We start from the raw sequence: 112,485 nt of genomic DNA on the forward strand, positions 1-112,485 counted from the left end.
TCCGAGGGCCACGGTCCCCACTGTCAGAGCAGGAGGGCTTGGCCCACTGTCCCCACTCCGGGGCATCCCGTGACTCTGCTGAGCTGGCGGCTCAGGCCAGTCTGGGTGGCCTCTCGGGCAGGCTGGGGTCCCGGAGGACCGAGTGTGCTTTCTTTTTTCTTTTCCTTTTTCTTTCTCTCTTTTCTTTTTTCTTTTTTTTTTTTTTTTTTTAAAGATTTTATTTATTTATTTGACAGACAGGGATCACAGGTAGGCAGAGAGGCAGCCAGAGAGAGAGGAAGGGAAGCAGGCTCCCCGCTGAGCAGAGAGCCTGATGCGGGGCTCCATCCCAGGACCCTGGGATCATGACCTGATCCGAAGGCAGAGGCTTTAACCCACTGAGCCTTCCCGGTGCCCCTCACAAGCGTATTTAATGCTGAGAACAGCTCCTGGGAGCAGTTCTTGTTCTTACCCCATTTTACAGATGGGGAGAATGAGGCTCAGGAAGACGGAACGCCATACCTGGGGTCCCACAAACAGAATGGGAACCCAGCCAGCTCTGTGACAACGCACAGTGCCCCCCAGCCCACGCCGTCTGACTGCACCCCTTCCCTGGGTCTCGGTAGGTGTGGACAAAGCTCTGCTTAGGCGGAAGCTTCTTGAACGTTGCTGTGCCCATGAATTAGCTGGTCAAAACGCAGGCTCCAGGCGGTTGCCCCCCCCACCCCCCCACCCCGATCTGCATGGGTTCGCCGCCATCTGCTGGGTCCATCTGCAATGATGCATAAGAGAGGAGAGACCAGGGGTCGCCGGGGAGGTGGGGAAGGGTCAGGCCACAGGCAAGCCCATTCTGTTTTCCAGCCATTTTAGCACCTGGATAACAGACCCCACAATCGAATTAGAGAGCCTGGCATTGAGCAGAGCTGAGTCGATGAGCACCTGCCAGTGGATTTCTCTGAGCACTTCGTGGAGGTCCAGCTGCCTCGTTAATCCCATTAGGCACCTGCTTAGAGAATTACCATCCCTGGCAATTCAGTTGGCCCTGCCTGATGGGGGTGGAGGGGCTCACTCCACGCCAGCAGCAGGTCAGGTCACTGAAAACAGAACAGGGCAAACCTGGTGGGGTCCCGCTTTACAAAACCATACCCTGGGGCACGTCGGTGAGTGAGCACCCGTGTGTGTGATTCCCACCCCCTTCTTCCCTCGAGGCAGGCGTGGAGAACCAGCCAGTCCAGGGTGAAGTCATCCCAGGTCTGTAGTAGCACAAGAAACGCGAGCGTTCTGCAAAACAGTGCTTTCCATTTGTCAGTTTTTTAAAAATCTCCTTTTCCTAAGACTTGGGTGTTGAACGCTTTTACTTGATGAAACAGGAGCAACCACAGACAATACTGTGTTTTTCAAACGTGCTTTTAACATTGTAGCAGCCCCTGCTGTTTCAGCTGGCCTGTGACACCCACGAGTCTGGAAACTCAGCATCGGGCCATTTGTGTAAAGGCGTGTGGCCAAGAATGCTAAAATGCGGGCTTGTGCGTACACGCCGAGGATGGGGAGCAACCAGAATGCATGTGTGGAGGGTTTGGCTCAATTATACGATCTTAGGAAAATAGAGGGTCGCGTGAGCCCCAGGGTGGGACGTGTTGCTCCAGGGAGGAAAGAGACAAGGTGCGCCGCGGCCTGTCATTGACTCCTGGTGTGTCCAAGGGGTGCGGATGCCTTCGGATGTGGATTCACACACCAGCTCTGGGAAAAGCCCCAGAAAAGCTTCTGGTCGCGGCTGCCTTTGTGGGGAGCAGGACTGGGAACGGGTGTCCAGATTTCCCTTTTAGTATATCCTCACTCGAGACCGTTGGAAGTTGCGACTGTGTTGGTGTGTGAATGCTTGAATGCGCCACGGTCACGCTAGTCTGAGGTCCGGGAAGGAAATACCCAGGCTGAGGCTAGTGACATGGGGTTTTGCTGCTTTATACCTGGGCAGAGCAGAGCCGAGGCTCTCCAGGCCCGCGGGCTGGTACGGATGGAGGTTATCGGACCACGAGTGGAGTTTGGGCCCGCACTGCTCTAAGGCTCTGGTTCTTAGGCTGAATCGCCAGGTGGGTTCCTTACCACAATCGGTGGTTCCTGACCTCTGCACGGGGGGCAAGCGTCCGCTTTCCGCACAAGCTCCCGGTGCTGTGGGTGCTGCTGCCTCGGGACCCCACACTGAGGACCGGGGCTCTGAGGGCCCCCACTCTGGTGTTGGGTTTTTCTCTCCCCACGTGATTCGCTAGCCCTGCGCAGAGCAGCCGGCAGCAGGTGGGGGACTCACCAGGCTGTTTCATGGTTAACCAGGAGGGCAGAGCAAGGATTTCAGGCAAGGCGGCCACTGACCCGAGCACCCACACCTAAGCCGCACCCAGACCAGCAAGGCGGGAGCCCTTCAGCATGGCCTCAGCCTCCGGTAGTTGAGAAGCACGGCAGGCGCGCTTATGAGTGTGGCTCGTGCGTCATGTCCCCGGGCCGCCGTGGCCCAGGACCCCCAGCTGCGTGGCTGAGATAGGCCGGGTACACCCGGCTCTGGGGTCCCAGAGTCCAAAATCAGGGTGGCTCTCGGCAGGGCTGGTCCTTCTGATCTGTCTCGGGCCCTTCCCCCAGCCTGTAGCCGGCCACCTTTCCCGCGCCTCCTCACATCATTCTCCCTGTGTGTTTCTCCGTGTCCAAATTCCCCCTTTTTGTAGGAACACCGGTCCCATTGGATTAGGGGCCCATCCTGCCCCAGTGTGACCTCATCTGAACTAAGGACATCTGCAATGACCCTATTTCCAAATAAGGTCAGATTTTGAATCTGGGGTTAGGACTTCGGTGTGTGAATTGGGGAAGTAGAATTTAGCCCATCGGGGCCCCTGGGTAGCTCCTTCAGTTAAGCCTCTGACTCTTGATTTCGGCTCAGGTTGTGGTCTCAGCATCGTGCGATCGAGCCCCATGTCCGGCTCCACACTGGGCGTGGAGCCTGCTGGAGAGTCTCACTCTCCCTCTGCCCCCACACTCGCTCTCTCGCTCGCTCTCAAATGATTCTTTAAAAAAAAAGGATTTAGCTCCTAACAGACTGGGTATGAAGTCTGCTTTTCAAACTGTAATGTGCAGTAACTTACTGGGGGACCTTCTTAGGACACAGATGGTGATTCAGTAGATCTGGGGCGAGACTAGGGACCCAGCTTTTCTAGCCAGCGTCCCAAGACTGAGGATCAGATGACACTAAGGGCTTTCGTTAGTGGAATTGTGGTTGGGTATGAGGGGGTTCTGTTTCACAAAGAGATGCAGGTGGCCCTATTTAAGGATGACTCTGGTTTCCTTCTAAATACCATGAACAGCAGGAAATACGGCAACACGTTAACAATTGTTGTGTCTCGGGAGTGGGTAAAAGAGGATTTGTTTTATTCTGCGTTTTCTTATGTTAAAGTTATTTTCTTAAATGAAAAAGAAGATTTTTGCAGGTGAGTCTAAGGGGGCCGTGGGGGTAAGTACTTCTGGAAATGGATGGATGGGTGGATAGAAAGACAGAGTGATAGATGGACGGGTGGGGGTGGGGGACCGTATGAGTGGGGTGCTGGTTTGCAGGGGGCCTCCCGTGTGCTCTGACGGGGAACAGGGCTCGGCACACCAGCACCTTCTCCAGGGGTACCTCATTCTTCCCCCACCACCCCTGCCTCTTGTTTCCCTGAGCATCAGCTTGGGGTGGGGGGGTATTGGGACTGGGAAGGCCTTCTGGAACACCCCCATCCCCCGCCACCTGCTTCTCTTGCTGGGTGGGGGGCAGGGACACTTGATATCTCCGTGTCCACACCCCTGCACAGTGTCTGGCACACAGCGGCGGGCACTCAGCCCGTGGGTTGAGTGGGTGAATGATGGCACACTTACTCCAAGGACCTGGGCTCCTCCAGAGAAGCCAGGCTCGGGGAGGTCGGGTGACACGTCCCAACCGGGGACCTGGGGTCTGAACGCCACCAGCGCTGTCCAGTGAAAACAGGATGCTGTTTCCCATACAGGAAGCCCCACACCGGAACCCCAGTGATCTAGTAGCTGCCCTCTAAAGTGTGAAAAGAAATGGGCAACGTTAATTCTAGTTTCTGTTTAACCTGATACGGCTAAGATATTATTTCCACGTGTCATCTCTGCTTTAAATTTTGGAGAGGTGGCGCGAGGGAGAGCTTTGTGGTCAAGGACTTGCCCTGTATCTTGTTGCCATGGCAGCCGCATGCCTCGACACGTGGCGTGAAGGGACACGGATCCTACCCACACGTCACATCCATTTCCTCGCCGTGACACCAGCAGTAATTTTGGAAGGTGTCACCAAGTGCAAAGCTGAGTGACCCTCTCTGTCCTGTCCTTGGAACTTCCTGTGAAATAATTATTTCAAAATGAAACTTAATGAGATATTTTACAATTAAAATGTTTGTCTTAAACAATTTTAAAAAATTAAACACACACCCCCCCCCACACACACCCCGGAAAGCTGGTTTCTGAACTCTGGTGTGATTCACACTGCGAGCACACCACCTTGGGACCAGCCAGTGTTCCCGTGCCCCAGAGCTCGGACGCAGCCGTTCCGAACTTGGCTCCTTCCCTCCGGCACAGTGTCACAGGTCATGTGGGTTCTCGGAGGCTTGGTCCGTCCCTCCCACTCACCAGGTATCTGGTAGACCAATCCCTTATCTTAGATAAGTTACTGCCAGTCTCTGAGCCGCAGTTCGCCTTGTCTGCAGAGCGGGGCCAATAGTGGTGCTTTTCCTTCTGGGTTGTTAAGACGCCACATGCCGGGCGCCTCCCACAGGCCTTTCCCAAGGTTCATTGCTGGTGACATTCACCCCGCTGCCATATTTGAGATCCAAAATGGCAGCTTCCTCTGGCTCCCCCCCATGTATAATACCCTACTGCCTCTCTGCTGCCCTTCCCTAAGCCCCGAGTTCCCCGCCCATCTCTTCTTGTTTTAACTGCGGGGCAGGAAGTAGGATGACCCCTCTCTGTATGGACACGAATTCCTGGTTGCCATAGACACATGGTCCCTTCTGGAAAGCTAGTGAGCCTGCTGGGGGTTGGAGGCCAGACCTTCTGCAAAAAAAAAAAAAAAAAAATCCGTGCAAAGCCTCTTTTGAAACTTTGGACTTCCTTTATGAGCCCCGTGGCGCTCCCCGCAGAGCGGCAGCTTTTCACCATATAAGGCAATCCCCTGAGCGCGGGTGCACAGGTGAGAGCGGCTGTGACCCTGGCCTTGCTCAGCTCAGCTGCAAGGGCGCTTCTGACTGAGCATGTGCACAGAGGATCTTAACAGTCAGGAGGTTTTTGACACCTTTTATGGTTTTAGAGGAAGAAAGACCTGCGTGCCGCAAAAGCAGAAACACGGCTTCGTGGTGGTGAAAGCCGGTGGGTTGTCAGACCAGGGTGTGACTAACACTGTGAAGGGGCCGTGTGTCTCCGGGTCACCACCGCGTGGCAAGAGTCTATCAACAGGATGGGGCATAAACCCTCCATCCTCCCCACCCCCGAGCCCCAGGGCTCATCGGTGGTGTCTTCTCCCACTGTCCTAGAACCCGCTTCTGTCTTCAGAGGACTTCAGCTCCTCTGCCTCCAATTCTGCATGCCCGGGTTTTGGGGGGGTGGGTACAGAGAGGCAGGTAGGTGTCTGGGAGCTTGGGCTGGGGCCTGAAGGGTGAGGGAGTGGAGAAAGTGGGGGTGCTTATATCTGGTGGAGTGGAAGGGCCCTTGGGAAGGTTCGGAGCTGGGGAGTCGGCGTGCTTCCCTAGTGGGACGGCGTGCGTGCAGGGAGAGAGGGCAAGCCAGGGTGTGGGGAGTCGTGGGGTCTGCTTAGGAGCGTGGAATTCACTGTAGGGTTTTTAAGCAGGCGAGGAGTGTGACCCGACCTACTTGGTGGGATCTCACTGGCCGGTACAAGGAGGCTGGCAGGGACCGAGGGGGGAGTAGCCATTTTCTGAGCACCTCGGACTAGACAGGTGCAGGGGCACAGGTGTGGGGGCACAGGTGTGGAGGCACAGGTGTGGGGCACAGGTGTGGGGCACAGGTGTGGGGGTGCTGCTCCCATGGCACCCCTTTGCCCTTCTCACACTGCTGTCCTCTGGCTGCCTTCTCCGTCCTGTGACCCCTTTGAGGACACTGATGAAGGTTTACTTGGCTAACTAGAGAGGTTCTAGATGGTTCCAGATGAGGCTAGAACCCCAAGTAATTGTCAGATGCTCCAGTCCTTTGAAAACCACATGATTCAAAGAGCACACTACACAAAGAGGAAGGAGAAGGAGAGACTGTATATTGGAGAAACCAGATGGACGTGACCTTGGCCAGGTGACTAAGGTCAGCACCAACTGTGGTAAATCACAGTGATAGCCTGTGACCTTGATATGATGGGTGGGGAAGCGCTTTACGTCTGGAGTCTTCATTCCCTCCAAACCCACAGCCCTAGTCTAGTCATGAGAAAAACCTCAGACACATCCCAGCGGAGGGGCCAGCACGCCTCAAACTGCTCAGGTCGTAAAAACCGAGGAGAGTCTGAGAAACGATTCCTGTCCAGAGAGCTCGTGGAACGAGGAATCAGTGCTGGCTCGCGAATGGGGACACATGAACCGTACGAACATAGGATGTGCCTTATAGGGCCACTGGGTATAGGGCGCACAGGAATTCTCTGTTTCACAGTCTCAACAACCTTATAAATCTAACCTCATCTGAAATTTTAATTTTTTAAAAAATATTTTATTTGTAAGTAATCTCGACACCCAGTGTGGGGCTCAAACTTACAACCCAGAGATCAAGAGTCACATGCGCTACCAACTGAGCCAGCCAGGTGCCCCTGAAATTTTTTACTTTAAAGATGAGAACCGCAGCAAATGGTCTCGCCGTGGTCGTGAGCGCCACCTTGTGGGAACGTGGCCACATTGGAAACCGGCAAGAGCCTGTTTCCCGCCCTACAGAGGCTCCTAATCCAGACTGGGGTGGGGTGTAGGGGCGGAGAGAATGCAGAGCGAATGCAGGACCCTCATCCCGGGCCGACTCTCTCTGCAGCTTGACTCTGGGCAAGAGACTGAGCTCATCTGTCCCACTGTGGCTGGTCCAAGACCCCCGCAGGTGCGCTCATACCGTCACCTTTACTTCTGCCCTTTGGACCTGCTCCGTGGCGATGGGGCGAGAGCCACCCTGTTGATCCTAGATGAAAAGTCCAGAACTTTCCCATGGTTTTTCTTTTTTTTCCTGTCCATTTTTGGGAAATTAGGTCCTGGGTTACTCGAGATTACAAGTAGTCTTAATTTATTAAGTAAACAGTGTCCAGTCCTTGGCTAATGAAGTTTGGATCTTGATTTAATAGTAAAACTTCTCCCATCCTTTTTGGAGTCTGCTGTGGACATCAGGGGAGTGTGATGTTTCTTTCTTTTTTTTATTTTAAGATTTTATTTATTTGAGAGAGAGAGAGAGAGCATGAGAGGGAAGAAGGTCAGAGGGAGAAGCAGACTCCCCACGGAGCTGGGAGCCCCACGTGGGAATCGCTGGGGATCATGACCTGAGCCAAAAGCAGTCGCTTAACCAGCTGAGCCACCCAGGTGTCCCTGGTGTTTCTCCTTCTTGCTCCCTTCTTCCCTTACGGCTACTATTTAATAAAAAAAAAAAAAAAAAAAATATATATATATATATATATATATATATATATACACACACACACACACAAGAGAGAGCACAAGGGCAGAGAGAGGTGAGAGGAAGAAGCAGACTCCTCGCTGAGCAGGGAGCTGACAGATTGGGAGGGGGGGCTCGATCCAGGGACCCTGGGATCATGACCTGAGTGGAAGGCAGACGCCCAAAGGACTGAACCACCCAGGTGCCCCACAGGAGCTACTTTTGGCCAGGGTTTCTGGATAGGACCAGGCTGCCCAGCAGCATTTGAATTTCAGATGAACAATGAGTAATTATTTTTCATTGTAAGGATGCCCCATGCAACATTTGCGACTATCCTAAAAACTATTTATCTGAAATTCAAACTTAACTGGGTGTAGAGGCGCCTGGGTGGCTCAGGGGGTTAAGCATCTGCCTTGGGCTTAGGTCAGGATCTCCAGGTCTTGGGATCAAGCCCCACGTTGTCAGGCTTCCAGCCCCCAAATTGAACTGGGTATCTTGTATCTTTTTTTTTGCTACATCTGGTAAGCCTGCCTCTGACACCTGCATGCTCACAGCGGAGGGAGGGAGAGGTGGAGGCAGAAAGTCTTTGCATGATGAAGAGCCGCGTGTTAGTTTCCCATTGCTGCTCTAACTACCCCAGGCTTAGTGGCTTAAGATGGTATTAACTAATTCCCTTCCAGTTCAAGACAGTCACACGTCTGAAATCAGGGTGTCAGCAGGGCTGTGTTCTTGCTGGAGGTTCTAGAGGAGAATTTCTGCCCTGCCATTTCCAGCTTTTAGAAATCCTTTCTCCATCTTCAAGCCAGTGACAGCATCTTCCTTCCTTCCCCTCCTCCCCTTCTGTCTTCCCGTCTCCTTGTCTGCCTCCTGCCTGCCTTTCAGAAGGGCCCGTGATGACACCAGGCCCACTGGATCATCCAGGATTACCTCCCCTTTTCAAGATCCTTAACTTAATCACATCTGCCAAGTCCCTTTTGCCACATAAGGTCACAGGTTCTGAAGATCAGAATGAGGGTGCCTCCCACTGTGGCAAGCTGGTTCCCGGCCACCTGCGCCTGGCCCGTGTTCACAGCTGATAATGGATCGCGTGGTCACTTCTGTCCCTCCTTGGGGGGCTTCCTTCCCCACTGCAAGTTCCCAGACTGGGCAGTGTCCGTCCTGGGCTGGCCGGTGCCCTTACAAGCAGTCACCGCTACACCCTGGGGACGGTCTTTTTCACGGTGACTCCAGGTGGCCGTGCCCACCTTGTTCTAGATCCCACCCCTCTAATGACACCCCCACTGGCCCTGAGGTGGGAGGCTGGCTTGCCACTTTCTGCTGGGGAAATGGCCTCAGCGCCCCCAACAAGTGTGCCCCTCCCACTGGATCTCCCCTCACCTCCATGGCCTTGGGGACCCTCCTTCTGGGAGGGATTAACCCTCCTTCCCTGGAGCAGAGTCACCTCCATCAGGTTTGTCCATTGTGGGGTTAATCCCTCTCCTGTTTCCATCCTGTCCCCTTTGGGAGGAAGTCATTATCCTCTGTTCACCTAAGGACTGGGGAGTTAGGATCTACCTCCTTGACTTTGGTCCATCTGTGTAAATCATTGGATTTTTTTTTTTTTTTTTGGAAGGGAAGATTTGCCCCTAGTCAATCATATATATTTATATATATGTGTGTGTGTATGTATAGCTTATTAACTTTCCAAATTTCTTCATTGCACATAGTTCCACAGATCATGAAAGATCCAAATTTCATTACATAGTACGTGCCAGAAACTGAAAAACTGTTCATGCCTCTGTGTGTTTGGGATTCATTCCAAGGGTTTTTTAGGCCACTCGTCATTGAGAATTGTCCGTCCCCAAAACTCCAAGTGGTCATGCAGAATGAGCTCATCCTAGTAGCCCAAGGTCCGTTTCTTGGTCTTTGAGATCACTGTGTTTCCAACCATGACTTCAAATCCAGTGTTTAACTCAAGAATGTGGCCCAGGAGGGACTGGAGAACGAAGCCACACCCTACGCGAGTCTGGAAAGTTCGGGATATTTCAAACTTCCTCTGGAGACCAAGTCTTGTGGTGGAGTCTCTGCGTGCGAGGGGCCAGAACTGTGACTGAGAGTTCTCCTCCCCAAACCCCAGTTTTTAAAGGGTATGTAATGCTTACGTGCCATTTTGAAGCTTATATAAATAGTATGAAAACTCAACAGCAACCGTACCGACTTGCAAGCCAAATCTGTCTGGCCGCCCGTTTGGGGTTAGCTGGTGAGCAACGGACGATCTTCACATTTTAAATGGCCTGGGGGAAAATCAACAAAAATATGTCACATGTAAAAATGACATGAAACTGCCATTTCGGCGTTCTTCCTGAAGGTCCTGGGGCACAGAGCCACGTTCAACGGCATATTGTCCGCGGCTCTCTCTGTGCAAGGACCGTGGAATCCCGTTGTCGTAGCAGAGGCTGAATGGCTTCAGAAATTTACTATCTGGCCTTTCACAGAATAACAAGTCTGCCCCTCGTTTAGTGCTTAGACCCGGAAAAGCCTTTCTCGCGGAGGACAGTTACATCCTGGATGTGCTTAGCCTTGCCAGCTCTGGGTGAGGAAGAGCAGGCTGACCTTGTAGATGGGGCAGCCCCCACGGATGCCAGTGAGCGATTTCCCGCCAGCCGGTCCCAGCCAGGGGCAGGGAGGGTGGTGGCGCCCTCCCAGGTGCGGGCAGTGGGCACAGGGGAGTCCTTGGCTCTAGAGATCGGAGCATCTGAAACCACGCCTGTCTGCTGCTTCTTCCCCTGAGCCACCATGTGCCTAAGTGCCGGGGGACCCAACCCTTCTGCCACCTTGGCAGCAGGCGGCAGAAAGCAAACTTGAAAGAGCTGGAGAGCTAGGGTCGTTCATTGGTGGTTTGTCTGCAGGACACGGGGTTGACTGTCATGGATATGCTGCTCCTGGCCCACAGGCCTTGGTTCTCAGACCAGTTTTGTCATGAAGAACCGTGCCTGTCACCAGCCAGGGGACAGAACTCCCATGTGGTTCAGAGTTGGGAAATGACCACGGAGCATCTGATTGGTCGGGAGGGTGGAGACAGGGCTGGGCAGAAAGAGCTTGGAAAGGGGCACCTGGGTGGTTCTGCTGGTTAAGCGTCTGCTTTCAGCTCAGGTCATAATCCCAGGGTCCTGGGATCAAGCCCCATATTGGGCTCCCTCTGCCTGCTGGTCCCCCTGCTTGTGCTGTCTCTGTCTCTGTCTGTTGAATGAATAAATAAAATCTAAAAAAAAAAAAAAAAAAGAGCGAGAGCTTGGAAAGGCAGTAGATCTCTGACACAAGAAAGGAAAATTTTCAGATGGCCTTTGAGTTCTTTTTAGTCTTAGACATACCTGGATATTTCTTTCCCACCTGTTTCCCCATGATAGCCTCTCAATGGGCTTGTTTTTCCCCCTTGATTGGTCCCAAACCTCTCTTTTATGTCACTGTTCCATGTGCATCTGTGAACCGGAGAGACAAGCACTGTCCTTTTGAACCTTTGGTTCCGCTAGCCCAAGACCCCCCAGGATCAACCCCGGAGCACTCGTGGGTACCAGCGTAGTACCCACTGCACCAGGAACCCCTGGCAGCTCACCTAACAGACTGAGCTTTCATCAGATTTTGTGGAAAGTGGAGTCTGGGTGAAGGCTGAGAAGAAGCAGTGTTTCCACGGCTTGGGGCAAAGCGGGCCGTGCGGAAAGAGCCCAGCGTCAGGTCAGGCCTGCGCAGTGAAGTGCCCCTGTTCCCGTGGGAACCCCAAAGCTACCCTGGAGATCTGTCCCTGGGTTGGAAATCCAGGCTGTTCTCTGGCAAAGTTGGCTTAAATTCTCCAGGTGGGAGCAGGAAATTTTAGTCTTAGTGATGGAATTTCAAACAGCAAAGGTGTTGCTAATCTAAGATTTTGGAGTTCAAAGTTGTTTTTGAGTAAAACGTTGATCACTTGGGGTGCCTGGGTGGCTCAGTCTGTTAGGCGCCTGCCTTAGGCTCAGGTCATGATCCAACCGGAGTCAGTCTCCCCACTCTTCGGGAAGCCTGCTTCTCCCTCTCCCTCTGCCTGTGGCTCCCCCTGCTTGTGCTTTCTGTCAAGTAAATAAATAAAATCTTAAAAAAAAAAAAAATTCATGGGGCGCCTGGATGGCTCAGTGGGTTGAGCCTCTGCCTTCGGCTCTGGTCATGATCCCAGGGTCCTGGGATCGAGCCCCGCATCTCTGCTCAGCAGGGAGCCTGCTTCCCACACCCACACCCCACCTGCCTCTCTACCTACTTGCAATCTCTATCAAATAAATAAAATCTTAAAAAAAACCCTCATTACTCAAAGGGATCATTAGGATACTTCACAGGTATCGCTTAGTACCTAGACCAGCAAAAGCCTTTCTTTTACTGTTTGCTTGAGAAATAACCTTCCTTGTGAACTTGAGGAACAGTAAAAACCATCCTCTGGCCTTCTCTGTGCCTGACCCTGGGGCCTGGTCAAGAGCCAGCTGCTCTGGGATGCTAGCTGCGGGTCAGGGGTGGCGGAGGCCAAGAGGCCAGGAAAGAGGCTCTTACTGCGGTCTGGCCTGGAGACCGTCCTGTTGGGCACCTGGACGGAAAGAGGTGGATGCCGGAGCTATCTTGGAAGTAAGAAGGAACCTGGGAGAGAGGGGAGGCCTGGGAGGGGCTGACACGCACGAAGGAAGCAAGCAAAGAGGAGCAATTTTGGAGGCCGAGGCCGAGTTTGGTTTCAGCTGGGCTGAATTTCAGGTGCAGTCTTGTGGCGGATGAAGTCCCAGAACCGAAGTCAGGTGAGGTTCGGAGCTGACGACTAAAGAATTCTTAAGACATCTTTGGTGCAAAATGGTGGTTTATTAAAGCACAGGGACAGGACCCGTGGGCAGGAAGAGCTGCTGCCCCGGGTTGTGCGGAGTGGCTGGTTATATACACAGGAGTTGGGTAGGTGAGGATAAAAGGGTGTTCAGAAGGGCTATTGGGGCAAAGAAGACTATCAGGATATTGAAGGCCTGGTTACTATCAAGTGAGGTCACTTTCCCTCTAATGAGGCATTAACATAAAGACAATTGGGAGTCTCCTGGTGGAATGTTACATTCCCGCTATCAAGCATCCTTGTTAATGAGATTTAGGTTTAGAAGAAATTTAACTTTATTTACTTTTCCTTCTACCTCCGCCTCCTTAGGTTTTTTATGGAGGGGAGGGTGACATTAGGGCTTGAGGAACTGAGTTCTGTGTCTTTGGAAATTGGGCTATTGCTAAGGTAACCTCTTTGTTGTAAATCTCAAGGACATTTGCAAACCAAGGGAGACTCCAGCCTTGCAGGACTGTGATCTCTGCAAGTTAACTATTTATCGTTTTATGGCAGTCAGGGGTGCCTGAGGAATGCCACACATATGGAGGGGAGCCGGTGAAGAGGGGCTGCAAGGCGCCAGCTTTTGCTTTGTCCTCAGCCAGCCTCCTGCTCCCTCATCTTGGCGATGCCGGATGAGCAAACAGACGGGATCAGAGCGCAGGCTCGGGGGTCAGCATTAGCCGCAGGTGGAGCAGACGTCACGAGGAAAGCTGGAAAGCTGTTATCTCAGGCAGAGATGCGTGGCCCCGGAGAGCTGCGGGAGGAACTCTGGCAGAGCAGAAGCCCGCAGAGCCTGGGAGAGAGGAAGAGAGAAGCCAGGAACGGGCGACCTGGATGCCCAGAAAGGACGACTTGTAGTAAGGAGATGTCCACTGTGACCCGCACCGAAGGGCTGAGCGTGCCTGTTGGATTTAGGGACAGGCCCCCTGGGGCCAGGTTTCAGGGGTTTGAGGAATGGCGGCGGCGGTGGGGGGCAGAGAGCGTCAGTTTATCAAGGTTGAACACATGTGGGCACGTGTTTTTATTCTTTTTTTTTTTTTAGAGAGCAAGCGAGCTGGGGCGAGCAGGGGGAGAGAGAAGCGGACGGACGCGGGGCTCAGGACGCTGAGATCACAACCCGAGCTAAAACCCGGGGAGGGACGCTGACCCGACGGAGCCACCCGGGCCCCGAGGGCACGTTAAATGCTGCTGGGAAGGAGCAGTCGGAGAAAGCAGGCCGAGGACCCGGTTACCTGGAGGAGGCTAGGGGGGGTGGGCAGGAGCCCGAGCTCCAGGTCGGGGGCGGCACTTCCCCAGGTGGGAGGGGCTCCAGGCCCAAACGGGGGTGGGGGGGACAGGGCCGGGTGGGGGGTCACCGGAGAGCTGCCCCGGTCCGGTGCGCAGGGGCGTCCCGCAGCGGGTGAACCGCCTCTTCCCTGTCAGCTGCTCCTCTCCACCCCGGCCCGGGCTCGCCCTCCCTCCCCAGCTGCTCCTCGCTGGCCGCGGCCCTGAACTGGCTTCCTCCCCGCTTCCTGCCCCGCTCCAAGCCCCGCTTCCTCCCCGCTTCCAGCCCCGCTTCCAGCCCGGCTTCCAGCTCCTCCCCAGCCGCTCCCGCAGGCACCCGCCCCGCCCAGGCGCTGCTTCCGGTCCCCTGGCCCCGCCTCCGTCCACGCAGGCCCGCCCCACGAGATGCATGGCCATTGGCCAGCTCCTTTCTAGGCCTCGCCCCCTCAGCTTCCACGTCTGCTATTGGGGCAGACAGCTGCCCGTCAGCGCCGTCGCCTGGCAACGAGGGCGGGCTGCTCCGGGGGAAAAAAACCATGCGGGCAGCCTGACTGGCAGGTTCCGGTGCGTGCTCGGGCGGTGGGCTTCGGTGAGCTGGCCTGGGGGGCGCTGGCCCGGCGGCGCGGGGCTAGCGGCCGATCCCGGGGAGGGGTCGGGGGAGAGGGCGCTGGACACGGGAGAGAGCGGTGCCGGGAGTGGGCCGGGACCCTGCACCTCCGGCTGCCCACTCCTCCGGGCCCCAGCGTGGGAGAGGTGGGGGGGCCCTCGGGGAACAGCTGCGATGGAGGGAGGGTCTCCTCTTGTGTCAGTCGGGACCCAGAGTCACCCCGCATCTTCTGCCTTTCGTGGGGTCGAGATCAGAGGGTCCCAGGGCTGTGGCCCGCTTTGGGGAGGGGCAGCGAGAGAGGCGGCATAGACGCGGGGTAACGGGAGCATCGGCGGGAGGGGACGTGGGGCTTGTTCTGGACTGTGGGGGGCGTTGGGGGCGGTTTGTGTGGGCCACCCTTTACTAGCCTTGTCCCGGGAGAGCGGACCTGGTGGCTGGCCTGGCGCAGAGGGGAGGTAAGCAAAAGCCACTCCCAGGCAGAGGAGTCAGCCGGGCTCCTGGAGGAAGGGAAGCCAGCCGGGGGCAGGGCAGGGGCAGGGGCAGGACCGGTCTGGCACCTTCCGGCCAGCGGGGACTCTGCACCCAAGCTGACCTCCTGCAGAAGGACTGCTGCGCTGGGGTGTAAACAGGGCTTGAAGCCTCAATGTCCAGATGAGGTGGCTGGCCTCTCCGCAGAAACGGGGCACTGAGGGCCAGGTGACTGCTATCAGGACAGTGGCCCCTTGGAGACAGCAGTGGGATCTTGGCAGGCCAGAGGGGAGAGCACCCCAAGGACAGGAGCAACTTGGGGAGCCCAGCCGGAACGGCAGCTCCGTTCTGCAGGAAAACTCCTGGCTCTCCCCCAGCACTGAGGGGGTCCCTTGTTGCTGGGCCCATCTGTCTCCATCTCTGGACCCCAAAAAGCGGAATGAAATGCTGTGTGTTAACCCGATTGAATCTCTTCCACCTTACTCCGGGGTTGGCGATTTGCTCATCGTACTGAAAAGGCTTAGTAACGTGGCCATAGTCCTCAAACCAGACGCTGTCAGAACTTGACCTCCGGGCTGCCCATCTTTGCTTCCACCGTAACGGCAGCGTCCAGGGCCCCTCCGCGAGAGGCTGGCCCTTTAGTGCCCACCTTGGAGCTCTGCCCCACTGGCCTGAGTCTTGGAAAACCAGTTTGTCTCCTTCAGCCCTAGTAAGGTTTGGGGCTAGGTGGTTTGTTGTGGGGCCTGTTGTCTGCTGGGCAGGATACTTAGCCCCCTGCTTTCTACACCCCCCCCCGCCCCCCCCCGCCCAGCATCACAAGCCAGCTTTGTTGCCAGGTGGGTCCTGGGGGGTAGAACGACCCCCGGTGGAGAGCGTGATGTAAGGAGTCTTCAGTAGCATGGAGGTCCTCCTGAAAGAACTTGATAGACGTAAGCCCGAGCAAGGCTCCTGCTGGCCTGGGTTGCTGGATGCGCACCTTGCCAGGAGAACGGACTGTCTTACCTAAGGAGGTGCACCTGGGATGGTCCCAGGAGAAATCCGTTGTCAGGGACTGAAAGAAAGTTCAGGAAGTTGTATTTGGGGAGATGTAGGGGTGCATCGAAGGCCTTCATTTCTTCCCTAGAGTTGATTGGAGAGACTTAGGGCAGGATCCCCGTGACCGAGGCTGGGATGTGTCAAGGGGCGGTCGGGGGATGTGGGATGTGGGGGACACCTGCTTCCGTGGCTGTGCCTTCGTCCCGCCCCACAGACCCTGGACCTGTGGGGGGGGGCAGCGCCCATCGCAGAGGCTGCTGTCTTCCCACCCTCACTCCGGGTCTGCAGCTCCTGCCTGCGGCAGCTGCTCGCCCTTCCCCCTCCTGGGTTGCCAGTGTGTCCCGTTCCCAGGCATTTCGTGGTGTCTCTTCCTGGTGCTGCCCTGTACCCACCCCCTGCTGCTGGTCTGCACCTCCCTGTCCTGCTTCCTCAGCGGGAGGGCTGGTGGTGCTGGTCTGTTTTCAGACAACACAGGAGGAACCTGTTTAGTAGGTCAGAGCGGGAGGCTGGTGGGCTGGGAGGGGCAGATCAGGGGATCTTGCTCTGTAGCCTCTGGTTCCCCTCCCTGCGCCAGACCTCGCCTCGGTGGGCAGGGTTTGCACCCCAGCCCCTTTGTGCATGTGGTTCCGCTGCCCAGGTGAGCCCCCTATAGGAGCCTGAAGACCGGCCGCAGCATGTCCCTTGGGACATCTGTGACTCTTGATTCCTGAGTTCTCTCCTCCCTGACTCGGCTGTGCTTGACCATCTCTCTCCACTGAACATCATTCCTGCAGGCTGGCACCTGCCTGGCCCCTCTGTGTCTGCCCGCTCTCTGTGACGGGGCCTGGCCGCGGGGAAACTGAATCACTGATGCAGGGAGTAGATGCAGAAGGGTCTGTGTGCTGGGGGAGGCACGACCTCTGGCCCCGTAGTGGCATAGCCCCCGCGTGCACTGTTCCCTCCTCTGGGACATGGAGTGGCAGTTAAATGCTGGTGGCCTTTTAGCTCCAGGTGTCCCCCTTAAAGAGGCTGGCATCCCCCTAGTAGGGTGATTCCTGGGTTTTGAGCCGGGCAGGAGCTTTTTTTTTTTAAAGATTTATTTATTTATTTGACAGAGATTACAAGTAGGCAGAGAGGCAGGCAGAGAGAGAGAGAGAGAGAGAGAGAGGAGGAAGCAGGCTCCCTGCTGAGCAGAGAGCCCGATGCGGGACTCGATCCCAGGACCCTGAGATCATGACCCGAGCCGAAGGCAGCGGCTTAACCCACTGAGCCACCCAGGCACCCAAGGAGCTTTCTCCATATTGGGGGAATTGGGAGGCAAGGTAGTCAGATGGTGTCGCTGGTAAAGAGAGGCCGGAGGTGGCATTGGCTGGACCTCCTGCCCTTGACACTGGCTTTCCCTGGTGGCTTCTGGGTTAGCCAATGGAATTGCACATGTGGAGTCCCTCCATGTTTTGGGCCTGGTAGGGCCATGGGATGCGGGGATGAGGGCATCCAGGAGCCCATCCCTGGGTAGGCGATGGGTCGTGGTGGTCGAGCGAGTGGCAGTAAGCCAAGGGGCCCCTGAGTGCGGTGGGGGTTGGGAGTGAGTCCCGGTGGGGAAGCGCCTGGGCTCTCTCAGGCCCTGAGCTAGGCTGGCCTCCTGGAATTTGCACAGGATGCGCACCAGACAGTAGGAGAAAGGGCCGGTGGACCTGACAGGCTGGCCGGGGTCACCACGGCACCTGCATGCCCCAGGGGGCTCAGGTGCTAGGCAGGTGGTTGGGAGGACACAGTCTCTTGGGACTTTCAGATTGGAGCGGGCGAGTCAGGCGTGAACCTGGAGGGGTGAGTGAAGAGAGCAAGCAGAGGTGGTGAGGAAGAGCCTGTGTGCCTCTTCAGTTAAAGGCGACCATCCATTCTAGGAAAGTCAGGAACACCTGGCAGTCTTGGAACCCAAAGTCTGTGTAGGGTAGTGGTGTACAGAGGTGGACAGTGAGGGCCTTCTGAGGCAGATAGGAGACTAGAGTCTGATGCTCCGAGTGGACCACATGCCTCTGTTGGACTCCAGCTCTGATGTGAAGCTGTGCTGATGTCTCAATCCTTCCCATCCCAGGGGGTGGCAAGACCTTCACCCCTTCCAGCCGTTTAGGTACGTCCCGGGCCTTCTCAGGTCCCAAACCTTAAGGTTTTCCTGAAGTGAAAAAGTTGATGATTTTTGGCAGGAAGCTCCTATCGGAGAATGAGATAGACTCACCAGGGTGCATTTTTATACATTTACCATTTTCAGGACTTCCGAATAGCAAGATGAGGGGCGCAGGGACGGTCGTGTGACAAGATTTTTGGCAACTTGATAAATGAATTCAGATTTTGAGAGTGTCTTGAATTTCCCTGGTCCTGGTGGGGAAGTGTCCCTCTGACTACTTCTGCCTGAAGTGGTCGTGATGCATGCCGACCTGAACAAGGCAAAAGCAAGATCACACTGTACAGACCAAGATCAGATCACCCCGCAGGCTCCCTGGGTCCGGGAGGGAATGGCTGACCCCCAACCCCCTGCTGATAAACAGGAACTCGAGGGCTCTTCCCAGGGGTGGCTGAGCTTCCCCTCTCTTCCTCCTGCATCTGCGGGAAAGTGACGAACGGATCCAGTCCTGAGTCACAGCCGGTCCGGGCTGAGCTGCTCTCGTGTGCCCCAGCCCCACACCCAGCCGCCCGTGCTCTTCCCCAGGTGCCCGCGCTGCCTCGCCCAGCGGCTCCGGAGGCGGCCTGAGCACGTGTGCCCCTGCTGGCCTTCAGCGGGCGGGCATCTGTGTCCTCTTTCGTGTGACTCCTCCGGGGCATGACCTCGGGACGCTCCGTGCTGACAGCACGGGCTCGCGGTTCCTAGAGCGTCTCCCGTTCACGGCTGCGTCACTGATGCCAGGAGCTTCTCCCTTTGCTCTGCGCGCTCTGCTACTCTCCTCCCAGATCAGCGGCGCGTTCACAAACCCGGCGACGGTGGCTCTTCTCCCCTGTGAGTCCTGCACAGTCAGGTGTTTTCTTCGCAGTGGGTGGGGCCGCGCCCCTGGAGGGGACCAGGCACCAGCTGGCACAGTCCCCCTCCTTCTAGAGAAGAGGAGGGCCGTGGGCAGACTGGCTCCTGAGCCCAGGGCTCGAAGTTTTCCTTCTCGGCCCTCACACGGCTGGGAAACTGGAGTGGAAGCATTAGATCAGGTGGCCCGTGAGTGAGCCCCGAGCTGAGCCGCGTGAGCCCTGCTCTCCAGCCGCCTTCGCAAGTGCTCGGAGGTCCCTGTCCCAGTCCCTGCCTGCATCTTTCTCCGCAGGACAGATGGGTCCCCTGCCAGGACGGCTGGCATCAAAAAAATAGAGAAGTAATAGAAGCATCCGGGAGGAGATGGAGACGTGGGGACCCTCGCGCTTTGCTGCTGGGAATGGAAAATGGAACACCGTTTGGTGGTTCCTCATGAATTAAACATTGGGTCACCATCTGACCCAGCGACTCGGTTCCTAGGTAGGTACCCCTACAGCCTGAAAGCCGGGACTTCGCAGCAGCACTACCGACGTTACCCAGTAGGTAGAGCTGGCCCAGCTGTCCAACAGCAGATGAATGGGTACACCCAGCGTGGTCTGGCATCTACCAGTGCTCAAGCCTACGGGACCGAGTGTGGACCCTTGTGCGGTGTGGCTGAGCCCTGAACCCCGGATGCTGCCGGAGAGAGGCCAGACCTGCAAGACCACAGATGGTGTCATTGCGTGTATGCAGAATGTCGGGGACAGGGGCGCCCGCAGACACGGCACATTGGTGGCCCTAGGGGCTAGGGGAGGGGTTGGGGAGGAATGGCTCATGGGCACGAGGTGTCCTTTGGGGGGGGCAACAAAAATATCTGGAACCTGGAGGAGGTAGTGGTTGCCCCGCACTGTGCGCCGCGTGCCGGTGAATTGTTCATTTTGAAGTGGTTAGTCTCACATTAAACGAATCTCTCCAGGAGGAGGAGGAAGAAAAATGAGGGCTGTACCCTGTTTGCCCTCAGGGTACTGATCAACCAGATCCTGGGGGGCCTGGGCTGGTCTGCCTTGACCTGGTGGGAGGCTGTTCCCTCCTGGGCTGGGGAAGAAGGTGCTTTTTTCCCCCAGTTTCATTGACGCCGGCTTCCAGGTGAAGTCTAGGGTAGGAGGGACAAGCCGCAGCCCTTGGCCTTTTAAGAGATTTTTTCCTCTCTGGCTGTGCTTTTCTGTTGGACTCCCAGACCGGATGGCGCTCGGCCCCTTTCTGTAATGGGGTCTGTGACGATGAGCAAGACCCCCGGGCCTTCGGGTGCTCGTCTCTGTGACTCTCCTTTGAAGGTCAGGGACACCTTCTCAGCCCTCTGCTTCGACTGTCTAGCCCAGTGGTCACCACGACCTCTGTCGGAGGGCATGCTGATGCCCACTGCACACAGGAGGACGTGGAAGCGTGGAAGCTTCGAGAGCCTGCCCCGGCCCCTGCAGCTCCTGGGGCCAGAGGCAGGATCCCAGGGAGGAGCTTGTCCAGTCCCCTGCTTGCTTCACGGGCGGCGTTCTCAGGTGATTTTATTCAAGGACCTGTCATCACCCAGCTTTACCGACTTTCTTCAAGTTGGGTTTTGTTTTTTCAAGATTTTATTTGAGAGCGAGAGCATGAGCTGAGGGAGAGGCAGAAGCAGATGCCCTGCCGAGCAAGGAGCCTGATGCGGGACTCGATCCCATGACTTGATCCAAAACTGACGGAGACACCCAGGGGCCCCACAAGTTGGTTTTGAAAATAAGAGGAGCTCGAGGAACAAACAGACACTTCTACCTTTTAGGTACATGCGTGTAGGAACCATGTTTCCAAGTAAGTCTAGACTGGTTGCAGGCACGAGTGTGCTTGAGGAGACCGTGGCGGTCGGGGCTGGTTTTCCTGCCTGATTTACATCCACTCCATGACTTAGTTCTGATGAGTCTTATTTTATTTGTTTTTATTTTTTAAAAGTTTGTATTTATGTATTTGTCAGCGCACACAAGCAGGGGAGGGGCAGAGGGAGAAGGAGAAACAGGCTCCCCGCCGAGCAGAGAGACCGAGTCAGGACTGGATCCCAGGACCCTGGGATCACGACTGAGGCGAAGGCAGACGCTTAACCGACGGAGTCAGCCAGTGTCCCCAGCTCTGATGCATTTCGGCCGCTTTTTTGCACCTAAATCTACATTGACTAATTGACCGCGTATACCTACTAACATGTATTCTCTATGAGCTCCCTAACTTGACCTCTAACTTGCTGTCTTCTGCAGAGAATCGTGCCGGACACGAAGAGGGATGGGGAACAGCAGAAGCCAGGCGGGGCAGAATTTTTGCTCCCAGCTCCTTCCCGAGGAGCAGGCGGAGATCGACAGACTGTTTGACGCTCTGTCGTCGGAGACACACGGCTCAGGCACCTCGCCCAGGTCCTTCTCCCTGAAGGCGCTGAAGGCAAGAGCTGTGGGGGCCGCGAGGGTGGGTTGGGTCTCAGCAGGTGCCCCACGCTGTGGTCCCTGCCCGCCGCGGCTCTCCCCTGCGGTCTGGCCCGTGTTGGCAACAACGTCAAGTGCGTTCTCCGTAGAAGGCACGTGGTCTGCCTTTTCCACTTTGCAGACTGCGGGATCTGTGGTCGCTCTGCTCTGCCTCATGAGTGCGGTGTTTGGGGGGAAGCTTTTTTTTTTTTTTTTAAGATTTTATTTATTTGTTAGAAAGAAAGCGAACACGGCAGGGAAAGCGCAGAGGGAGAAGCGCCGCCTGCTGAGCAGGGCTGACGCCAGGCTCGGTCCCAGGACGCTGAGATCATAAGCAAAGGCAGACGGTTACCCGACTGAGCCACCCGGGCGCCCCTTGGGGGACACTTCTAACTTGTCAACCACGGGGCCAGCGCTGCATTCTGGCTCTTAGGGTTTTGTCCCCTGATTTCTCTCCGAGACCAGGTAACTGGCTGCTTTCTCAGGTCTCGTGGGTCTGGTAACCACACTTTCTCTCTCTCTCTCTTTTTTTTTTTTTGGTAACTACACTTTCAAGTGTGCTTTGCTTTCAGATGTGTTTGTGAATGTTTCATGTCCTAGATTTTTTTTTAAAAGATTTTATTTATTTATTTGACAGAGATCACAAGTAGGCAGAGAGGCAGGCAGAGAGAGAGAGGGGGAAGTAGGCTCCCTGCCGAGCAGAGAGCCTGATACAGGGCTTGATCCCAGGACCCTGAGACCATGACCTGAGCTGAAGGCAGAGGCTTAACCCACTGAGCCACCCAGGCGCCCTGTCTTAGGACTTTTATGGTACGTCTGACAAAATAATCTTCCACATTGAAGGTTTACCTGCCAAGGGGTGAAAACTGCCTGTTTCCCCATCTTTTCACCCTGTCCGTGGGGCTTTTTTTTTTAAGATTTTATTTATCTATTGGAGACAGCACAAACAGGGAGGAGGCTCAGAGGGAGAGAGAGAAGCAGACTTTCTCCTGAGCACGGAGCCCAGTGTGGGCCTCCATCCCAGGACCTGAGCCGAAGGCAGACGCTTGACCGACTGAGCCGCCCAAGTGTCCCCCCATGGGGCTTTGTTAACAGCATGTTTGAGTGCCCAGCCTGAGCGAGACAGCGGCCGAGAGAGCCGCCGGCCCACCTTCCTGGGCGCTGAGGAGGGCTGCGTCGGGGAGGGCAGTCCAGTCGCGTCCTCCTCCAGAAGGTGCAGGGTGGGAGCTGGTGGGGGCCTTGGAGGTCCCCCAACATGCTCCCGTTCCAGACAAGGAAACCGCCTGGGGAGGTTATCCGGGTCACAGTTCTGTGGGGGGGGTGTGTGCGCACTCGGGGGTGTACATGGACCTCCGCTAGACCCAGGCACCCCGGTCTGCTGGGTCACCCACGAAGCCGAAGCAGGCGGAACCCCAGGCCAGTTAACGGCGTGAGTGCAGGGCTGGGTAGCAGCGGTCCCGTGTGTGTATCGTAGCACACGGGGAAAAGGTGATCAGAAGACCCTGGTGACCGGGGAACGTTTCTTCTGGGGAAGCAGCAGAAGTTGCTTTTTCAAGAGAACCTGGAGAGCACGGGCAGAAGTAGGACTCCTCTTGAGATGTGAGCTCTGGAGCGTGCCTTACGAGCTTGGGGATTTCCGTGCTGTCCCGCACGGCCGACGCAGGGAGCCGTCGGAGAGAACCCGGTGTTGAGACCCCGCTCAGAGGAACTCGGGGCTCCTGGGATAGGCGTTGGCTCCGCCTGCCCGTAATCCCTGGAGCACACCGCACTGCTTGTGGGAGTGGGGCAGGAAGACGGTGTTTACAGAACATTACTGGCAAGATGTTACTTAAGATTTAGTTTTAAGGGGCGCCTGGGTGGCTCAGTGGGTTAAGCCGCTGCCTTCGGCTCAGGTCATGACCTCAGAGTCCTGGGATTGAGTCCCGCATCGGGCTCTCTGCTCAGCGGGGAGCCTGCTTCCCTCTCTCTCTCTCTGCCTGCCACTCCATCTACTTGTGATTTCTCTCTGTCAAATAAATAAATAAAATCTTAAAAAAAAAAAAAAAAAAAAAAAGATTTAGTTTTAAAATGGGGGCGCCTGGGTGGCTCAGTCAGTTGAGCGTCTGACTCTTGCTTTCTGCTCAGGTCATGATCTTGGGGTGATGAGAGCGAGCCCCACGTCAGGCTCCATGATCAGCAGAGAGTTTGCTTGAGATTCTCCCTCTGCCCCTCCCCCATGCTCGCTTCTCGCTTGCGCTCTCTTGGTAAAATAAGTTAAAAAAAGAATTAGAGGGGCTCCTAGGTGGCTCAGTGGTTAAGCCGCTGCTTTCGGCTCAGGTCATGATCTCAGGGTCCTGGGATCGAGTCCCGCATCGGGCTCTCTGCTCAGCAGGGAGCCTGCTTCCTCCTCTCTCTCTCTGCCTGCCTCTCTGCCTACTTGTGATTTCTGTCAAATAAATAAATAAAAATCTTTAAAAAAAAAAAAAAGAATTAGATTTAAAATTTAAATAAAACTTAAGTAAAACTATATATTAAACACAAAGACTTTGGGTAAGAGGAGCTGGCTCCCCTATCTAGAGGAGAACAGATCAGTTCGCACACAAGTACGTTCCGTGGGTTAATAAATTCAGACGTGCATGTGACCGCTGTAGTCTAGAATGAACGTGGAAGCAGAATGAAGGGAAGGTGGTGGTCAGGGGCAGGAAGGATGTGACCAGTCTTGGGGGGCCTGGAAAGTTCGGAGAACGGGATGGGAACAGACTCTGGAGGAGTCTGATGGCCAAGGTGAACCACAAGCCAGGACACATCAGGCATGTGCATTTTGGGGTGATGTGATTCTGTTGGGTGGGGGGAGAGGATACACATGGGCTTTAGGAAGGTTGAGTGCTGGTGGAAGCATCTGGAAGCGGCAGTGGTCACTCTTGGTGCCTAGTCCTTTTCCTGTGATCCTACCACACTTAGTTCGACCCCGTCCAGCCTTTTCTCCCACTTGTTGCCAACAGAACCATGTTGGGGAAGCTCTTCCCCCGGAGATGGTCACCAGACTCCATGATGGCATGCGGAGGGTCGACCTGACGGGGAAGGCCAAGGGGCCCAGCGACAACGTCTCCCAGGGGCAGTTCACGGTGTCCATGTCCCGCCTATTGAAGGGAAACTCCGAGGAGAAGAGTCTTGTAATCCTGAAGATGATTTCTGCCACAGAAGGTCCTGTGAAAGCAAGAGAAGTCCAGAAGGTAGGTCATGAGGCCATTAGCAGCCGTGCCAAGCAGCGTTGGGTGTTCCTCAGGTGGGGACTTGGGACGGTGGTGCAGCTGGTGGAGGCACATGGAGATGTCTCCCTCGGGGACTCTAGACCACATCACTGGTGAGGTCAGGACTTCCGGACAGAGGCCTTGGTGAAATAGAACTGGAACACCTACCCGGTGACATAATCTCTTCCCACGTTGTGGCCCATTGTAGTCGGCATTAAAGAGGTCAAGCGCCCTTCCCTGTGTTGCTAGGATGTAGGCTGTGGGTCACGGCGGAAACGTGACAAATGGTAAAACCGTGGTCTTGCAGTTCACAGAGGATCTGGTTGGCTCTGTGGTGCACGTGCTCAGCTACAGACAGGAGCTGAGAGGCTGGACCCAGAAGAGAGGCCCAGGCCCCCCCGCCAGGGTGCAGGCGTTGGCCGCCCAGCTCTTCTCCGAGATGGACGCTCAAGGCAAGTACCATGCACACCCACCCGCGGAGACCTTGACGCGGAGACTGGTGCCACACGGCCTCGGTCACTGTGGCCTTGTAGGGAAGTTTTGAAACACATAAATGTGAGTCGTCCAAGTTTGTTCCAGATTATCTTACCGGTTGGCCATGAACCATACTTTGTGATAAATATAAAAGGACTGAAGTCATACAAAGTGTGATTTTTCGACCACAGTGGATAAGAATTACCAATCAGTAATAAGAGGCATTTGGGAGGGGCGCCTGGGTGGCTCAGTAGATTAAAGCCTCTGCCTTCGGCTCAGGTCATGATCCCAGGGTCCTGGGATCGAGCCCCGCATCGGGTTCTCTGCTCAGCAGGGAGCCTGTTTCCCCCTCTCTCTCTGCCTCCCTCTCTGCCTACTTGTGATCTGTCAAATAAATAAATAAAATCTTTAAAAAAAAAAAAAAGAGGCATTTGGGAAAGTCACAAACATGCAGAAATTAATATAACGGTTCCTAGTATTTTTCATAATGGTTATTCTGCAGGATCAGAAGTGATGTCCCACTCTGATTTCTGATATTAGTCAGAAGGCTTAGACTTAGGCTTTTTCTTTCTTTCTTTCTTTTTTTTTTAAGCTTGCTTTCTTTTTTTTTTTTTTTTAACTATTTATTTATCAGAGAGAAAGAAAGCATAAGCAGGGGGAGCAGCAGGCAGAGGAAGAAGCAGGCTTCTTGCTGAGCAGGGAGCCTGATGTGGGACCTGATCCCAGGACCCTGGGATCATGACTCAAGCTGAAGACAGACACTCAACTGACTGAGCCACCTAGGCGTCCCAGTTTTTTATTTTCTTGATCAGTCTAGTTGAAGGTCTATCAGTTTTTGGTGGATATTTTCACAGAGCCAGCTTTTTTTTTTTTTTTAAAGATTTTATTTATTTATTTGACAGAGATCACAGGCAGAGAGGCAGGCAGAGACAGAGGGGGAAGCAGGCTCCCCGTTGAGCAGAGAGCCCGATGCAGGATTTGATCCCAGGACCTGAGACCATGACCTGAGCAGAAGGCAGAGGCTTAACCCATGAGCCACGCAGGCGCCCCTCCAACTTTTGATAGAGTTGGTTTTTGCTGTCTCACTATATTCTTGTCTTTCTCTTTGGTTGCTTCATGTTTAGTCTGGTCTCCTTTCTCTAGTTTTCTGAGGTTGAAGGTTAGGTTATTGGCTGGAGATCTCTCTTTTTCAATATAGGCATTTACAGCTATACATTTCCCTCTAAGTACTGCTTTAGCTGTGTCCTGTAAGTTTTGGTGTGTTGTGTGTATGTGTTCAACCCTCTCAGCATTTTCTAACTTGTGATTCCTCCTTTGGTCTGTTGGTGACTTAAATGTGTGTTATTTGACTTCTCTCTGTGTTTGTGAATTTCCCAAATCGGCTTCTTTTGTTGATTTATAATTTCTTTTCATTGTGGTTGAAGAACATGCCTTGTATGATTTTAGTCCTTTAAAATTTACTGAAGCGTGCTTCATGCACTCCTGTACGATCTGTTCCGGAGTTCCAGGTGCACTTGAGGAGAATGCGTATCTACTATCATTGAGTGAGAAACCGTATGCATTGGAATTTCCTTGGGATTTAAAAAAGCAATGAATCTCTGTGATGTGGTGAATCTCTGCAGAGTAGACTTATTTTTATAAAAACAGTATTTTATTATAAAGCTGGACTTCAAAAGGCGGTTTGAAAATGGTCCTGTTTCAAAATCAAGTGATGAATTTGGAACTTTGACAGGAGAATAACGTACTACATGTAAAATATCAGTGGCCGGCCTTCTGGAATCCCCACTGTATTCCCTCCCTTCTCAGAGGGTAAGTGATAGAAAACAAGATTGGGGGGTCAAGCGTAATTCCTAGTTAATGACACCCATCCTTCCCAGGTAAATTGGCAGTGGGGGTATCTCGTAAGTTACCAGCCCCCGCCCTGACTTGCCTGGAGAGGGTCACAGTTCTAGGGCCTTTCAAAACAGCTGTGTTGGGTGGAAGCCCATCGAAGAATGGCTTTTGGCCTGGCTCTCTTGGGTACACCTGCTGGGGGCTTCAGGACCAGGTGTAGGGGTGAGGCCTGGCTCTCTCCTGGGCCTCTCGTGTGACTCGCAGCGGGAAGAAAAGATGGGCTGAGATCAGTGCAGGCACCAAGGCAAGCCATGTGTGAAAGGTTAAATATTCTAGTAGCTTCGTGGAAAGAGTAAATAGGAACAAGGGGAGTTAGTTCTAGGACGTCCGAAGGATGCTTGAGCATCGGTGATCAATATAAAAAGTGACAGATCTTGAGTTGTTTTTCACACGGAATCTTCGGAACCGGGTGTGCGTTTTATACTTAGTGTGACTCTGTTCGGACCAGCCACGTGTCAGGTGCTCAGAAGCCACGCGTGGCTCCCACGTTGGGCTGCCCGGGTGTGGGGAGTGGATGTCCGGGGACGCGGTGGCCACACGGCTTGGGTCTGCCCCTCCCCTAGGTGGCGAGAAACTTCCGGGGCCTCAGCAGCTGGACCGTGAGTGGGACCGAGCCATGATCGAGGCCTGGGTGTTCAGGGCCCCCCTGGTGGCCACGTTTCTGAGCGTGGTCCTCCGCAGAGGCTTCCTCCTCCCGCGCTGCCCCCTCGACCTGGCCGCCCTCGTCCCCGAGCGTCACGTGGACCAGGAGAGGGTGTTCGAGAGCATCCTGGACGTCCCGTCGGTCATCTACCTCAACTCCCACCTGCGCCGCGAGCAGCAGCAACGTTGGCGGCTGCTCTTCTCGTCCGAGCTGCACGGACACAGCTTCGCCCAGCTGTGCGGCCGCATCACCCACCGGGGCCCCTGCATGCTGCTGCTGGAGGACCACGACGGCCAGGTGTTCGGCGGCTTCGCCTCCTGCTCCTGGGAGGTCAAGCCTCAGTTTCAAGGTGAGACGGGTCCCCCCCGGTGCCCGCGGCAGCTCGGTGCTCCTCGGTGCCTGGGCACGCCTGAGCCGCCCGAGGCCGTGAGTGTCCGGAGCCTTTTCTTCGGCTCCTCCACGGGCTTCTCTGGACACGATGGGGAGGGCAGGAGCAGGAGATGCTGCTTTACGTGGTCTAGGGATTGTGGCAGCAGAGCAAGGGACACAGGACAGGTATCCCCACCCTGAGTCTCAGGGGAGGACGTGACACCATTATTAAACCCCGTGGGTCCAGGCTCTGGGGGAGGCAGGGCTGGGGTCACTTCTGCTCGTCCTGTCCGGTGGATGGCTCTTGTCCCGGGCCCTCCCCTAGCCCTGGACAGCCCGTTCCCCACCGGTGCATCTCTTCCGCGGGGTCTGCCTTTCTCCTCTGCCCTGGTTTTCCGGTCTTGGGATTCTTGTTGGCAATTCGAGCTCCCCTTGCGTGGCTTTCAGTGCACTGGGGGAAAGTCTCTGGAGTAAATTCTTCCCCTTCCTTAAAAAAATGTGCCCTGATCAACACTTTCAAGGATCATTCACCTCCCTGGTCATGGGCTGTTCTCAGACTCCGAGGTGCACCTGCCTTCCCGGGTCTGATGTCCCTGCGTGTGCCTTGACTGGTGGCCTTGGCTGCCCGTGTCCCCAGTGGGTCTCCCCAGTGGCGTATGGGGGGACTTGCCCAGAGGCTCTGAGACCTGATGCAGTCCCGCCCTCACACCCAGGAGCCCGGTTAATACCCTCCCTGTCCAGGTCCCTAGATGTAAGAGACCCATGCCACTCGCTCCTCGGGGACAGGGACCAGGAGTCTGGATGGGAGGGTCCCGTGTCCACCCCCCACCTTCTCTTAGGTCGGTCCTGCCAGTGTTGCTCTTCTCCTGACCGGCCCCTGGTTTCCATCTTGCCTCCGGTCCATTTGCCACGGCCCAGCACGTCCAACGTGATGTCTTCTCTTGGGAGCCCTGAATGCTGCCTGCAGGGGCACGTGTTGTATCTGAGCCTCATGACGGCGCGTGTGCCCCGCTGCTCCGTCTCCCCAGACTTCCTGCAGGCTGGGCTCCGGCTCATTCTCAGACTGAGCACATCTGCTCTTGCTGTCCGCCTGATCTGTTTGCATGACCAGCTCCTTGTTGGGACTCAGCCCGAGGTCCCTTCCTCCAGGAAGCCTTCCCAGAGTGGGAGGGTCATGGGTGCCCTGTGTGTCCTCTGTCGTGCTGTGCACTCTGCACACCTTCCCTCACGAGGCAAGGCTCTGCAGGCCGGGAGGCTGTGTCCTGGTGCAGAGTTGACATGAGGGAGGTCGTCGTTGCGGGGCGGGGGCGGAGGGTTGGGAGTCGTGAGCTGAATCCCCGAGATCCTGTTGTTTCCAGGATTTAGTTTTCTCTGAGGTTGCGGACTATTCCAGATCTTTATCCACTGGTTGCTACTGGCTCTTCCCCACTGTGTCAGGGATCCGAAGACCACCCACGTGTCAGGTATTCCCTGGGAGGACCTGTGGGCCTCAGGGTATGGTCATCCTCGTGGCTGTGAATAATTAGAGCGAGAGGGCGTGGAATGAGGTGGGCAGAGGGACAGGCGCCGGCTTCCGGAGACCTCTCTGGGGGTTCCACGGGATTCCCCAACAGTATTGTCCACCAGCAAGGGCCGTGAGGGGCTCGGTACCCCGCGTTTTCCTGAGGGGCCAGTCACTAGAGTCCCCAAACCCCAGAGTCCCGGGAGGAAAGCAGGTGTCTATGCCAAGCACACTGTTTGCACAGGCGCCCCCTTTAACATTTCTGGGAGTGGGGGACCCTCCCCAAATCCACGCTCCCAGATGCCAGCCCAGGGACCTTTCCGGGGGCCATTGTCTCAGCCCTGCCTCGTCCACGCACTTCTGCACCTCGCCTTCCTCGTCACGGGGTCTGGGGGGGTGAGCGGGGCATCCTCCCTGAGCCCCGTTCAAGGCTTTGGGGAACAACGGGCCGCTGTCTGCGCGGTGGGAGGCTCTCGCCCGCGTCTCCAGCTCCTCTGGGATTAACTCCGGGTCGGCTCTGCTGGTCTTCGTGTTCTCCAGCAGCAGGAGCTCCCCGAGGACAGTGGGAAAACACAGTTGGCAGGTGTTCAGACTGGAGTCCGCCCGGTCTTGGGGCCCGCGGGCGGGCGTCCAGCAGGGGGCGGCCTCGCGCCACAGATGCGGTCCCCTTCAGCGCCTTCCCACCGTGTCTGTCCTGGGAGCCGTCCTGACCTTGAGGTGCCGCTGTCCTGACCTTGAGGTGATGGAGCCGCCGGGCCGTCCCTTCCTCGCTGGTCACCGTTTCTGCGGTTGGAAGGCCCGCGGCTTTGGGCTCGGCAGCAAGAGGCTGGCTTTCCCCGGGCCCCGGTTCCCGGTTCCCCAGAATTGTGCGACCCGGCGCTGCGTGGGATCGTTGACGTGAGCTTGTCCCCACTCTGGTGCCTTCCAGGGGACGACACGTGCTTCCTGTTCTCCATCTCGCCCCGCATGGCCGTGTACACGTCCACGGGTTACAACGACCACTACATGTACCTGAATCACGGGCAGCAGACCATCCCGAACGGACTGGTACGGACTCAGGGAGCCCGGGCTGTCCCACCTCCGCGATGTCCTTCCTTCGGGGCGCCAGTCCCGACACGCCCGGGCCGACGCTTTCCCCGCGAGCCAGGGGAGCCGCGGGCCTGCGCTTGCGGGTGTGGCCCACGGTCACTCCATTCTGCCCGGGCCTCCGTGCCGCGGCGAGTGACCGCTGGGACAGTTCTCGCCCGTGAGGTCGGGCCCTGCTGGGCGTGTCTGTGACTTGTGTGCAGAGGGTGGGTTCGGCCAGTTTCCCTGGGGTCACCTGGTTGGGCCGTGGCCTTTGTGTCTGGAGGTGAGCAGGGGAGGGGCACGCCCAGATCTGTGCTCCTGGAAGCCATCGGGAGCAGTCCCGGGGTGACTCATAAAACTGGGGCTCCCGTCGGGGTGAGCGTACCTCCCGTCGGTTCGTTCCGCAGCCCGGAGGCTCAGCCCTGGGAGGAAGAGGGTGAGGGTGCGGGCCGGGGGCGGAGCTGGGATGGGTGTCCCCACACTCTCTAGCCCAAAGCAGTTCCCGAGTGCCTGCTTGGTTTGGCTGGGAAATGGGCCTCCTGCCAGCACCACAGCCGATTCCTTTCCTGTGCTGCGCAACCCAAAGCACCTTCTGGGAAAGCCCAGCTCTGTGCTTGCAGAGTGGAGGCCAGAGAAGGGTGGTCTGGCCTGTCTGGGCGGAAAGGGCCCCCGTGCTCTGCTCTTTCCTGGGCTTACCATGAGGTTCCTGGGGGGCCCCCTGAGGACCCCAAACACCTCCCAGAAAGGACAGTTGGGTGTCCTCTGGAACAGCACCCAGTAGGTCCTCGGGAATCGCCAGAAGTCAGCCTGAGGGAGCAGCAGCCCGGGAAGTCTGGTGGTTTCCACTGAGGCAGCTGTGCTCCACCCCCCCCCCCAAACAGGGCATGGGAGGACAGCACAACTACTTCGGGCTGTGGGTCGATGTGGATTTTGGGAAAGGACACAGCAAGGCCAAGCCCAAGTGCACCACCTACAACAGCCCTCAGCTGTCGGCCCAGGAAAACTTCAGCTTTGAGAAGATGGAGGTGTGGGCCGTGGGGGATGCCTCAGGGTCGCAGCAGGTGAGCGGGGGCCACTGTTCAGCTCTCTCCAAGCTGCCCCTTTCACTGCTCCGTCTGGAGGTCGTTTATCCTAAACTCGGTCCCAACAGCTGCTGCTGGACACAGAGATGCTCGTGAACGTGCAGCAGGGCCGGGAGTCCCGTCGCAGTCCCTGGGGTTTCATGGAGTGAACCCTCCTGGAGGCGGGGCCCTGCCCAAGGCTAGAAGCTGGGGGGCGTGTGGCGTGTCTACAAGGTGAGGGAGGGCCGGGCTCCCTTCTCGTCCTGTGGTTCTGCAGTGAGCCATCCCCGGGCCCTCTGTGCCCCGTGAGCTCCCAGCGTTGGCGTCCCGGGGTCAGAGCGCCAGAGCCCCTCGGTGTTGTCAGGATGTTGACGGTGCTGCCGTGAGCTCAGTGTCCGCAGGACGTCCGGGCCCCGTGTCGGTTCTCGGGGACGTCCGGGCCCCCTGTCGGCTCTCGGGGACGTCCGGGCCCCGTGTCGGCTCTCAGGGACGTCCGGGCCCCCGTGCCGGCTCTTGGGGACGTCCGGGCCCCGTGTCCGCTCTTGGGGACGTCCGGGCCCCGTGTCTACTCTCGGGGATGTCCGGGCCCGTGCCGGCTCTCGGGGACGTCTGGGCCCCGTGCCGGCTCTCAGGGACGTCTGGGTCCCGTGCCGGCTCTCAGGGACGTCCGGGCCCCGTGTCGGTTCTCGGGGACGTCCGGGTCCCGTGTCCGCTCTCGGGACGTCCGGGTCCCGTGCCGGCTCTCAGGGACGTCCGGGCCCCCGTGCCGGCTCTCGGGGACGTCCGGGCCCCGTGTCCGCTCTTGGGGACGTCCGGGCCCCGTGTCGGCTCTCAGGGACGTCCGGGCCCCGTGTCCGCTCTCGGGATGTCCGGGTCCCCTGTCGGCTCTCGGGGACGTCCGGGCCCCGCCGGCTCTCGGGGAGACTCTCACATCCCTTCCTTTCCTCCCAAGGCCAAGAGCAACAAGAGCATCCTGGACGTGGACCCCGAGGCCCAGGCCTTGCTGGAGATTACCGGGCGGAGCCGCCACAGCGAAGGGCTCCGGGACAATCCGGAGGCTGAATGAGGAGGTTCCCCGAGCTCGGGCCTGCCTGGTGCCGGCGCCTGGACAGAGGGCCGCCTGCGGGGCCCGCCCCATGGCATGTGTTCAACACAGGGCCGCGCTGGCCATGTCCAGCTGGTCTGGGACGCGCTGAATCGGAACCCAGTAAAATTCCTTTGGTGCCGCATGTGGATTGGTGGGGACACTTCGCAGGAACCCTGGGTGTCGGTTGGCAGCTTAAGACTTACAGGCTGTTTCTTGTCCCTGAAATCCGGAGACACGGACGCTTGAGACCTCCACCCGGAGACCTCCGCCCGAGTTCGCGTCTGCTGGGCTCGCATGTTCCGGCCGTGCAGGGCAGGGCTCCGCCTGCCGGGGTCACCTGGCCCCCCGGCTCAAGCCACTGCAGTTGAAAACACGTCTTGATGTTCCCTTCCAGCTGGTAGAGGGCGGGCACGTTGGGCTGTGAGTCTCCGTGCCTTTTGGGAGCAGCTTCCTATGACCGGAAATTTGGGTATTTATCAAAAAGCACCAACAGCGAGAAAGCAGATGACCCCACAGGTGCTTGTACTAAGGCCCCCTCTCTCCCCCGCACCCTCGCAGCTGCTTTTAAATGAGTCTGTGCCACAGTCTACACGGGTTCCAGGCAGTTCCACTGCTAACTTAAATGGGATTTCGGAAGCTCTGAGAGGTCCTCTGGCGTGAATTAGTGGTGAGTAACTTGACCCTACTGGCCTGGGTTCCTGACCACTGCCTCCCGTGGCCCCCAAAGGCGTGATGGGTCCTCTGACAGCAGGGACTCACTTGAAACGGACTTGAGTGATCCCGGCGAGCCACCGAGACCCTGGGTGAGGGTCTGAGGCCGGGGCCGGGGAATCGAAGCCCGCTTCGAGAGGTCCCTCCTTCCTGGATGGAGCCGTGGGCTCGGCTCTGAGACCTACACCTGGTTCTTGGGTCTTTCGCTGTCAACTTGAACTTTCTGGAGATGGGATGGATATGGGGCCTTTCATTCTAGAACCTTCCTGCTGAGAAGCCACAGTAAACCAAGCTGTTCGCATCTGGCAGGTGTGGCCTTTTCTCCCACGGGGCTCCCCAAACTTTGCCCTTAGCAGTGCCCCCCGACTGAGCAGAAGGCCTTGCAAATGAGCTTCTAAAAGAAAAATGTGTGTCCAGACTATGCAGAGGGGCGGCCTGACCTGGACATAGTCGTGATCGATTTTCCTCCTGAAAGGCCAGTTTTTCATAAGCTGCTCAGGTACATTGTGGGGTCTCCCCAGCCGGTGGGGTAGAAACCGGGGAGGGGAGGCTCCTCGGATATCCTGACCATAAAACCAAAGAGTTCGGTCGGTCCTGCTCCTTCCATCGGTTCTGGAATTTCTTTTGATTAAAAAAGCAACTGAATACCTCACTAGTAACACGTCTGTTGGTGTTTGTACCTCGAGCCCCATCGTCTGGCTGTCAGGCTTGGATTTTGTTGGTGGACGCCCTGTGCCTTGGGTCTCTTGTCGTCAGAGGGCAGGTGACAAGCAGGGACCCGTTCACCAGAGGGGCACGCGCACACAGGGCAAGGCAGGGTCCCAGCCCAGGCGCTCGGCCCGCTGGGGGGGTGCGGCCCTGCCAGTGGGCTTGTCTCACTGGGAGGATCTCCGCACACAAACCTGTTGAGGGGTCGCCGCAGCTAGGACCACCGGACCTGGGAAACCCCAGGCCTGGGACACACGCGGAGCCGGTTTTACCAGCTTACAGGGTTCTTCCACGCAACAGAAATAAGGATTCGGGACAAGTTTCTCTGTAAGAGAAGATCAGTCAGGGCCCCAGAAGGTGCTGGAAGGAAGAGGTAAGAGGATGGGGGTCCGTGGTGTCAACATGGCTTCCGTGGCCGGGACCGTGGCTCTGTGGCCGGTCGTGGCTGTCGCACCTCTCCCGGAGTGTGTCTCGATGGGATTTTTGTCGGGACAAGTGAACTTTTAGGAGTTGAATTGTTGAATCAAAAGATGCTTCTTAACTTAGATGCTGACCGACGAGCAAAGCTCTCAAGTTCAGTTTATGTCCTGACGCCCCTCCGTGCCTGTAGGCCGTGGGTCCCGACAGCGTGTTAGGACGGTCTTCGTGGGCCTGGCGTTTTCTGAGTGACCGTGTGGCTTCGGCTGTCAAACGCTGCCTGGGGCCTGCCCTCCACTGGGTTCTCTGGGACGCAGGTTTTCTTCGGACCGATTTGCAAGAGTGCCTGTTCGAAGGAAGCATTTGTTCGCTGAGTATTTTTTCCAGTTTGTTTGGCTTTATTTTTGTATGTGCGAATGACGCATCTGTCCCGTTTACCAGCATTTCCTCTTAAGGCTTGAGATTTGCAGTTTGCTTAGAAAGCTTTTTTACCCCCACTCTGGGATTTAAAAAAAAAAAAACAAAATCCTGTTTTCTTCTGCTTCTCTGCTCTTCTCTCCTTCTAAATTTTTGATCCGTTCAAGACGTAATTTGAATGTTCCTCTGTCTTGCCCCCAATGGATTCTAGTATCTTTTATATTTAATGGTATGTTTCTTTCCCACTGACTTAAAGTACTGCTTTCTCGGGGCACCTGGGTGGCTCAGTGGGTTAAGCCTCTGCCTCTTGATTCGGACTCAGGTCATGATCTCAGGGTCATGAGATCAAGCCCCGTGTCAGGCTCCTCACTGGGCGTGGACTCTGCTTGGGATTCCCCCCCCCCCGCCCCTTTCCCACCCCCTCCCCAAAGTAGGAGAAGGGAGCCAGGGGAGGGCGAGGAGGACCACGTTCTCTTCCCCTGCGTTTCTCTACGAACTCTGGTCTCTGCTTCATGCGTTAAGAACGGGAGTTTGATGATAAGAAGAAGAGCTGTTCCCCGCGGACTTCTCTGTTTTGGAAATTTCCTTCCTGTGCCGGCCTGTTTGCTTTCTCTGACCTTGGATAACCGCTCCAAACAGTCAGGCTGCGTTTCGGGGATGGCGCTACCTGGGCATCAGTGTAGGCGGAGCTGACACCTGGCACAAGTGGCTTCCTCCTGCCCCAAGGACGGAACGTCTACGTTTGCCGTCTAGATTTCATTGTTGGTGCTGGCTTTGCCCGTGGACTTTTACCCCTGATGGTCGACTGAACATAGGAACGTTTTTAAATTTCTCTGCCTAGTTTTGTTCCCAGCTACTTTGCTGGACTTTTTGGTCTGGGGGTTTTCAACCTGGGGGTCTGCGTCAGAATGTTCTAGAAGGCGTGCTAAAGGGCAAGGCGGTAGGGATCCCTCCGACCCCAGCTGAGTTTCTGACTCGGTAGGGCTGGGGCGGGAGCGGAGGGTGGACATTTCTAATGACTCCCCAGGCTGGTGTTGGCTCCCGTGATCCCTTCTTTTTCCCTCCAGCCTTCCTGGCCCGCGCACAGTCGGTGAGCCGTGAGCCGTCAGTGAGCCCGCTCACTCTGATTGTGTGGCCTGCAAACAAGGGTAGTTTCCCTGCTCTTGGGATTTCTAGATCTTTTCTTTCTCTGGGTTGACCGAATCAGCAAATACCTTCAGAATTTCAGTAGCGACGATGCCCCTTCCCACTCCTGACTTTAATGCAAATGCGTCTGGTCTCTTATCGTGAAGCAGATGCTGGCTTTGCAGATAGATTTTTGTGTAAAGGAAGGATTCCTTTATTTGTATTTATGTTAAGAGTTTTATCCAGATGTTGAATTTTTATTATTATTTTTTTTAAGATTTTTCTTATTTATTTGACAGACAGAGATCACAAGGAGGCAGAGAGGCAGGTGGCAGTGGAGGCAGGGGTGGGAAGCAGGCTCGCTGCTGAGCAGAGAGCCCCTCGCGGGCCTTGATCCCAGGACCCTGAGGTCATGACCTGAGCCGAAGGCAGCGGCTTTAACTCACTGAGCCGCCCAGGCGCCCTTATCTAGATGTTGAATTTTATGAAAAGTTTTCATTTTCTTTTTTACCACCCACGATTGTCTGATTCAGAGTTTTTTAATCAAGGATACCAAGGAGTCGTGCGTCAGGCACTGAGCTGCGTCCGTATGTTAACTGACACGCTTCGAACGTGCGAATTCCGTGGGTCTGTGCTCCCTACTTTTGTAGCCGTGTGTACAAAGGGGTTGGTCTATAGTTTTGTTTGGTTCTGATTTTAAAATTAAATTTAAATTGTGCCAGCCTTACAAAAAGAATTTAGAACTTCGCTTTTCTGCAGATTCTAGAAAAAAAGCAAAAGGAACTCCTTTGAGGTCTGGGTCAGATTCGTCAGGAACTTTTTGGTTTGGTGGGCAGGAGGGGTGAGGTCTTCAGAACCTCGTCCAGGTCTCTTATCAGCTGGGTGGGTTTAAACCTCTGCTGGGGTTCATTCCGATGATTTTTAAATTTTTTAAAAAGATTTTATTTATTTATTAGAATGCGGGAGTGGGGGTGGGAGGGGGAGTGGGAGAGGGAGAAGCAGGCTTCCCACGGAGCAGGGAGTCCAACTCCGGGCTCGATCCCAGGACCCCGAGATCATGACCTGAGCCGAAGGCAGATGCTTAACCCACTGAGCCGCCCAGGCGCCCCTGATTTTTAAATGTCCCGGTAGGTCTTTCACTTTATATAAGTCTTCAAATTACTGTACGTGGGATTGACCGGAATACGTGAAATCTTCTGTAAATTCTGGGTCTTTAATTGCTGTCACTTTCCCTACATGAGGTTGTACCAGTTTTGCTTAAGTTAATTTCACGTTCATGGCATCTCCTCCAGGTTATTTTTCAAATTCGAGTTGGCCGTCCAGTTACTGAATAGAGTGAAAGCAGGTAAGTAGAAGGCTTACTTTCTTCCGTGAGCTCGGCCTTCTGCAGCAGCACCGCGTCTGCCCCGAGAGGCCTGTGTGTGTGGTTCTAGTTCTTATTCCGACTTCCACTTAGACCCCAGAGTTTTAGTCTTTTCATTTTTATTTATTTATTTTTTCACCCTGAATACTCTCCACATCTTGTGAAGGAAGCATCAGCTAGACTTCTCGGCATCGACTGTATTGTCTTTTCCTTTTTTTTTTTTTTTTAATTTTATTTATTTACTTGACAGATCACAAGTAGGCAGAGAGGCAGGCAGAGGCGGAGGGGGAAGCAGGCTCCCTGCTGAGCAGAGAGTCCAATGCGGGGCTCGATCCCAGGACCCTGGGATCATGACCTGAGCCGAAGGCAGAGGCTTTAACCCACTGAGCCACCCAGGCGCCCCTAGACCCCAGAGTTTTAAACTTCCATGCGCTGGAGAATACTCGTACAGATGGTGGTGTCAGTTTTCACTTTGCTGACGGGTGATTCAGAGATCCGGGTGTTTGCCGTGGCCTTATGCGTTGCTGGTTGGCCTCGCGAGGCCTCCCCTCTCCTGTGGCCTCCGCGACTGGGCACCGTGTGGCGCGTGCCCGGCCCCGCTCGAGTTTCAGTGGCGACTGCATCTCGTTAAATCCCCTTCCTGGTCTCGCTTGATGCTTTTGGCCTCGATTTTCATCTTGTCTGACATTGTCGCCCCCGTGTGTGTGTTTGCCTGGTGACCTTAGCTCGATTTTTCGGAGTCTGGTTTTTTTTCCTTACAAACTTTGAAATAATTTAGACTGACGCAGGTTGCGGAATGAGCCCTGGGAGTTCCCGTGGACCCCTCCCCCAGCTTCCCCTAATGACAGCGTCTTCCCGGTTCCCAGCAGTTCCCCAAACCGGGCCACTGGCGTTGGTACAGCCGTCTGGGCTCAGCAGCCTGCCTTGCTCGGATGCCGCAGGTTGTCCCATAGCACCTGCTTTTAGGCAAGGTCAAGGCTAAGGGCAAGTCCTCCAGATGGCACAGCTGCCCAGGCCTTCCGACCCACCGACCGTTCAGAGGGTTCCCAGCGTTCGCGCCGGGTTGGACAGTTCGCTGGAAAGACGGAACTCGTGAAGCCCGACGTACTGTTGGTGAGGCTCGGCCCGGGAAGGGTGCAGATCCGAGCCGCCCGAGGGTCCGAGCTGGGCGTGGTCCAGGAGCAGCGCCCCCGGGCCTCCGCTCCGTCAGTCCTTCTAGAGAATCACCAGGCCTGGGGGGCCTTGGGGACCTCCGGCATCACCGGTGACACCGGTTTAGAGCCCCGTAACCGCCGCTACCACGGCTGGGCCCTGATCCGCCGCCCCCAAAACTCATTCTGCTGCCCCGCTGCAGGCCCGCCCCGAATCCCGAATCCCCGACGGTGTCACCCCGACGACGGGAGGTCAGTGGGGCCACGCGGTCCGCGAGCGGTAAGACTGGTCTGTCACTCGGTGCGGCAGCCGGGAGACCCCCGGGACGCCACGTGCCCGCGCCCGCGCCGCTGGAGGGGGGCTGCCGAGGCCTCCAGCGCTCCCCGCGCGCCGCGCTGGGGTCTAAGGAGATGCGGCCCGAGCGCTCCTGTGCGGGCTTCTGTGCCCGCGGGGTGCGTCCCTGCGAGGGCGATGCTGGTCCCCGACTAAGCGCGGGTTGAACCTGACAGACGCGGGGTCCGCGGGCACGGGGGTGGGGCGGGGGGCGCGGGGGGCGCGCGGCTACTCCGCGCCTGCGGGGGTCTGGCCGCGGCCCGGCCGCTTCGGCAGGTGTGCGGCGCGCCCCCTTGCGGGCCAAGGCGGAACGTCACTTCCTGTGCGAACGCCCGGGCGGCCGACTTCCGCCCTCTTCCTGTTGTTTGATCCGTGTTAGATTTTAAGTTTTTTTTTTTTTAATATTTAAAAAAAAAAGATTTTATTTATTTCTTTGACAGAAATCACAAGTAGGCAGAGAGAGGGGGAAGCAGGCTCCCCGCTGAGCAGAGAACCCGATGCGGGGCTCGATCCCAGGACCCTGAGATCATGACCTGAGCCAAAGGCAGAGGCTTAACCCACTGAGCCACCCGGGCATCCCTGAAAGAATCATTTTTTATTCAAGGATCATTTAGTGTTCCTAGTTGCAGGCGTACAATATAATGATTCAACAGTCCTACGTATTTCTCAGTGATCATTAAGTGCAGTGAAGGTGCGGCCTGGTGTCGGTTCGCAGCTGCTGTACGTGCCTTTGTGCCCATCACCTGTTCCCCGCGTCGCCCACCGCCTCCCCTCTGGGAACCGTCAGTGTGATCTCTATAGGTAAGAGTCTGTTTTGGGTTGCTCTGTGTTTTTCCTTGTTCATTTGCTGTTTCTGAGGTGCACGTAGGAGCAGAACCGTTCGGCATCTTTCTCTTATTTCACTTCGCGTTATGCTTGCTGGGTCCGTGTTTCTGCAGATGGCAAGAGCTCCTTTTTTGAAATTTTGTTTGTTTATTCGAGGAGGAGTATGGTGGAGGGACAGGGAGACCCCCCGCTGAGCAGGGAGCCGGACACGGGCTGGATCCCAGGATCCCGGGATCAGGACCTGAGCTGAGGCAGACGCTTCACCAGCTGAGCCCCCCAGGCGCCCTAAGACCTGATTCTTTTTATAGCTGGGTAATGTTCTCGGGGTGCCTGGGTGGCTCAGTCGGTTAAGTATCCCAACTCTTGATTTCAGCTTAGATCTTGTTCTCGGGGTGGGCAGATCGAGCCCCCCATTGGGCCCGTGCTGGGTGAGGAGCTGATTAAGATGCCCGCGCTCTTTCCTTCTGTGCCCCCCAAGCCCCTCCCATTGAGCACACGTGCTCGCTCTCTCCCAAAAGCGGGGCACAAGGTCTCATTCTCTCTCTGGCTGAGCGATACTCCTTTGGATGTGTACCACATTTTCTGAGTCCGCTCATCTGTGGATGGACCAGACGCTGCTTCCGCGTTTTGGCCATTATAAATAATGCTGCAATAAACACGAGGGCAAATACCTTTTCGAGTTAGTGTTTTTTCATTTTCATTGGTTCCTCGGAAAGTTAAAACTAGAATCACCACGGGACCCAGTAATTCCACTACGACAGATTTACTGTTTCTCTTATCTTTTAGGGATGGTCTCATGGGGTCATGTCTACGAACTCTGCCGAATCCTAGATCCCAAAGACTTTTTCCCTCTTTTTCTTCTGGGTTTTCATCTGGGGCTCACTTTGAGTTCATTTTTGTGGAAGGCAGGAGGCTTGAGTCGAGGGTGGCTTTCTCGGTGTTCCAAGGCCATTTATTGAAATGATGATGTTTTCTTCATTAACTTGCTTTTGGATTGGTGTCCAGTGTTACAAGATTTCCTTTTTGGGGGAACGGTTTAAACTACGTCGCTGACCTTAGAAGTCTGGGGACTGATCAGATCACTGCATAGTAACGTGTTGCAGTCCTCCGTGGTTTTCACGGAATTGCTTTATTTAACCTGTTGAATTTCTGTGCCTGAGGGTCTCAGGATTCCTGCTGGAGTATCTTCAGGGAACTGTCGTGATCAGCCACGTCCTTCCCAACATGAGCCATCTGTCTTTTTCCTTTGGCTAACCCTCTAGTAAGACTGGCCATTCTTTTGGTATCTTCGAGGAACTAGCTTTTGATAGGATTTTTGTCCAAAATCAAAAATCTTGGACTCCCCTGCTTTCTGCTGTTTCCTGTTTTTATTTTGGTCACTGTCCCTCTGCTGCCGATGGGTACGTGTTCTAGAAATGGGAGTCAAGCTCAGTTGCTTCAAAGGTGTTCAGGTCTGCAGCATTTTGGTGAAAAGACGACTTACAGTTGCATGTAATCTGATTGATGCATTTTACTTTAGAGTCCACAGTTGGGGTCTTAGGTAGCAAGATTTCACCTGTCCCTGGTGGTAGTAGTAGTTACTATTTTCTCTTTTACGTGGACAGTCTACCGGGGGCTGTTCTGTACGGCATGTTATTGAGGGATTTCTGGATAGGAGTAAAGACTAAGAGTACCTTTTGAGCTGTTACTGCAAGTCTCGGTCAACTCCGGTTCTTTTTGATGATTTAAGGGGCAACACGGTGCTAGGAGGGGCCCCTGAATCCGACCCTGGTGAGCCCCAGGCTGTGGGGGTGGCCAGAGTCAGCCTGCCCTGCTCAGGAGTTAGCAAGGCTGGGCAGCTGCTGGGTGGCCATCACCCCTGCCTGAATGCCTTCCTCTCCAGGCCGCGCCCTCGATCATCTTGGCGGTGGGATGGCACCTGTGCGTCTCCCCATTTAGCTCTGGTGTCACTAGTGGGGGTCACGGCAGGGTTGGGGGAGGATAGTGACCCCAGGCCATGCATCTTCCTTCTAAGGAATCTGAACTTTGCCTGGGAGCTGCAGGGGTCCACTCTGACCTCCCTCCCCTGCTCTGGCCCAGGCGTTACCACCCCAGGCAGCCGGTTACTTTTCTCTATTTGCGCAGGCTCTGGTGCCCAGCTCTTTGACCAAGCACCAGTCAAGCTGTTCCCGTGAGATTTTTTAGGGGTGCTCCACATTACAGTTCGTCGGCTCTGGATCACAGTGGTGGCCTCCAGAACGTGGTGACTCTCCTCTGACCAGTTGAAGACGTAAGAGAAAGGCCTGGGATGTCCGAGAAGGAAGGAGTCCCTGTGGGCGCGCTCCGGAGCTGCAGCCCTTACAGCAGGTGGGCCGGCCTCTTCCGACAGGGCTGTGTCCCTCCCTCTCCCTAATAGCTGGCGGCGGGGCTGCTGGGGACAGCTGTGGCTCCTTTCACAGGCCCTGCTCCTCCGTGGCCGCTTCCTGCCTGGCTCCCGCCCTCCCCAATCCACCGTCTTTACCAAAGGTCCTGGGGCTCGTCCTCAGGCAGCTGGGAGGCGCTCCGGGTCCCGGGGCTGGAGGTAAAGGCCCTTCACTGTTCCCCTTCAAAGAATGGGTCTGGTTCATGCCGCTCAGAGAGGGACCGTGGGTCACCCCGGACGTGGTCATGAAAAACAGGCTTTGTGGGTTTCCAGAAGTGGCATCAGATTCCCCGTCCGGCTGCGGAGGGAGAAGGTGGACCAGGCGTGGGCGCAGCCTCTACAAAATGCCTCAGATCCCCCTCCTGAGGGTTGAGGTGATGGAGTGGTGGTGGCCCTCGGGCGACCAGACGCTCCGGCCCCGGGGCTGGACCCCTGATCTTCCTCACCCGGGAGCTGCGGGAACACACTCTGGAGGCAGCCGTGGTTCATACAAATCACCGCGATTTAATAAATAGCGAGCTGTTTCCGGGCGCTCTGCTCGGGGCCCGTCCCGGGGGTAGAGATGGGGTCGGACGCAGGCCCGGGCCGGCCGAGCTGCAGGGCCGAGGGAGAGGCCCGGCGCTCCGTGTCCTGGCAGCGGCCCTCTGGCGAGGGGCCGGGGGAAGGGCCACAGTCCCGTCCACTAGAGATGATTTAGGATTTCGCACAGCCGGGTCCCCTAGATGTGATCTGGGTGAGTCTGGGCTTTCCTGGCTCTGCAGAAGAATTTTTCACAGAGTTTGAGGAGCTCGGACACGATGAACACAGACGAGGCCAGTCCGGTTAAAAGCAGCAAATCTGCCGGCGAGGGGGGGAAGACAGGAGTCAGCACGGGTTGAACCCCTGCCGCGGGCCTCTGCCCCAAAGGGGCGCTGCCAGCTCACAGGAGCCTCAGCCCGGAGTGCCTCTCCCTCCCTTTTTGTCTTCAGTCACAGCGGACCCCAGAAGTGAGGGGGGGGACCCGGGGAGTCGAGGACCAGACCCTTCCCTTCCTGGGAGCCCATGGCTTCAGCCCGGGGTCCTACACGTGGCAGAGCCAGCTCCACGCGGACCGCCTGGTCCTTCCAGGTGGTCCCGGGCTGGGGCCGGGGTGTGGCACCCACCCGAGCTGGCAGAGGACCCTGACCCTCCTCCCCGCCGTCCTGAGGACAGACCCCCCAACCCTGGCTCCGGGCTCCCCGGGCGGCCCACCCTGACTCGTTCCAGTGGGTCAGTCCCTAGAGCCGCCCCTGTCCCCACGGTGTCTTACTGCCCGAACCTTCCCTGGGTCCCTGTTGCCAATAACTCAGCACAAACATGGGGCCCTACCAACCACACCCCAGCCTTTAGCTTTGGTAAAGCTGACTTAGTTCCCTGCAGGGAGGACCAGCCATTAAAGTTCTTCTTGGCTGTAGCTGTAGGGCACTCGGCGGGGACCCACATGGACCCTGCTGTTAGATTTTGGGGAAAAGCGAGCAGACGGTCCCCAGTCTGGCCCAAGGGGTCCAGGGCTCTCGCGTCCCCCACCTCTGACCTATGTCCTGACCCAGGGATGTGTCAAAGCCACAGCTCAAACCTCCTCCTCCTGACTGTCCCCTCTTCCCGTTTGTGCTCACAGTCACCTCAGCTGCAGGCAGAGGCGCACAGGTCACTCTGGGCGTCTAACAGAGAGCTTGGACCTGCGGTCGGCCTGGGCGGAGGCCAGGACAGGTGTGCTCAGGTGGGGGACAGCCGTGGGCCTCAGTTCCTGTCTTTTCCAGAAGGAGCTACTAGGCGACTTGCTCCCTGTCGTGAGGTGAGTGGGCGTCCGAGACACACCGGCCCACTGCCTGTGGGGGCACATGGAGCCCAGACTCGCCCACCGTGGCGCAGCCCCCCGCCCTTGCTGTCTCTGCCGTGTGTGCTCGGAGCTGCCCACCTGGGGACAAGGGGCCAGGAGGCCACGTCCCCTCCTGCCATCGGTGGTCCTCACCGGGGAGGTCCCTCAGTATTCTGGTTCCCTCAGTATTCTGTCACCCTCCCCCTCGGGCCCCCGAGTGTGCAGGCAGATGGGGGCGGGGACAGGTGCTGGCCCCCGCAGACCCGTCCTCGCGGCCACGCACCGAGAGCGCCCAGGTTCTCCGTCTGGAAGACCTTCTGCAGGGGCGGGATGTAGATCACGGCCAGCTGCCCCAGAACGGACCCCAGCACCGAGTACAGGAACATGCGGTTCCGGAGAAAACCGATCTCAGCTATCAGCTTGGTCTGCAGGAGGGGGAGGACACATCAGCGCTTCCCACTGAGAACAGCCCACTGAGAACAGCCCAGCTCGGGGCTCACCTGAGAGCGGCAGGTCAAGGCGTTGAAGAGGTCGAAGAACACAAAGCAGGTGAAGGTCATGGTGGTGGCACGTGGGGTGCCGGCCTTGTCTGCGGGGGTCTGGAACACAGGCACGGGAAGAGGGCGTCCGGGAAGGCCGTGTGCTTCCCACAGCGAACTCGACCTTCACCAAGAGCCAGAGGCTGCAGCAGCTCCAGGTGGGCCCGATCCCCCCCGACAAGCAGCCGTGAGCAGCTTTCTTGGGAACTGACCAGGACCTCCCCCTTGGGCTGGAGGCAGCTGCTGTTACAGGGGACACGTGGCTCAGACCCGCCCCCCGCCCAAGCCAGCCCCAGCCGCTGGAGGAGCCAGCAGCCCGTCCTCAGGAACCTGGGCTGCTCCCCACACCCGAGCTGAAACCTTGCACAGATAAAGGGAATGTTCCTTCCTCAGCAGGTGACCCTGCAGCATGGAGGGGACATTGCTACAGCCACACCCACGGAGCAGAAGGTCCCAGAGGAAGGCAGGGGATGGTCCTGGCTCTGGTGTGGCTGCTCGGACGGACGTGAGACAGAGCTCCCTCCCCTTGACACCTCCGGGCCGGACACCTCCGGGCCAGGCCTGGAGCCGCAGGTGAGAAGGACTCATGTTCGCGCCCAAACTTCCCCCTGCCCAGGGGAGGGGGTGAAGAGGCCGTCCTGCTTGGGCTTTGCACAGAGTCTTGGTCCAGCAAATGACCCTGTGGGGGCCAGGGGCCGGGGGCGGGTGTGGCGAGTTAGAGCCTGACTCCGCAGTCCTGGTGGGCACCCAGGAGTCTGTGTCTCTGGAGCGGTGGAGGCTGCTGTTGGGGACCCTGTGCTCAGGATCACGTGTGAGTCCGGGAGGGCCTGGGTCCCCTTCCCCGCCAGGGGGCGCACACAGGCTGCATGAGTAGAGAATTCCCACCTTCCGTGGCAGGTGAGAATTTGGGGAAAAACAAGGCTGTTCCTCTGGGGGCAAGGCTCAGAAAAACTGAGAATCTGTGGGGACCCAGTGGCCCATGCCCCTTGGTGCATGTGGCACCTTCCTGGTTCCCCAGTCAGAGCACTGCACCAAAAGGGGACCGGTAAGTTCCCACAAGTGATCATCTCAGGGAACAAACATCCAGTCCTTGCTTCCTAGGAAATGGCACATTGTTTCCAGGACGGAATAGCACCTCAGGTCCCATTTAGAATAAACTCTCATTTCTGGCGCATGCCTGGGCGGCCTCCTGTCCCTCCACCTGCCCACCACCCCTCAAAGTGGGGTCCTGATCCCCTGCCTTCCCTCCAGGACGGCCCCCTGTACGCATACGCGTGTCTCCCGTCGGAGGCTGAGCCCCACGGCCGGGCAGGGACCGTCCACACCCACGGCCCGAGTCTCCCCCATCTGCGGCTTAGCCAATAGTGGCTTAGTGAGTCCATGAGGACCGGCCTCACCTCTTTCCAGAAGATAAAGAGTGTCCCGCTGATGATGACGGCCGCCGACAGCAGGGTCTTGAGGATGAGGGCTCTGCTGAGGATGGTGTCCTTGACGTTCCGCGGCGGCTGCTGGAGGGCGTCTCTGTCCACGGGCTCTACCCCCAAGCTGCTCGGAACACGACACGGGCGCCCGGACGTAAACCACTGAGAAGCGGACACTTCAGCCAGCCAGGCAGAGGCCGAACCTTCCAGGCCCCCTGGCCAGCTCCCCAGGCACCACCGGCTGAGAGGTCGGGGGTCGGGGGTCGGGGGGCCCAGCCCCTCCAGGCCGTCCACCCAAGCCCGGGCCGGTCCCGCGCTCACATGAGCCTCTCTTCACGTGCTCTGTCCCTTCCCTAACAGCCAGCCCCTTCCACGGTGACCTCGCCCCCAGCCTGGGCCCCACGGGCAGCCCTTCCCTTCACCATCCCTGAGCACCGTGAAGGAAGCCTCCCCCCACCAGAACCAGCCACACCACGGTCCTGGAACCACCCCAGGTCCCCTCTCGTGCTCAGGTAACGTCCATCACAAGGGGACGCCCCAGTGGGCTGGAGAAATGGGCTCCAGGCCCTGCCCACCGCAGAGCCCCCAGTGACGGAGGGACCCCTGCCTCCCGGGGACTGTGAAACAGCGGTATTGGGGCTAGACCAGCAGGAGGCAGTGCGGGGGGCACTGAGGAGTAAGTGGGCTGGGGGCCCCCCTCACTGCTGGCCCCAGGGGGACTGAGTAGGGCTGTTGCCGCAAGCAGCTGTCATCGGGGACGCCGAGTGAGCGTGGGTAATGGAGCGCGTGTCAGATGCAGTCCGATGGAACGACACGCTGTGTGCAGAGCTGGTCCTTCTGCCCCTTTCAGCCCGCCTAACGCTCCCTTCTCAGCCAGCCAGCAACTCGCTGACCAGCTGCTGTGTGCCAAGTCCATTCTAGGAGCCGGGGAGACTGACAGAACAACATCACAAACCTTGTCCAAGGGGAGCTGGATCGGAATCAGATAAGCAAGGACAAGGACATACATGTATATTTTCTCCTCCGGGGAAAAACAAAGCAGGGTACAGTGACTCAGAGCCAGGAGGCTGCTGTTAGGGTAATCAGGGAGGACTTCTGGGAGGTGGTGACCTCACGAGAGGCACAGAGCCTTGGAGCTGCGCAGGAGCATCCCTCACGGACCCTGGCTGCCCAGACAGATGCTTCCTCCCCTGCACCGCAGTCAGCTTCTCTGGGACTCCTGGGGACAGTGGCTGCACCCACACTCCGGGGTGCAGTTCTGGCCGCCCGCCTGGCGCCTCACCTCTGTGCCGGTGGCCCGTCCATGATGATGTTGATCCACAGGATCTGCATGGCGTTGAGGGGGCTGGGCAGGTTGCACACGGTGGACAGAGTGATGAGGCTCAAGGCCGAGATGCTCCTGCGGGGACACATGCGGGCAGGTCGATGGCGGCTCGCCAGATGCGTGCGCAGCACCTGCCGCCACTGGGAGCTGCAGGCCTTGACTTACGTGCTCAGCTGGAACCGGACGAAGTTTTTGATGTTGTGAAAAATCCCTTTGCCTTCCTCCACTGCACTCCTGCGAGAGAGAGAGCATTTATTCACGGTGGTGTCGGCGGGGGCGGCCTCATGCTCGGGTGTCCCTTCCTGTTGCGCTGCTCGAGGCCATGCCCGCGCAGGACGACGATGTCCTGTTGGCACCAGCAGGCGCTGGGGACTGGACCGTGAGCCGCGATGCCCCCTTCTGCCCCCAAACCGGCTTACTCTCCCGCCCACCTGGAGCTTGGGACTCTTGAAGCAACAAACCCACCTCGGGGAGTCCCACAAGAGGCACAGCAAAACCAACCAAACCCAGACCTGCTCCTGAGCTGCTGGGGCGCGGCCAGGGGGAGAATTGGGAAGCTGAAAAGTCATCTAGAAAACTCTGCAGAAGTCCTTTAAAAAAACGCTCTTGAGGCATGAATGCAGAAAACTGCCCAATCTTTTTTTCTACTAAAGTTTTTTGCAAAAGTTAAAATGACAGCTTTACTTATTAACTGCATCTTGTGGACCCCCCCCCCCCCCACCCCGCCGCACCCCGGGGGAAGGACACTGAGGACTGCTGCGGAGAATCCGTTTGTAAAGAAAAGATCCTTCTGCAAAGTCCGAAATCACAGCCAACTTCAGTCTTTGTTCACATCCGTGGTATTTTCTCCCGCCCCCAGTGACTTCAGTTTACTTAGAAGGGAAGACTTCATTAGAACAAATCAAAATTCGATCTAGAGGGCAGCAACTGTTTTTTAAGGAAACAAAAAAGGTGAAGAAAACAGGTGCTCGGCCGTCTGGCAGCCGGAGCTCCTGCGCGCCTGAGGCGTCCGTGTCCGCACGAGCACGACCCCAGACTCCAACCCCACATTGAGCTCTACGGGGTGAGCATCGCCGGGGCTGGCCTCCGCGTGCTCCCGCTCTCGCTGTTGGCAGCCAGGGCGGTCTAGGATGTCCCCCAAACGGTGCGGCAGCGACCACACGGGCACGCGCCTCTGTCTGCGAGCGCCTGGTCCTGGCTTTCCCTCCGCCGCACCCTCGGGCTACAAAAGGGTTCGCTCGCCTGTGTCTGCAGCACCCCCGGCCCCGGGTGCTGTGTGAGCCGGGACAGCCGTCTCCCTGGCACGACGGAGCCCCGGGGTGGGCAGCTGGTTACGCCGTGCGTTTCTGCCCCTAAAAACCCCACCTGCGGACAACTCACATGATGGCTGAGAAGTCATCGTTCACCAGGACCATGTTGGCGGCCTCTTTGCTAACGTCTGTCCCCGTCCGCCCCATGGCGATCCCGATGTCCGCAGACTTGAGGGCGACAGCGTCATTCACCCCGTCCCCTGTCATGGCCACGATCGCCCCGCATTCCTGCAAAGCCTTTGGAAAAAAGAGGCAAGTGGAGGCTGCAGCCCTGCCAGAACCTCCCTCCCCTTTGGATGCTCTGCCTCTCCCTCTGCACGGCCACCAGCAGGGGCCCCTCTGGAGTCAGCTGGCCGGACTCTGAGTCCCAGACATGCCGGCACCCTGGGGAGCTGGCACTGCGGGAGCTCGGCAGGCCCCGAACCTCTCAGACTCCGCTTCTCCATCTGCAGAGTGGGGACAACCGTCCCTCCTCTGTGAGAGCCACACTGCGACGGCCGGTGTCGGGCTCCCTCTCCACTAACAAAGATGGGTCCACCGCTTTCCCCTGAAACCACGTGGCAGCCAGTAAGTCTTCATGTTTGCTCTTAGGAATACCACGCGTGCAGACTTGCTCCCTAGAACTACACCCGCCCCCCCATCAAGAGCATCGAGGATCAAACAGCCCAGGCCACAGAGCACATCTTCGGAAGCGCACATGCAGGAGGCCAGGGCTGCGGTGGGGGCCCCCTCCCTGCGCGGGCAGGAGACCGTGTCCGCTCTGCTGGGCACCCGCTGCGGGCCGGGCCCTGTGCTGGGCGCTCCACGGCCTGGCCCCTCTGTTCCTCTCACCGGCCTTGTTACCAGCTGATGTCATTCATACGACCCCCTCCCCCCCGTTTACAGATGGGGAAACTGAGGCCTGGAGGTAACTAACAAGAATAAGGCCAAAGATCGCTCGGCTAACAGAGACCAGCTGCTTTTCCTTTCTCTCTGCACAACCCCGTTCCGGCTCCTGTTTTTGGTGTACGTGGCCAAGGTCCCCCTGTGCTCCTACCCCGGTTTGGGGACCGCCGAGGCTCCCGCCAGCTTGGGCCCCGGACCACCCGGAGCAGAGCCCCTGCCACCGTCCTGGACTGGCCCTGACGGACCCACGAGGCTCCCAGCTCACCTTTATGATTTTGAGCTTGTGCTTCGGGCTGGTCCTGAAGAAGACAGACACCTGGGTACGAGGCACAGAAGAGCAGAGAGTCCGTGACCTTGGAGCTAAAACTCTCCCTCCTCCCCCCAGCGAGACCCCCCGACCCCGGGAGGACCGCACCTTCCCGACGCACTCAGCCAGCTCTTCCTGCTCCATATTCTCCACCTCGGCCCCGGACATGGCCTTCAGCTTCCCGTTGCACAGGCCGATGTTCCTTCCTGCGGGGGCGGAGAAGCCGTCTGAGCGCTGCCTCCCAAGCCCGAGGCTGTTCCCGTGCGCCCCCCCCCCCCCGTAGGCACCTGCCTGACCCCCATCCCTGCCTGGGCCACACAGAGTGACGGCTGCCGCCCACCACACACATGCCGTGTCACACGGAATTAACCGGCAACAGAGGGCTTGTGCTCCCCGCTTTAAAGCCAAGGAAAGGGAGGGAAGGGGCTTCCCCAAGGTTGCGGAGTGGGCGATGCGTGATGCTGGAACCAGATGTGGTTTTGTCTGATTCTGGACTCTGATCTTTTCACAGGCTGGGGGCCTTGAGACCGAGCGGGGAGCACAGCAAGGTGTGACCCTCATTCCGGCAGCAAGTGTAGTGACAGGAAGGGTGTGGCTGGCCCTCTGCAGGCGAAGAGCCTGGAGGTCAGTGGCTCAGTGACTTGCCAAGGTCTCAGGGCTGGTGGCAGAAGCCACCCCAGAAGTGAACACAGGAATGACGCTGCCTGGGTGGGGACGTGAGCTCGAGGACGAAAGCCCCCGGGCCGCAGGACGTTGACAGTGGACACAAAGGCTCTCCCCTTCAGAGGACCGGCCCCCGTTTTAGGGCCAGTCCTCTGAAGGTGGAGCGCTGGTCCTCGAAGCTCACGGTCACTGTGCGCCGACCGGACGCGCCCCTGCCCGGCCCACTGACCTATGGCGGAGGCGGTCTCCAGCCCGTCGCCCGTGATCATCTTCACCGACACGCCCGACTGGCAGAGCAAACGCACAGCCTCCTTCACGCCAGCCCTCGGAGGGTCGATGATGCCGACGAGCCCCAGAAAAGTCAGGCTCCCCAGCTCGGGCCCAGAAGCCAGGGCCAGCACTGAGGAGAGACCAAGAGGCACAGAAGGTCCACAGGGGGCCAAGGGGACCGCGAAGTCCCCCGTCAGCCCGGCTCCTCTGCGTCCCAGATCCGCCTCGCCTGTGCGGGGCTCCCCCACGCTCGGCCGGCCCACGCGGGGCAGCAGCTGTGCACCGCTGGCCCCGAGACAGAAACAGAGACAACCCGACCCGCAGAAAGTGAGACTTTTGTCCGCTGGGGGCATCCAGCCCAGCCTCGCCCCAGTGCGAGAGAGGCCGGAAGGAGAGCCGTGAGCGGGGGTGCCTGCCGCGGCACATCCCAGCAGCTCTTCTGGTCTCTGCTCTCGCTGTCGGCCCTTTTCGGGGAGCGGCTGCAGGGGCAGGACATGTGCAGGAGGGCACTGCGGGTGACAGGCTCCGGCTGCTGACTCCTGAGCACCCGTGCTCTGCAGCGGGGCCTGTGAGAGCCGCCCGCCCCGCCCGTTTCTCGTTGGCCCATTCGCTCCTCGCTTGCTTCACTCCCGGCACCGCCCGCCCGACGGCCGTCCTGCTCCCTCCCCTTACCAAGAACCCTGCGTTAGTGTCGCCCTTGAACTGAAATCTCGGGGCTGGGGACTGAGGTACTGACCGCGCAGGCCGAGGGTGCCCATCTCCTTCTCCTGCTGCTGGTAGAAGGCCCGCTGCTGGGGGGTCAGCGGCAGAGGGATGCCGCCGTGGTTGTACGTGCTGCAGGAGTTCACCACCTCTTCCAAGGCCCCCTTCATGAAGTAAATGTCCTCCTGGTCCTGGGGAAAGAAAAGAAAGCCCCTGTCATCGGATGCCTCGGCTCTCGGTGACCGGCCCCTCGTGCCCGCGGAGAGGCTGCCGGCGGGGCTGTTCCTCGCGGAGCACCCTGCTCACGGGCGCAGCACCGGACCGGCTCGATAAATGAGGGGAAAACCCGGCCATGGGACACCACCCGCCCGCGGCAGGATCCAGGCGGATCTTTGACCCGCACCCTCCTCTCTGACATCCCCTGCCGATGTCAGGACGGCATCCCGGGCATTTCGTGAACTGCCCGTAGCCCAGGCACCGTCACACCCCTGCGTCGGGGACTGCGCGCTGGTGTCTCTGCTTAACGGCGGGTGTGGTTCCTGTTCTGTTCGCTGCCGCACGGGGCTCACTAAAGGGACCCGAACAAACCCCAACCGTCCTCTGCGGACTTCAGCTCTGGCGGCCGTGGGTGGTAGCTCGGCGCAGAAGGCGCGGTGCCACTGTGGGTGACTCTGTCCCCCGTGTGGGCACAGAGCCTGCATGCCGATGCCGGGCCGGAAAGGGCTCTCGTGAACGGATACGGGAAGCTGTCTGAGACCTCACCGTAGGGGGGAAACAGCAAATTACAAACACGATCTCCAGCATGACCTGGGGTCAGCACCCCTTATGGTGCTGTGCGCCCTTTTAGGACCTGGAACATTCCATCCCGGACTGCTGGGGGGGGTGACGGGTCAGGAGAGAGGAGCAGAGTGTAAGGACCTCTCAGTTTTTAAAGTCGCACTTCCTTCATTTATTTCAATGAGATTATAATACCGTTGTCTTTGGGGAGAAAAAAGAAGATTTGAAGGCATTAAAGCATTTAAAAAATCCATAACCCTTTTTAAGCGGGAAGGAGTCACGTGCCCGTCTGCTCACAGCAAGGGCCTGGAATGCGCTGGCCATGCCGCCCCCCACCCTGAACAACAGAGGAGTCTCCCAAGAGCAAAATGTGAAGGTTCTGGAAAGTGCAGGAGAGGCGTAAAGGGCTGGAGAAAAAGGTGGAAGATGATACTGAAAACTTAGGGGGGAAAAACAAATCCCAAAGCCTTTTATCTGAAAATCTGAAAAGCTGCAGAAGGTTAAAAAAGAAAAAAAGGGGGAAAAGAAGTCGGCTGTCGTCCCCACGCCGGGAGAGCCGTGAGGGGTCTGTGGATGCTCAGGTCACTCAGAGCAGGGGCGCACACACGCACGTCCATGTGCACACATGTGATGCCAACCGTGCTGGGTGCTGGGACGCACCTCCTGATCCCCCTTCCGGAAGGAAAGACTGTCCCTACCTGGTGACGATCAAAGGTGCTTGTACCTGTAAAGAACTCAGCACCAGGGTGTGGAAAAAGGACCCCCAAGTTAGCAAGGGGGTCACTATTAGCAGTGGGAGCGTTCGTCCAAATGCCCCGCAAACACAGGTTCCTGGCTCTACACCCGATCTTTTTAAAGAGAGAGAGAGAGAGAGAGTGTGTGTGTGTGTGTGTGTGTGTGTAGATTGCGAGCTTGGGTAGGTGCAGAGGGGGATGGAGAGGGAGGGGAAAGAATCTCAAGCAGACGCCATGGGGGCTCAGAGCCCAACATGGGGGCTCGATCTCATGACCTTGAGATCACGATCTGAGCCAAAACCCAGAGTCAAACGCTCAACCTGGGGACCACCCAGGGTGCCCTGGACGCCTGATACTTCTGACTCTAAGGTTCTGGGTGGATCCTGAGAATCTGCATTTTACACGAATTCCCAGGGGATCCTGGTGGCCCAGGAGCCCCCACTTGGAGAACTACTGTTCCAGGAAAAGATCTCGGAGAGCCCACGATAAAGCTCTACTTGCAGTCACCAGTCTCGGATTTCAGACTTGGTAGAAGCTGGGAGCTTCAACTCTCTCCCTGGCGCCTCCATTCTCCTTTCTTTGGGGTGTGGGAGGGCGGGCGGGCAGGGGCAGAGAAGCCAACTCACCTCGTTCTTGCGGCTGCATCGTGCTGCCATCCATTTCTGCTCCGAACTGAATGGAATCTCTTTTTTCCTCACGTATGAATCTTTAATATCACTCAAGTCCATCTAGGAGGGTAACACACGGGCTTCCGGTGAGTCATGCTAAACGCGTCTCTATGCAAAGCTCCGGCCCCTTAAATTAGTCATGATTTGGGCCGTGACCTGCAGGGGAGAATCCAAGCACTGCGCTCACAGGGAAGGGCCACTTGCTTTCAAATGAAATGTCCCATTGGGAGAAGAAAGGTCTCGTTTCTCTCACTCAGGGACAGAACCAGCTTGGTCTTTGGGGACAGTTTCTGGTGTCCCGCCGCACTGCCCACCCCTTCGGGAGCGGGGACAGCCGTTCTGCCCGAGGCACTGGGCGCTCCATGGGGGCATTTCACAGACCCGGGGTCTGACCTCGGAGCCCTGCAATCAGTCAGGCACTCATCGGAAGGGGTCTTCCTGGAGGGGGGCTTGGGGCCCAAGAGGTGCCTTGCACTCCTGTTTGTCCCCCCAGCACCTCCCTGGGGTCTGAGCCATGGGGCACAGGGATTGCCAGGAAGGGTGGCCCAGAGAATGTTCCAGAGCCACAGGGCATGTCAGTGACTGCCTGAGGACGTTTGGGGCCACTCTCTCCTGTTACTACTAAGCTTCCCCATTCCTCATCTGCTCAGACATGAGCTCGAATTCTGTCTAGTTCAGCCCCAAGTGCAAGAACTCGCGGCGCAGACGGTCAGAGGCCCCTACCTTCATGGCCAGCGCGATCAGGGCGCCTTCCGTGGGCTGTCCCATCACCGCGTTCTTTCTGATGACGGCGTTGTTGGCCACGCAGCCTGCCTGAAAGGAGGGGGGTTTCTGAATGTCTGTAGTTCGGATTGGGACCTGGCACCCCTTGGGGTCCTGGGCTCAGTCACACGCTGAAGGCTGGACCCATTTTGGGGGCGGGGCTGACCTGGGGGCAAGGGACAGGGTTTACTCTTCAAAATACATCAGAGTCCCCACCCTTCCACTGTCAATCTTCACTGAACGCTGGGGGCTGGTCGTCACGAGGCCCTCGTAAGGCGCTTCGAGAAGGGACTAAAACCACTGACCCTACATTTCAAGGGGGTGAAATCTGTGCTGCAGAACTTGATGTTTCAACCAAAAATGATTAAAAAAAAAAAAAACCGGAAATAAACACAAGGAGAGCGTGGAGGGTGGACCCCGGCTCCCTCCCTCACTGCACGACCCGGGCCGCTCTCTTCACTCTACGAGCCCGTCTGGATTCAGGCCGGAGGGCACCCGGCATGGGCATGCGGGCACGAGGCGGCCGATACTGCTCTGATGAGCGACGAGCCGAGGCTGGCTGTCGCACCGTGGGTGGGCACCCTCTCCAGGCAGGCGTCCCAGGGAAGCCCCTCCCGCAGGCCGGGAGGAGGACAGAGGCTCTAGCTCGCTGCTCCCCTCACGTCCTCACCTGTTACTGGGACACCTGTCCCCTGGAGTGGCCCCGGCATCACCCAGACCCAGGTGGCCCTCTCCCGTCCGCTCCTCTTCACGGCGTGTTACCGCCGCGGGGTCGCTGACACTCACCTCCACTAACCTCCCCACCGAGACGTTGCTGAATCGCGTCAGGACTTCCTTTGAGGGTAAGAGACGGACGGAGCCGTCGCCGTTATATCCGACTCCGCTGACCTGCAGGGTGAGGCCACAAGGACAATGTCACCGTGTGTGGTAAGACCCCCCCCCCATTGTCCCATCATCTCTCTCCTGGGAGACCCACCCCAGGGACAGAATCCTACGCACAAACAAGACGTTAGGCATGAAGCTGTCCCCAGCACGTGCACCAACAGAGGGCGGCCAACCTGCCCTGGCAGCCAGGGGGGGATACATAAGCCTTTGCAGCCCCCGAGATCTGACAGGACCCCGTGGCCCCGGGACGCGGGGCACCAAGGGAGCCACGACAGACGACAGGTAAACCGAAGGGCGTGGCAGCCAGCCAGCCGAGCTCTGCGGACACCTTTGCCTGCATGTTCTGCAGGACACAAAACGGCATGTTCAGGGAGCTTACAACTGTGCCAGAGCCACAGGGGAGAGACTGGAAAAACCCAAAAGGGACCATCATGGTCCATTTATCGCAGGCAGTTACGGGCAAATGTTTCTTTGCATCTGCAGTACATAATGAGCTTATTATTACCAGACAATGGCCCAAAATAAAGCTGGCTCCCTTAACTCGGTCATAGTCCTTGCTGCCGTTGGTAGCAAGGAAACTGTACAGTAACTCATTTTTGTTTCTTCCTTATTGCTTCCTAGAAGGTTCCCTGTACTTTTAGGAAGGAAAAGGTCTGTCTGGCACTGTGCACGGCGGCCCGGGGCTCACCTCAGCATGGAGCCCATCAGATGTTACCAGCTGGGTGACGGTCATCTCATTGGCGGTCAGAGTCCCTGTCTTATCTGAACAGATGACATTGCAGCAACCTAGCACGAGACAACCCCAGGTCAAACACCAGGGCCGAACCGCTACCCCTTCCATCCCATATACAAGATCCCAGCCAGTGGAGTTCCTCACCCAGCGTCTCCACGATGGGTAACTTCTTCACGATGACACGCTTCTTGGCCATCCGCAGCACTCCCAGGACCAGTGTAACCGTGACAACGATGGGCAGACCCTCGGGAATGGCAGCCACAGCCAGGCTGGATCAAAAGGCCAGACGGGTCACCTTTAACATAAGCACTGAAGGATGACATGAATCCCAGCTGGGGTCGCCAACAGTTTGACCCAGTGAGGCATGTCCCCAGTGTCCCCAGTGTCAGTGAGGCATGTCCCCAGTGTCCCCCTCTGGTCTCTGTTCCCAATTCCATGATGCACCTGTCTCCCCCGGCATCCATGGCTCTGAGTTCTCCTGTGGCAAAACCCTGCTCCTGGGAATGGGCCTCCCCTATCAGACATTCACACTTTAGCATAAATTAGCCTCTCAGTTGTTTTGCCCCTTTAAGCACTTGTGCACTTAAATTACTGTCATTTATTAAGGAGAAAGGTCTTTGGATCCTTTGAAAGGAATTTCCAGAATTAGTAAGTGGGAAGTGGAATTTTTTGGTTCAAGAGGTCCTCTCTGAGTCCCCTGAATTTCACTTTTCACTGGTCTAGTTGTTTGGACACTTCCTGGTAAGGGAGCCAGACAAGGAAATCAAGGTTGAAGGAGATGGTGACAAAGCTGTGCCTTTGACTATTGTAGCAAAGCTGTTTGGGTGCCTGTTCATTATTATTCCTCCAAGTCTTTCTGTACCGTGAGACCACACCCTCCCATTGCCAGGGCTGACTGGCTCAGAAGACAACACGTGACCCCAGCCGGATCAGTGAGATTCTCTCTCGGGACTTTGAATGGGGGTAAAGAGGGTGGCTCCCTTCTCGTGGGCAGTGTGTCGACAGATGACGGGACGTTAAGGAGGGGTTCTTTTTGCCTCAAATCTGGCTCCAGAACTTCATGGTAGACTGGTTCCCCAATCCACACCCGCAGGCGTGGATGAGTCAAAGGGCTGGTGTGGGGCTCCCAACAGACTTTGGGCCAGTGGGGGAGGCAGAAGAGGTTTGGGGCCAGACTGGAGAGGTTTGGTGCCTCGGTGCAGAGCCGTGGGGGAGCGCCACCAGCCACACCCACCACGGCTCACCCTCTGCACCAGGACATCCAGCAAAGCCCGGTAGGCACTCAGCAAATATTTGCTGGACAAACAGGGAAGAGTGAATTCAGGCACACCCCTGGTTCCACGGGTTCAGTTCCAGCCCCCTGCCATAAAACGACCATCCCAACAAAGCAAGTAAACGAAACTTTTGGTCCCCAGTGCACATAAACGTTATGTTTACACGGTACTGCCCTCTATCAAGTGTGCAAGACCGCCGTGTCTAAAAACCCAACGTGTGTGGGCGCCTGGGTGGCTCAGTGGGTCAAGCCGCTGCCTTCGGCTCAGGTCATGATCTCAGGGTCCTGGGATCGAGCCCCCCCCATCGGGTTCTCTGCTCAGCAGGGAGCCTGTTTCCTCCCCTCTCTCTCTGCCTACTTGTAATCTCTCTCTGTCAAATAAATAAGTAAAATTAAAAAAAAAACAAACCAACGTGTGTCATCTAACTTAGAAATACTTCATTGCTAAAAAATGCTGACGATCAGCCGGGCTGTCAGTACACCCTGTCACTGATCACGGGTCACCATAAAAAAATAACAATGAGAAACTTTCCAATATTATGAGAGTTACCAAAATACGACACAGAGATGTGAAATGACCTAATTCTCTTGGGGAAAATGGTCCAGTGGATGTGCTCAACAGAAGTGTACTACAGACCTTGATGTTGTGAAAAATGCAAGATCTACAAAGCACAAAAACACGAGAAACGCCCACGCACATACAGCCAGGGGCTGAGCCGCAACGGCCCCGTCCGTGCACGGCGAGTGCTCCACGGGCTTGTGTCAGCGTCAGAAAGCCTGGCCGCATCCCACGTGGCTGTCCTACTTCATAAAAGCTAAGACATGCGGATGGTCAAGGGCACCATTATCTGTGCACCGCTCAGAAAGTGAAAAATGCTGCCAATTAATTAGGCACATGGTGCTCTCTTATCTCCTCGTTTGTAAGAAGCAGTCTGACCTCAGAGACGTTAAAGTGTGAAAAAAGAAAGCGCATCTTAGAATCAAAGAAACACGGTATGTGAACGGTGGCCCTCTTCTCCAGAAACAATGGAGCATTCAAGGGCAAGTTATATGAACCAAGATTACTGAATTTGGTCAAGGGACTGTGCCCAGTTTCTATGGGGACAGCAAGAAGGCTTCCTAGGTTTTATGGCACAGGCGGACAAGACTGGCTGAGCAAACATTTGCAGAGGGCTGGGACGAGGACCTTCCCCCCATATGGTGTGGGCAGGGCCTTCCTGCGTGTACTTGGATGCTTGCATAATAATAAAAAATTAATCCACAAACTAATAAAGATTAGCACGGACCCGGAAAAGCGAGTATACTTTGGATCATCTCGGATGTCACCTGAGGCCGAGGGAATTAGGATAAAGTGTTTGAAAGAACAATTCTCGTGTTATTTCTTTTCCAGAATCTCTTCCTCACTAGCTCTCTAGCTGTTTCTACCTTCTGACCCAGGGACTTTGAGCAGCTGACGCCACTAAGAATCTTCATCTTTTCAAAGTCACAAGGGAAACAGACAGAGGAAATTTCCTCTGAATGGCCAGCCCGCCACGGATCTAGTGGGAGAAGTGAGGGGGCGGGGCGTGGAGACCGGGAACCAGGAGGGACCAGCAGATGGCCCTGGGAGGGCGGGCAGGACGGGGGCCTTTTCTGTTATTTACTTGGAAATACTAGATAGTTGTCTTGACTCATAGAAGTTCCCACGGTTTCTAAGATGGGGACGGAATGCGCCCAAGAAGGACCCGTTCGCACGTACTTTCCCCGCCAGCCCGCAAACTCGGATTTGGCTCCCGACGAACCCCGGGCCGGGGTCCCGCTCCCCCACCTGCCCACCTTCCCCGCCGCCCTGGCGAGAGCAGGCCGGCGCAGCGCCCTTACCTGACCCCGATCGTGAACATGCTGAGGAGCGGCTTGCCCTGCAGCCAGCCGGTGAGCATGATCAAGCCTGGGAAAGAGACAAGAAGTCTGTGTGCGCACGCGTATACATGCACACAGGCACACACACGCACGCACACGCACACACACGCACCTGTGTGTATATCCTCAGACATGCAACTGTGTTTCAAACGCCGTCCCTGAGAAGAGTTCGGGAATGTGGGCACAGACAAGTATCAGACCCGCTCTCCTGTTTCCCTTCAAGACCGGCCCCTCTGCCGGAAAGAATGCTTCCGCTTTTTAGGCAAGGACCAAGCCAGTTCAAGTTCAAGAAGGAAATGATCAGCCATCCACCGGTTAATTCCTCTCGGGATGTTTGCAAATGTTTACAGGTGACTCCCTTAATCTCCCCCGGGTGCCCCGTGAGCGGGGACGTCCCCCATGCTGTGCGACGGGGCCAATGACAGCTGATCCCGGGATGGGCAGATGGGCCCGGGGGCTACAGGGCTGTGTCCTGCCGCGTTCACCATTAAACAAATTCCCTTTTCCTTTCCTCCCTCATCATGGTTCCTAACAGCAGGCACAGTGCCGGCCCAGGACACGCGGACCCGGCCAGAGAGGGACCCTCGGGTTGGAGAAGCGCCGGAAGTCGTGCCGGGACCCAGGAAAGCACGCAGGACGTTCCGGCAATGGGGGAGTCTCCGTATCTGTCAGGTGGGGAGGGGGCCCGTGTGTTCCTGGAGGAGCTGTTTCAGGATTAAAGAGGCCACCATCCCCTGGAAGGCTCAGCCCCGCTCCCAGCCCACAGCTAAGGACTGGGCGGGAGGGGTGGCTAGCGGCTGTCGCCTGTGTGGTCGTGGAGGGAGGACGTGGGAGGCAGGCGGGGCACCTGTTGAGCCTCGGAGGACTTGCCGACGCCGAATGGCAGCTTCGGGTCGGAGGGAACGGGGAGCCACGGCAGCTGTGCACTGGGTGGCAGTGGTGTGTGCACGTGTGTAGCGCGTGTGCGTGTTGGGGGGGTGACAAGATCTGATTTGTTAGCTACCTTTTTTATATGCAGCAGTTAGCGGCGGTAGGCAGACGAAATGTCAGCTGGAACCCCAGTGAATCCAGAGACTGGTGGGGCAACTCGATCAGAAACAGGGGCGGGTGCCGACCCTGCAGCCCCGGACGCTGGGCCCTGCCCCTGCCCACAGGGCCCCTAAGGGCTGGCGCAGCGCATGGCTTCCCAAACTCACACTCCGTGACTTTAATCCACGGGCAGCTGGAGAGTGGCCCCATGGAGGGTATTTACAGCACGGAGCCTGGCAAACGTTCCTCTCCCGGGAAAGCTGGTTCTCAAGCACGGACCGGCCCGCCACGTCTTCCCCGCATCTCCCCCATGGGCCCCACAAGGATCGACGGAACCCCATTCCAAAACGCCCACCCTCCTGGAACAGCTCTTGAAGTATCTATTAAGGGCGCCTGCGGGGCTCAGTGAAGCATCTGCCTTTGGCTCAGGTCATGATCCCAGGGTCCCGGGATCGAGCCCCGCATCGGGCTCCTGCTCCGTGGGGCGCCTGCTTCCCTCTCCCTCTGCCCCTCCCTCTGCTCATGTGTACTCTCTCTCAAAGAAACAAATAAAATCTTTAAAAAAAAAAGAAAGAAAAAGAATACTCTTGGCTTGTGGGCTATACAAAATCAGGTGGCAAACTCAGTTTGGTCCAGGAGTCATGGTTTCCAGTCCTCATACTAGAGAGTAAAAGAGGCCTCTGGGCGGTGGTCCTCCAGACAGCCAGGACCGCGTGGACCTTCTACTCTCCCAAAGACGCCTGGCCAATATGCAGCCCCAAGGATGGCCAGTGAAAGGCAATGCGCAGGCCTCTTTCCCCACTTGTGTCCACGACAGCCATCACGCATCTGTCAGTCCTCCTTGCAACCAAGGAGAAGCATGGCCTCAAAAGGCAGTCACAGCTCAGAGCCCCACTAGTAGATCGGACTTGGCAGGTGAAGATAAAACCCGGTGGGAGGGAGGGAAGAAGGCAGGAGCCGCCTCAAGACAGCGGAGCCAGTGATTTAGCCAAGCTGGAGCACTTACATCCAAATCTGAAATCCGCAGAGGCGACGAGATGCTGGAATTTTGAGAAGGGGTGCCCGAGGAAGAAAGGGCGTGCAGGTCTGTCCCCGGCACAGCAGAATTGAAAGCCCTGACCCCAGACCACCTCCTCTCAACCTCTCTGCTACAGTTCCTACCTCTGGGAAGTTGCAAAGGAACGCAGTCCCCCTCCGTGCCTTTGATCACACCCTGTGCTCTGCCTGCAATGCTTGACACCCTCTTTTCTCACTTGGCAAACTCCTACATAGCCTGCAAGACCCCACTGAATGTCACATTCCCCTCAGAACCTTCCCAACTCCCCTACTCAAGATCAACTGCTACCCTCGCGTGTCATGTTTGTTCACGTGTCTCTGTCTTACTGGCCTGGGGTCCTTCAGAGGACAGAAGCTGTATCTGATCCATTTGGTAGCCCCCGACCGTATCCCAGTGACCAGCGTGTCACACGACACTCAGTCAATGAGTTCATGCATCTGGGTGGCCCGAGGCACAACAGAAGTGCTTCCTGGAGGGACGGCTATTTCTCCCACGAGCTTTCTGACTCCACAGTTTTAGGGAGACTCACTGGTCCCGCCTCTCATCACTGCCTGTGCCACGGGCCACGGTTTGTGGGTTCCTTTATGAACCCATCCACTCAACAAGTGTTGATTGAGAATGAGCCCTGGGCCAGGACCCGGTGGATCCTTAAAGCTGGGAATGAAGACCAGAATCAAAGCCAGAGTGGGAGATAGGAGGAAGCAGCCGGTGAAGGGACTGGGGCGGCCCCATGGGGAGACTCAGGCTTGAGACCCACAGTTAGGTCAGCAGCGTCATATCGGTGCCACCTGCTGTGCTGCCAAAGGCCAAGGGGCACAAGTCCTGGCACAGCCTGGTCGGTAGCCTAGGAATACGGCTGCTGCACTGCTAAACCACACCTCCCAGCATCCTCTGCGGTTTTGTAGGCCATGTGACTCCATTCTGGCCAATCAAGAATGGGCAATGGGCCAAGGTGATGACTTCATGCCTTAAACGTTTCCCACACCAGCCCCCTGCTCGGGCTTTGCCCACCTGCTGGACGAACAAGTAGGGAGAGCAGCCAGCCTCTGAGGACCAGGAGGGAGGGAGAGCCATCTGTGGGCGGGGCCCAGGACCCTGACTTGGTGCTTGGAGGGGACCTACCCAGAAAGCCACTCCATCAGGAACGTGCCCGCAGACCATGGTGTGAACCAGAAATACGCCTTGACCAGGGAAGCCATTACAGTGTCGGGCTGCGGCGGCATGGTTGGCGGGGGCTGAGATAGAAACCTCTTGGCCCTATCGGGGTCCCTGGTCCCATCCCTGGGTCCTCACCCACGTCAGCAGCAGGGAGTCTGAGAAACGGCCATGCCCGCTCAGGTCGGCTCCCCTCCGTCCCCCGGACCCAGTGCAGGTGCCTCACTCACCGATGATGGCAAACGAGAAGAGTGTCAGCTGCTTCCCCAGCTTGTCCATGCTTTTCTGGAGCGGGGTTTTAGGCGTCTGAAAGGATGAGAAGCATGGGTTTGTGAGAAGCGATCCCAGGAGCGTCCCTCGGCTTCTGCCTGGCGTTCTTATATCTTAAGTGGAGAGGCGAGTCCCCAGGGGGCGCGCATAAAAACCTTGCTGATCTCTACACTTGAGGACTGTGCATGTTCCTGTCTGTAAGTTTAATCTTGACAGCAAAATCCTAATAAATGTTGTGCAATAAAAATAAATTTTTAAAGGTGTGAAAGGTATGAACTCACGTTAACCACATCATTCTCGTTCCTAAGGAGGGGCAGGGCCGGTGTCGTAGCCGAGAGGAATCGCCAACCCCAACTCCCAGAAAACCAAAGCCCCAACCGACCCTTACCTCTTCAGCCTGCATCATCTTGAACACTTCTCCGAACTGGGACCTTTCCCCTGTTCCGATCACGACCCCCTGCGTTCAGGAGAGAGCTGTGTGAGGTCTGAAGCCAGAAGCCCACTGGTGAGGGCGGCCAAAGTCCCTGGGGCTTACCTGCCCCTTCCCGTACTGCACCAGGGTCCCCATGAAGACGATGTTGCTCAGAGTGGTGAGGTCCCCCCCGCCGGCCAGCGGGCTGTCCGTCTTACTGCACGGCTCAGCTTCTCCCGTGAAGCTGGACTCGTCTACCAGGAGATCTGTGACCTAGCAGGGGAAAAGATGAAGGATTCTGTCCCTTCACCCCGAGAACGGGTTGTAAAAGCACAGAATGGACCACCCTTACCTTGTAAAACTTCTCAATTGTGAAAAATTTCCTGTGTGTAAAAGGTCGTGCCCCTGACTGCCTGGAATGAGGTCCGACCACTGCTCCCTACAGAGCGGGCAGGCACCTCTAGGCAGAAAACGTCCCTCCAGTAGGACCTGGAGTTGGGTGGTAAAGGACTTTTTACCTGGGTTACCTGCACTGACCTGGCAGGATATTCAAATGAAGTCTTTCCTGAACAAAGTAGATGCCCGGGGACCACCCCTGACGCGGAGGGTCATCTCTAAAACTTCGAATGAGGGGCACCTGCATCTGATACAGAATTCAGGAACTTCAGGCATTTGTCTTCGGCGTCTTGAAGAAAGCTTGCGTCTATGTTTAAATTTGAACGTGATCTTCAGGTTCCGAGAAATCACTGTCGTCTTCCCACGGATCAGGAGGACTGATCTGGCATTGACCGTGTCTAACAGGTGGTCCCGGAGATGCCTCTGGAGACGGTGGAGCTGCTGGTCCCCGGCTACTTCAGGCACAGATGCTCTTGCCTTTCCCTAACCAGGGTCTTCCAGAGACGCTGGCTCTGACGTCTGGGTTGGAAAGGGAACCAGACTGCCCTCGTCCACCGTGGCCATGAAGTCATGGCCCATGAAGTCATGAGGATTTTCTGCCACTAAGAAATACAAATCTCATTTTGGAATGTAACGAAGTTTTGTTTTTGTCTTTTAAATGTTGCCACAACTAAAAAAAAAAAAGACCAAAAAACCAGAAACAAAACCTTGACCAGAAAAGCACAGGACAGCACCTGGCCTCGTCATGCCATTATGCAACAGACGGCAAACAAAGCCCAAGTCGAAATCAGGGAACCAGGATTAGAACATGGCCTCAGAGGCCTCGAGGAACTGAACAAGCATTGAATTGTGTGGCCCCTCTTGAAAAACATGTCTCATACCTTCTGTAACATTAGTTAAGGTTTTCATGTACTGTGCAATGTTAGAAAAAAATCTTAGGCAACGGTTAACTTGGAATATGCCTTTCAAAGCAGCTGTGCCTTTCCCTGGACACTCCACGTCCTGCCCTCCCCAGAGACCCCCACATAAGCCATGTGCTTTGAGCCAGGTTATTCGATGACAGCCTAAGGTTATGTTAACACCAGACACGACACATGGGCACAGCGCATGTGCGCGCGCATACACACACACGCATGCACACACCCCCCCAAGCAGAGGAGGAGGGAGGCACTCACAATTCCACAACTCCTCTGATGTGCTGGGCCCTGTGCCAAGCACTTCACAAGGTCTATCTCTTAGTCTCCACACCCTCCACGAAAGATGCTGTTGGTTTCTCCATTCTACATGTGGGGAAACTGAGGCATGGAGTAATTAAGTAACTTGTTCGAGTACCTTACTCGCGGTTCTACAGCTACCTGAGAGCAGAAGCATGAACCAAGGCTCTGGACCCAGAAACTTCACTCTTAACCATCTGGCAGAACTGACATAGACCCAGTAGGTATCACTCAAGAGGTGAGTCCTCTGTAGCCAAATTGTGCCAGGTACAAAGGAGGACATAGAAGGGCCCGGGGCAAGCTCTTCCCCTAAGGACCTTGTTATTTCGGCACTGAAGACCAGCTCAGAGAAGCCGTCTTCCTACAAACTCACAAGAGAGCAGTGAGTCGGCACTATTCAAGCGGGGGCTGCTGAGTTCTCTACACTTGCAAATTTAAAAATTTCATGATCACCTTTTACAAAAGCGCCCACCGCCACGGGATCCCAGCCCCAAGGAGGACAAGGGCTATCCACCGCCTGTGAGATGCCCACGTCCCCTCCTAACAGAACCCCCAGTGGGAAGGGTATTGGGGTTGGGGATGGCGACGTGCTCCCCCACCCACCAATGTCACTTCCCAGTCTTCCTTGCAACTCAGTGTCCCCGCCTTCTGGACAACAGGACATAAGGAGAAGTCACCGAGAGTCCTGGGTAGGATCTGTGAAGGTGGCTGAGCTGACAGGCCCTCTTCCCCTTCCAGCTTCCTCCTCCTCCCTCCCTGGGCTTTCATTATAGTGGCTCCAGGAGCCATGTTACAGGTATGGGGGGGCAGGGCAAGGGGGCTGGGAGAAGCCCCGTCCCTTGTGCCACGGCGGAGCTGCCGTATTGGCTTTGGACACCCCACTTCCGGTCTCTCATTATGAGAGAGGCGTGCATCCCTGGCCCATAGAAGCCTATCTATTTCTCTTACTCTGTTTACTGCAAACACAACTACCAACTGATCTAGAGTTTGTGGTTTTTTATCTCCAGGGCATCAAGGGCAAGTCAGAGGACACAATGAAGGAAGAAATGGGAAGACGCAGTCACCCAGCAGCACCGGCTGCCGACGCCACAGATAGCAGGTGGCAGAAATCGGCACCACAGCCCTGGTGGCAGGGACTGGGTTTCCAGAAAACACTGTCTCATGGGACGTGAGGATAATTTGAATAAATTGCATGTACTTGGAAAGTCTGGCTTAGGCTCACAGTTGCATAAGGTTTGAAGCACATAGAATGTGCACCTAACTTCGCTCGTTCACCTTGAAGTAATCCTGTAGCCAGAATGGTAACAATGCAAACACTGGGAAGGGAAGCCCTCCACTGACCAAGTCCTGGAGCGGTAATTGTTCCGGTCTGGGTCTGATGTTCCCGCCCAGTCTGATCGGCCGCAGAAGACTGGGGGGGGGGGGTGCGGAACGGGAAGCTGGGGCACTTGGGCTGGGGAGACGGACCGGAGGAGCGTTCCCGGGGGATCGGGGACATGGAACGGGTCTGGAAGGACGAGCAGACACGTGCTGAGTGAGTCAGGCAGGGAAGGAAAAGGCCAGGTGCGCTGGTGAAGCCTGGACTTGGTAATAACCCGCTCGGTCAGAGCAACTGGGAGGAGGGGGAGCCAAAGAAAAGACCTCTCTCCTCCCAGTACCCCTCCAGCGTTAGCGGGACAGCAGCCCAGGGTGCTGAGCGCGGGCACCAAGGCACCCTCTTTGGGGTACGGATTCTTGGGGTGGGGAGGGGGCGTGTGGTGGGTGCTGTCCCCGGTGCTGAAGCCATGGTGGGGATGGAGAGCTGTTCCTGTCCCTGAGTAGCACTGAATGGAGGGGTGACAGGCAAGAAGACGGGAGGTTTGGTCCACGTGGAGCAGAACAACTGTGGAAGGTGTGGCTGAACTCAGCTACATCGGAGATGGGTTATGAAATTTGGATAGTACCTTATAAGTAATGAGGATCCAGAAAAAGTCTTGATCAGAGAAGAGAGGTGCGGGAGATGATAAAATCGAGTTAGATGTTGGAAGAGGTAGCCAGCTGCACTGGGACGGGAAGCCTACAGTCCGAGAAACACAGCCCAAGCGAGACAGAGGAAGGCTCTGGATGGCGGCTGGCGGTGGCGTGGGCAGAAGAGCCAGCTGGGAGGGTCAGGAGAACAGCAATAAGCGTAACCAGGTAGGCGCGGGGAAGTGGGCAGAGACAAAGACTCGGAGCCTATTCTGGTCTAGAGAACATCTGTCAACTAAGCATATTTAATCCTGAATCTATTTCATTAAAATCAATTTGGGATTGGCGGGAATCCTATAGCGCAAGGCTTAGTCGACACCCCGGCCTTCCAGACCCAAACTTGAGCTTTGACTCTTCCTCGGGTTTATTTGTTCTGTTTTTAAATTCCAACAGCTTGCTTTTCCCACCCGGTCACACCGATCTTCATTCTGACCCCCAGAACTGTAAGAGGATCCTTCGGCGTCGCCACTCTGTATGTGGTCGCGTGTTCCAGGGGCCTTAGGGAACGGATACAGGGAGGACACCCAGAGGGAGAGCCAGAGAGCTAAAGGACGTCAGAACAGCTGACGGCAGCAAGAGAGCGCCCGCTGTGGGCGGGGACGGATGTGGCTCTGCAGCCCAAGACCCGAGTTCAAATCCTCCTCCCCCCGGACTTGCGGCTGCATGAGCTCAGGTGGGCTGCTCAGTCTCTCCAGGGTTCTGTGTTCTTGTGCTCAAGTCAGAACAATGAGTGCTGTTCCCTTAAGGTTGTGGGGGATGGAAGGAGGCAGTTTCTCCCCAGTGGTGAGCACAGACCTGACTGTGTATTTCTATACACACATTAGTTCTCTCCAGAAGAGAGAGAGAGGCAGGGAGTAAGGGCGAGTGTCTGGACCAAGAAGGAACAGAGCTGGGTGTGTGTGTGTGTGTGTGTGTGGCTTCCGGTGACCTCCCAGGCACCAGGTCAGCTGAGGGGGCGACCAGTGAAAGCACAGAACCCACACGATACCAGTGGGCACCCAGAGGAGGCTGGGCCTGAACCCAACTGAGGGCTCTGGTCACTTGCTGCTCATACACAGGCAAGACTCCTCCCATCCCCCACACCCAGCCGGCCTCCCACCTTGGAGACAAAGCGTTACTTGGAGCCCTGACAGGTCCCATTCAATACCCTTTTCATGCCAGAAGCGGGAGAGGAAGGAGGAGGAGGAGTGTCCCTGCTCTACTGGCTGGACCAGGTCAGCCTACCCCCTAGGCCTTGACCTTCATTAACTATGGGGAGAGAGAATGTTTGCTGACCCCCACGCACAATGCATAAAGCACTCGTATTTGGGTGACTTATTTTACGAACGTTCCGGAACCTGCTGTTTCCTGGACTTAAAAAAGCTGTCCCAGGTCTCGGAGTGAAACAGCTGACACAAATATCCCACTGTGTCCCACTGTGAATAAACAAAGCTATTGATTGTTCGGGGCAGTTGCAAAATACCAAAAGGGAACTCTGTCGTGTTTGTGCCTGGCGGGGGGGGGGGGGGGGACACGGAAAGCACTCTGTGCTGTGGACAGCGGGCACAAAAGAATTTAACATAAGCAGGGCAGGAAGAAAACTCATTGAAGGAGAAAGTTGCTTGGGGGTTAAAGCTGTTTCGGGGACTGGTGGAGAGCCGGGGAAGGGGTACAGGGGAGCCACCTCTGAGACGCAGTGACCGCTTACATCACACGGGACACGGGGCCAAGTGTGTTACAGGTTCTTACCTACTCAAGGTGGAACGAACGCTAGCCCCTTTCACAGATAAGGACACTAAGGTCAGAGCGCCCAATGCTTCCCCAAAGTCACATGCTGGACGGTGCAGCGCAGGGATGTGAAACCCAGGGCGCCCTGATCTCCAACACGCGCCCGTCACTCCCCTGCGTCAGGCTGCTCCGGGCCCTCTCCGTCTATGACGTCCTGTAACAGTCATCCTACAGGCCTCATCACCCCCCATCTTACAGACAGGGACACAGGGGCACAGACAGGTTAAGTAACGTGGTCCAGGTCACCCAGCTCGTGAAGGGCAGGCCCTCGGTTCAAACTCGGGGACATGCCCCGCCCTAGGGCACCAACAACCTTGAGGCACGGACTCTGGGTAGCACCTGTGTCAGGCACACGTCCTCCAGACCAGCTACCCAACCGCCGGGGAATCCTGGCATCGGGAGGCAGAGCCCACCGCTCGGTGAACAGATGATGTCAGACTTCCTCGTGGGCGGGGCCTGGCTCCTCTAAGGAGACCCACATGTCCTGGACTTGGAGTCAGATGCTCGTGCATCGTGTGTGTGTGTGGGGGGGGGGGTAGCAGACGGTGAGGAATCCGTTCTGCTGCGGGCAGGGGTAGCGGCATGAGCCTAAGAGCAAGCAGCCCAGCCTGCTGGGGGAACTAAGAGCCGGGCAGAGCGCGTTCGAAGGGAGTCTCTCTTCGCTCTTCCCCACCCGCCCTCCACACCATTTTCTCAGCTTGCCAGTGATCCTCCAGTTCCTGAACACACATTCTCCGGAAAGAACAACATCGGGGAGAGAGCCTGTGCCTGATCCTTTATCACTGAGAGCTTTAAGCAACTCTTCAGTCTTCTTGGAAGGATTCCTAAAATAGATGACCCCAGCCACAGACCCCTCTGACCTGGACTTAACCTTTCCCCGAGAATCCAGGATTATCTCCGGGACTGTGAGCTGGTCACACCAGGACACCCACAAAGGTCAGGGAACCAGCTTGCCACCCCCCACGCCTGATGTCCCCAGACCACACAACTGTAAAAGCTTGAGCTACGAGTTATGTCTTCGCCGATACGCTTCCCTGCTCATCATTCAGCAATCTGACATCAGAGTAGCTGTTTCTAGAAACAACTCTTGTCCCATTCCTCAGCCCCGGCCTGGTTTAATTTGCTACCGCAGCCTGCCGTAAGCCACAGACTCACATCACCAAACTCTCTTAGGTTTTTAGTGGAAACGGGAATAAATAATTTATGGATGCAATTTGAGGGGCTTTGTGTTTGCAGTGAGCTGGCTTGCCGACTTCATGCCTTCATGTGTGCATGTATGTGTGTGACCACACGTGCGTGCGCACGTGTGTGTGTGTGAGAGAGAGCACAGGTCAGGGTTCGGGACCCCTCACCTCAGTGAGACGGATGTCTGCAGGGATCCGGTCTCCGATCGAGAGAGACACAATGTCTCCGGGAACCAGGTCTCGTGCAAGCAGATGCTGGAGCTTTCCTTCTCTTATGCTGTAATTAAAATGGGAAGAAGCAAAAAAGCTGATGACATCCCTTTTGTGCACACTTTTAAGAAACTTGAGCAAAGAATAGAGAATCATACTTTCTCTTTCAGTGATGGACAAACCCTTGTGCCTTTGTGGTTTTATCATATTTTTAATTACATACCCTAAACGACCTTTGGAAAAGCATGTCGTTTCTGGGAGACCCTGGGCCTTGTCTGAAAAGTGGGGCTCCTATTCCTGTTTACTCTGCCTGGAAACAAGGCAGAACCACATGGCCTCTAGAAGTTCTGGAGGTGTAGGTCAGCAGCTCTAAAGCTTCCTTAATGAAGCCGGTAGCTAGCAACGCCCCTGTCCTTAGAGAAGACAGCACTCTGGCCACGGAGAGCCATCTTCTGTGCTGAGGGGCACGGAAGAGCAGAGCTAGGGTTGGAGTGGGGAGCACCAAGTACCCAAGAGGCCTGGGACCTCCTTTCCCTCCGGGCTATGACCCTTACCCCTGGCATGTGCTTCTGTGCACAGGTTCCAATGGCAGTCCCCCCTCCTGGGGCACTGCTGCCTCAGCTGGACTCCTGCCCACCCCTGGCCCTCTTCAATTCGGCCCCTACCCAGTGGCCAGAGAGCTCTTAAAATGCAAAAAACCAGGTCACAACTCCTTCCTGCTCCTGCTTTCCATGACCTTGGACTCAAACTTGAAAGCCCTGGTAAGGCCGCTTTGACCGGGACCTCCGTACCCCATTCCTGCTGCTCCCCATCTCGGTTACCCGCCTTCGAACGCAACCAGCTTTCCGGTCTCAAGGTCTCTGCCAGCCTCGGACAGCGAAGAAGACATTCCCTGTCCTTTGTTAACAGAATTCACTCGTGCGGACAGCCACCTTTCCCCCAGCGCCGTCTGTCCTAGGGAGGGCGTCCTGAGTGACCGAGACCATCGGGGCCATCCATCCCTCCTGTGACAGGCGTGGGCCTGGGCACGTTCCATAGCACTGGTTTTGGGGACATGAGGGGACATTTGTTGGGGGCTTGAGCACGCGCGCGCGCGCACACACACACACACACACACACACACGAGACTTCTTCTTTTCACATCCACCTCGGACGCCCAGAGCTGCACCCGGGTCCAGGGAGCACGGAGGGAGGCAGCCAGAGTCCAGAGCCAACAAGCCAGGGGTGGCAGAGTGACGGAATCAGAGAACCCGGTCCTTGGAGCCTGCGCAAACGAACCAGCCATGTGGCCCCCGACCTGAGATCCCTTGCTGGGAGACGATTCTGTTTCTCCGGCCGGAGCGGCTGAGCTGTCCCCGGGGCCGGAGCCCCCCTGAAGCCCCCCAGATTCACCTGCTGGTCCCTCCTCTTCCTCAGGTCTCGATCGAAATGTCCGCTCCTTCCCACACGTGCGGTCAGCGCAGCCGGAGAGCCGCTCCCGGGGCCGCTCCCACTCTTCACCGCGTGTCGTTTCCTCTCGGGGAGGCCTTCCGGGGCTCCGGGTCCGGGGCCTCGGGTCCGGCCCGTTCTGCCTTCGGTGCCCGCCGCGGTCCAAGGTCGTCGTCCTTCGCCTTCATCCTTGGCCTCCCTGGGAGGAGCGTGCGCGCCCCGAAGGCCGAGCCCTCGCCTTCTTGTTCGGCCGCGTAACCCCGACACTGTTTCTTCTGGCACACAGTAGGTGCTCACTAAGACACGCTGAGATCACGGACGATGGGGGGCACCCAGGAGGGGCCCGCGCGGCAGGCGCTCCTTCTGAGAGGCCTCAGACACCGAGGCGGCCGCGGCTCACTTCAGTGCCCTCGCCGCCTGCCGCCACTGCCCTTAACCCTGAGGTCTTCTTTGAGAAGGGACTCCCGGGGCCATCAATAATGCATACCACTCACTTGAAAGGCCAAGACTTGATATCTAGACTTAAGATCGGATCATCAAACCATATAAATCATTTAGGCTTCCGTTTGTCCGTACGCTGACATCACACACCCCACGTCTGGATTTCTGACAGCCTCGCTCGTCTCCTTACTGAGCCCAGACATGTTTAGCGTCCCCGCCGAGCCTTCCAGAATTGACTCAGCTAGTCTCACGGTTCCACATCTCTCTCTTACACACACACACACACACACACACACACACACAGGGGCCCCTTGCTTCCGGGCTCCTTAAGAGGTGGGGCTCATCCCATTAGATCTTTCTATCCCCTGCTGTGAGGCACAGCTGTGCCATTTACATCCAAATATATGTTCTTCCCCAATCGCCTTTCAGGAAACCGTTACCACCTGCTTAACCCTTCCGAAGCCCCTGGGGTCCTGGGGTGGTGAGATAGTTCAGTCACTGCCTTTGGAGCAGCACGTGGCTAAGTGGGAAACACCCGTGACCTCCGACCTCAGCAGAGCTGGGCAGGGGGGGGGAGGCAGACGAGGACCTTTTCTGAAATCCGTCCATCCTCCAAGGAGAGCCGCATGTGGCTGACCCGGGAAGGACACTGGGAATTACACGGAGGAGAAGTCGGGCCCCTCGGGGTGGGCGGCTTCCCTTCCGCCCTGGCTGTGCACGAGAGCAGCCATGAGCCCCCGTGGGCTACTGACGCTGAGTGAGAAGAACTCACGTCCCCCATCGCCCCAGCCACACCCCAGTCCTCAGGGTCCTGTGTGAGGACTGGTGCCGTACTGGACAGCGGCGATTACAGAACATCCCAGAAAGCTTGAGTGCACAGCACTGTGGTTTGGTCCTTCCTTTCTCCTTTTTAAACAGCTATGGTAAGGGCTGTGGGGTAACAGGAGGCGCCGTAGAAACGTCCAGGCAGGAAAGAGGCCAGAGGGGCTGCGGGGCACATGCCCGGAGGTCACCCTTGCGCCAGCTCGCCCCGCAGCCCAGCGGCCCTGCGTCGCCAGCCCCTCCCATCCCCTCCCGGAGAATCTTCTGCAACTTCTGAATGCAGGAAAACTGGGCACGGCTTTGCACACCCTACCACGGGTCTCGTGGGCTGCCCTCTTCCAAAGCCATTCCCGCCATCTGTGGCCCCGGCCCAGGCACCTTGATTAGACCCTAAGAGACTCGAGGCCCAGAGAGGTAGAATGACAGGCCCAAGGACACACCGGAATCTCCTGGCCGGGCAGACGCCAGGTCTCCCAACCCCTGGAAAGACACGGTCCTCCTCCATCATGCTACCAGGGACACAAACTTGGCCAAACTTCTACCAAATTCACCAGCACACGGGCTCCGATGAACCAGAAAGTTCCAGGGAATCTCTGACTTACCAGTTACACTCAGGAGGGACAAGCTTGGTCAGCTCCTCCAGGGACTTCTCCGACCTGTACTCCTGGCAGCAGCACAGCGAACACCATAATCAGGGGTGGGCAATCCGCACCGTCACACCCGGGTTACCCTGACCCAGACCTCGGGAACTAGTTACACACCTGGATGAAGGCGACGGTGACCACGATCAGCACGGCCTAGGGAGCAAGCGGGGAGGGCGGCGTCAGCCCCCAGCTGTTGGGTGAGTGAGTGAGCCCACGGACGTAGGGCGCAGCACCCCCCCTTCCAAATAAATTTCCTTTCTTCTTGCAAACCAAGCCCACAGAAACCTACAAAACAGATGAGCCCCCCCCGACCCCCCAAAAACAAAACAAAACAAAAAACAAATCAGAAAAATCATCCCAAATTCTGGCATTCAAAGGTTCACATTTTAGGGTAATTCTAGATTTTTCCGCATAGACATACAACACAGGATCCTATGGTACAGACGTATTCTTTTACAAACTGCCTGTTCACACGCTGTACTGTAAACATCATTCCGCCTCAGAGGTTACGGACGTAGCTGCAGCCTTTTAAACAGAGGAGCAAACACCATTGCTTGGAAGGAGCCTGATTGTGTATTTTTTTTTTTAAAGATTTTATTTATTTATTTATCAGAGAGAGAGGGAGAGAGAGCGAGCACAGGCAGACAGAGTGGCAGGCAGAGTCAGAGGGAGAAGCAGGCTCCCTGCGGAGCAAGGAGCCCGATGTGGGACTCGATCCCAGGATGCTGGGATCATGACCTGAGCCGAAGGCAGCTGCTTAACCAACTGAGCCACCCAGGTGTCCCCTGATTGTGTATTTTAAAAGAGCCCATGACAGACACAGGGAAGCAAGAATGACAGTCATCAAAAGGTATTCAGGAAGAGCCAGATAGAAAAGGTCATATAATATAAGATTCTATTATATAAAACAGCTGCAGAGGACAGAGAGCCAGAGAGCGGACCCAGGGAGGGGTGGGGGCTGGTGATGGGGGGGGGCAGCTTCCTTTGCCGACCATTTTAGCTCTAGCTAGAAGGGAATGTGCTAAATGCCCCTGGATTGTATATTTCAAAATGGTTATTTTTTTTTAATCATGTGACTTTCATTTCAATTAAGAAAACCTTCTTTTTAAAAGGGCGCTCAGCCGTTGTGTCTGGGAAACACCTTCAAAGGACGGCTCTGCTGCGGGGTCATGGAAGAGGGCTTCACTGCAACACTGTTCCCAACAGCAAGGAACTAGGAGTCCCTGTGTATCCACCGACACAGTGATGGCAAAATGACCCAGGACGTCTCCGCAGGGGACAGAGAAGGACTTTCCTTTCTTTCTGCTGTATTTCCTGTTTTTTCTCTACAGCCACACTCTTTCCTTCTTGCCTAATAAAATGGGCAAAGACTCTGTAAGCCCCTGGGCAGTGGGGTCTGGGAGCCGGTGCTCCTGCCCGCCCCGCACTCACCACGGCGATACTGACGGCGTCCTCGTACTCCTTCGTGAGGACGCTCACCAGGGCGGAGGCCAGGAGCAGCAGGATCAAGGGGTTCTTAAACTGCAGAGAGAACACAGGGCAGCGGGGGTGGCTGCGGTGAGGGGAGGTGTTCTCTGCTTTTGGCTCAGGGCTGGGCTTCCAAGCCAGCACGACAGTGAGGTTCTCCTCTACCAGAAATCCCACCCGTGCAGTTCCACGGACACTGGCTTCCTGGGGGACATCCTACACCGTGCCTGTCCGGACAGCAGCCCTGGCCCTGCCTTGGAGTTCTTGGTCTCACCCTACCAGGTCTCCGTGACACAAGGTCAGGACGCAGCCCCTCTGGTGGCCTGCCAACTCTGGTCCTGCACGGCCAAGGAGTCCCCTTTGCTACACCAGCTCCCCAATGCCATGTGTCCCAATCACACCCACGTGCCCCTGGGGGCTCTAGTGAGGCCTGAGAACCAGTATCACAGAAACTTCCCAAAAGGATTTTTACTTTATTGCTCTGTGTATCTACTCCCTCAGGTCACAGATCTATTACACAGTAGCTCATGCTTCAGACAACTGAAAGGAAACATAACGACAAACACACAAAAAGAGGAAAACAGAGAGTGGACCAAAGATCAGGATCAAAGTAGAAGTTAAAATATCAGTGTGCAAGTCCTGTTTTCATGGTTTCAAATGGGCTGTGCATTTGGCCTTGAGCTTCCCAGCAGCCAAGGTAAAAAGAGGAACGTGATCAGATGTGTGATTCATGTTGCTCACGAGAAAAAGTATGACATGACACTGGTCATGTCAGTATGGAGGAAGGAGGGACTGAGTGCCCCTTACTCCCCACCCCAGCCTTGCTGTGTTTTATCTCCTCTGAACGAGGGACAGGACATTTTGCGGGCAGCTCACCAGCAGCCCTGACTTAGCTGCACCATCTATTCTGAATCCTCAAGACTGAGCAACTTGAAGACATTCCACTGTCTGAGCTACTGTTTTTCTGACTGCATCAGGAACTTGAAACGTGCATCAGAGTTTCAGAGATGGACCTTACTCCATTGGCCACAGGCTTCTCCCTAAGGGTGAAGGCCTCCGGGTATAATTTTGTGGACTCTGTAACGCGTTCCATGGGCATGAAGTCCCAGATGAGAAAAAGGTCTTAGACTCAAACGGTGTCAGGGACACAGCACCCGAAAGCAAAGGGCAGGGTTCGTTCTGACTCTGCTTCAAACAAGTCAACTATAAAAAGGAGTCTTTGAGGCACGTGGGGGAAAACGGACGGTGGACCCAGCACTTGAAGTGGCCCAGGCCAGTGAAGGGATAATGGTACTAGTGGGACAAGAGTATTGTTGTTATGGTTTAAAAAAAAAAAAAAAAGTCCTCTAAAGATAGAGATACACAGCGAAGGACAGGTGACAAAAGGATTCAGCATCTAGAATTTGTTTTAATTTTTTAAAAGATTTTATTGATTTGACAGAAGAAATCACAAGTAGGCAGAGAGGTAGGGGGGGAGGGAGCAGGCTCCCTCCTAAGCAGAGAGCCTGATGTGGGGCTCGATCCCAGGACCCTGGGACCATGACCTGAGCTGAAGGCAGAGGCTTTAACCCCCTGAGCCACCCAGGGGCCCCTAGGATTTGCTTTAAAATGCTGCAGGAAAAAAAGGAGATGGACAAAAGTGGGAAATGGACCGGTAATTATTGAAGGCGGATAATGGGCGTCTGAGGGTCATTATATTATTCTAAGATTTTTTAAAAAAAGTCTGGCCTGGGTGGCTCAGTGGATTAAGCTGCTGCCTTCAGCTCGGGTCGTGATCTCGGTGTCCTGGGATCGAGCCCCGCATCGGGCTCTCTGCTCAGCAGGGAGCCTGCTTCCCCCTCTGTCTCTGCCTGTCTCTCTGCCTACTTGTGATCTGTCAAATAAAAAAAATAAAAAAAAAAAAGGTTTGGCTAGTGAAGCCCCAGTTTCGGTTCTGACGGCACCTGACAGTGCAGGACACGGGTGGGTCTGGGGCAGCTGCAGGGGGAGGGGCTGCACTTGGCGCTGCCTGGCAGAGCTCACGGCCAAAGCCACAAGCACTCACGGGTAGAGGCGGACACACCCTTTCCTCAGAAGTCCAGGGAGGATGAAGTCCAAGAGCAGAGGGATATGTGAGCTCAGGAAAGCCCAGGGGAGGGGGCATCCCATCCAGGGCAGCTGTGATAAATGACCATAGCCTGGGGGCTTAAAACATCGTAGGCTGATTCTCTCCAAATGAAGGTGTTGGTAGGGCCAAACTCTCCCTGGAGGTTCTGGGAGAGACCCTTCCTGCCTCTCCCAGCCTCTGGTGCTGGCCCGCCATCTGTGCTGTTCTTAGATTGGAGACACACCCCTCCGGTCTCTGCCACTGTGCTCACACTGTGCTCTGCCCTTTTCCTGCCTTGTGGGTGTCTCCATGTGTCTCCCTCTTCTTATCAAGGACATCAGGGACAGGATTTAGGGCCACCCTAATCCACTAGGGCCTCATCTGAACTAAGTCACACCTGCAAAGACCTTATTTCCTTTTTTCTTTTTTTAAAGATTTCATTTATTTGACAGAGAAAGGGAGAGAGCAAAAGCAGGAGGAGTGGTGGGCAAAGGGAGAGGGAGAAGCAGGCTCCCCAACGAGCAGGGAACCCAACGTGGTGCTCGATCCCAGGACCCCGGAGCTGAAGGTAGACACTTAACCAACTGAGCCTCCCAAGCACCCCAAGACCTTATCTCCAAATAAAGCGCTATTCAGAGTTCCAGGTAGACATGAGTTTGAGCAGGGCGCTATTCAGCCTAGCACAGGAGGGAAAACAGCTCTGTCCAGCAGAGCTAAGAGGAAGATTTCATTTCAGCCCTGAGCCCACCACAGACTTGCTATCCTGTTGGGCAGAAGTGAGGTGAGAGATGCACAAACAGGGCTGAAGCCCCAGCATGCACCAGGCACCTGACTTCTCCAGTTCAACTTCTGAAGCTCGGTTACCTTCACGTGACCCCAGCCTCTGCTGCCTCAGGGCCTTTGCACTCCCCCTGCTTCTGCACATCCTTCCTCCACACCGTCCCACAGCTCCCTTCTTCACTTTTTTCAGGTCTCTGCTCGAAGATCAGCCCTTTAGGCACCAGTCAAACGGCTCCCCTGAGCACACAGTCCGAAACAGCTGTCCTGGGATCATTTCCTGTCCTGCACCTGTCCTGACTCGTTTCTCCCCATCACACTGCCTGGGTGATGTATTATATAGGCAGCTGTCTGTCTGCCTTCCCAGAAGTAAAAAGTTGGTCTGGCTGCAGCTTTCTGCACAGTGCCTAGCTCAAGTCCAGGAACATAAGCATTTATCTAGAATGAATGAGTGAATAAAGCAGCAAGCGCCCAGTTTTAGTTGGGGAAACTCAAGGCTTGGTGGGGTGAGAGCTCCTACTCAGGTCACAGAGCCGAGATCAGCACTAGATCTGTCCTCCCTCAGGTGCAAGTGCTCCTATCCAGGTCACTTCCTCAGTGCCACCTGGCTCCTTGCCCTCCCCTCCCTTCAGGCTACACCCACCCAGGACTCTGGGAACACCAGGTCTATTTCTGGACAACAGGCCCCTCCAGCCATGGGTTCAAGGCTAGCTCAGGGGTGCGCAGTCCTGGCCGGGACCCCTCTGAGTGCTGGGACCCAGTGCTGGTCTCTGGCCAGGCCTGGACCAAGAGCCACCTTGAAGCCCAATTCCAATCCCATAGGCTCAGCCTTCTCCTGAGCTGGACCTGGACATTTCTTCAATGCTGACATCACCAGTACCCCCTCTATCCCCATCTTCAGACCATCCCAAGCACCTGTCCAGTCGGTGTCATCCAACACAAGTGAGTCACCATGAAATCCAGCAAACAGGTGCCAGACCCAATGGGAAGGCCCTGCCACAAGCCACATGGGCTGCTTTGGCCACGGATGGCCAGACCCTTCCTGGCTCAGGGCCCTTCTAAGCCCACACATTCAAAGGAGACAGGCAGAAAGGGGTCTGCTACAGGAACAAGAAAGCCAAGGGACATTTTACTAAGCACATCCCACGTGCCCTGCTCAATGCTACACCTGTACCATTTCTTAGACTCTTCCTAACCCATTGACACAGGTACAGTTCAGTATCCCTGCTTGAAAAATGAGCACCCGAGGTTCTCAAAGAAACTCAACTGCCCACGGGTTCATGTAGGCTAGCCGGATCCAACACCTGTGCTCTCAACCACTACGCTTCCGTCAGGGCCAACCAGGAGACATTGCAGGGGGCGCAACGTTATCAAGTCCTTCACATGCGCTAAGCTGTCCGCTTCTCGAGTCAAACTCAGAACGGTGGGTATGTATTAGAACCATCTTCTAGAAAGGGAAAGCCGGGGCCATCTCTGGAAAGGCCCTGGCTGGCGTCTGTGGGAGTGTTAACAGGGCGGAAGGAGGAAGGAGGTTGGCTGTGGAAACAGGAGAGGGCCCTGGAGGAAGGGGCAGCCAGCGCAGGACTGAGCGAGGCCCAGCGGACAGGAGGGACACGGTCCATCCCCACCGCCAGCGTCAGCCTGCTTCCTTGAACTCCAGCTTCCAGGAGCCATGGCGGCTTCCTTCCAGCCCGGGGATTCCGGGAAGCTGTCAGGCTGGCCAGAGGCACCCGCTCACCCAGAAGCTGAATTTGGTGCCACGTGCGTCAAGGAGTCACATCCCCCGTGAGCAGAGACCTGACCGACGAGTGACACGAGGAGGGTAGAGCGCGAGGATGCTGCGAGGAGGGCTGTGATTGGTTCCCAACCAACCAATCACGAAGCTTCACACGCTGAGCCAATAGGGAGGCTGCTGAAGCCTGCGGGGCAGGGGGGGGGGGTGCACAGAGCCAATCGGCAGGGGTCAGGGATGGGAGGGACTTCGGGAGGCCACGCGGGGGAAACCGAGGCAGTCTGAATGCCCTCCGGTATCTGGGGTAATCAGCCTGTGAACTGCGGTTTCTGAACGGATACTGGGTAGGTGGTCCCCCAGTGGCGTGTAGGCATCTGAGTTCTGCGCCATCCACCTGGCACGGTGGCAGCACCAAGCGCCGAGGCGAAGAAGGGCAGGGGCTCTGGAGCCAGCGGCCTGGCTCTACTCCCTAGCGTGCCACTTACTGCCGTGGGCACCAGGCTCCAGCGGCCAGGCAGACTACAGGACAGCCGGTTAAATTTGAATTGCTGATAAACAAGGGACATTGGGGGGGGGGGGTATCATTATGTTCCATGCAACATTTGGGACATATTTATACCAAAAAAATGTATTTCTTTGGAATTCAAGTTGAACAAGGCATTCTACTTGCTAACCCTAGCAACCCTACACAGCCTGGGGGAAATATTTCAACTCCTCTGCTCCCCCTCATCACCTCAAAATGAAGAGGAAGACGAAGGGAGTTAATGCTCACTCGCTCGGCTTGGGGCCCAGCCGGTGAAAACCCTCTGTGCATGTAACAGCTCTCATTCATGGTCACGGCTGCCTGGGTGATTCGAGAGCTACCCACGGCCATGTCTCCTGCTGGCTAAAACCAGCCTGCATGAGCAGGGAGCTTTCTTTATCTTGGTACCCCTGCACCCCAAGACTGGTCCAAGGACCCCCCCGGTCAATATTTAAAGAATGAATGACTACCCCACCCCTCTGGCTTGCACTAGTTAATGCAAGGAATGACACCCACCTGATCGAGATACTTCTTCCACACGGGTTCGGTGTTATCAGCGACAAATTCATTCCAGCCATGGACCTGTCTCCGCTGCGACACTGAGAACTCGGACAGCCCATTTTGTAAGTCCACCTGGAAGGACACGGTTAAGCACGGGCTCACCAGTGGGCCCTGAAGGACCGGGAGCCCACCTCATGGAACTCCCGCGTTGGAAGCCGGCCACTTCCCAAACCGACCAGGAAATTGGGCTGTCCGCCAAGGAGAAGGAACTTGTTCAAAGACCCCGAGCAAATAGCAACAGAGAGAGAGAGGGAACACCCACATTCCAGTTCTTTCTTGCCCTATAATTACTGCACAAAAGACAACCTCAAGCCTAAATTTCAATGAGTGCGGTTGTAGCAGGAAATCCCAGACATGTTGAAATGCTTATATTTTCTTCTTTTTAAAAAAATGGGCCTTGGGAACCTGAAATGGTACAGCAACCATGCACAACAGGATGGGGATTCCTCAAAACATTAAAAATAGAATCTTCACATGATGCAGCAATTACCCTTCTGGGCGAATCGATCCCGAAAGAAGTAGGTCTCGAAGGGACGTGTGTGCAGTGCTACTCGCTCTCTTTTTTCCCCCCAAAGATTTTTATCTCTTTATTTATTTGAGAGAGAGAGTGTGTGTGGGTGGGGCGAGGGAGGAACAAAGGAAGGGGGAAGAGGAGGGGAAGAATCCCAAGCAGATTCCCTGCTGAGCATGAACCCCGACCACGCGGGGCTGCCTCCCATGACCCTGAGACCCCGACCTGAGCTGAAACCAAGAGTCAAGTCGGAGGCTTAACCGACTGAGGCACCCAGGCTTCCCTAGCAGTGCTTTTCTCAAAAGCCAAGTGGAGGTGGCTCGGTAGGCCAGTCAGGAGAAGGCGGACTGTACGATCCCACCTATATGAGGCGGCTTGAGCAGTCAGAATCCCAGAGGGGACAAGGAGGAGGTGGGGGCCAGGGGCTGCGCGGTGTGCAGCAGGGAGTTACGTTTCATGGGGACAGAGCCTCAGTTTTATAAGATGCAAAGAGTTCTGGAGTTCGGTTGCGCAGCGTGGGCTCAATACTCCCAACCCATACACTCAACGATGGCTAGGATGGCAAATGCTATGTTGTGAATTTTACCACAATTAAAAATTAAAAAGAAAACAACAAAAAAAAGATAAAATGATGATATCGCACATGCACTGTGCCAGATACAATTTCAAGCTCTTTACACAAACTAATATTACGTTGATGATTACGTAAGGCAACTTTGTTATTCTGGTTGCAGCAACAGTGGCCTTGTTTTTAAAAAAGTCGGCGACAAGGAGGCTGAAGCGGGTGAAGGAGGAGACAGGGGAAACTGAACCGATTTTTAGATTCATTTCAAAAGAGGAAAAAACCAAGCTCACTGGCTGGACAGGGAAGACATCTAGGTGAGGCGAAACTATCTCCTTCTCTTAATACTAACAAGTGGGACTTGAATATAAACAGCTGTTTGAATTATTCTCAAGAAAAGTCTGGCAGGATGGGGCGCCTGGGTGGCTCAGTCAGTTAAGAGTCCGACTCTTGGTTTCAGCACAGGTCATGACCTCAGGGTCGTGGGATCAGGCCCCACGTTGGGCTCTCTGCTCGGCGTGGAGCCTGTCTGGGACTGTCTCCCTCGGTGCCCCCCCAACTCACACACACTCTCTCTCTCTCTCTAGAAATAAAGAAAGAAAGAAAGAGAAAAGGCTGGCATGAAACACTGATTTCCAACTGTCTTGGGAAATGCTTTCCCAAATGTGGTGGGTTATAACACACACACACACACACACACACACACACACACACATCACCATGTTTGCTCAGTTTTCTAAGTAAATTAAAAACAGATAGCAAGCAATATTCCTTAGCCTTAGAGAAGAGCTTCGTGGAGAGGAGGGGTGTGTGTGTGTGTGTTCACTGGCCAGGAAGTCAAATTCACTTGTGAAACATGTAAGTATCTGGTTTCAGTAATTGCCAAAATCCTGCATTATAAAAGAGGAAGTGTGTGAACAGGAGCGATTAAAAGTCTGAACTTTCATGTCAGACCACCTGGACTCAAGTCTCACTGGCTCCTTGGGAACCACGTGAGTTCCCATGTTCTCTGGGCCTCCAAGTAAGAGAAACAGGGATACAGAGATTCGGGAAGGTGCCTGTCCTCTGGCAAGGGCCCCGTGAGGGTTGGTTCCGTTGACAACAATGATGATGACAGTCCATGGGGGATATCAGAACAGTTCAACATGAGCAGCATTTTCTAGCAATGATGATAAAAATGTATCATTTGTGTTGCTTTCTTCTGCAGCTAAAACCCTTACCACACTGGCATCAAAGACAAATTCAATTCTTACATAAAACGCTTTGGCCAAATCCTCTTTGTGGCATTTGCTTGCTTCCTTGGGTGACAGAGCTACGACCGTTTTCTCTCTTTCGATGGCTTTTGAGTCACACTGTCCTCCAATCTGTGAAGAAAGCAGGGCTGCTGTTAAGGGAATTGTAATTTTGCACTGAAATGCTGTTCTCAAAGTATCAACATACACAGGGAAAATGCCCCTATCTTAAGCTCAAGTTCATACAGCTCAAGTTCTCACAAACTGACCCATACAGCCAGCCTCCAAATCAAGAAATAGACATTACCAGCCCCTGGAATCAACCTGTGTTCCCCTCCCACAAGAGGCAGGGTGACAGCTGTCACCATAGGTGACTTTGGCCAGGTTTGAATTTTATATAAACTTTATCTATAAAAAGTAACCTTCAATAGCTACTTTCCCATGTCTGCTTTCTTCCACTCAGCAGTATTGGTGAGATTCACGCGTGACTTGCGTGCAGGGATGGTTGCTAATTTTCATGGCTGTTAAGTATTCCACTGACTGAGTCTATCACAATTTATCTGTTCTCCTCTTGATGGACCTTTGGGTCGTTCCCAGTTGTTGATTATTATTGATGCATCTATTTTGAAGCAAACTTATCTAACAGAATAGGAATGCAGCAAGCTGACAGCACAGAGCAATAATGAACTCATTTAGAATCCTGACTCCTGAGCTTATAGGATCTGGTCAGGTACGAGCTACACAGTAGAGGAAGCCCCCCGGTGAGGACAGGTGATATCAGAGCCCGTTCGGTGTGTCATCTGCAATAACCCAAGGGAAGGGGGGAGCCCAGCCGAGTTCTGTCTATCTGGCATGCCTGGGAAGCAGCCATAAGAAACACCTGAAGGGCATGGGAAGATGTGATAACCCAGGAGATCTCAATCGGGAAAATGCTAGGTATTTTTGCAAAGTGATTCCTAGTATTCTGATCCCCCAGGACGTGATAATCATCTTTTCCTTTTCCAGCAGGTTGTTGGGCATTGGGAAGGAGGAAGGGGCGCGAGGCAGTGGCCAACCTCTTCCTTCAGCTAGAATGGAGATGGCAAACTCCCCTTTTCCTTCTTGCCAGCCCCCCATTCCCAACAGAGTCTCCCCAACCCCTCGTGCATCGCAAGGCTCTGCCAGTCACATCCACTTCCTGGGATTGAGCTCGCTTGTTCCGCCACCAGGAAGCATGGCCAGGATTACATTCAACAGGCACCCCCAATCTTCATGAGCTCTTCTTAGGTCAGCATTTAAGAGAAATGTGCATCACAAAATGAGACATAACTTTTTTTTTTTCTTCTGTTCACAAGCTCTGGCTCCGCCAGCCCAGCACAAGCACTCCGCTCTTGCCCACATCACACATGGACTCAGTCCTGCCGGGCTGGCCCTTCCTGATCCTGCTGTTTCTTTCGGGCCAGGACCACACCCAATTCATTTTTTATGTAGCATGAATGACCCTGGAAATCATAAATCCTGTCCCCTGTCCCACTCCCTCCCCATGCACACATGCACCACGCTTGAAACGCTGGATAAATTCTAGCTGCTGTCAGGATAAAACCCATGGTTTCCATACGGCTGCAGCAGACCCCATGTCATGTCCACACCCCTCCCCAGGTAAAAGGCTAATTCTTAGGCCCATGAGACACAGTGCTGCCTGTTGGAGGAGTCCTGTGTCCTCTCCCTGATGGCCCCTCTGCAACTGCCAGCAAGAGATTATCACCGAAATGCCCCTATCCATGGACAGTGCGGCCACTCTGCAGGGTGGGGACCAGGGCTTGGGACTCAGGGTGTGCTCCACGAGCGCTTCTCAGCCAGAGCAGAGGATGCCAGTCAAAAGATGCGTGTGCTTGGCTCCACTGACTGTACGAGTGGATGCACGCCCTCAGCCACGAGCCTCAGTTCACCCTCACCCAAGCTTTGCCCAGGCCACAGCCCAGCATCACGGGCCAGCCTGTCTCCTTGGGCAAATGACAACCTCTCTGATCCCAATTCCTTCATTTGCAAAATGGGGACGAAGATACCTTCCCCATCAAGCTTTTGTAGAATCAAGCAAGCACGGGCACAAGGTGGAGATGGAGCCAGACCCCCTCCTGTCCGGGCTACACATCACAGACGTGTGCGCTCACTTCTCGCATTCACCGCAGTGGGGCTTAGGAAGGCGTTGTCTACACTCGCAGTCCCTACCTTCCGGCCTCCCATCTCTTTCCCAACCCACTTCTGCCAGCCCCCTCCCGGGTTCCACGGCTGCCGGGGCGTGGTGTGGACCGGAACATCATCAGGCAGAGCTTGCTCCGTCTCACTGCAGGGTTTCAGAAAGCAGAGCCTTTGCATCCGGGGCTAAGCACATGCCCCCCGAGCCCCAGCTGTGTGCGAGGGACCTCTGCTGGGCACGCTCACATGGGGCCGCCGCCGTGGGAGTGGCTCTGCGGCAGCCCCCATCCCTTCCTGTCGAACCCGATGGGGAGGGGGCACCCCTCCCATCTCCTTTTTTCTCTCTATTTAATTATGATGTAATTCACATAACACAAAAACGAGCCATCTTAAAAGGAACAATTCTGTGGCATTTAGCGTATTTCCAACGTTATGAAGCCCCCACGTCCATCTAGTTCCAAGACATTTTCACTCCCCCAAAAGGAGAGCTGGGGGCATGATCGGTCACGCCCCTCCACCTCCCCCAGCCCCTCACGGCTGCCTCCGATCTGCCGTCTCTAGGGATCACCCGCCCTGAACATTTCATATAAATAGAATTACAAAATGCGATCTTCCGTGCCCACCCCCCGCCCTGAGTGATCTCCAAAGCGTTATTTGCCCACGGCAAACAGACCCACGGGGGCCTGCCAGGTCCTCCCCAAGCCCTAGGGAAATGGTCTGGAACCTAAGGACTTAGAGTGTTCTTACGGTGTTCTCACTAAGCAAAGGTGGCTTGGAGCTGACATTTATCCCAGCGGAGGCTTCCAGAGGAGCCACCAAGGGCAAATACGCCAGTCGCTGAAAGAGGACTTGGCCGAGGGAGCAGGGAGCTCACTGCTGACAGGTGCTCGCGTGGCACCTTGAAGGCCAGCCGGTCTCCCGCTGAGCCAGGAGCCAGGCTTCCTCCGCCTTCCCACCCGGCTGGGGGAGTCTGTTCATCGCAAACATTTGCAGGCTTAGACCCCAGAGACCGCTTCCCTGTTTCAAGGGCTGAGACATTTAAGTCTCTCAGATATTTGACCAAAACCTCCCCCATGCCTCTGTTCCCCCCTCTGGAAAGGGAGGGTTTTAAGAGCAGAGACTCAGAAGGTTCTGGGGGCTAATAGAAAACCAGACACGGAGCCCCAAGGATGGCGTCTGGCCCCCTGGGGAAGCCTAGGTGAACAGAAAGAACAGGAGCGTGCCAAACCGTGCCCGGGACACGCGCACACGGAGACCCGGGACACGCGCACACGGAGACCCGGGACACGCGCACACGGAGACCCGGGACACGCGCACACGGAGACCCGGGACACGCGCACACGGAGACCCGGGACACGCGCACACGGAGACCCACTCACGCTCTACCAGACATGCTGGGCTCGGGAAGAAAAGGCAGAAAGGTGCCAAGCAGAGCAAATGTTCTATTTGGGGTACCCCAAGTGCCTGAAAGAGTGCCAGGGCGAGGCTCTGAAGGGTTTCAGAGGGAGGGATGGAGGCAGAGAGGAAGCCCCGGGCCGGGAGCCGCGCAGTCCTGGCTCTGAGAATTTCGCAGTATGGGCGGGTGCGGTCCTGGGGATCGAGGCACACGGAGAGAAACAATGTAAGGGTCACAGGAACCCAAGAACAATCAGGCAGCCAGGGTCATTAAGGAGGGGACATCTGAGGTGAGGGGGAATGACCCAAGTCCACGCAAGGTTTCCCCGACAGGCTCTCCTGAGGCGTGTGTCTGTGAACTACCCGCCTATGCTTTATCCTGCTGCTTCTCAGCCAGCGCTCCTCCGGCCAGCATCCCCTGGAACGTGTTAGAAAGGCAGATTCTCAGCCCTACGCTGGGTCTCACGGATCAGAAGCTCTGGGCATGGATCCTGTCTGTGCTTCCCCAAGCCCTCCAGGGGACTGCGATGCGCTCCAAAGTTGGAGAACCACCAGGATCTGGTCAAAACCCATTGCTGGGGCCTATCCCCAGGCCAGCTAAGCAGTGGGCTCAGCCAGCAGGAGTCTGAAAGGGCCCAGGTGATTCTAATACACAGCCAGAGCCGAGCTGAGGATGCCTCGTTGGGAGATGCGCTCCAAGAGCAACCCTACGGGGTCCTGGTCTTAAGCGGCCGCCATCTTGGAGAGAGAAGGCCATGGTCAATGGACCAAGCACCAGGCTGGGAGTGCTGGGTTGGAAGAGCTGTTCAGTCAGTCCGAGAGGGCTCCTTCCGCTTCCTGGAGGAGGGCTGAGGAGGAGACCCGAGGCAGCAGGCGCGCCCACGTCCTTCTAGCAGCTGGGCAGACAAGAGGAGTTGCCCAAGGCAAAGGTGGCTGAGAACAGCTAACAGGTCATAATGAGGACAGAATACCAGAGCCCCAGCAGTCACACATAAAGCAGTACTGCAGCAGAGAAAACAGCTAACAAGTTCATATCAGCATTTGACACCTACAATCTCATTAAATCATCCCTCCAGCCCTTTGAGGCCGATGCACTTTTCATCCCCATCCCTGTGGCGAGGAGAAGGCTGAGCCGGCAGCCTCCTGGGCCAGCTCTTTGTCCCCGCTCCGCCAAACACAAGAAAACAACTCAGCAAGAACTGTGCTGAGCCGAGGGCAGAAGGGAGAAAGCACGTAGAGAAACTCAACTTTCTGGAACCTCCGAGGGGAGGAGGGGCAGAGGTTGGTGGGGGCAGGGGAGAATCTGAACCTGAATGATGCCCCCCAGCAGAGGTCCGCGTCCTGATCTGATCCTCTGAACCCGTTACCACATGACCTCGCATGGCAAAGGGGACTGTGCAGGGGTCCCTAAGAAGCTCTCGAGCTGGGGAGGTGATCTTGGGTGATCCGGGACGGCCCTGTGGGCCCACAGAGTCTTTGTAAGACAGAGGCAGGGGCTGGAGAAGAGATGTGAGGACAGAAGCCCGGGCTGCGGGCAGCAGGATTCCTAGCACTGAAGGTGGAGGCAGGGCCACGAGGCAGGGAATGTGGGCCACCTGCAGAAGCTGGGTGAAGACCAGGAATCAGATTCCTCCTGGAACCCCTCAGGAGGAACGTAGCCTGGCCAACACCTTGATTTTTACCCAGTGAGACCTGTCGGACTTCTGACCTCCGGGACTGCGAGATCATGAATTTGTGTTGTTTTAAGCCACTTGTGTTATTTGTGGTCATTTGTCACAGCAGCCCAAAGCCACTGGCACAACAGCCACCATGGGCCCCACAGGGAACCCACACCTGAGCTCCCAGACTGCCTGTCCCCCCTGTGCCCAGCACGCTGCGGACCCGCCTGTCCACCTCCAGCACCAGGTGGGCAGCCTCATGGGGGAGCGGCTGCTCAGATCCGGAGTACACCCAAGTGCCCGGCACAGCGGTGCAAACAAAAGGTGCTCAAAAATGTTTGTGGGAGGGAGGCGGGGACGGAAGCAGCAGCAAAAGAGAGCTGCCAGGAAGGTCTCCACACCCCCGGGTGCTGGGAGCCCTGCCAGGACCAGGGTGGGAGGGAGGGCTGCCAAGGACACGAGCCTGTGTGGACAGCGGGGGGCCAGCAGCTGGAAGGTGCGGTCACACATCGCAGAAGGGGGTGCTCCCAACTGTGGCCGGGGCAGAGGCCTCAATCTTCTGCTGAGTCTCCCTTCTTCGCACGAGCCCTTCCTGGTCCCCGCATCCTCTCCCCAACTGCTCGCGGTGTGCAAGAACCCAGGCCGGGCACCTCGGGAAGGCAGACACAGTCCTTGCCCGAAATAATCAGGACAATTAGGAACAAGAGAAACCATAAAAGTACTAGAAGAAATCACAGACTGTTTTCTCTTTTGTTTTGTTTTGTTCTGTTTTAATCTCAGCATGAAAAGGACTTTCTGAGCACAAGACAAAGGCAGATGCCATAAGGCAAAAAAAAAAAAAAAAAAAAAAAAAATTCACAGCCTAACAATGGGGTTGTCTTCCGAGGACAGACTCCGGGCTGGGGAAGGTGCCTGCTGACAAGGAATAACTCCACAAACAAACCAACAGCTCTGATTCACCAAGGAGCAGAAGACCACCAGGTCCTCTTTCCACAGAATGGACAAGGATATGAACCAAGAGTTCCCAGAAAGGAGGTGGTAACCATGACATGTCAAAAGAGAGTCAAACCCACGTACGAGGGCGCCAGCCTTTCCCTGTCTCCCGGGGGAGGTGCAAGTGGCGCCCGCGGGGCCGGGATGGGGGACAGAACTTTCGGAAGGTGATCTGGCCATCTCAGAGTCTAAAACCGCCCAGTGCTAGCAAGTTCCTTTTCCTCTTCTTCCGACTTGTCAACTGCGGGGCAGTACCCGTTCAGTCGTCCACAGCAGTCCTGCGACAACAGCCAATTACCAGAAACCCGTGTCCCCAAAACACTGTGCTGTGGGTAAAATCAGCTGCTGAAAGCTTTTTATTTACCTGCACGGAAAAAAGAGTGACCTCTATCCAGTTGTGTGCACACATATCAAGTATGCACCTGGATGCCTTCTCTTACGTGTGGACGTCCGAGTGACGCGCCCCTCCCATGCCGATGTGGCACTCGGAAGGCTGCCCCGTGCCCACTCTCTGTCTTTGGCCCCTAAGACGAGGAGCCACATTTGAGTTTCTATCCGCGGGGATTTATTCTGGGCTGCCACAGAAATTAACACAAATCATACAATGTCCTCTGGGTCTGTCTCCTCTGCCCACGGTCACCACAGCGGGACACACCTGTGTTGCTCCAGGAGCGACAGGGATGGGGAATCCTCTCTTGGTGCTCTGTCGCACGGCAGGCACGCCACTGATCTGACGTGCCACACTTCCCTTAACTACCGCGTGTGGGTAGGTATTTCGCTTGTGTCTGGTTTGAACTATTACACGGAACACTTCCCCCCAGAGCCTGTCTGTAAGCAGGTGCACAGCCTCCTGTCCGCCGGGCGGGATGCTGCACCGTCTGCACATGTGCCTGGAGTCATGCTGGACACTGCCAGGCAGTTTTCCCAAGTGGCGGTCCCATTAACAAGAGAAGGGGGCAGAGAGGACTAAGTCAGCCTCCGGATAACGAAAAGGGGAAGGAAACCAGGGTTCGTTGCCTTTTGCGCTGGGAAGAGGGTGGTAAGAAGACAGCGGCCGGGGCCTCCTAACTACGCCCTTTTCCATCTTCGTGAATCGTGAGTCACCAGTTAGGGTTAGGGTCCCTAACTGCTGATTCAAAGGGGAAGGTGGTGCGGACCAAGCCTGGGGGTGGGGGGCAGAGCCAGTGAAGGAGGGGACTTCGAGGTGGCAGGAGTGCTGGGGAATCCAAGACGGCGCAGGCGCTCAGGCAGGCGGGAGGACGGGGAGGACGAGCCCCCTGGGACACTCGGAGCAGAGGCAGACGGACACGGGGGAGGGGAGAGGCAGGTAACCCCACGGGCCTGCCCAGGACTCTTTAATGTTAAGCGGAAACAACCCTGAGTCTGCTGGGCAGAGGCGTGTGGCTGCTGACTCACTGACGGGGCTCTTGTCTGCTTCCCCCAGCTGCCGGCTGTGCAACCGTCCGCCAGGCCCTCAACTTCTCTGAGGCTGCCTTCTCCGGAAGACGGGAATCATCATATCCCCGCGCCCTGGACTGCGGGGACAGGGCTCTTAAGTTCCAGCCTCAGGGCGACCCGGGTTTCAGAGGTCTTTCCCGGCCCCTGCAATTCTATCTAGGCAGCGCTGGTGATCCGTGCGTGTGGGACAGAGGTGTGACCCCACCCCACCAGACACTACCCACAGGACAGAACGAGACACGCGGGGCACACTCCTTTTGCGGGGATGGCCAGTGTGGTCGGGGACCCCGAGGAGGAGCTGCCCGAGTGAGGTGGTGGCCAATGTGACCGGGAGCCACCAGGAAGGGAAGGAGGCTGGGTACAGGTAACGCAATTGTGCAATAAGTAAACACACCACCACTCTCACTAGCAGAGGGAGAGAAGGGTCTAGAAGGAGCTGGCCCCAAGATGGCAGTACTCACGGGATGGGACAGAATCGGTGCATATATATATAAGTTCATGATAAATGAATGAATGAATGAATGAACAAATGAGTGAATGAATGAATAAGCGAGCGCACAGAGGGCAGCCCTCCCTCCCCCCAGAACACCAAGGAAGAAAGAAGAGAGGGACACGACTAGAAGATTAGTAAGTAATCCACTGGGGCACGGACCGCGCCCAGATGCTAGAAGCAGAGGGAAAAGATACGAGAAACGGGGTGTTGACGCAGCCTGCACACGACTCTCCATGAAATACTTATTAGTTACGACAGGGAGGCCAGTCACTTTATGGAGGAGAAAGCGGACAGGCAGGAGCCTGGAGAACTCCAGCATCCAGCACGCGTGGGCTGACTGGGGTCCCAGCTCCTGGGACATCTGTCTGACCCTGGGCAAACTTCAGATTTCTGCAGGGGGTTTTGTAAGGATTCAAAATAACGTGGTGCACCCATAGATATTCCCTGGAACATTCTCCTAAAAACTGAAATAAAGGGAAAAAAAGGAAAAGAAAAGGAAGCCATCTAAATGCCCAGCAGCAGTGGGTGGGTTATGTAGAAATCTGTATGTACCCACTGAAGAAAGAATGTTCTCCATCTGCATACGCTGCAGGGGCAGGAGAGGCTGGAGGGGTTGCAGCTGGCGCCCACAGTACGATTTTATGTCTGTTTTTTGTTTTTTTTTTAAGAGACACTATGTAACGCTATGTAAGGAATAATTAGAGATGGGGACTGCCCTAAATGCTTTACGCAAACCGAATCATTCCATTCCAAGCCAATTGCTGGGGTGAGTGAATGCTCTGCTGTACAGAAAACTAAGGAATTTGCTTAGGGGCTCACCGCTGACAGGTGGCAGAATAGAATCTGCTTGCAGGGAGCCTGGGCTGCGGTGTCAGCGGTCAGGTGTCAGGGCTCCTCACCCAGCCTCTCAGGAACTGCATAGTGGAAGGGCCAGGACGCCGAGCAAACCTCCGACAGTTATGGGTTTGCTGCAAACTGATCAGATACAAACGGCACCTTCCTCTGCCCCTCACTCACCCCCCACCCCCCCACCCCCCACCCCTGCTGAGGAGGAAACTGGGAGCAAACAAGTGCCCAGTGGAGGACACATCTCCGATTGTATGTATTTTTATTGTGGCTTGGGGGGGCGGGGGGAGCTTAGAAAAGAAAACGAGGGAGGGAAGGAAAGGAAGTCCAGCTCCTGGGTCATAAATGAGAGTCAAAGAACAACGAATACTGGCGCATTTCAATGACCAAGGAAGGCAAAACTATCACTCACATTTCAGTGCTGGAATGTGGGGGAGGAAGAGACAGAGGGAGACGGCTGCAAAAGAGGGGATTCTGAAACTGGAGAACGAGAACTCTGCAGAACCCCCTGGGTATCAGGTACCTCCCAGATGAGAGGAGGGAGGCCACCTTGCCTTGGGGAAATCTGCGGTCTCAGCGCTCCAAAGCCCTGCCACCTCCTCCAGGAAGTCTCCCTGGATTGCACCCAGATGGCAGCAGTAAAGTCCCCACCGTTCCCCCATACACAGGCTCTGTCCAGCCCCCATCTTACACATGCTTTCCTTCACAGGGCTTATCTCAATTTTTAATTCTACACATACTACTAAAATGATTTGAGAACCGTGTGTCTGTCCCACCAGACTGTAAGCTCCATTCGGGAGGGTCAGTGTTTTGCTATTTCGTCTTCAGTGCCGCCATCAGGGTCTGGCGAACAGGAGGATGCCTGTCCAAGGAATGGAGAAGCTAACTGTGCAGAGCGGTGGTTCTCAAACTCAAGTGAGCATGAGACTCCCCACCCCCACCCCTGAGGGCTTATTAAGACTCAGATTGCTGGTACCAGACCGCATCTGGAGAACAGCTGATCTACAGAATGAATGGACCAAAGTAGGGGACAGCCAGATGAGGGGTCTGTGTGGGGGCTGAAGAGGGGGAGACCAAACTAAGCACTTGTTGGCATGTCTGACTACTGACTTATGCCCAGTGACCCCGGGGAGGGGGCAGCCCGATGGGCGTGCTCAGAAGGGTGCAGGCTGCACGTGATGGCTGCTGTCTATCTGGCAATTCTTGGTCATTTCCCCCATATTTTCCTTTTGCACTGGACCCCACACATGATGGAGCTGGTCCTGCACCCACCACTGGGCTCTTCTCTGGGCACGGGGCCGCAGTCTTGACCCAAGTCAGATTCTTTTTTTTTTTTTAAGAGAAAGAGAGCATGAGCAGGGGAAGGGGGAGAAGCAGACCTCCCGATGAGCAAGGAGCCTGATGTGGGGCTCAATCCCATGACCTGGAATCATGACCCAAGCCCAAGGCTGTCGCTCAACCAACTGAGCTACCCAGATGCCCCAAGACAGTGGCTGATTCTTAATAAAAAATGCTGTCACTTTCTGGAAGTCAGAAAGGGAATCCAACACTTTCACTGACTCTTAGTATAAAGATCTCCACTTTCTGGCAAGGGCATTTGAAATATGCTTAATTTGCATTGCCATAAATAATAGGCCCCAAGCTGGAACTCTGGGTTTCTGGTCCCATTCTGAGCCCTAACCAATGCCTCCTGGTTGGGAAGGGTCTCCCAGGTCAATATTCTTTCCCCTACCCACAAGGCCCCCAAGTTCAGTCTTGCTGAGAGGCCAAGACAAGGGGACTTAAGGAGTACATGGCATATCTCTGGGGTCAGCTGCGAAATAACCAGATCTAATTAGCGTGGTGGTTTGGTTTCAGTGGCTTAAAATACAAAGAATGATTACAGGTAGTTCCTGCCTTTGTTCCAGATCGTTCAAATCTTCCTTTGCCCAGGGACTCCGGAATCTTGAAGCACTTCTTCCCCATTGTGCACTTGAGTTTCAAGTTAGGCCAACACATGCTTTGCTGGGCTCTGTTCCCAGCCAGTGGGAAGACGGTTGGGAAGACGGCTGAGTTGCGAGAACACAGTCCAGCCATACCCTACCTAGGGACTTAGGGCAGATGGTGAGGCTAATAACACAACTTCAAGAGTGTCTGTAACCCCTACAGAAGCTTATATATTCTCCCATTATGGCCCACAGCCCCTCCCCACCAATTCCCTTCAAGATTCTATAAGGAAAATAGTGCTACGGGCTGAACCATAGCTCTCCAAAATTCCTAAGTTGAAGTCCTAACCCTTAGTACCTCAGACTGTGACTGTGTTTGGAGGGAAGCCCTTCAAAGAGGTGACTAAGTGAAGAGGAAATCATTAGGACAGGCCGTAAGCCAAGATGACCGGTATCCTACTAAGAAGAGAACATTTGGACACATCCACATGGAGAGAAGACCATGTGAAGACAGAAGGAGAAGACAGCTATCTACGAGCCTTCTAGCTCCTTCCCCTGAGGAGCTCTGGGGTGTTGGGCTCTGCCGCTGTTAACAACAGGGATCATGACACTGGGATTTGGGACAGTATTTCTAAGATGGCATCTTTGGACACGTTCTCCAGAGCCCCCAGTTTTCTAAGAACTTCTGAACTTGAACTATGCATCTCAACAATTTCCTTAATATAGACCTTCTGGGGGCCGATTTTGATCAAAGCACTGTTAGGTGACACCAGGGCCAACCTGTGTATATGTGACAACCATCACGTGACACTATGCAGGGTTCTCAGTGGCTCAGGGAGGAAAAATGGGCAGGAGAATGGAGCCATCACACAGCACACAGTATCCCAAGTCAACTCAGTGTAGTCACGTCGCAAGTGGGGCCCGGCATGAATCTAGTCTGCAAACAGAGATACTTGCCATAGCTGATAAGCGCCAAGTGTAGTAATCAATACCAAGGAAAGAATATTTTTCCCACAATGCCTGACGCTCACTTTGCCTTCAAGATCACAAGTCAATTCTACCATTACCCAAATGACAGCCTTGGACACTGACATTCACAGGTTGCCTGCTGTCTGTCATGCTTAAGAGGCTGATTATCCTACACTAGCAAACCAACTCCTGACATATTTAAATGCCATTTTGTACACATATCTGTAAATAGACATTCTCGGCATAATCATTATCAAAGTCAAAATTCAAGAGGAGCCTAAATAAAGACTAAAGTTCAAGAGTAATGAAAACAGTAGGAAAAAGATAACTATTCGGCAGACGATGCACCAGGTGTGGTTTTGCTTTTTATGTGACTGAGCTCATGGAAGAAACTATTCCTTTCCACCACTGGCAGCCTCTACCCCCAAGCATCCCTGCCTCTTGATTTTCATGCACTTGTGTAATCCAAACCTCCACCCCTGCCCCGAGCATGGGCTAGACCTAGACTCACTTCTTTTTTTTTTAAGTTTTATTTATTTAAATAATGTCTACACCCAATGGGGAGCTCAAACTCATGACCCCAAGATCAAGAGTTGCGTGTTCTACCGACTGAGCCAATCAGGAGCCCCTAGACTCACTTATGATGAGTAGAACATGGCAGAAGAGATAAGACAGCACTTCCAACATTGGGTTATAAAAAGCCCGTGGCTTCTCGGCTTTTATGGATGCTTTCTCAATCTCTCTTGGATCATTCACTCTTTGGGGAGCCACCTGCTGAGCCATGAGGCAGCCCTGTAAACAGGCCCACCAAGTAAGGGGCCTGCAAACAACCACAAGAAAGAGTTTGGAAGTGAATCCTTCCCCCTTCCACACTGTAAGCCTTCAGATGAGACCACAGCCCCAGGCAACAGCTGGACAACAACCTCATGAGGGACCAGATCCCGGAGCCCCCAGCTGAGATGCACAGATTTCTGACCAGCGGAAACTGTGCGATGATCGTTTGTTGTTTTAAGCCACTGCATTTTGCAGTAATTTGTTACACGGCAATAGACAATCAATACAACCATTCAACATCAGTGGTTGAGTTTTTTACAAATGTCACTGGTCGGGTGCCTGGGTGGCTCAATTGGTTAAGCAACTGCCTTTGGCTCAGGTCATGATCCCGGAGTCCCAGGATTGAGTCCAGCATCAGGCTCCTTGCTCCACAGGGAGTCTGCTTCTCCCACTGACCTCATTCTTCTAATAAAAAAATTTTTTTTAAGTCTTAAAAAAAAAAAAAAAAAAAAGGAGGGGCGCCTGGGTGGCTCAGTGGTTAAATCTTGTGCCTTCAGCTTGGGTCATGATCTCAGGGTCCTGGGATCAAGCCCCGCATTGGGCTCCAGCTCCGCATTGGGCTCTCTGCTCGGCAGAGAGCCTACTTCTCTCTCTCCCTCTGCCTGCCACTCTGTTTACTTATGCTGTCAATTAAATAAATAAAATCTTTAAAAAAAAAAAAAAGGAAATGTTTAAAAAACATATCACTGGTCATGTCAAAATTTAGTTGCTACATTTGTCCTTTATGATTTTATTATAAAGTTAGTGGCTCTTTTGAGTTGCATTATACACATACAGCCACATTTATTGCAAGTTTTGTGTTTATACTTCTTTAAGTTACCTTCTGATACAAATAATTTGGCAACACTGGAAGGCCACAATACAGGCTTCAAGAAATCCTATCTCGCTACATTTTGAGAAACACTAAGGATTTGTGTGTGGGTGTGTCTCAGAAGTCCCTCCTGTGCCAGCTGTGATCTCTTCAAAATGCAAATCTGATTGTGTCTGTTTTATTTCATTCCTACTGTTTGGCGCATCTGTGAATGAGTGGATGATGGTCACGACCCGATTTAAACCTTCCAATAGTTCCATGTTGCTCCAGGGATAAAGCCCAAATGCTTCATGATGGCTCTGCTCTGAATCTGGCCCCCATCTCTGCCCACCAGGAGAGCAGGGAGTGTGTCCATCTTCCACACCCCATCTGTGGCAGGCAGCCCTGGCCTGACACACGGCAGACGCTCTGTGAACCTGGGCTGAAAGAGTGGGGGACCACTACGTGAGCCTCCCGGAACCCCATCTTCACCCCAGAAAGCCCGAGCAGGATGAATCAGTTCGCCGACCAGGAAGGCAGCACAGGGTGGAGCGCCAGACGGTTACAAGATGGGGAGCCCCGGGTCAAAGATGACTTCCCTGGAGTTGGCATCAAGTCCTCGGGAAGCAGGAATTTCTGGTCCAACGTTCTCCTCACCCACCATTCAGGTTAAAACAGAGAAGGGTTTTTTTCCCCAATAGTTGAATTAAGAGGATCTCTCAAACCCCTTCCTTGTGGTGATACTGAAAATATGGGAAGAACAAGGCATTTTCAGAGTCATAAGCTCTGTGCTCAGATTCAGCCTCCGATGCTGGCCCACGTGTCCTCTGCCCCAGTCCTCCCTGGCCCATGTGTCCCCTGCCTGGCCGCTCTGCTTTTTGGTCCCCATCATACCCCAGACCCCCCACCCCCAGATCTCTGATTAAACATTTCTTGGTTTCTCTACCATCTGTGGGCCTCCCCCACAAACTTCATTTTGTACCCAGCTGTATCCTTAGCGCCTGGTCCCACCTGTGAGCCTCCATGTCCTTATTGATGATTATAATAATAAAATTGACCTCAGCACAGACAGACAGGAGACAGAGAAGAAAAAAGACACAGCAAGTTCTCAGTAGTAAACAGTGTTATAAGTGAGCTGCCTGGGCAAAGCGGCGGGGGTTTCAGAGGCTTCCCAGAACACGTGCTCATAAGAGAGAGTTACAACTCTCGTAGAAATGATCGCTGTGAGCACACTTGGCTTTTTTCCATTTTTCTTGGCAAAAGAGGGTTCGAATGGGGGAAGGAAGTGTGAGAGCGAAGGAGGTTCAGGCTCTAAGCTGAGCTGGTGGGAAAACAGGTCCCTCTGCCACCCCATCACCGCCCCCTGCCCCCTGCCGCCAGCTCCTTTCAGTGCAACCTCCTGGGTTTGTACCAGGACCCTTCAGAGATAGGACTTTTTTTTTTTTTTTTTTTTTTTAAGAGATAGGACATTTTGTTTCTCACCGAGCCTTTGCTGCTGGGGATCTGGGTCGCCAGTCTCCCCTCCCTTCCCCTCCCCTCCCCACCGCGACGTCACCCATCACCCACCCTTCAGGTGAACCCCCCACACACCTACAGATAGGTTGAGGACCTGTCATACCCCTGAGGACCCCTCAGAAGAGATCTGGAGGACTGAAGTCCACTTTGGTGCCAAGGTCAAACTCACCCCAGCATCTCAGTCATGTTACAGGACCCCCATGCCCAGCAGACCTGGACATCCTATTAAATCTAATCATAATCAACCACACATCAGGAGTGTTTGAAAAATACCCAGCATGATGCAAAAACCAAAAGAGAGAGTGAGGCAGAAAAGGCAACAATATTGGCAAACTGACTTCACACTCCTTCAGCAGAACCCAGCACATGACATGTGGGTAGAGAAACTGATCTCAGCCTAAGAATCAAACTCTACAAGCCATGTTGAACCCACGTGTCCCTTTAGAAACACAGAGACGACGGGAGAATTACTAGTTACCCAGCCCTGCAGTCCTACAGCCCCGGCACGGGAATTCTCGTGCTAACTTTCACATATAAAATACTATTTATTTAATGCACAAATATTTGGGAATCATACCACAAAATCGTTTTGACTGTTGTCATTCTTTGGGAGGAAAATTCAATAGTTTAAATTGAGTTTTTCCAACTGCTCTTTTCCATTAAAAAGTAAATTTAACTGGGAGGTCAGATGGCCGTGTTCTCCCGAGCATGCCCAAGGCACTATTTCAGGAATTTCATTTTTGAATGACTGATTAGGCTGAAAAGGAAAAAAAAAAAAGTGCAATGTCCCCGAGAGGCTTTTGCAGGAATTCAGCGCTCTCTGCTCTTGTATCCGCAAGGTGTGAAGCTTCGACTCCTACAAACCTAAGGAGAAAGTCACCAGGTCATCCACTGAGCCTGGCTTCCCCAAGTGGAAGGGCTTTTTTGGACAGCTGTGTCAGCTCAGCCACTGGGAAACCCCTTCTCTCCCCAACCCTCCCATGCCCCAGGCCTGAAAATTATGTTGATTTATCCTAGAGGGTCCCCTGGAGGTTGCTAAGTCAACATACAAACCTGAGTGCTTTTCAAAGCTGCGTTGCAGACATAGGAAGTAAAGCTAGGAGGCCTGGCTGCTCTTTACCCTAATTCCACCATTATTATTACTATCATGGCTAAAACATTTTCCCCAGGTGTTTGTTTTTTTACATCACTTTTTTTTTTTTTTTTCCAATTCAAGTAACTAAAAAAAAAAAAAAAATCCATACAGCAGCCTGAGTGCAGAGACCTAGGAATTTACATTCTCCGGAGCCAGAGAAACCGAGGTGAAATTCCTGGCTGGGTCGTTTGCTAACTGGGTGCGTCTTAAGGGGCACATGTAACCTCTCTCTGCCTCAGTATCAAATCCACAAAATGGGCTGTCTGTCCTGAGAGGCTTAAATGGCGCGAGCCCGGCTCAGAGCAGAAACAGGAGCTGGCGTTGCTCCAGAGATCTTTCCAGAGCCAGGGGCAGGAGGACGAGCTGCGGGAGGGGTCCCGGCGGAGGGTGGGGTGCGGGGGGGCGGAGGGTCAAGTCGCACGGCCCGCGCCGGGTCGCCCGGACTTACCAAGATTTCCAACTCGCTCCTCTCCAGGGGCTCGTACAGGTGGCCCGCGCCCGAGAAGGGGAGTTTCTGCAGGAACTGAGAGAAGCGTCTTTCGACCATGGTGACCAGGCGAAGGCCCCTCGCTCAGCCTCCCGTCCCCCGGCGGCCGCCCCTGTCCGCGTCCCTCGGTCCCCGGCGTGGCCGGGACTGGCTGCGCGCGCCCAAACCTCCAGGGCCGGGGCCGGGTTACCAGGTAGCCGCCTACCTGCCCGCCGCAGGTGCGGCCCCGCCCCCGGGGCGGAGCTGCGCGCCCGGCTGCACCTGGCGCACCTGGCCCCGCCCCGCGAGCCCGCCGCGGACTTAGCGCGGCGTCGACAGCTGCGGCTGCTTCCCGATCTGGCCAGACCCGAAGAATCACCTGGAGCGAGGGACGGGCTGGAGGTGGGCGTGCGAACGCGGGCGGAGAATGCGGATTCCCGGACCTCGCCTTACCCTGCGCCACCCGGGTCTGGAGCTGGCCGGGGAGCAGGACTGTAACGAGCGCCCGTGGTTCTTGGGGGGCAGCGGAGTGCGGTCCATCCTAACACGCCGGGAGCACCGCGGACCCGAGCGGAGTCACACGCCTACCAAAGCTGCGCGGCTCGGCACCAGCCACGTGGCCCCTATGAGCCGTGGTTGCTTGTCTGTAATTGAAGGAGAAGGCTAAGATCTCACCCCCAGAGAGGGCCCCGGGAGTGCACGCCAGGGCCGGGAGGAGGGCTGGAGCACCCCGCTGCCTTTGGGAATCCGTGGGTCTTGGAGAACCTCTGAGCCCTTCATTCTCGTTTGCAGAATGGGCTCCTGCACTTGTTAATCATGGGACCTGGGGCGGGCAGGCGTCTTCCATTTCCAAGCTTTAACATACCCACCGTGAAATGCCCTGTGACATTTCCCTGAGGAGGGAAGCACTCCTTCACAGTGAAATGGAGGGTGTGCTGGTGCTATCACCAACATCACAGGGAAGTTTCTGGACTCAGCTGGCTCCCAGAGCAGATGGGGAAAGTGCCCCCCAGGTGGGTGTCTTGAAACTTTAAGGGGCTTTGGCTCCGCGTGGCACTGGAATCCCTAACAAGCCCCACCACTTAGTAGGGAGGTGGCTTTGGGGAAGGCCGCGTCTCTCCTCTGTGCCTCAGAGTCCTTATTTATAGAGTGGGCTTCTTGATGATAAGAACTATAGAGCATGACATGACTGTCTTTTTTTGAGCGAATATAGGCCACCTACCTCAACTGCTCCCCACCACGTGGCTACCTCGGCTCCATTTCATCTGACAGGCTGTCCTGGCGGCCCTTCTTGTTTCTCCTGCCTCTTGTCCCTTGACCAAAAGAAAACAGGCTCCCAGCATCACACTGCCTGACTCCACCAATTGCAACAAAAACTAGAAATAATAGAAAAAGCAGTATGCTGACATGGGTCAGTCCAGGCTTGAATCTCAGCCTTGTTCCTTCCAAGTGCATGGCCTTGGACAACTTTCCTCACCTCTCTCCACCTCAGTTTACTCATCCACAGAAGGGGGATGGCACTACCAACCCCTGAACAGGGTCCCAGCAGGAAGCAGGTGGCACCTTCACACTGAGTGGTGGGGGGAGGGTTTGATAGCCATGCCGCTTACAGAGGTGTAGGCAGGGTGCAGAGGAGCACGAAGGGACTGCTCAGCTGCCCCAGATTAGCAGCGGTGGGAAACTGCGGCCATCCAAGGCTGGGAAGGCAAGAGGAGGGAGCAGATACCCAGACAAGGTACCTGTATGGAGCTGAGAACGTTGGTGAAGGGAAACGGAATGGAAGCCACAGATGCAGACTCTTGGGCTGGGAATCCGAAAGAGAAGGCAGGAGGATGGAGAGAAGGTCTGGGCGAGCTCAGGGGAGATACAGGGAACCCACTGTACGTCCTGTAATGTTTCCATAGGTAGAGATCCTAATAGTACTGTCTAGTCCCTGACATAGTAGATCTCCAGGAAATTTTATTACTAATATAAAAGATACACGGGAACTCAGCTCACTTTTTTTCTTGGGTCCTTTCCAAGTGGCATGCCGAGATTTTGAGACAGAATTGGATCCAGGGAGGAAGAATGTCTTATTGGCATAGAACTTCATGTTCTCCCAAGGGCATCAATCGGGCGTGGTTTCTCCAGGTGGTGCAGCTTCCAAGAGCAGGGAGGGATGCGTTGGCCAAGTGCCTTTCCCTCTAAGCCCACCCTCTTGTGTCCCATCACAGAGGCCTCTGTTCCAGCTCGGAGATGTCAAGGCTAGAACTCGTGGATCAGGTTTAAGAACACCCAGAGCATTCAGGAAGGAAATTCTGGGTGGAGGACATTGCGGAAGACCTGGACCTGTTGGCATGAAAAACAAAAATGGAGCGGACCACAGAGAAAGCAGTTAGAGTTACATGATGGAAGCCACTGAATGGACACCTTGAGGCTTAAGTTCAATTTTTGTTTTCATTGCACTGTGATCAGCCCGCATACCAGCCAGCTAATTCTCTTATTGTGCTGAGACTTTGTGCCTGTATTTTACACAGTTTTGTCAATATTTCAACGGCACTAGAAAAGCTGGTATGTTCTTTGTAAGGGTATTGGTAAGCTGCGCTCTTCCTGAAATCCGTTTTGTATCTATTCATTCTAACTTTCTAGGCACATTGTTCACGTCCTTACTTTCAACTGCTTGATCTGACATGGGAAGAAAATGAAGAGTTTAAAATTTCCCTAATTGTTTTCCCGTCCATTCGTTTCCTCGTCTGTCTGAATTTCTGCTTTTTGTATTATGCTTCCCAGTTGGTTAGTGCATATCATTTACCTGTTTATGATGACTCTTGTAATTGCTTAATACCTCCTGTATCTCATTACATACTCCTTAAATTCCACTTTGTATAATTACCATTGCCACTGTTTCTTCTCCACGGTTAAGTCTGCATGATCTAAACGTGGCATCTCATTTTTAGCTGTTTTGTTTCATTTCTCCCTAGACTGTAAACTCTGTGAGAGCAGGGCACTATTGGCGTCTACCATGGTAGATAATGTTCCTGTAACATGTTAAATGCCCCCCAGATATTTATTTGGTGTTTGTGTGTCTCTCTTGTAAACTGTAGTTCTTGAAATTTATTCTTTAAAGATTTTATCTATTTATTTGATAGAGAGAGAGCACAGCAGAGTGGCAGGCAGAGGGAGAGGAAAAGCAGGCTCTCCACTGAGCAGGGAGCCTGATGTGGGACTCGATCCCAGGATCCCAGGATCATGACCCGAGCTGAAGGCAGCTAGCTGCCAACTGACAGAGCGACCCAGGTGCCCCTTGCAATTTATTCTTAACCTGAGATTATTTGCATTTATGGGGAAATGCAGTATGTCTATATTGTTACAGTTATTACCATTAGACTGACTTCCACCATCTTCATTCACATTTTATTTGGTATCAGTTTTAAATGGTATCATTTTGAGGCAAGCACTCTGCTATTTGCTGTCATCTTTTACTTGGATTTCAGAATAAAATCCCACTGAAAGGGGCGCCTGGGTGGCTCAGTGGGTTAAGCCTCTGCCTTCCGCTCTGGTCAAGATCTCAGGGTCCTGGGATCGAGCCCCACATCGGGCTCTTTGCTCAGTGGGGAGCCTGCTTCCTTCTCTCTCTCTCTGCCTGTCTTTCTGCCTGCTTGTGATCTCTGTCAAATAAATAAATAAAATCTAAAATTAAAAAAAAAAAAAGAAAGAAAGAAAGAAAAAAAAATCCCATCGAAAATCCTATCAGGAATTTGAAAGCACTTCAGAAATAGAGACAAATATTTATACTCTCTGTTTTGATTTCTTTTACAATGGAGTTTTTTTCATTTTTCTTTTTCTAACCTTTGCTTTTTTTCTCATAACCGTAGTAATTTAATCTGATTACAAAAACCTCAATTTTTTGCCTTGTTGTTCTTGTCATGAGTTCCGCACTTTGCCCCAGAATCACCCCTGCTCTCTATAGCCTTTGTTTGTTTTCCAACGTCCATTCCTCCTTAGCTTTGTCCTTTTGTTTGGATTTCACGATGATCACCACTGACTTCAAGAATTTGAAGATTTCCTTCAAGAATTTTCTGTCTGCCTTCAGCTGGGCAAATTCTAGAGGGCACTCCGAAGGAATCAAGTCCCGCAAGATGGTTTGCTGGGAAACTTTCTGAGCCTGTAGCTCTAGCAGCGATGCCCATGCTTTGGCCGGTACTGAGAATTGAGGGCGGGACTCAGCCCAAAGCATCCAGCCTTTCCTGAAATATCTGCTCTGGGCACCTTCAACAATGAGGTCCCGCCCTTCAACTCTCGTTCACTATATGAAAGTGGTGTCATTTCATGTCCATAAATTATCTCCCAACAATACACTCCATTGGAAAGAGGTGATGCAATCCCGAGGCACCTGAAACTTATTTAGTAATAAACCTCCCTCACAAATTATAAGGTTGGCATTTTGAAGACATCCTTTTCCGAAAGGGTACACCATACAAAGGGTATCAGGTGGCGTGTGCGTGCGTGTGGGTGAGCATTTGATTTTAAGAATGAGTTGGAAGTTATGGCTCTGTTCGCAAACCCTCAATTCAGTTTGTTTCTTTAATGGCCATGCACACAGGCAATGACATGATCATCTTATAGATGAAGACATCGGAATTTAGGAAGGGAAAGCTACTTTCATTCATTCAGCAAATAGTTTTAAGCACCTGTTACGTGGCCGTGGACCCCTGAACACAAAGGACTATTCCCGTATTTTCTCTCCTAGTAGGCATGACAGGCTGCACATACATCTATGTGTAACATAGAGTCAGACAATGAATGTTGTGGTTGAGTAAGCCCACCCCGAAGGCATGTGTCACATCCTAACCCACAGAAACGGTGTGTGTAGCCTTATTTGGAAAGACAATCATTGAAGATGTCATAAAGTTAAGGATCTCCGGATGAACTGGATGTCCTCTAAGTCCAGTGATTGGTGTCCTTCCTTATAAGATTCAAGGGGGCGGGGGTCCCAGCTGGCTCTGTCAGTGGAGAGTTCAACTCTTGGCCTTTGGGTGTAGAGATTACTTAAAAATAACTTCGTAAAAATCTTAGAAAAGAGAGACAGAGGAAGAAAGGCACAGACCCAGGGAGAAAGCTGCGGGAAGATGGGGCAGAGGTAGGAGGCACAGCTCCGAGCCAGAGAACATCGGGGGCCACCAGGAGCCAGAAGAGGTGAGGAAGGACTCACCCCTGGAGCCTTCAGAGAAGGGTCCTGCCCACACCCCGTGCCCCCGGGGGAAGAGGATCAGACGGGAATACTGGGACAGTCTTCCATGCAGAGACAGAAGGCCCAGAGCCAAGGCCTGGGGTGAAAATGTGCTGGACTTGTGTTACCGCAGTGAGACCCGCTTGTGTGAGACAAGTCACACCTTTGTACTACAACTGTAGTCACACACACACACACACACACACACACACACACAGCCAATTTCTGGGCACCGCTCATATCACACTCTCCTTGTTACTTCTTCCATAGTCATTTGCTGAAAGGAGGGGACGTTGGCTGAGCATGTCCCACAGCTGTGAGCATTTCTGGGCTCCCGAGGGACTTCATTTCTGCAGGAGGGAGCCGGGACAGCCCCATGGAACAGGACGCCAGGTGCTAAAAGAGCGTGCCCTGGGACTTGCTTAATCCCAACAGGTAAACACATGGCACAGCTGCCCTCGCTCCTCCTCCCACACGCCCGTGGCGGGCGCTGCCGCTCACACACAGGGTGACACCTCTCTGCTGGCTGGGACAGGCCTGGGAGCTCTGGCCCTTATCACTTTTCTTACCTACAATTGTTCAGACCTGGCACAGGAACAAAGCTATTGGCCAAGAGATTTCCAGAAGAGGAAGGAATGATCTTGGGCAGTGAGAGTCATGGAATCTTCTAGAAGGTTCCATATGCATGTTACGGGTGAAAGAGGAGATTCCTGTGTGTCAAGTCCATAATATGCACTAGGGTTCGCTCTTGGTGGTGTATATTCTGTGGATTCTGACAAATGTGGAACGTCAGGAACGCACCATCATCACGGTATCATACAGAGGCCTCACTGCCCTAAAAACTCCCCTGTGTTCCAGCTCCCCTCACCCCAAACTGCTGTCAACCACTGATCCTTTCACCATCTCTACAGTTTTGCTTTTTCAGACTGACTTACAGTTGGAAATTTGACTTTCCTTCAGAATCTACCCTCCTTTAAAAAATTCAAGAGCAGGACGGCTGGCCGGCTCAGCTGGTTAAGTGGGTCAGGGCACGATCTCAGGGTCATGGCACTGAGCTAGGCATCGGGCTCCATGCTCAGCGTGGAGTCTGCTTGAGATTCTCTCTCCCTCTCCCTCCGCCCTTCCCCCCTGCTCTCTCTAAAATAAATAAATATTTTAAAAACTTCAAAAGCACCCAGACCCATCACCCAGAGTCAGAGAACTTCAGTCCAAGGCAAACAACGCCCAAGGGCTTCCATATGCACACTCATCAGGCTTCACTCCCCTTGGTCACGCAGAGGTGAGCACCCACGTTTGGCTGGGGTGCTCCCAGCTCTAACACTGACAGCCCGGGCATCCCGGAAAAGCCCTCAATCCCAGCGGTGAGCTCCCCTCGCCCCACCCCCATATCGTTCTGAGGCTCACACCTGCTTCAGCCGCCCCCTGCTCCCACACCTTTCCTCGAAGGCCTGACTCTTACTACGGCCGGGCCGCCAAGCCCTGGCCCCTGGCTCTCTCCCCACCTCCCCGAGCAGGCCCCTCTCCTGGGCCCCAGGCAAAGGCATCTCCTCCCCAGCCTCCACCAAGAACACTCCAGCAGACCCTTCACTCCAAACCCTCGCCCCGCTAACACCGGCTCAGGTTTTAACTGACTGTGGCTTCTCCCGAGAGGTCCCTCCAGATCCCTGGACCAGGTGAGATGCGGAGGCAGGGGCGTCCCCCCACCCCGCGGATCCCACACACTCCTGGCCTGTTACTACATTTGTGAGTTTCAAAGAAGGTTCAGAGCACGAGCAGCCCAGACACCCACCTGCGGTCAGGGGGTGGACAGGATGCGGCCGCCCATCCGACGGAACAGTATTCGGCCTTAAAAAAGGCAAGAAGAGTGGCCACGCTTCAGCCTGGACGAACCAGGAAAACGTGCCAAGTGAAAGGAGGTGGACCCAAACGCCACACACCGCAGACCCCAACCGTAGACTCCATGCCTACGAAACAGCCAGAACGGGCAAATCCAGACAGACAGACAGCACGCGAGTGACTGCCAGGGCCTGGGAAGAAACGGAAATTTGGAGATGATGGCATTTCTTTTTGGGGTGATGATAATTTTCTGGAATAAAGTAGAGGGATGGTCACCGGACTTGTGAATAGAATAAAACCTGCTGATGTGCGCACATTAACGGCGGAAATGGTGAATTTGATGTTACACGAATTTTATCTCAATAACGAGGTATATTAAAAGAAGACACTGTGTACGTGTTTACTGAATGGAAAATGAATGAGTTTATATGTAGTTAAACTGGGAAACCTGATTGGAAGTTAAATGAACAATTTCTACTGGCTTTTTCATATAATAGAGTTAAAAGTTTCCGGTAACTCCCTTTGAAAACTCCTAGGGCCCTGGGGTTCCCAAGTGACGTTGTGCCTGAAGGTAGGTGGCAGGGGGTGGGGGAGTTCTCAGTGAAGTAGCTGTTAGAATGCGGGAGAATCTTCCTTTCCTGGCATGGTGCGGCCTGACCTGGGCTCATTTCCTGAGGGTCAGAACTCCAGCAGGGTCTTGGACACGCCCGTTGCTAAAGAACAGAGAGGTGATGGTCTTCCGACTCCCATCTGGTTCCCATACTCAGTTCTTTGTGCCACATTCTCGGTGACTTTGCAAAAATAAACAAACATCCGAGTGTGCCGCTCCCCTCCTGAAGGCCCCCCAGCCTGGGCTTAGCAGAGTGTACGCTGTGGGCACCCACCTCTAAGGGAAGCTTGCTCACTGTGGCTCTAGGCATGAAGGGTTTTATTCTGGCTGAGCCAGAACTCGGGCTTAAGGCCCCCGGCCTTGGAGAGCCGTGAGGACCATTCTGGCAGCTTCCCAGGACCCTCCCAAAGGATTGGGATCTGGGATCTGGCTGCTCACAGGGGTGCCTAAGCCTAGCACACACCCTTTGTCAGCTTCCCCTGCCTCTTCTTCCCACTCCCCTACTTCTGTTTCCCATGGGGTCTCCTTCAGAAACCTTGGGAGCCGTCACAACAGCCCGAGACTTCTCATGCTTCTCACACTGGCTTCTGCCAGCCGCTGCCAGCCGCTGCCAGCCGCACCCTGCCTCCGGGGTCTCGGGGTCCTGCCCCAGGCCCAGACAAGGACTCCCATTTCCTCCATTCAGGCCCAGGCTTGAGCCCCTCCCCAGGAAGCATCCCCCCACCCCTGCACCTCATTAAAATGTTCTTCACTGAGCACTCTGTGTACTTTGGTATAAATTTTGCTTCCATAAAAAATTCTGTTAAAATTTAAACAAAAGCAGATAAAAGCTTAACGAGAAACAAGATAGTGAAGCAGTCTGGCAGCATGTCCCTGCAGGATCCTTACTCGTTACAGAGGGAAGCCTGTGCCGTTACAGGGGAGGAAGCTGGCTGACCTCACCCGAACTGAGGGACCAGCCAGAGACATGACACAGCAGGACCCTGGATGTGACGCCCCCTCATGGAAGTGCACTTCGCTGCTGGGTATCCCTGCCGAAACACCATGAATACTAGCGTGAGGAAATATCACCCCCAGAGTGACGGGGACCCAAGGAAACCACTGACTTGGACTCCTCGAAAATGTCAGCTTTGGGGAAGACCAGGAAAGGCCATGGAAGGCTGCAGATCCAAGGACACTGAAGAGTATTAACAATCAAATGTCACTGGGACTCTGGATCGGATCCTGGGTCTCGGGGGAAAAAAAAGTCTATCTTTTGCTCTAAAGGACCCGAGGGGAACGATCCGTGGACTTGAAGCAGGAGTGCAGATAGATAATGGTGTTTTACGGTGTGAATTTCCTGGTCAGAGAACGTCCGTTTTTGGAAGGGCGCCCTGAGGCTTTCAGGGGTGAAGGAGGGGGGAGGCAGAGAGAGGTGGGCGGCGAGCGCACAGGCAGACCTGGAGAATCTAGTGATGAACATATGCAAATCTGAAAAAGTCACAAGCTATACGATTCTCGGCTTCTAGAACATTCTTGCTGGCCCAGGGTCAGGGAGATGGAGAGCCGCTGAGTGGGTTCCGGGCTGGTGGGGAGGAGGGTGGGTGCGTTTGCGGGTAGGAGAAGGGGGTGTCTGTGGGGAGAAGCGGGTCCGTGTGTTGACTGAGGTGGTGTGTGCGGGCATCTAGGCGTGGGATCGGACGGCTGGAAACCTCCCAGCTGAGCTGCAGCCGCACTTCCCGGCCCTGGCGCATGTGGGGCCGAAGCCACCAGCTACCTAGCGTGGAGCCACCCAAGTTAGGGGAGCACAGGGCCTCTCTGCACAGTTCCTGCAGCGTCCTGCGAATCTGAGATCATTTCAGAACAAAAAGTTCAAAAACGAAAAGAAACAGTGCCCCACATTTGTCACCCGGCCTCCCCCGTCCTGGTTTTTTCTCACCTGCTGTTTCTGTTCACTGACCTCCCTGCGTCGTTCCCCACCCAGACCCCGGGCGGCCCGTCTTCCCCATTCCGGGGTTCCCCTCTCTCAGCGTCAGGGGCTTCCCCTCTAACATTCAGAACCTGCGGATCTTTGCCAGTTGCAGGGCCCGGCGTGGCTGAGTCATCTGACCCCAGCCCACAGCTAGGAGAAGAGGGAATTGGTGTCCTGGGAGTTGGATGTGAGCACCTGCCCGCAGAACCGCCACGCCACAAGCCGCCACGCAGAGACTCGTTCATTCGCTTAATCATTTACCCACTCAAAAATCCAACATTGAGGACCTACTACGTGCCTGCACCGGCGGGGGGGGGGGTGACACAGAGTCCTTGTCCTCTAAGAGCTCTGGGTCTGGGGTAGAAGGAGCAAAACCACATGGCACACACCACAATGTCACAGCGTGCAGGACCCTGCAGGGGCCCAAAGGGGCACGTGACAGTCTAGCCAGAAGCTCAGGGAAGATTCCCGAGGAGGTGGTGCAGGGGAGTCTGGGCGGGGAGAAGTGGGGGGGATGCACAGTCCAGGAGAGGGCACTTGCACAACGCCTGGGATTGGCAGATGCTCCAGGGGCGGGGGACGGGCGCCCGTGCAGACCCCACCGGTCTGCCCACCAGAGAGCTCCACACAGCAGGGGCTGGTGGTGTCGCCGGGCACGGGATGGTGCCAGACCTGGGCAGAAGCCAGGTAAACAGCCACAGGCCTTGTCTACATCCGGGTGTTATCCACTAACCACCTCCTCCCGTCTGGTAAAACCTTCTCTGAGTGTCTTGCCTTGGGCTTCCCCAGAAGCAAACCTGTTTGAGAGCAAGTGGTTTATGGGGGGGGGGGTGAAACCTTGGCCGAGGGAGCAGGGAAGTGAAGCGGGGGAGGAGGGGAAGGAACCAAGAACAGGGCCTCGTGGAGCCCGTCGCCGTGCTGGGCACCCAGGGCACCGTCTGGCCAGGAAACCTGCGGCGACAGCACAAGACCACTGTCCCCACCACGGAGAGTGGCAGCTGGGGCAGGGGCACTGAGGTCACAGGGACACGTGCAGACCATCCTCCCCTCGCCACCGTGTTCCATGCGCTGACAAGTCCACTCTACCCCGTTCCTGGGCGCATTGAGAGCCATGAGCTCGGCTGACCTGTTTTGCCTTCCGCTCGGTTCCACTTCCGGGGCTGCTGGCAGGAGAAAGCTCGGCAAGGTCGGGCGGGAGAAAATGCGCACCTGTGGTGGCTGCGACGAGGTCCGACTCCACGCTGCGATGCCATCTCGCAAATGTTATCATGGTTACCTTAAGTGTAAAATACGACAGTCTTAAAGAAGCACACAAAACCAAGGTGCGGCTTGAAGAATGCTTATCAGGGGAAGCCCCAGAAGCCACCAGCCAGCGGGGACAGAGAGTGGGACATGGTCACCCTGCCCAGGACCCTCCGCCGAGAGCAGCAGCCCCCCCACCCCACAGAGGTGCCCACTCTCCCGACTTTTCACGTCCACATGTTCATGGCTTCCTTACCCGCCACTCTGCTTTGGTCTTGGGCGTGTTGCTAACTTGGTGTGTCCTTCGAAGTTCTCGAACCCTCAGGTTTCCTATCTGCATTCATTTCTAGTCACCACAGTAAAAGACCATCACGAGCTTGGTGGCCTAAAATGACACAAATTGACTCCTCACTGTCCCCGAGGTCAAATGTCTGAAACAGTCCCGCCGGACTGAAATCCGGGGGCTGGTAGGGCTGCATTCTGCCCAGAGGCTCAGGGAACAGCACAGGCTCTTATCTCCTCCATCTCCTAGTAGCCGCTGCGTTCCTCCGCTGCCGAGGCCTCTCTCCATCTTCAAATCCAGAAATGGCTGGTCAAGCCTTGCTGCTCAAGCTGCTTCACCTTCGTTTTGCCCCTCCTGCTTCCATTTTACGAGGCCTCCTGATTGCCCTCGGCCCATCTGGACTATCTCCCTCTCTCAAGATCCTTAACTTGCGCACACCTGCAGAGTCCCTTTTGCTACATGAGGTCATCGGTCACATGGACAGCTTTAGGAGCCATTTTGCAACCTTCCACTCCATCTAACTCCCCACCCTTTACAAGTTACCTGTTGGGGGACCCAGGCCGTGTGGCCGCTAGCATCCCCCGCCACCTGGATTTGGCAGATCTCACACTCCAAGGGCAGCTGTGGACGTTCTGTCCTCGACCTCGCTGCAAACTGGCAAGGTGATCGTGATCCAAGGCTGGATCAGGCGCCGTCCCCCTCTCCAGATGCCAGGTTGTCTCTTTTTGTGATGCTGGGACTCTCTGGCTCTGAACGTCTAGATTCACGAATTCACTGGGCAAAACTGTGAATTTCTAATCCCAACATTTGCTTCGAAGTATCACTTGGAGTACTTTCCGAGAGAGATGCTTTCCCTCGTCTCCAGGCGGGCTGCCCACTGGGACGGGAAAGGCAGACTTGCTGCTTGATGCCTGCCCTTGACCAGTTTTCTAGACAACACGGTGATTCCTCAATATCCTCTAAAGAAGATCCACTAAATTTTTAAAAACATTTGGTGAGCTCACGAATTGAAATGTAGACTTTAATGGATAGGTTCATAGATCTTTATAGCAAATATAAGGTTTTTTATGATTTTATTTATTTGAGAGAGAGCGAGATCAAGCAGCAGGCAAGGCAGAGGGAGAGGGAGAAGCAGGCCCCCCCCGAGCAGGGAGCCCAATGTGGGACTCGATCCCAGGACCCTGAGATCATGACCTGAGCCGAAGGCAGAGGCTTTAACCCACTGAGCCGCCCAGGCGCCCCTAAATGTACTTTCTAAATGAAATTCCTGAGCAAAAATAAACAAGCGGGACTACATCAAACTAAACAGTTTTTACACCGTGAAGGAAGCCATCAACCAAACAAAAGGCAGCCTAGTGAATGGCAGAAAATATTTGGGTATTGCATAAGGGGTTAACACCCAAATACATAAAGGACTCCTGTAACACTGCAAGAACCAAACAATCTGATTTTAAAAATGGGCAGAGAACTTGAATAAACATTTCTCCAAAGAAGACACACAGATGACCAACAGACGCTTAACATCGCTCATCATGAGGGAAATACAAAAGTCTGACGAGATCCCACCGCACGCCTGTCTGACAGGCTGGTATCAAAAAGACAAGAAACCAGGGCTGGCGAGGATGTGGAGGCAGGGAAGCCTGCCTAGTAATTCCACTTCTAGGTATTTACCCAAAGAAAACAGAAGCAGGAATTTGAAAAGATCTGGGCACCCCTGTTTATTAGAACACGATTTGCCACAGTCTGGGCGTGGCCGTGACTTCTGCGGTCGGCAGACACGTGGGCACAGAAGGTGTGGTGTGCGCACACGGTGGGCTCTTACTCGGCGGGAAGAAGGACGTCGTGCTGCCATCGGCGACAACGTGGATGGACCTGGAGGACACTGTGCTAAGTGAAGTCAGTCACGGAAGGACAAATCCCATATGATTTCGTACACATGTAGAATTAAAAACAACAACAATAGCAACGGAGTCCTAAGTACAAAGAACAGACTGGCGGCCTGCAGAGGGGAGGGGAGCAGAGGGTCAGCAGGACGGGTGAAGGGGAGGTACTGAGGTCCCCGGGAGGTCACACTGCGAACTTCCGCCACGGCCACACGTGGGTCGGTTGTCTTGCTCCAGAGCTCGGCCTGACTGTGCCACTTGGACTGGCACCTCCCGCTTCT

At 55.2% G+C, this 112,485-nt stretch overlaps 2 protein-coding genes and 4 long non-coding RNA genes across 19 annotated transcripts; 5 read left to right on the forward strand and 1 right to left on the reverse strand.

Annotated features, from left to right (window-relative positions):
* The first annotated feature begins 14,055 nt into the window (after positions 1 to 14,055).
* Positions 14,056 to 33,973, forward strand: MEAK7 (MTOR associated protein, eak-7 homolog). 12 transcript variants are annotated; one of them, XM_082712054.1, is made up of 11 exons: positions 17,171 to 17,952; positions 18,848 to 19,311; positions 20,436 to 20,652; positions 21,087 to 21,264; positions 24,266 to 24,496; positions 24,822 to 24,966; positions 27,445 to 27,873; positions 28,733 to 29,125; positions 30,323 to 30,441; positions 31,344 to 31,523; positions 32,476 to 33,973. In XM_082712054.1, the coding sequence occupies exons 4-11, from the start codon at positions 21,112 to 21,114 to the stop codon at positions 32,587 to 32,589; spliced, it is 1,764 nt and encodes a 587-aa protein (XP_082568180.1). In that variant the 5' UTR covers positions 17,171 to 17,952; positions 18,848 to 19,311; positions 20,436 to 20,652; positions 21,087 to 21,111; the 3' UTR covers positions 32,590 to 33,973. The 12 variants fall into 12 exon arrangements, with proteins under 12 accessions (XP_082568172.1, XP_082568182.1, XP_082568176.1 ...); XM_082712052.1 differs by lacking the exon at positions 17,171 to 17,952 and having other exon boundaries at positions 18,124 to 19,311; XM_082712053.1 differs by lacking the exons at positions 17,171 to 17,952; positions 20,436 to 20,652 and having other exon boundaries at positions 18,124 to 19,020; positions 19,124 to 19,311.
* Positions 33,974 to 41,912: 7,939 nt separating this feature from the next.
* LOC309853695 lies at positions 41,913 to 42,900 on the forward strand. The gene is made up of 2 exons (XR_014305880.1): positions 41,913 to 42,007; positions 42,100 to 42,900. It is a non-coding gene; the product is annotated as an uncharacterized lncRNA (long non-coding RNA).
* Positions 42,547 to 99,428, reverse strand: ATP2C2 (ATPase secretory pathway Ca2+ transporting 2). Of its 3 annotated transcripts, none has more exons than XR_014305875.1 (27): positions 99,173 to 99,428; positions 82,560 to 82,670; positions 80,189 to 80,305; positions 74,519 to 74,608; positions 73,205 to 73,240; positions 73,046 to 73,107; positions 69,711 to 69,819; positions 63,098 to 63,247; positions 62,951 to 63,019; positions 62,523 to 62,598; positions 59,013 to 59,079; positions 56,024 to 56,148; positions 55,835 to 55,932; positions 55,048 to 55,149; positions 54,223 to 54,312; positions 53,458 to 53,559; positions 51,355 to 51,511; positions 50,578 to 50,748; positions 49,794 to 49,891; positions 49,644 to 49,694; positions 48,564 to 48,730; positions 47,349 to 47,417; positions 47,142 to 47,258; positions 45,836 to 45,983; positions 44,400 to 44,562; positions 44,183 to 44,324; positions 42,547 to 42,899 (listed from the first exon to the last, which is right to left on the reverse strand). XR_014305875.1 is itself a non-coding variant. In XM_082712037.1 (27 exons), the coding sequence occupies exons 1-27, from the start codon at positions 99,269 to 99,271 to the stop codon at positions 42,781 to 42,783; spliced, it is 2,841 nt and encodes a 946-aa protein (XP_082568163.1). In that variant the 5' UTR covers positions 99,272 to 99,428; the 3' UTR covers positions 42,547 to 42,780. The 3 variants fall into 3 exon arrangements, 2 of the variants coding, with proteins under 2 accessions (XP_082568163.1, XP_082568164.1); XM_082712037.1 differs by having other exon boundaries at positions 44,400 to 44,498; XM_082712038.1 differs by having other exon boundaries at positions 42,547 to 43,909; positions 44,400 to 44,498.
* LOC309853698 lies at positions 48,730 to 52,358 on the forward strand. Its single transcript, XR_014305883.1, has 2 exons — positions 48,730 to 49,060; positions 49,379 to 52,358. It is a non-coding gene; the product is annotated as an uncharacterized lncRNA (long non-coding RNA).
* LOC309853699 lies at positions 89,347 to 95,515 on the forward strand. The gene is made up of 3 exons (XR_014305884.1): positions 89,347 to 89,854; positions 90,204 to 92,471; positions 93,464 to 95,515. It is a non-coding gene; the product is annotated as an uncharacterized lncRNA (long non-coding RNA).
* A 55-nt stretch (positions 99,429 to 99,483) lies between the features above and the next one.
* Positions 99,484 to 102,048, forward strand: LOC309853694. The gene is made up of 2 exons (XR_014305879.1): positions 99,484 to 99,592; positions 101,404 to 102,048. It is a non-coding gene; the product is annotated as an uncharacterized lncRNA (long non-coding RNA).
* Positions 102,049 to 112,485: the final 10,437 nt, after the last annotated feature.

This window comes from Mustela nivalis (assembly GCF_964662115.1).
Source record: "Mustela nivalis genome assembly, chromosome: 18".
Lineage (NCBI taxonomy): Eukaryota > Metazoa > Chordata > Mammalia > Carnivora > Mustelidae > Mustela > Mustela nivalis.

Coding starts and splice junctions, on each gene's coding strand:
- ATP2C2 (XM_082712037.1), bottom strand. CDS start 99,271: ATGGTCGAAAGACGCTTCTCTCAGTTCCTGCAGAAACTCCCCTTCTCG. Junction 69,820..73,045: donor GTCCCTCCTGAGTGTAACTG/GTAAGTCAGAGA, acceptor TTTTAATTACAG/CATAAGAGAAGGAAAGCTCC. Junction 47,418..48,563: donor GATGACTTCTCAGCCATCAT/GTGAGTTGTCCG, acceptor TCTCTCTCGCAG/GAGTGCAGTGGAGGAAGGCA.
- MEAK7 (XM_082712046.1), top strand. CDS start 14,142: ATGGCCATTGGCCAGCTCCTTTCTAGGCCTCGCCCCCTCAGCTTCCAC. Junction 21,265..24,265: donor TCTCCCTGAAGGCGCTGAAG/GCAAGAGCTGTG, acceptor TGTTGCCAACAG/AACCATGTTGGGGAAGCTCT. Junction 29,126..30,322: donor TGCACACCTTCCCTCACGAG/GCAAGGCTCTGC, acceptor GGTGCCTTCCAG/GGGACGACACGTGCTTCCTG.